This window comes from Malus domestica, chromosome 02 (assembly GCF_042453785.1).
Source record: "Malus domestica chromosome 02, GDT2T_hap1".
Classification (NCBI taxonomy): Eukaryota; Viridiplantae; Streptophyta; class Magnoliopsida; order Rosales; family Rosaceae; genus Malus; species Malus domestica.
The window spans coordinates 36,317,873-36,459,546 of NC_091662.1; the positions used below are offsets into that span (position 1 = coordinate 36,317,873).

The following is a 141,674-nucleotide window of genomic DNA, read 5'->3' on the forward strand; positions in this document are numbered from 1 at the left end:
TCATATGTGCCGAATGCCCCCGGGCACCGAAATGCGGTCTTGTGGACATCGGCTTCGGCAATGAAAATTTGATTGTACCCGACATGTCCATCTATAAAAGATAAGATCGCATGATTCACCACAGCATCAATTAACAAATCTGAAATCGGCATTGGATACTCATCTTTGGGAGTTGCCAGATTCAGGTTTCGGAAGTCGATACAAATGCGCAATGCACCACTTTTCTTTAAAACAGGAACGATATTTGCCAACCATTCAACATATCGAGCGGTCCGAATGAACCCTGCTTTCAAGAGCCGAACGAGTTCATCCTTGATGCCGAGTTGCACTTCGGTCGAGAATCGTCGAGGCGGTTGAGAGAAAGGTTTACACCCAGGTTTAATGCGTAACTCATGCTCGACGAGAGTTTGATCTAAGCCGGGCATCTCGTGGTAGCTCCAAGCAAAACAATCTTTGAACTCCTTAAGCAGAACACGAAGTTCGGCTTTCATAGGTTGGGGAGCAAAGCACTAATAAATAAAGGTCATGGGTCATCGGCGTCCCAACGTTAATTTCTTCCAATTGGTCCTTGACTTGGGGCCGAGTGTCTTCGAGCTCGGCCGGGGCAGCTGGAATTTTGTCAAGAGATAAAACGGGACCGTTTTCTCCTTCGGAGAGGAACTCTACGAGGTTAACGCCTGAATTTGGTTGTTTAGAGATGGTATACCAATGGGCCAGCAGTCGTTCCATAGTAGATGAAACCACTGCCTGATGTTTTTCCCGATCGGTGGCAGACATCGGGATCGGAGATGAAGTCAGTTAACCCGAGTCTCATCGAATCCTGGTGGACAGTTTTGGCGCCAACCTCGATAGCTTTCTGAACAGAAATCCGAGTCGGTCGTCCTTCATCATTGAAACCTTGGAAGGTGATGTAGCCGACGTGATCATCATAATACCGTGCTTAGATCATGTTAGTTTCGAATGGTTGAGCATCGACCGGGTAAACAGTGACCGTTTTACCGTCCCAAAAAATGAGCACTTGATACAAAAATGAAGGAATACAGCTGGTTTGATGAATCCAGTCTCGACCGAGCAATGCATTATACTCGGTCTTGCAGTCGACGATGAAAAATACGGTCATATGGTTACGGCCATCGATGTTTACTGCTAAAGGAAGCACTCCTTTGGTCTGAGACTTATCTACTCATGGTTATTCCTGAAGGAATGAGTTCGTCGGTGGATCATCGTAAGGCTTTCATGATAGATACAGGCATGATATTGACTGTTGCTCCGCAATCGACGAAAATCTTGGAGATTGGGTAACCTTCAATATGAGCCGTGACATACAACGGTTTTAAATGTTGAAGGTTAGCCGAGGAGGAACGGAGAAACAGGATGTCCAAGGCTGTTTTAAGCTTCTCATCACCGTTAGTGAGCTCATCGTCAGGAATGATGAAATCAACATGTGTTGTTTCTTCAGCGACCACGTCGCCGTCCAAGAAACCCGATTGGTGCGTGGTCTGCTGGAATTCGGCAGGCAGAACATGGACCATGCTGATTTCCATATTTTCAATGACTGAAGGGCCCATTAGCTCCTGGTCGTCTTCCTCCGGAGTGGGGAGGACCATATCATTGTGTGCTAGAGCATTTACGACCAGTTCGCTGTGTGTCTCAACATAGTCAGGCGCTTGAGTCACACAATCCGACGCTGTATCTTGGTGACTGTCGTCTTCGGACTTGCATACATCTGGCGTCGGGTTCTGCTCCTGCCGTGTCTGGCGAGCTCGTTCCTCATAGGCGATCCGGGTGTTCCTGGTGTCCAAGTAAGCGTTCAGACGTGCCGTCAAACCGAACAAGAAAACGGTCGAAAAGACTTCGAAATGGTATCGAAGGTGTTGAAGATCCTCGAGGGAAAAATGGAGCTCGGCTGTGTCAATGTCCGTGTAGGGATCGACCTCGAAGCCGAGAAATTTAGCCTCTCGAATGTGCTGGAATCTGGCTTTTATCGCCTGATCGGTGGTTTTTTGGATGATCTGCTCGACATCGGGGCAAGTTAATGCCAAGTCAAGAGCTTCTTGGCAAGCCTTGGGCAAACCATATAAATCATTGGCGGAATACTTTTTGTGAAACTCTTTCATATATTCTAATGATTCGCCGAGGAATAGGGGATGCAAGTTTCGCCTCACTTTGACGATGTGTTCTCTTGGTGGTAAAGGGGGCAGTTGGCTTTCGGCCTCTTTCTTAAAGTGCTCGAAACGAGCTTTCATTTCGCCAGGCCGAAGAAGAAGTTTGATCCGCTTCTCGGCCGCTTCAATGGTAGTTTCGAAGTCTCGATTGGTTTCCTTCTGCCCTTGTAATTCAGTCATGATTGTCAGGGTTGGCCGATCATCTCCACTCCCTGCCATTCCTTTCGGCTGCCATTTAGTGGCCGAAACAGGCTGGGCCACTTGACGTCGAGCCAAGCAATCTATTCGCTGGCGTCGACATTTTTGAGACTTTGACAATGCGGTGTACATGCCAGTGGGGGAATTATAACTATACCAACGTTGGTCTCGAGGTTCAGGCGGCTTGAAGCTTCTTGGATTCGCTGATGAACTCGAACTACTGGAGTTACGTGAATAATACTCCTCGTTATAAAATGGTGCGTCGAACTCAAGGCGTTGTCTGATCGAGGTAGAGCCATCTGTAAACACGGAAATTCCTGCGATGAATGAGACAAGAACACGTGTACAAAATAATATTTGTATTAATGATTTAGGGGTTACAATCTCTTCTACAAATTTAGCCTCTGATTCTATCTTTGTAATGGGTAGATGTAGTGTTGTTGACCTAGGGGTCGTCGAGGCTTGATCTTGGACGAACAGTTGATGGATGATGAGCACCTTCTTCAAGGGTCGTCGGGGCTTGATCTTGAATGGGTGGAAGTTCTTCAAGAGGCGTTGGGGCTTGATCTTGAATGAGGATTTCACGAAGAACGAAGAGGGCTTTCTTGATCCTTCGGGATTTACTTGAGAGCTTCAAAGTTTCGAGGCTTCAAGGCTTTGGTGTGGTGTGAATTCTCTTCCAATTTGGGAGTAGAGAAAGTGTGTGTAAAAATCCTCCCCTTGATCCTTTGATGGAGAGGCCTATTTATAGGCTTTGAGAATGAATCACCACCATCCATTTGTTTTGGTGGATGTTGTAGGTGAATTGGTGGATTGTTGTAGGTGAATTTGGGTGGAGGTTGTAGGTGAATTTGGATGGATTGTTGTAGGTGAATTTGGGTGTATGTTGTAGGTGAATTTGGGTGGATGTTGTAGGTGAAGTGAATGAAGGTTGTAGTTTTAATGCAATGGTCAACATTTATTTCACTAAAATTTCAATGTTTACAAATGTAATTTTAATGCGATGGCTAACATTTATTTCAACGAAATTTCAATGTCTACAAATGCCCCCACTTCAAGGCGCGTTGTATACATGTGATTGTTACATGTAGAAGATGCGTTTTGAAGTCCCTTAATGCAGTTGTTGATCCAAGGGCCGTTGGGGCTTGATCTTGAACTGGTCTGGGAGTTTCTTCAAGTGTCGTTAAGGCTTGTTCTTGAATTTTGTTTGAAATTTCTTCAAGGGCCGTTGAGGCTTGATCTTGGATGAAATTGGACCACAAGGAGCTTCGCGTAGTAGACGATCCTTGGCTTTGATAATGGATGAATCGGCACGTATTTTGTTGTGCTTGTTGACTTTCCACAGCTTTAATCTTGAACTAGGCTGGAGGAGTTTTCTGGTTTCCTCCAAAGGACTTTCCACAGACTTAATCTTGAACTGGATTTAACTCAAGGGTGGTGGACACTTGATCTTGAGTCAGGGTCGTTGAGGCTTGATCTCGAACTTAAACACGACCACGAGCAGTTTCAGGACATGCATGCTTTGAAAGATCAAGGAAGTTCGCAGCATTTTCATATGAACCCTAAGCAGTTTGGTCAACAGTATGATCTTCAAGATTGATGGGCTCTTCTTCCAGTTGGTGACTTGATCTTTAAGGATTATCGAGACTTTGCTCTTCGGTGACAGTGCCAGCGAAAGGTTGCTAAAGCTTCTCGAGCCTTTTGGTTAGAGCAACGGTGTCCAGCTTGGATCTTTACTTGAACTCGTCCGTCTGGATTATGCGGTTATGCAGGGAAGGGCTTCGTGCTTCATGATTTGTTCCAGCTCGTTGTGTTGCATTCTTCTCTGCTTGTTTCTTTTGCATAGCTGAAGCGGTATGCAACCTTTTACCTTTAAATGGTTCTTCGGAGCACCACCTCTCAGCGACTCACTCATGCTTGGCAGCTTCAGTGCAAAGCGCCGATGTCAACAGATCCACACTCCTAAAGCGTTTGCTGAGGGAATTCGAGACATATCAGCGGTTGAAGATGAGCACTCGAGAGCAACGCTAGGTAAGTAACCAGGCAAAGGTTCCGAGCAATCAGTTCCTGGTCGGACATTTAATTTCAGGTTCCGACTGATTGCTTCCTTTCTCCTTGTTCAGCAGGCAAGAGCAAGGGCAAAGGAGAAGATGGGGGAAGAGCATGATATGAGATACCTTTGCTTTCGACCCCAGTGATATGAGATACTTTTGCTTTTGAAGAAGTAGCTGACGATCGGCACATGCATTCGTCGCGCTTGTCTCCATATGCTTCGATGCATCATCTTCATCTGCATCATCTTCACCTGCATCATCTGTTTTCCAGGCAGACGTGGTAGACGAAGAGGAAGCATAAGATGTTGAAGATGGGTATTCGAGAGCACGGCTAGGTGAGCAATCAGGAAAGGTTCCAAGCAGTCGGTTCCTTACCAGGAGCTTGAGTGGAGGTTCCGACATATTGCTTTCTTTATCCTTGTCTTCGCAGTGAAGAGGGAGGACAAAGAAAAGGATAGGGAGAAAGCATGCTATGAGATACTCTTGCTCTCAACCCCAGTGATATGAGATACCTTTGCTCTAGTGTGGCTTGGTTGAAGAGGCGCTTCCAAGGAGGAAGAAAACCGAGTTTTAGTTGCAGATGCCTTCGGCGAGGAAGAAAGGTTAGGCTGGATGTGTTTTCAGGGAGGAAGAAAACTGAGTTTTGGTTGCAGATGCCTTCGGCAAGGAAGATGGGTCAAGCTGGATGTGTTTTCAGGGAGGAAGAAAAACTGAGTTTTGGTTGCAGATGCCTTCGGCAAGGAAGAAGGGTCAGGCTGGATGTGTTTTCAGGGAGAAGGAAAACTGAGTTTTGGTATAGGATGGGGGTCGAATTATATGGTGAGCTCTCAACATCAAGTGGTAGGGTGAGCGTGGCCTTGTCACCCACGCTTGTCGGCAGAAGTGCGGTAGTTGGCGTAATGGACTTCACACGTTTTCAACTTTGTCAGTGATCTCTGACAAAGTTGCACGTGATAGCCGAAAGCTGAGATTGTGTCTGAAAAGTGTCGACGGACTTTACGCAGGAAAATCCGGGTTTTGAAATTCGGATAGTGGTGTCTCTTCGATTTATGAACGAATGGTTGTGCTGCCTCTTCTTTTAAAGAGGTGTCAATCGTATTCAACATGCACAATTTGAAGATTGCCTACCCGTGAAAAATTATCTCTGCTGCTCTGAGATTTTACTTCCTCCAACCCTTTTCTTTTAGTATTTTTGAAAATGGCTTCCCCTTTTAACATTTGCTTAGATTTGAGTCTCAGCAGTGACACAGGCGCACCGCGTCAGGGTAATGTATGGCGCCCGTCTTTTTTTTCTTCTAATGGCCCTCTTACAGTTGAAGACTCTGTGATGAGGGAGGCAACCACGGCTACGGTTGTAGCTAGAAACCTCATCACTTCTAAAGATAATAGGATACTTTCACGACGGTCCGATGAGTTAGCTGTTCAAGAGTCCCAGGCTCTCAGTGTCCAGTGTGCGAACTCTGTTTCCAACATGGGCCAACGCTTACTTGCTCGAGGTTGAATCATTGACAGCCGAGGTGGCGGCTCTTAGTCAAGAGATTAGGCAGCTCAAGCGTGAGAATAGAGAGTTGCATGTGCTTGCAAATAGTTATTCGACGAGCATGAAGAGGAAGCTTGATCAGCTGATGGACTCCGAAGGTCGAATTCAAAGTGACCATCGGAAGTTTGTGGATGTATTCCAGAGGCACTTTTTGCCTTCGTCATCTGGAATTCGACCAAGTATTGAGGCTCCGAATAAGCTATCTTCAGTGCCTCCCTCCTTTAGGGTTCCACCGAGTACCAAGGCTCCAAGTACTGAGGCTTCACACAAGTGACATTCGTGAAGGCTCTTTTTTTCTTTTTTTCTTTTTTTCTTTTTTTTTTTTTTTTTTTTTTTTTTTTTTGTAATTTCTCGGAGATATTAATGGACATGCCTTATTTTACTCAGTATGTTGTGTTGAAACGCAAATAAAACGCAAATCTGACTAAGATGTATTACTTCCCTATGCACCCACTTCCTTTTAGATGGTGACTAGTGCACCCATTTCCTTTTAGATGGTGACTGGAAGCATCATTTTGTCATCACCACCCATTTCCTTTTCCATTATTGACTTGCTAATAGTAATACACACTCGTGAGTGGCTTGACGATAGCACGGTTGGGTTTTTTTGGTGGCCTTCCTCACTGCACTGAGTTCTTCTCGCATGCGGACCATCTTTTCACTTGCACAGTCACCTTATTACATTCTTCACTGCATGCGGATTGCTTTTTACACAGTCCCTGCATCGCATGTGGACCGGTTTTATTTGCAGCCTGTTGAGACCAATATATATATACACACGCATTCATACACACATGCATACATACATAGGGCACTGCGTAGTCTTTACATAGACACTGCACCAGCTTACTGCCCTGAATCTTAACTGCACTGTCCTGCTTCCTTGCTGCGACGTGTTCTTCTCGTCTGCCGTGTGGTGAGCTCGGTGGTGACGTTGGCGTAGTGCTCACCTTTGTAATATGGCTTTGTAACCAAATCATTTCTTTAAAGAAATAAAATATTCATATCTTGAATTTGCTTTTTATTCTTCAAAGTGTTTGTGTTTTTGTTGGTGATGTGACTGTACTTGAAGTTTTGAAGTTTCAAGTTGCCTACGTACCCTCGGTTGAGAAGGGATCAAGTCATGACGTAGTTCAAATGAGCGATGAAATTTTTTTTTTTTTATGGTGATTTTGATGATGATTTTGCCGTACACAGTTTATGCTCTTGCGGGCCAGGAGTTTTGTGCCGTGTGCAGTTTAGGCTCATGCAGGCTAGGAGTCTGGTCGTCGCCTTTTAAGGGTAGTAACGCTTCAAGAATCTGCCATTGATGGGACCGATCTTCAAGCCGTCTTCTGCCATGATTAAGTAAGCGCCATTCGTGTAGACCTCTTGTATTACGTACGGTTCATCCCACTTTGATGTGAACTTACTTTTTGTCTTGTGAGTTGTGATGATAGGCCTTCGTAATGCAAGGATGAGATCTCCAGTTTGGAAAGACCTTGGCCGGACCTTCTTGTTGAATGCCTTGGATAGCCGTGCTTGGTAGCATTCCAAGTGTTGTTGAGCTTCGAGCCTTCTTTCGTCGAGTGATTCCAACTCTTGAAGGCACAACTTTGCATTCTCTTCATCAGTCAAGCCTTCTTGTATAGCCATCCTAAGTGAGGGGATTTGACTTTCTAGCGGTAGAACAGCTTCCACGCCATATACGAGAGAATAAGGGGTAGCTTGGGTAGGAGTCCTATGCGTCGTCCTATATGCCCAAAGTGCTTCGCTTATTCTTTCATGCCAGTCTCTCTTTGTTCGGCCGATCACTTTCTTTAAGAGGTTGCACAATGTTTTGTTGAATGCTTCTGCAAGACCGTTAGCCGGAGCATGATGCATGGAAGACCTGTGTTGCTTGAACTTGTATTTCTCACAGAACTCGTCTACAGGTCGGTTGGAGAACTGTTTTCCATTGTCAGTGATAATGTAGCGAGGCACACCATATCTGTGGATGATATGCTCTTTGATGAAACGGACAACAGTTTCCTTTTTTACTTCCCTTAGGGGTATGGCTTCAGCCCACTTGGAGAAGTAATCTGTTGCAGCTAGGATGTAAGCTTCTCCTGCAGACGACTTTGAAGTAATTGGTCCCACGACGTCCAATCCCCATGCATCGAATGGCCATGAAGCAGCTGTAGGGTGTAATGGTTCAGGTGGTTGATGTATGAAGTTGGCGTGGAATTGGCAGGCTTGGCACCTTTTGGCATGTTCTAGGCAATCCTTCACCATACTTGGCCAGTAGTAACCCATTCTCTTGAGCTGGAAATGTAGCTTTGGTCCAGATTGATGTGCCCCGCACACGCCTGAGTGTGCTTCTTCCATGGCTTGATTGGCTTCTTCCTCACCTAGGCATCTCAGAAGTACTCCTTCGAAAGAGCGCCGGTAGAGTGTTTCTTTGTAGTAGAGGAAGCGAGGTGCTCGTCGACGTATTTCAGAGCGGTGTCTAGGATCATTTGGAAGTTTTCCATACTCCAAGTAGTCAATCAATGGTTGTCTCCATTCTTCAACATCGACTGGAAGTACCGAGATGACATTTGTATCATTTAGTAGCATTTCGGTGGCGAGGGGGATGACCCATCTTTGGAAAACTGGCACATCTGCAGCTTCGTCTTCTCCTAGTGTCATACTCGAGGCTAGGTTAGCGAGAGCGTCTGCCATTTGATTTTCTTTTCTCGGCACATGTTCTAGTGTTACGACCTCGAACTTTTGTAGCAGCTGAGTTGCCAGTCGGAAGTACGGAACGAGATCATCTTTCCTCACCTCATATTCAGTCAAGAGTTGACTAATTATGAGCTTGGAGTCGCCATATACCTCAAGGGTTGTGATTTCCATGTTGATCGCCATTTGGAGCCCGATGATTAGTGCTTGGTACTCAGCGACGTTGTTGGAGCACAATTCGCTTAGTTGGAATGAATAAGGTAGTATTTGCCTTTGTGGCGACATGAATACTACTCCTGCCCCCGCTCCGTCTGCTCGTGCGGATCCGTCGAAAAACATCGTCCATCTCGGGAATATGTCAATGTAGAATACCTCCTCGTCAGGCAAGTCGTCTGAGATTTTCCAATCGGCTGGGATTGGATGATCGGCAAGGAAGTCTGCTAATGCTTGTCCCTTGACGGCTTTAGCTGGGACGTAAATGATCTCGTATTGATTGAGAATCAACGCCCATTTAGCTAGTCGGCCTGTCAAGACTGGCTTGGACATGACGTATTTAACCGGGTCAGCTTTAGCAACCAAGTGGATGGTGTAAGCATGCATGTAATGTATGAGCTTCTGGATGGCAAACACCAAGGCAAGGCACATTTTTTCTATTGGGGAGTAGTTCAACTCAGCACCGGTGAGTGTTCGACTCAGGTAGTAAAGCGCTCCTTCTTTCTGGAATTCGTTTTCCTGTGCCAAGAGTGCTCCCACTGAACTTTCCTGAGCGGCGATGTACAATATGAGTGGTTTTCCGGGCACAGGCGCCCCCAGGACAGGTGGACTTGATAAATATTTTTTTATGCTTTCAAAAGCATTGTGGCACGCTTCGTCCCATACGAACGGAACATCCTTTTTCATGAGTCGGCTAAACGGTTGACAACGCCCTGCAAGGTTGGAGATGAAACGTCTGATGAAGGCTAGTCGTCATTGTAGACTTTTCAGCTCGTGCAGGTTTCTTGGCTCGGGCATGTTTTGAATGGCCTTGATCTTTGATTGGTCCACTTCAATGCCACGGTGCTTGACAATGAAGCCGAGGAACTTTCCAGAGGTGACGCCAAACGCACACTTTAACGGGTTCATCTTGAGGTTGTATTTTCGCAGCCTTTCGAACACTACTCGCAAATCCTTCAAGTGATCTGATCTTTTCTTTGTTTTGACCACCACGTCGTCTACATAACATTCTACGTTTTTGTGTAGCATGTCATTGAAGATTTTCTGCATTGCTCGCTGATATGTGGCTCCAGCGTTCTTTAGACCAAAGGGCATCACCTTGTAGCAGTAGATACCTTTTGGAGTGCGGAATGCTGTTAGTTCCTCATCTTCGAGAGCCATACGAATTTGATTGTATCCAGAAGAGCCGTCCATAAATGACAGTGCCTCGTGGCCAGTGGTTGCGTCCACCATGATTTCGATGATCGGCAAGGGAAAGTCATCTTTCGGGCAAGCGTCATTGAGGTCCCGGAAGTCTACACAAACACGTATTTGTCCAGATTTCTTAAGGACGATGACGATGTTGGAGATCCACTTGGGGTATTGCACCTCTCGAATGAAGCCTGCTTCGATTAACTTGTCAATCTCTACCTCGATTTGTGGAATGAGCTCGGATCGATAGCGCCTTTGAGTTTGCTTTATCGGTCGTGTTCCAGGCTTAACTGCAAGATGATGTACAGCGATGACAGGGTCAAGGCCGGGCATTTCCTTGTAAGTCCAAGCAAAGACGTCTTTGTACTCTGATAACAGTTGGTAATACTCATCTACCTCGTCTGCACTTAGCAGCGCACTCACGAAGATAGGTTTCTGCTCTTCTTTTGTGCCTAAGTTGAGCTCCTTGAGATCATCGACCGTGGATTGCCCCCCATCCTCAAGTTGCGGTGGCGCAGCAGTGACATCTTCTTCGGGGATCTCATCTTCTTTGCTTTCTTGGATCGTGATATGGAAGACATCTTGGAATTCCTCTTCGGTGTCGTCCTCTCGGGTGTTGTGGTTACGAAAATCTATGCAAGCGCGGAGTTCCCCTGATTTTTTAAAGGCAACATTTAAGTTCCGTCCTGCATCCATGACCTCTTAAATTAAATCAGCTTCGTTTATGTTATCAATCTCAGCTTCATCTATGCTTAAAAGTGTGTTACCAATAGTTTCTTGCCCCCTTTTCGACTGGTGCGTTTGTGAATGCGACGTAGGCCTCATGTGTAATTTCTTTGAAGTGACATGAGTCCTTCCTTCAACTTCGCTTGACTTGGAGCATGCCCCCAGCGATCGAGGTGGCGATTTTGAGTCGAAAGAACCAGAAGCGACGTCTTCCTTAGGGATTTCATCTTCTTTGTCTTTATGGATCGTGCCGAGGAAGATGTCTTGGATCTCCCCTTCAATGTCATCCTCTTGGGCTTGTTGGCATGAAGATTGTCCAGTGTGGATGATGGTGCGCCTTCTTACTTTTAGTGGTTCGTTTGTGTCAACCTCCAAGATTGCTTGGCGCTTCATCCTTGAAGGAACTAAGCTTCGAATATCGCCTTTTTCTGCTAGCCTGTCGAGCTTTTCTTCCTTTGACGTTGTCTCCCTATTTCTAGAAAACTTCCTGTTGTCTTCAAGTCTTTCCAAAGTCGACCGACGAGAGCTGGCCGTGTGGCTTTGGTTCTTGGGTTTTGATAACCTTTCAAAAACAGAGCTTTGGGATGTTGGCCTGTTAAGTCTCTTGAAGACGGAGGTTCGGCTTTGACCACCAATGCGATTAAGTGCTGAAATTCTGGGCCTTGAAGGATTCATCCTATCGAAGACTGACGTCCAAGGGGTGGATTTAGGCTCATCATGATCTTGTTCAATACTCACGTTGATGTGTTGAGTGCTAGCATTTTTCGCTTTGCTTGAAATCTTCACGGGTGCATTTGGTGTGAAGCCAAGTCCAGCTTTGTTGTTATCAACTCCGTAACCGTGCTTCTTTAACTTCTTTTGAGTCTCGATGAGGTCACGTTCTTTATTGTTAACGGTGTTTGAAACCTTTTTTCCATGATTCGAAGAAGAAGCGAAGTCGTAACCAGCTTTCGACATGAGTTTATAGGCGTTTGGATCAAAACCTTCTTCGGTCCTCTGGGTTGGGAGAAAGCTTGGTTCCACCCCCTTTGGTAGAGCTTGTATGAAGCCTTGTGGTAGTCTTGCAACCTTAGTGCCGCCTAGCTGTGTCAGAGGCAAAACTGCATTCGTCTTGAGCAACTTTACATTATCCATATGCCGCTGTGCATCGGCTTTGTTTGCTCCAAATTCGAACGGAGATTGACCATTCTTTCTTCTCGACATCGGGATGTATCGGAAGACGGGTGTGTTTGGTCCATTTGAGGGCATCATACTCCTCTTTGTTGTTGCACGTTTAGCCAGCTCATTATCGTTCTTGCTCGAAGACGGCATAACTTCTTCTTCTTGCTTCTTGGGCATGGCTTGTCGCTCCTGCTTTTTAGGTGTTGCTTTGCCCGTGGATTTGATCTCTTTTGGAAGAGCTTCGGGTACCATGTCTTCATCCATGTAGAACTTGGCGTCTGCAAAATGTGATTCGGCTTCAGTGAATGGTTTGGTGTCGCCATAGATCACCTTCACTCCTTCTCGGTAGAATTTTAAGCATTGGTGAAGGGTGGACGGTACTACTCCATTCGCATGGATCCAAGGCCTTCCTAAGAGTAAGCCGTAGGAAGTTCTTGCATCAATCACGTGGAATATCGTGCTCGACTTTAGTTCACCAATAGTCATCTCCACTCGGATCATGCCCATCGCTCTTTGTCCTCCTTGATTAAAACCTTGGATTAGTAGACGACTTAGGGACAGCTCATTTGCCTTGATGCCGATTGTAGTCATTGTTGACTTTGGCATGATGTTTATGGCTGATCCACCATCCACAAGCATGCGGTTGATTTTGTGCCCCTTTACATACCCAGAGACGAAGAGATGACGGTTGTGAGGCTTGGATCCTAGCAACAAGTCTTCGTCGGTGAAATGGATTGCGTCCTCGATGGCACAACATGTGGCACATTCATGTGGCCGAAGCTTCAAGCCTTCGTTCTTGCTTTCTTACACTTCATGTTCATTGGGACTTTCCAAGGCCGCTGCTAATGCTATTCGCATCTTCTTTGGTAATCGTAGCGCTTCCTCAATGATAAAGTGTGTTGGCAGACCTTCTTCGAGCGTAAGAGTTTTTTCTCCCTCAGTGGTGATATCTTTTTCTTTTGAAGGTTCTTCTGTTTCTACTTCGACCATATGGCATGCAGCGATAGTGCACTGTTGGAAGAAGTCATTCGGGAAGTACTCGTGCAAGGCGACAGGAATGCGTGGCTCTTGCTCCATAGGTTCCCCAGCATACGTTGGCTTATCGACTTTTGCGTTTCTTTTAGGCTTCCTACTGTTGCGGCGACGGTGTTTTCTCACTTGTTCCACCTTTGGTCTTGTGGCTTGTGGTTTTGGTTTCCTTGTTTTTTTGTAGGTCACCAATGTCCATCCTTCATCATCATCGGTATACGCATCTTGTTCGTTTGCCCCCGGCGATGGTTGTGTAGAAGGCGCCGTGTAGCTTGCACATTGATAGGAATGGTCGGGTGTCGTTTGGAGAGGCACGGGATCGAAGGATCCGAACGCCACTGTAGTAGTATGTGTTGCGGCTGTGTCCTCAAGGTCTAGCTCGATTCTCCCTTGTTGTGCTAGCTTCATAATGAGTTCTTTGAGGATGAAGCATTTGCCCACATGATGGCTTACGATACGATGGTACTTACAGTACCTAGGATCGTTCGTTCGATTCATTTCTTCAGGGCGCTTGCACTCTGGTAACTCAATTACCTTCTTTTCCAGCAAGTCATCTAACATTGCATCCACGTCTGAGTCAGGAAAAGGGTACGTCTTTTGCTCTAACTCTCTCAAGGTGTTTTTATACTTGTCTTGGGTGCGAGGAGGCTCACTTCTTTTTGTCTCATTTGCCTTGGTCTTGGAGGAAATCTTGATAGGTGCAGAGGTGGTCTTGATAGGCGCGGATGGGGTTTTGATGGGGGTAGTGTTGACAGTAAAAGTTTCCTTGGCAGGTTTTTTTCCGGCCTCGTCCACACTCGGGGCGAACACCTTATCCTTCTTGAAGTGGGTGATCGGCTCATTCTTTCCGTGATTGGCGATACTCAGCTCCATGTCGTGGGAACGCGTTGCCAGCTCCTCAAACGTTCTTGGTTTTATGCCTTGGAGAATGTAATGTAACCCCTAGTGCGTGCCTTGAACACACATCTCAATGGCAGAGGTTTCAGAAAGCCGATCTTTGCAATCCAGACTTAATGAACGCCATCTATTGATGTAGTCGACGACGGGTTCCTCCTTCCATTGTTTTGTACTGGTCAGCTCCAGCATGCTTACGGTGCGGCGCGTGCTGTAGAAGCGGTTGAGGAATTCCTTTTCTAGCTGATCCCAACTGTTGATAGACTCGGGCTCGAGGTCAGTGTACCAGTCAAAGGCGTTGCTTTTCAGCGAGCGCACGAACTGCTTGACGAGGTAGTCTCCCTCTGTTCCAGCATTGCTGCAGGTTTCAACGAAGTGGGCGACATGTTGCTTCGGGTTCCCCTTTCCATCGAACTGCATAAACTTTGGTGGTTGATAACCCCTCGGCATCTTCAAAGCGTCAATCTTCTTGGAGTAGGGCTTTGAGTATAGTACGGAATCATGTGAGCTTCCTTCATACTGCGCCTTGATGGTGTTGGCGATCATCTCCTGCAGCTGCTGGATAGAGAGAGACCCTATGAGCGTCGCCGCTTGGTCTGGCTTCAGCGTCTCTTCGACGTTCTCCACTGGAGGTTCCTCATCCTCGTCGTTTTCCCTTTTTACTGGATTATCCCCTTGCCTGACTTTCTCATCGGGCTTTGCATCTAGTTGGTTAACGAGTGCTGCGATTTGCAGGTCTTTGTCCTCCACAATCCTTGTGAGTTTTGCGATTGTTTCACTCATCTGAGCCAGCTGCTCCTCAATTGAAGTCGCTCCAGCAACCATGACTTGCATAGCTATGCCGCTGCTTGAGTCGGCATCAGAAAGTAAGGATTCAGAGTACTTCCTCTGGCTTTCCTCTCTTGGCGCCCTGAGCGAGGCCAGGGTGATCACCGATTTGTGCCTCGGGTGCTCTTGTGCCTTCGGCGGAGTTGATGCAGGGGCGGAAGAGGCGGCAGAAAGAGCTTTTGCCTTGCTTCGAGTTATGATGCCTGAAGTGACGCCCCCTGTCGTGATGACACTCTTGTTTCTTGCATTGGCAGCGAGAACAACTTGGGCCTTCCTTGACGCCATTTGTGCTTGTTGCGGATTCAAAGATAGAGATGAGAGGTAGAGACTTTCCCACTGGGCGTGCCAAATTTGTAAACACGGAAATTCCTGCGATGAATGAGACAAGAACACGTGTACAAAATAATATTTGTATTAATGATTTAGGGGTTACAATCTCTTCTACAAATTTAGCCTCTGATTCTATCTTTGTAATGGGTAGATGTAGTGTTGTTGACCCAGGGGTCGTCGAGGCTTGATCTTGGACGAACAGTTGATGGATGATAAACACCTTCTTCAAGGGCCGTCGGGGCTTGATCTTGAATGGGTGGAAGTTCTTCAAGGGGCGTTGGGGCTTGATCTTGAAGGAGGATTTCACGAAGAACGAAGAGGGCTTTCTTGATCCTTCGGGATTTACTTGAGAGCTTCAAAGTTTCGAGGCTTCAAGGCTTTGGTGTGGTGTGAATTCTCTTCCAATTTGGGAGTAGAGAAAGTGTGTGTAAAAATCCTCCCCTTGATCCTTTGATGGAGAAGCCTATTTATAGGCTTTGAGAATGAATCACCACCATCCATTTGTTTTGGTGGATGTTGTAGGTGAATTGGTGGATTGTTGTAGGTGAATTTGGGTGGAGGTTGTAGGTGAATTTGGATGGATTGTTGTAGGTGAATTTGGGTGTATGTTGTAGGTGAATTTGGGTGGATGTTGTAGGTGAAGTGAATGAAGGTTGTAGTTTTAATGCAATGGTCAACATTTATTTCACTAAAATTTCAATGTTTACAAATGTAATTTTAATGCGATGGCTAACATTTATTTCAACGAAATTTCAATGTCTACACCATCCATCTGTTGCTTAGGACCGAGCCTCTCGAACACTTTGACACGCTGGCCTTCACTTGGTTTCTTTGAAGGTGTTGCTGATATCGCCGACTGTTACGGAGGCGTTGACGTCTGAGGTAATTTTCCCTTGGGCTCGGTCAAGACAACGCGTGCTTTACAATTACTGCACAAGAGCACCGGCCCGCCATTTTCTTCATTGCTGGAGTCTGACATGCATTGAACTATTGCCGGTCCTGAGAATTCGGTAGGTAGTGCATTGAAAATAGATCAATCTTGAGTAGGGGCTGGGAGTTTTTCTTGAGGATGTGTTGCACTGGTGCAAGCTCGATCTTCTCTTTCCCTTTACTTTTGGGCAAACGAGCGTCTACCATGCCAACTGTTGCCGCAGGGAATGGGTCCGTATCGACCGTCATGCGTTTCTCAAGAAATTTTAACTTGCCTTTATCAATCCAGCTCTGGATATCATCGCGAAATACGACATAATTGTTTGTGGCGTGCTTGGTCGAGTTATGATATTTACAATATGTCTTTCCTTTAAGCTCATCGGCCATGGGAATGTTATGCCCTGGCTGAAGCTTGATGATCTTTGCTGATAACAACTGATCAAAAATTGCCTCGGCCTTTGTAATATCAAAGGTGTAAACTTTTGAAGTTTTCGATGTCCCTTCTGTCGCCGAGCGAATTTTGGCATCATTGGAATTGATTTGAGTCAGCGTCTTGCAAATGTATGGTTTATCAATGACTATCTCAGCCGCGTCCACGCTGACGTACTGAGACTCGTCTCCTTTGGTCGAAGCATAACTGACCGTGGGATTTTTGTAAATCGTCCCTCGGGATGGGGATTTCGAGACCTTCTCCTCTCGGAGCAAATAGTCATATTGCTCGACATGCTAGGCTAATTCGTACATATCTCGAAAGTTTGCCCCCAAGAATTTCTTTTTGTATTCCACATCGAGGCCGTTCAAAGCCAGCCTGACAAATTCGACTTCGGGTAAAGGCACTCGGCACCAATTCCTAGTTGATTTAAATCTGGTCAGATAATCCATTGGTGACTCATCGGATGCCTGAGCTATCCTTGCTAATGAAGAAACTGACATCTCCATCCCTGGCCGATAAAACTGCTCGTGAATTTTCTCGACCAACTCCTCCCAGCTTTGGACAGAATTAGGAGGGAGGTTGTTATACCAGGCAAATGCCGAGCCAGTCAATGAAAAGTTGAACAGCCGTAGCTTATGAAAATCACTATTAACATCTCCGCATTGCGCGGTGAAATGAGCCACATGTTCCAACGAAGACAGGGATGATTCACCGGCAAAAAGGCTAAAATCTGGGATTTTGAAACCTTTAGGGTATTCGAATGTTTTCACATAAGCTGGATATGGATGGATAAATTTTGGGAACTTCGGCCCTTTTTTCATGGCCAAATCGATCATCCGTTGGACCTCAGTCATATCAACGAGCGTTGCTTCTATTCTCTGGTCGGATCCGTCTGTCCTACTATTCGATCCTCTCCTTTTTTTCATGTCAATTGGTTTGAGCCGAGCAGGGATTGACTCGGCCTGTACAATTGGTAACAAATTATTCCTTGGTGGCAAGTGCTGGGAAAGATCGAAAGACCTGCCATCGCTGATCTTACTAACCAGTATTTCGAGCAATCTAGTTTGTGTCTCACTAGTACTGCGTATCACGTCGTGCAGTTTATCAATTCCTCGACTGAGCGTCTGTTCAACCGTCCGAGACTGCTCGTCCAATCGTTTTCGAAGGAACGACCTTGTTGGTGGATCAGAACCTTTACCACCATCCTCGTCGCATTCCCCCATTATCCCTTCATGGAGAACGTAGGTGTTTTTGTTAGGGATTTCTAGACCGCGAAGCTGTCCACCGAGATTAACTTCCTTTTCTCGACGAGTCACGCTTGTGGAATCATGTGTCACGGCGTTAAGGGGATTCTGCGCCTGTGACACACTTTGTCCTATGTTCTGAATCGGCAAATCGGTTGTTGATTTTCCCATAGCTGTTTTCTTTTTTACCAATCGCATTTCAATTGGCATGAACTTCGTAGTTTAGCACTGGGTCCCACTGGGCGTGCCAAAATGTTGACCCTAAAAACGACCAAGCCTACGTGGCGCTCAGGCCGAGTAATTAATAAGCTAACTACGTCATTCGGTTGTGTGCGAGGCTTGCCAACTCGTCGGCCGAGCTCGGCCAAGGAGTAAAATTTATTGATGTTGCGTTGGGTGCGCGGCTGACTTCTGCGTCTTGCGATTGTGACCGAGGAAGGAACACGTCTCGGCCTCTTGGGTTCTCGAACCTGAAAACAAAGCTATTATTCTTACGAAGTTCACGAATCGCCATCGTCGGATTCGGTCACAGTGATGTTATTCGTCAGAGTAAACTCACGCCGAATTGATACCAAAATGTAAGGGCACAAATACTCAAAGCAAATATAAGTCTTAATAGTGAACGTGGTTCGGTCGTCTGAATGCCGAAGTTTAAATCCTACTTGAGAGTATCCAATCATAAAATAACTCGGTGTGCAAAACGCCGAGCTCAGTAAACTGTAACACCTCACTTCGCCGAGAAGGCTAATGAGATGACCTCAACCAATAAGGATTCGGAAATCCTTCTCGACCGAGACTTGGATAGGCAACCAACCGTCCTCGCCGCAGTGCTGTTGATGCCAACGGAAGATACTGCGAGATCGGCTGATTCTACGGCGACAGAGCTATCCATGCCGACTTAAGATGTCACCAGTTGCTTTCACAGTGTTGTTGATGCCAACGGAAGATGTGTCAGCGAAAAGAGAAAATAAAAATCTCAAAGGTTGTTGAGAGAGTTTGCGCATGGCAGTTGTGTGTTGAATTGGAGATAGCTCATTTGTTGCACAACCTCCTCTATTTATAGCACTGGATACCTTTAAAGTCGAGTCAAAACCCTACTCGGAGTAGGCCTTCTTCTCCTGATCAAACACCGACTCGACCAGTCCTATTCTCACTATAATTGTGAACCTGGTCCTTTATTGAGCCGGATTCACTTCCGGGTTATTGATCCTGCCGAGACTCCTTATTGCACCAGGACTCAACTTGCCTTGCGTCAGACCTAGCCGACCTAGGTTTGGAGGCCCACGTACTAAACGATCCATGGCACCCTTGTCGCAAGGCCTTCCGGGCCGAGAATGATTCTATACTCGGCCCAAACTAATACTTTGGGCCCAAACAGTGTCATCATACAATACTCCTCACTATGGTTATATGACATTTATGCTTAATGTGTTTTTAAATTTTGGACTTGTTGGATACTCTTTTTGCATTTTTTTCATTCTTTTATTATCTTATTCATGGATTTCGTACGAGTATAATTTTTTGTAAGTGTCAATATGCACTTATTTTCAAGATATATAAGAAATTTACCTAAATTTGCCTAGACGCTAGGCGCTAGCCCACCGCCTAACTAACGCCTAGCGTTTTTTAGAACCTTGAGCTGTAGTATGTGACAATATAGTGGATTCTATGAATTATTGAAGAAAAATATTTATTGGGTTGAAGTAAAATCTTCATTTGATTTATCAAGTTTTGTGCTTTCCCTACTAATATCAATTTTCGAAAAGTAATATGTCATGCTTTGTTGGGCTATTTCCCAGAAAACCCTCTCGGTGTTCCCAGAATCTGCACCTGGGGTATCCTTCCTTATTTGCAGTTTCTCCTTTTTCCCAAATTCATTATTTGGGACATTCTTCCTCTCTGTATCTTTCGAAGAAAACTGACATGTTCTATGCTACACAGAAAAGGATGTTGCCCAATGCTTACCGGTTGTTCACGGGTACATTTCTTTTATGCTTTTTGTTGACTAATTTTTGCTTAATTTCAGTCCTGTATTTCACTTATGAGAGAGGAAAGTGTAATGTAGAAAGTTAGTTTGAGCTACAATTGCATACAGTGTGTGTTGTTTAGGAACTGAATAAATATCAATAGTCTATATGCTAGCCTCGCAAAATGTTAACTGAGTTTATTACACCTCTGCCTTGCCTCTCGCCTCTTCTCTCGCTGTTGATCACCCCTTCTCACAACTTCATCTAAAATGTTCTGCATCTGCATTTATAAGATTTTTGTTCATGGAGGTCATTTCAAAGGGATCTCAAGTTAGGTTGCAGAGATTTGATTCAAATTTATGGATTTGGGTAAGAAACTAAGAACCCCTAATCTTTTCTTTCGGTTTTAAGAGAGTGAGAAATTTTTTGTTTACTGTTCTGGGGTGGGAGGGTACTGTCAGATACAACAGATTGAGGAATTTTAATCAATTTGATAAATTAAAAATTGAGAGTTGGCAATCTACACCAAAAATTGGTAACTAAATTGGCTAATAGGTTTTCAATTCCATGTTATTATTTTCTCTGATGAAGTTTTTTTTGCCTTTTCTGAACTTTTTTTTGTTTGTGTATGGTCTAAAGAAAATTGTGGTTTCTTAGTCGTTTGACATAATTTTGTTTTTATTTTTTATTTTTAGTTTTTCCTGTAACGAAAGGATTGTTTTGTTTATTGCAAAGAGCAACGCTGTGCTCCAATCTGTTTAGGGCTTGGAGCTAGATCTTTCAAGTTTGGGTGCTGTGAGTTTTAATTCCAGAAGCAAAAGTACCCTTAATTGGCTACCTTTGGACTCTCAAGCTGTATATTGCTGTTAACGAATATTTGGGTAAGCGTTCTAATTTCATAGGGACAGCTGTTGGCAGCATCTTCAATATTTATGGTGGAAAATGGAATCTGCAACCGATAAGGCCAAGTATAGACACTGGTTCCATGTTTGGTTGGTTTATTCTGCTTTTTTGTTCTTCAGAATTTTCTTCTCTTATGAAAGAGTTCTTGATAGAGGTCGCACTTGGTGCAATGTCTTCGCCCATAAGCGGTAGGTCTCGGGTTCGAGACTTGGAAGCAGCCTCTCCATAAATAGGGGTAAGGCTAGCCGACATTCACCTCTCCCAGACCCTGCGTAAAGCGGGAGCCTTGTGCATTGGGTACGACCTTTATGAAAGAGTTCCTGATGATGTAACAATGTTTTACACATCACTAAACTCAGAGTGCCAATAAAGACCACCGTATCAGCTACTGTCTTGGAGGAGGCACTAAATGGCGTGGTCACTACCCATCCACTTCCATTGGGGCATTCTATAATGAAAAAGGTAAGTTATCATTTTTTGGCCTGGTTTATTCTTTTAATTATAGTATTCTATATTCATTTATTTCCTGTCTTTTAACAGGTTGAAAATCAATGTGATCACTTCTATTCTGTTACAATAACCTAAGCGGAAGCAAGAGCTGAATTTGTCTGCTAAGTGCAATCTCCTGCAAAGGCAAGTTCAAGGATAAATCTTATCTCTCTTCGTACACGGTTTACCTGGAAAGTAACTATTTATATATGTTCTGCTCTTTTAACTTATCAAGTTATGTCGACGAAATTGTCTTTTTGCAGCTATTATACTTTGATCAGGAAGATATTGGTGGATTGAGCCTTTGCCTACAGGTACCAAGACTTTTCATCTTTAATTTTGTTTGGTTATGAATTATTAGCGTAGTCAGGCACTACAATAAGTTCATTCCTATGACTGAACCAAAGAATATAGATACAGAGCTGGGTGGCAGATAGGATGAGCGTGGCAGTTTACTGCGTGTTGCATGAGTCAAAAAGTTCAATTCGCTTCCTCTTCTTCTTCTCCATCAAAACCCTAATTTTCCCAATCCGATCTGTCCTATTTCTCAACACACCCACCTCCCCTCTCAAGTCTCTATCTTTAGCCGGCCGCAACTCGACCAAACTAACCCAAACCGTCAAATAGGCTGCCCACCCGCACCCATCACCGTCCATCCCCATCATCACCGCCTACTTCACTGACCCACCGTCCCTCCACCGCCTCTGCACCCAAATCAAGGTCCAAATGCACTATCTTGCTTTGTTTTTGGAATTCGTTTTTAAATTTGATATCTTTTTTGCAGCTACTGGAAAGAGGTCACATGAAAATTTCTCTTCTGGGAGTTATGGAAGAGTTGGGGAGAAAGAACATGGTCTTCAGCAACTGAGATTCAAAGCTGCTTCGCTTTCTTTCTCAAGTGTTTCATCAAGGAAGAAGATGGTCAGTTAATTCTCCATTTTTCAAAAAAAAAAAAAAATCATGATTTGAAGAATTTTTGGGAAAGTTTTGAGATTTTGAGCTTATGAATTCATATTTTGCAGAAACCAAATGAACCCAAGATCCGGATTCCGAAATCTTCTGACCTGTAGAAGAGGAATAGGCCATTGAGATTACTCTTAGTGCATGCTGAAACAGAATCTCAACAAGACATTACGCTGTTGATTTAATCATCAACTATAGTAGTGTAATGTGGTCTGAATTCTTTCTTATTAAATTCAGCTGGTATTTCATCCCTATTAAGATCTGTATGTGCAGCATTCGTTTTTGAGGTCTCTAATCCCAAAATCTTTTTTGTCAAATCCTTTCAGTAAATTAGCATGTCGAATCACGTTTGTTGATCTTTTTTCAAAAGCATATTCACTGAGTACACTACCTGCATATTACAGGCTTATATAATAATAGCTTAGAAAGATATCAGAATTTATGTTTGGGAATGAACTTCCTGCCAAAAGAGAGGTAATTGTCTTATATCTTCTTCTCTCGTTGTGTTTATATTTATTTTGTTGAAAAAACGCCCACTAAACCTTGTTCTTTAATGTAACCAACGACAATAGACTAAACTAGCAAATATAGAAAACTTAGAAACATACAAGACTTATACTGGTTCGGCAGAACTTATGCCTACGTCCAGTTGTGATTTCTCTAGGTAGAGAATTCACCGCTCCTTTGATTAATAATAGAGATTACAAAACTTTTGCAAACGCTAGAACTCATCTCTCTCATCTTGGCTGTCACAGTTTTTCTTACACAGATTTATGCCTTGCCGCAACCTATTTATAAGCATAGGTTCAGCTTACATGTCCCAAGGCTAATTGAATTCCTATTCTAAGTGGATTAGGAATTTACACTTATCCAAATCCAAATAGACTTCAAGAAATCCAAACCTAAATTGAATAAGAAAACTGAAATTCTTTCCTAAACCCTTTAGGACAAGAAACAGTATACCTCTAATTTTCCCTAAAACAATCCTAAACCAACTAGGACACTTTGACGAGCCAAAAAACCTAACATATTTTTCCTGAGTTGTGTTCAAATATGACAAACAAGAACTACAAAGGCAGCTAAGAATATCCAGCAATCCATTAGCGGTTGAAGAATTAATTGGTTGTGTATCTTGGATTTGTCGCGTTTTCCTATCGGAAACATGTGAGACTTTATGCACCATGTATATCTGTGCAATGTATATCCCTTGTATATTTATTGTACAAAATATTAGTTCACTTACAATTTAATTCTATTCATCATTGGGTAAACGTTTATTATTGAAGTCTATTGATACTGCAATTTTTAGTTCTATTCAATAACACTTTTATTTATTTCTGCTCAAAGTTTGGTACCTAGAAACGCTTTTAGCCTTACCGAAGCATTCCCAGACACACTCTTTAAGTTGATCAATCATTTGTTTTGTTCAACATGGCACGTTGCTCTTTAATATTTATGTGTATTTGTTAAAAATTGACTCAATTGATTAGGATGAAAACCTTAGTTTTGGGTTTTGTTCCACAAGGACCCTGTTTGGTCATTTATATCTGTGTGTGAATTTTGCAGTGAAAATAAGGAGAGGATTAAGAAGACCAAGTAAAGAAGAGGTGTGGTTTTGCAATCTATGACTGCGGCTGTGACAAAGCTTTTCATAGTGGTCAGGATGGTAAAGGTAAAAAAATGTCTAATTTTATTCACATGTGTATTCTTTTTCATGTGCATAAGCAAATGTACATGCATAGGCATGGTGTGTGTGTTTTTCTTCTTTGATTTGCTTTTATTTTTATTGAGATTTGGTCAGTATTAAATTGAAATTGATATTTTAGACTTTACTCCTTATGTGGTTTTCAAAACCCAACATGTGAAGGGTTAATTCTATTTTTAGGTTGAAGGAAAATACGGTGTATAATTTTGGGAAGTGCTTTCAATTCTACTCTCATCTCTAATATGAATTTAGATTAGAACCCTGGCCTTGAGTAATCCAAAAGCTAAAATCACACCCTCTCAATCGGAACTTCATTGTAGACATACTCTCTTTCCCTCTTAATTGCTTCTTAGGGCTTCTTTGTTTTGATTTTCATCATCCAATTTGTTAAATTTGTTGTTAATTTCAGGGTACTACCAGTTTTCTGCCGACTCTGATTCCACACTTCAGAAAGGTATGCCTTTAATTTATGATAAATTTTGCCAATTTTATTCTCTTGATTTGGAAAGGTATGACTCCAATTACTTTGTTTTCCAAAGCCATCTTAGCATATGCATCCCCAATTGTAGAACAAAAGCTAATCCAATTGCTAATCTTAGCATCTGCATCACCACCATTATCTTTCGATTTTGAGTGCCTTTATCGAATAGAGGGCAACTACACAGTTTTATATCTTCGATACACAAATATCAGCACTGATTTCTTTTGTTTACTAAATGCATGCATAATCTGTGGTTCGTTTGAACTTTGATATATGTCAAACTTATAGTACAGGTACTGGGACATTGTTTGGAACAGAGCTGGAGGTGACGATGTGGTGGAAAAGTAAGTCCTCTTACTTTCCTCTCTACCTAGCATACTACATAATCTTTCCAACTTTGACTAAAATTATATCCACAGCTCATTTGCAGGCTACAAGGACTGGATATAGAGTAATGGTTTAATAATGGTTTTAGAATGGTAAATGATTGCAGAAGCAACATGGAATTCAATAGTTGATATTTTGACTATAAGATGAGTTTCATCCCTGCCTTAATTCACTTAAATCCTGTGATTTCATGCCTCTTTTTGTTCTGATTCTGAGAATTTGGGATGGATTATGGTTTAACTTTTGCTTTGATATGCCTCTAGAGAGCCGCCACCACTGCTTTGTCCAAATCTGATGGCTTGCGCTGTAGCATCTGCGTGAATCTCCCTGCACAACTGGACTCCAGGACGTTTTCCAAATAAACTCCAGACTCCAAAGGGTGCGGCTGAAAGGGTAGAATCTGAGGCAATCAAATCCAATCCGGGGAAGAGATTGGATAGTTTCTGACATGTGGCTTTCTATTTTTAATCAAGTTTTTCTTTTTACGAAATTGTAAAACCACTTCAATTTTTCAGCAATGGTGTTTCTAAACTGGGCAGGCTAATCCGGAGAATACAGTTGGGGTATTGACAATGGCAGGCAAAGGGGTTCGGGTTTTGGCTACTCCAACCTCTGATCTTGGCAGGATTTTGGCATGCATGCAAGGCTTAGTTGTCAATTCATAACTAATTTGTTTGTGTGATTCGATTTGAATTTGAAAATTTTATATGTTTATCTTATTTGTAGAGTTAAATAGCTGATGAATCTTTATCGATGAAGCAGTTGGAATGGTTTTGTTGAATGTGAATGATCATTGTCTAGGGGGAACATTATAATCCAAAGCTGTAACTTGAGTTTTGGAGTGAAACTCGAAAAAGCTTTGGTACTAAATATTATCGTGTATGAATGTGATTATAATCTAAAGCTGTAACTTGAGGTTTTGGAGTGAAACTCAAAAGAGCTTTAATACGAGATATTATTGTGTATGAATGTGATACTTGATCTTACTATACACTGCGAATAAGTAATAAGAGATGGTCCGTTTTAAGTGTCATTTGTCTTCAGAAACTCAAATTTTGACTCTTTTGTATATTTTGGCGGAAATGCAGGAGTGGGTGCTCTTTGCTGCTGTCTTTGCGGTGAGGAATTCGAAGAATATGCGCTTCCAAGCAATTCATTATAGGCATTGCTTATTCCTGAGATACTTCTTCCTGCAGCTGTTCACTGGGGTAGGTATAAAGGCCATAATCATCTCAATTCATTATATGGCTCAACAAATGAGACAAATACATGATGGTGTACCTGTATATTTGTCTAATCTGTCTTTTTTTGTTGTAAGCAATGTGTTGCTATTGTATTAAGATAGTACATCTGCTATTTGGATAATATGTAACAGAACAAAATTATGTTACAAATCTGGGCTGGCAACACTATACAAAAATCTTACCTTAAATGTCTCAAAGTCACTTCAATTACTTACCCTACTCAACTTAAATTTAGTTCCCTTTTTTTTTTTCTCAAATTTGTTTTGTGGCATGATTGTTTGATCCTTTACTGAATAGTTGTTAAGAAATGGTGATTAAAATGTGACTCATATTTTTTGCAATTTTTTTGTTCTGCAGAAATATGCGGCGCATGATAGGCGAGAACTTTTCTTCATTGTGAACATTCAAGTAAATCCCGTCTTTCAATATTTTTCTATTATTCTTTGCATTGTTCTTTCTTGGGTTTTCTGTGAGATTTATTGGAATGGTGGTTGTTTAGTGGTTTTCTAGGTTGCTGATAAAAGAATTTTGGGTAACGTGGTGGTTTGGGATAGCTATAGTCCTTGATGGATTTCAAATCAAGACAATATTTTAGTTTAAACTTTCAGTAACCCAAGGCATAGGCAAATTTAGATTTTTGCCTTCCTTTTTCTCGCCCGGTCTCGGAAAAGCATGTAATAGAGACACCACTTTTTTATAATCTTTGGAAGTATTTGGTTGTCGACTGGACGATCCTAATAGCGTATCCATTGGAGGTTGTTTGGATTCATATTTCTAATTTTTTTTTTTTTTAAATATGTCTAGAAATCATAAAGATGCTTCTGAAGAATGATAAGTAACGATTTCCAAAATTTTATTGTAATGTTTTTTCAATGGTGTCAAAGAGCTAAAACTGAAAGATGGGTTCTTTTTTAGTTATGTTTTTTTTGTTTTTGTTTTTGGATAGCTCTTCTGGTTGAAAAAGGATGAACATTCTTTGTTATTTTCTCGCTCATTTCATTATCTATTTCTATAAAATCTCATACTCATGAATATTGTCATCAAGGTGGATAGCATGAAAATGTTAATGCACTTTCCTCTGCCAGTTTATCAATTTGAATTCCACTTTATTTGTGGTTTGTTAATTGAAATATGTACAGCGAAATTCATTATTTTGAGTATGTTCTTACTTGGCATTTGTAAGCTTTTGATTAGTTATGAAAGGTTATATACTTTTTGCGCGTTTATAAACTTATGACAAGGAATTAGTTAATTTTTAGTTGGGTTAAAATGATATTGATTGTGGTGTTATAAAGCTCCTTTTTATAGTTAGGTTAAAATAACATTAAAAGATTCTTTATTTGGTTGATCCAATTTAATCCTCCTTTTGTTTTAGTTTCGTGTTAGCACATGGGGTATATTGCTTTGCTTGCTGGTTATTCGATGTGCCGTCAAATTTGAGTATCTTTATGTGGAAATGATTCATAGCTGTTGTAGATTATAGTAGCACTTCGTTTTGATTTGTAAACAAACTATATCTTTGTCTTGGGTTATAGTATAATGTTTAACAATTGAATTTGCAAGACGGTTTGGCAATTTTTTCTGAAACTTACTATTCCTACCAGATGCTCAAGTATTATGTCTTCTACTTTTCTACTTTCCCTTTTCTGTGTTTTTTCCTCTATGTAGTAGGCTGATTACTTGAAACTATGATATTGATGACACAATACGATCTACAATGAATGTTTCTTATAGCTATCCATATATAGCAAGCAAAATTTGACTTCATTGGTTCTTAGGTGCTACGTTTTTTTAGTTGCTTTGTGTGAAAACTATTCATGCATGTTGCGATTAATACATTCAACGCCCGCAGCAAAGCGCGGGCACATTTTCTAGTTTTAATCTAAAGGTTAAATTGCCAAAATGGTCCCTGAGATTTGCATAACTCATCATTTTGGTCCCTGATATTCCAAATCGATAAAAGTGGTCCCTGAGATTGTCCACCATCCATCATTTTGGTCATTCCGTTAAAAACTCCGTTAAGTGTCCCAGAGCTCTTGATCGGAATTTTTGGCCAATTTTCAAAGCTTCGTAACTCAATTGTTTTTTAACCAAATTCAACCCATAATATATCAAAATGATGATAGGAAAGTGTAGAATAAGATTATACCTATTTCGAAGCCCAATGGTTGCAAGAGATGGCTGGAAAATAGCCTTAAAATTGACTGGTCCGAGCAAAAACTTGAAAACTCGTTGGAAACTGGGTAAACTTTAAACGTTCATAACTTCTTCAATACTCAACAAAATCAAGTGATTCAAAAACGAAAATCATAATTCTCGACGAGACGAAGAGAATGGTATCTTTTTAGACGGCTAAATTGCCGTGGTTTGGTCGGAAACGGCTCGAAAGTGGCGGTCTTGGTCTCGAGTTAGTCACTTTCGAGCCGTTTTTTGGTCAAACCACGAATATTTAGCCGTTGAAAAATACCATTCTCTTCGTCTCGTCGAGAAGTACGATTTTCGTTTATGAATCACTTGATTTTGTTGAGTATTGAAGAAGTTATGAACGTTTAAAGTTTTCCAGTTTTCCCTTGGACCAGTCAACTTTGAGACTATTTTCTAACCATCTCCGGCAACCATTAGGTTTCCAAATGGGTATAATCTTATTCTACACTTTCCTATCTTCATTTTGATATATTATGGGTTGAATTTGGTTAAGAGACGATTAAGTTACAAAGTTTTGAAAATTGTCCAAACCAAACTTCAAGCCAAGAGCTCCGAGATACTTAACGGAACACCAAAATGATGGATGGTGGACAATCTCAGGAACCACTGTTATCGATTTGGAATCTCAGGGACCAAAGTGATGAGTTATGCAAATCTCAAAGACCATTGTGGCTATTTACCCTAATCTAAACTAGAAGGAAGAGAATTTGAACATAGGTGTAGAAAGGAGAAAACTTATATAGCCAACTTGGATACGCCTGGTATACAACTGAGAAAATTGAAGATGTTAGATGTAACAGAACAAACAACCCAAAATTCTCCAACTGAAGCTGTCAGCTTTCCATTCCGTACCTAAAATCTCAATATTTTCAAACTTACAATCTCATTATTTTCCCCCCGCCATTCGAAAAAAACAAACCATCCGAAATTCTCAGAAACAAAAAACCCAATTCCACAAAAAAAAAAAAAAAAAAAACCCACAAACCTTGGGAGCAGTTTTCCAGAGATTGGTTGCAATAGCCTTATCCAGAGCCTCCAAAACAGCCTTTGGCCAAAGGTTATTGTACTTCTTGGAGTCGGCTTTCCTCTCAATGTTTCTCACGGCGGCTTCCGTTTGGAGGGGCCTGAGAGAGATTCTACTCATTCATCGGAGAAGGGTCGGAGCTTCGTAATATAAATGGAGGCAATGAATAGTTGGGTTTGGTTTATTGGCGCGTTCAACGTAGAATGCCGTCGAATATGTGGCGCCGATTAAGGAGGTTGAGGTGGAGAGGCGCAGGTTAGTGGGGTGAATGAGGTGACACTCCATTGCGTCGGTTCCAGGCGGTCGTCTCTTGCCTGTTACGCGGGTAATGGGAGTGAGAATTCTTTCTTAGGTGTAGAAAGGTGAAAACTTATCTAGCCAACTTGGCTACGCTAGGTATACAGCAAGTACTCATTCTTATATGGCAAGTCTTCAGGTCCACCAACATGAAATTTACTACTTCTACTTATTTCAGCTATAGGCCATCATATCGAAGGGGTGTGTTAAGTTTTACAATAAGCTAACAATAATGTGGTTCAAATTCACCTTTAATAAGAATTGAACTTAAAACATCACAAAGTAAAGAGGATAATTAAGCCCACGACGATGCCCCAAAGCAAACTCTATCTCATGATCCTTTTTGTTTTGTTACATTCGTATTACTCGTACAATGGTCATAAGACAACTATTCCATATTCCTCCTCCTCTTTTCCCACGTCACATTATAGTTTCCAAAAACAGTTTGTACCAAAGCTTTAGGGTGGCAGGGGAATGGAGAAACCGAATTCTATGCTTTCACCACCCATTATGCACACGATGCACCAATATAGAGATAGCCTTTCATTAACCTTCCTCCTCCGGCAATGTCACAAGTATTAACTCTACCATGAGCCAAAATCTATCCCAATATTCGCTTCTTAAGGAACTTTTGCTTTCCAAATCATCTGAAGAGGATAGAAAATGGGAGAAGATGATTTATTAATTAATTTGCTAAAGAATGACTTGCACGAAAATACATGCGATGACTCAAATTTTCCAATAACTTCTATCCCATATCCTCAATTGGAAGGACATCGGCTCAAGCCTCTAACCACAATATCACTCATAACACTAATTTAACATTTTCTTGTAATGCTATTATTCAGCAGTGATATAAACGCGTCAAACATAAACGTGTCGGATATTTGAAAGCCTCTAACCCGTCTGATGCCTTTTACTTATTGAAAAAATTTCTACGCTGCAAATAAAAACATGTCGTAACCATGAAATACGATATACTAATGTAAATGTAAATTGTGAAATCCGGAAACGGGATTTCACAGTATTATTGAAAACATGATCTTTTCTAAGGATTAAAATGAAGTTTTCTTAAATCAATTAATAATACATCCAACAACATGTCTTTTTTGGTTATTTCACGGTCCCAACACTTTTATATAGAAGTTTATCAAACGCCTTGACATAGTTTTATTTATGTTTTTTTTTTTTTGGCTAAAAGCACTTTTAGCACTATAATTTACCAAATACTTACCTGATACTTTTAGCAATATAGTTTACCAAATTATTACCTGGTTTTTTTACCGCACGAAGGAAGCAGTTTCGAAAAAATAGAAAACAATCCTCTTTTGGGAGTTCGGTTCTCATCAGATGCGTCATGGCTTGTTCGTGCCGCATCATCACCACCACCAACACTATCAGACCTCAATAGTTTCGAAGGTGGGTTCTCATCAGATGCGTCATGGCTTGTTCGTGCCTCATCCTTGTCTCCCGACAACCAATCCTGATGCGGGCTTAAATCATATAAACCGGGATGCGAATCATCCGTATTTTCCTTCATAAATTTGTCCCAGACAAGATCAACCGCTATTTTCTTCACTCTTGCAGAATTATCTCCTGATCCAACTGGCCCTACAAAAATCTTGACTTCATCCCCGTCTTGCCAACTGAGCACATCGTTGGATAATTGCCCCTGCCAAAGATAATGGTCTTCAGAATCACAGGAAGTTGGTACTGAGGCATATGTTATCCGGGCGAGCAAAGCAGTACACTTGGTTTTATTTTGAACGGAAATGACAAGCGGCCAATCCTCAGGTTGTTTGTTTGCAGAGTATACACAGCACAGAGTCAACCATTTAAAATTACTACCAACCCTTTGAGGCACTTCAAAACAGACTTCATCATCCCTGTCATCCCCGACATACTTGAACCACTCAGGAATACAACTTCCATTGAGGAAAATGCCACCATATCCGCAAGAAGTCCATCCCTATACCATGTAGATTAAGATTTGTATGAGCAACACATTGTAATGAATGCTTGTCTATACATGTACACGTTCATCTGGGTGTGTGTGAGTGAGTGTGTGTGTGTGTGTGTGAGAGAGAGAGAGAGAGAGAGGACCTTTAGGATTGCTTCTTTAAAAGAAGCAGTGAGATTGGTGCAACCTTCCATATGAATACTTGTCATGGAGTTTAATGCCTTATCCAAGCCTAGAATTTCAGAGAGTTTGGGGGAGTGATTCAGATGCAATTCTCTCATCCTTGACATTTCTGAAAAGTCGGGCATTTTCTCCAATGCAATGCACTCATCCGCTTCCAGGATTTCCAAATTTGTTGGTAAAGCTGGAATTTCCTCAAGCTTTTTGCAACCTTTGAGTATCAATCTCTCAAGATTTGGGATATTCGAGAAGTCGGGTAATTTAGTCAGGTCATTGCAGTAACTGAGATTAAGAAACTTCAACTTCTCAAGTGACTGTCAGACAAGAGAGAATGAATATCAAAATTCAAATAGAAGAGAGAAAGCATGATGTTGGTATTTACAAAATGTGGAGGAAAGATTTGATAAATAGTTTGGTTGAGTTCAGTACAGTACCACGTCGGAGTCCTCCCAAACTTTTATGTTGCTATGACTCAGGTCGATGTCAACTAGGTTTGTTTGATTAAAATCACTGGGTATGCCAGTCATAGGAAACTCAGGCCAACACAACCATCTTAACCCTTTGGAAAGGTGTATGGAAAGGTCTTTGCAGTCTCCAGGGAACTGTACGCCTTTGAGTTTGAGTAATCTCAATCCGTCCATCTCGCTAAATGCTTTTATACTGAAGCTGGGCTTCTGACGTTCTGACAAATCTAAAGCGAGTCCCTCAATTTCTCCCCTTCCCTGTTACAAACAAAAAGCAACTAAAATAAGACGGGTTATGTGCTTAGACTTCAACTTCTGCAGCACCACTAGATCAATGACAGAGTGTGCTTAGGGTAATTTTCAGATAATTCAGTAAATAAAATCATTTACTTTTTTCTCTCTGTTCATTGAATCCACACGTAATCAATGCATTGTATATTGTATGATGTGGGATATGCAATTTGATTGCGATTTGTACTTACAGATTTGGTCCTCTCGGTCCTCAGTACGCATTTCACATCTTCATGATCCCACAATCTGCAACGTTTTTGAAGGTTGTTAGGGGATTTCGCACGTACGATTTCTCTGCCAGTGTCTCGAATCAAGCCATGCATCATCAGATTGCCCTCTTTATCAACAGTTATAAGGCATTGATCATGGAGTTCTTCAATTTCTAATTTTGTATCGGATTGATGCAGTATTTTCATGACATAATCCTTGTTCATTCCAGTAAAAAAACACGATATATCAAGGAATATAGCCCTCAAATCGTCATTAGTTAGCCCATCATAGCTTATCTTCAAATTTTTATGAATTTCCGAATCAAGTCGTGATCTTTTCCATCTACCCAATGCACTATTCCATTGACTTATGGTTTTTCCCAATAGATAAGAACCTAAATATTCAAGTGCTAGTGGCAAACCTCCACAGTAATCAACAACTTCTCTTGCGAGTTCAAAATACCCTTCCATAGGATAATTCATATTAAAGGCACGCCTACTAAGGAGCTCAAGAGCTTCTTTTTCATTCATTGCTGGTAGATGACATATCCTATCCGCTTTTAGTATCTCTAGCAAATGTTTATCTCTTGTGGTTATAATAATTCTACTACCTGGGCCAAATGAGTCGCGTTTTATAGCTAATGCTTCTAACTGTTTCACGCTGTCTACACCATCAACTATGACAAGTACCCTCAGTTTGCCAAGTCTTCTTTTTATATCCTCGGTACCTTCATCAACTCTACTAACCTTTATGTTTCTCGATCTCAACACATCATAAAGAAGTATGTTTTGCACATCAACCAGTTTCTCTTCTCTCACATTAGCAAGAAAACTTTTCCCTGCAAACTTATCCGGATATTTGTTGAAAATGGCCGGATATTTGTTGAAAATGTCTTTGGCAACCGTCGTTTTACCCAGTCCGCCCATACCCCAAATTCCAATTATGCGGACATCATCTGATCCTCCATCATTCAAATACTTAACAATTTCTTGCACCCGAGAATCTATTCCAACTGGGTTTGGGGCTACGGTCAAGCATGTGTTCTTCAGTTTTCTAGCGATCTCGTCAACAATTTGCTGGATAAACCTTCCTTCATACCTGGTAGTAAAATTTCATAAAAAAGGAAAAGACCATATTAGCTTTTCTTTAGTTGTGGCTTTTAGAACAAAATTGTAGAAGACAACACTCCAAAAATATCTAAACGAGACAAAGCACTGAGAGATAAAAGTCTCTAATGCGTGCTGCTTGAAAGCAGAAAGAGTGGATGAGTGTGAGAAGAGAACACCAATAGATTGTACAACGGTAAGGGAATCAAGTTAGGACTCTAGTGAAAGAGCATAAATCTGAATTTCATGAGGACCAAGTGAGTGTTAGAAGAGAACACCACGAGGAGAGTGCAGAAGATCAAACCATCACAAAGAAGTGGAGAAAAGCCCTCTCTTGCGAAGAGTGATCAGAACTTGTAATCAAAACGGTTCCGAGTCACAAAGATGAAAACACAGGGAGGGACTACTTGAATCAAAGATGATCAAGTAAGATCACCATGAGAGTAAGTCCTGTCACAAGGATTTCGAAGTAAGATCTGACGCAGGACTACTTGAGAAAAAGATGATCAAGAAGAAATACAAGCAGAGATCAAACTTGTACATAGAGAGGGACTCTCAAATATGCCACAAAAGTTATTTGTTCAAGTAAAGAATGTAAATGAAATGCTCGTTTGCTAAACCCCTTTGAATATTGTTCTGTTTCTTGTATTCCTATCTTGTCCTTCTCTTTGTCATTCGAAAATATCGAAAAGTGTGTGAGAGACAAAGGCCTAATCTCCGAAAGCATAACCATGCATTCTTCACACTACACAACGATTGTGAGATAAAACTTAAAACCTCAACCTATCTAAAACTCAACACATCATGACCAAATTCTTTTTTTGTTTTTTGGGAGTGAAAAGATTTGAACATACACTAGCGCAGGTGCACTACGTTAATCGATGTGATTTAGCTCAATCCGAGCACACTGGTAGTAAGATCAAGCATTGGTATATTCTAATATCGGAGTTTTTAAGCTTTGCGTTTAAATGCATAAAATCAAAGATTATAAGCCTTTACTTGAAATCAGTTTACAGTTTATTGACATTTGGTAAACAGAGGCTGGCAATTGAATTTTATAATTAAGGAATTAAAAAGGAAAAGGAAGTAAGTAATTACCCAGTAGTTTCACTAAAACCCTCGCCGGCCAACTCTGCAGCTGCTTTAAGAGCATCTTTCCAGATCTGCACCTTGTCAGGGAAGCGCTGTTGAAGTCTCAGAAATGCTTCCTCAAAATCACTTGTCTGATGCCTGACATGGGTAGGATCGATATCATAGAAAATTGGCAAAACCATTAGCCCCATTGTTTCTTTGCAGGCCAAGATCTCCACCAGCTCCTCAAGACACCATCTCGACTCAGCATACCCCCTTGAGAAGATGATAGCAGCAAGCCTAGAGTCTTTGATTGCTTGCTGCAGTGCTGGTGTTATAGGGTCGCCTCTGGTCAAGGTGTTCTCGTCGAGAAAGACGTGGAATCCCTCTTTTTCCAATGTGAGGGCGAGGTAGTCCGTCAAGTTCCTGCGCGTGTCGCCTCGGAAGCTCAAGAACACGTCGTACTTGCCACTTTTTGAGGAGGAGGAGGCCATCTTCTTCAGTTGGCATGCTACTGCAGCAGCAATTCTGACGATAAGAACTGTAAATCGGGCATCCCAAAGTAAAGTCAACTCCCCATCGTTTCAAGTCGTCCTTTGGCTGGCGAGCACAGCTTCTTGACACTTTCTTTTTTCTATTTCTCGATTGATAATTTAACTTTCTTTATTGACCAAAAAAACAAAACCCAACTTTTACTTTCATGCAAGCGTGATATTATGGGAGGAATGAATCAAACTCTGGACCTTGAGTCCAAATGTGTATGTTCTTAACAAAATAAGTTACGAAAATAATCTACAAATTAATCAAACTATTATGTTTTTTTTAACTTTGAATTTCTGTACAAGCTCTCGGCAACCGTTGAGATTGAACTCTGAATTTCTGTGTAAAGGGATCCAATTGTTCTTGTGAAGAATTGGCTGTTCTCGTCTAAGTATTCAATTTTTATTTTTAATTCGAGCCACATTTTAATTTAAGGGGTATTCAATTGAGAATTTGAGATACTTTAATAGATTTATAAATCTATGGATTTTTATAGAGTTTAATTGATTTGTAGATATTCCATATAAAATTTTGATTCAATTCCCTCGAAATCTCATGGGGAGATGTGAGATTTGTGGATGCTTAAAATACACTGAAATCTCTCTAATTCCCTCTAATTCCTCAACTTTCTCAAATTCTTTAAAATCAATTTCTAATTGAACTCACTTGGAATGTTATAAATTTCTTTAAAATCCTAATTGAATACACCCAAATTTCTAATGATTTTAATAAATTATTTTAAACTTCTAATTGAATAAACCTTGAATTTTAGAGAATAATTTAACATCTTGATTGAATACTTATATAGCCGACTTGACTAGGCATACGAACATCTAACAGAACAAACAACCCAAAATCCAATATTCTCCAACTGAACTGAATCTGTCAGCTTCCCACTTCGTACTTAAAATCTCAATATTTTCAAACTTACAATCTCATTATTTCCCCCACCATTTCGAACAAAACAAACAACCCAATATCCGAAATTCTCAGAAACAAAAAGCCCAATTCCGAAACAGAAGAAAAAAAGTTGAAAAAAAAAAACCCACAAACTTTGAGAGCAGTTTCCCAGAGATTGGTTGCAATAGCCTCATCCAGAGCCTTTGTACTTCTTGGAGTTGGCTTTCCTCTCAATGTTTCTCACGGCGGCGTCCTTTCGGAGGAGCCGAGGGAGATTCTTCTGCTCATTCATCGGAGACGGGTCCGAGCTCCGTAATATAAATGGAGGCACTGAGTTGTTGGGTTTGGTTTGTTGGTGCGTTCAGCGTAGAATGTCGTCGAATATGTGGCACCGATTAAGGAGGTTGAGGTGGAGAGGCGCAGGTTACTGGGGTGAATGAGGTGACACTCCATTGCGCCGGTTCCAGGCGGTCGTCTCTTGCCTGTTAAGCGGTTATGGGAGTGAGGCTGGGTGGTCGGCGTTTAGAACAAGATGAGAAGCGCAAATGTGAATAACGTCACAACAAGTGTGAACACGCTTTTTACCGAGTCCTGTATTATTTGGAGGAAATGCAGGTGGGCCTCTGTTAGTAGTACGAATCATTTCCTCCTACTCCACTAAATTTAGAGATCTGAATCGTTAAAATTTGATCCAAAGTCAAAGACTACTAATAGAAACTCACTTTAAAAGTTATAATAACTTTAACTGTTGTAACCCTTATAATAATTTTTAAAGTGGGACCATGTTTGTAGCCGTTAGATCAAATTTTAACGAGCCGGATTTCCAGACTTAATGGATTAGGAGGAAGGGATCCGGATCCCTTTCCTTATTTGGAGACACTTAATTTTATCTCCGCATACTTTTCTTAGTTTTTAGCCATTAATATTCTACAATTCATTTAACATCTAAAATTAAGAGTGTCAAAAATTAAAAAAAAAATGTGAGAAGCAAAAAGTAATATGTAAATAGATCTACCCATTCTTTATCGATACCAATATTTTTCCAACTGTTTGGATTAAAAAAATTAAGAAAAAAAATGTTGTGCACTGCCTTTTCAATGGAGAGAAATTTAAATATATATTTAAGTTTGAAATTTGTTGAAGAAGAGAAATAACATTGAACTAGAATTTAGTTGATGACTACCGGCTCATTTGGATGTATTGCGGACAATATCGTGTTACGGTGGAGTCAGGCTCAGGATGTGATGGGGGCCTATAAGATCTCACATCGTCTAAGGGAGTGATCCTTAAATGTATATTTTCATCCCTACCTAGCACGAGACCTTTTGGGAACTCACTGGTTTAGGGTTCCGTAGGAACTCCAAAGTTAAGCGAGAAGGGAGCTAGAGCACTCTCATGATGGGTGACCCACTGGGAAGTTCTCGTGTGAGTTCCCAGAAACAAAACCGTGATGGCGTAGTCGGGGCTCAAAGCGGACAATATCGTGCTACGACGGAGTCGAGCCTGGGATGTGGTGGGGGCCCGGGCCGGGATGTGACAATTTGGTATCAAAGTCTAACCCTAGCTGTGGTGTGCCAACGAGGACGTCGAGCCCTTAAGGGGGGTGGATTGTAAGATCCCACATCGCCCAGGGGAATGATCCTTAAATGTATATTCTCATCCCTACCTAGCACGAGGCTTTTTGGGAGCTCACTGGCTTCGAGTTCCGTAGGAACTTCGAAGTTAAGCGAGAAGGCGAGAAGGGGGCTATAGCACTCACATGATGGGTGACCTACTAGGAAGTTCTCGTGTGAGTTCCTAAAAACAAAATCTTGAGGGCGTAGTCGAGGCTCAAAGCAGACAATATCGTGCTAAGGCGAAGTCGAGCCTGAGATGTGGTTGGGGCCCGGACCGGGATGTGACAATTTAGTATCAGAGCCAATCCCTGGCCGGAAGTGTGCCGACGAGGACGTTGAGCCCCTAAGAGGGGTGGATTGTAACATCCCACATCGCACAGGGGAGTGGATCCTGTAAGCCTTATATGTATATTCTCATCTCTACCTAGCACGAGGCATTTTGGGAACTCACTGGCTTCGGGTGCCATCGGAACTTCGAAGTTAAACAAGTTCGGGTGAGAGCATTCCCATGATGGGTGACCCACTGGGAAGTTCTAGTGTGAGTTCCCAGAAACAAAACCGTGAGGGCGTGGTCGGGACCCAACACGGACAATATGATGCTACGGTGGAGTCGGGTCCGAGATATGATGAGGGCCCAGGCGGCGATGTGACAACCACAGTAGAGCATTTCTATATAACAATTCTTTCTCTTGTCTTTAAAATTCGGATTATATTTTGCGTAGCAAATCGCAAGTGTAATAACAAGTGAGTTTGAGTCCATTGTATTATGGAGACAATTTGTTTCTAAACTCTTTTTGCACAAAGGAAGAACGACAAGTTAGTCTTAGTGACAACGAATTTGATTCGTGTCTTTACTTAACATTCATATCTTTTATGTTGTTGCCTTCATATTTCGTTATATATTCCCAACAGTCTGCATTAACGGAAGGGAGGAATTTTTGAAATTGAAATGCAATAAGTTGAAGAGAAAAACTTTAACCACTAGGATATTCCGCCATTTGCATACAAATCTAGAACATGAAGAAAGTTGAGGTTTCATCATAAAATTAATTGGCAATATGAAGAGTAACTCAACTTACTTATAAGCCCATGCAATATTGTTCCTCCTCCAATCAATGTGGGATCCATTCTCAACGGTAGCCACTCACGTGTAGCGATTTTTCAAGTCTAACATGTGGATAACACAAAACAGGATGACATGGATCATGCGTGGCCTTTGGGTTTCACACGTGGAATAACATGTTCTAATACTACGAAAAAAAATTGAGGTTCCACTATACACCAATTGACAATATGAAGAATAACTCAATTTACTTATAAGTTCATGTTCCAATCAAGATGGGAACATTGATATAAAAACATGAGAGATGTCGCAAGAATTTATGGTTGACTTAAAGTCAAATAGACTAAATAAAGGGACTCGGATGCAAATACGTTGTCTAAAAGGATCAACATGGAGAAATGTGAAGGACCAACGAAGCACCTAAAAAAACCATGCTAGCTAAGAGGAAAATGTGGTGGAAGGACCAACGAAGCACCAGAGTGAAAAATATGAAAAATGATTAGGCAAAATGTGAAGGAACCCAAACATATAAACAAACCCACATCAGCCTCTTTCCGTCAGAGAAGTACACAAATTAGTCTCTCTCCCATTGCACTGCATGCTCTCCAACGTCAGGGACGTGGGTGGCTCTGCATCCTAACCCTAATTACTTCAAGTTCTTCTTCTTTTCCCATCTCTTTTTCCTGCATTTTCTTTCAATTTCTCACCCTTTCCTTCTTAACAAATTAAGAGATATATATAGACACACACTATAGAGAAGAGAGAGCTGAGCCACATGGGGATCAAGCTTGTTGAGATTTTGGATCAAGGAGTGAGAATCGTTTGCAGGTCTTATTCTCATTGCCCACAGACTAGCCGCTTGTACTACCATCCTCCCCGGCCTAACCAAGAAGACAAGCAGCACCACAATCACCATTTTGGAGGCGGCGCCACCACCTCCTCTGGCGGTGATGCCACGAAAACTGAGGTACATTATTTTTGTCCCAGGGCGGCGGCTGATACTAATGAGTCAATTATTATTTTCTCCGTTTAATTAATATTGAGGTAAAAATGTATGCACAGATTTTGGTTATACTTGTTTATTTGAGAGAGACACATCCTCTTTATATGCTAACCCAAAAACTAAAAGAAAAAGGAAAAGGAAAAGGTTATGTATTTTTTTCATGTTGTTCTCCAAATATGGGGTTCTCTCTTCCTTGTCATTTTTATAAACAAGTCTTTCTGCAAGTGTTCTCATAATATTTATTTTTTTATCACCAGCTCTCGCGATGACCTAATTTTTTTTGTTTTTGCAATCATTCTCTAGGGGATGAGTTCATTCCTCTACTTAGAAATTTTATAATTCTAACATTTAATTTCTTAATTTTCATTTGAAGATCATTTACGCAAAAAAAGTTATTCAAATCGGAAATCATTTAATCATCTAAATGTATCAAATTAATGATGATTCGACCATTTATTTAGATGACTAAACAACCTCTGATTCGAATAATATTTTGTAAGAATGATTTTCAAATGAACATTAAAAAATTGAACGATTCCGATTATGATTCTTTTACGATATTTGGTATTCTTTTTCCTTTATAGCGAATGTGTAGATATTCACTTGTCTCACTTAGCCCTAAACTCACGAAGCACGCCCTAATCTTTGGAATAAAACTTGTAACTTTCGGAATGCTTATGTAATTTACCAAAATAAAAGTAAGAAATAGTAATCATGATTCATAAGACACAAAATTAAGGATGACGAAGGCAAAACAGTAATTACACTCAAAATTAAAAGGCTTAAATGGAGGATAATGCCAGTAAAGCTAGACAAGTGAGGAGTGGGCTTAAAGAAAGCGTTGGTGTGAAAAATTGTAACCGTTTGTTACAGCCGCGGCGAACTCGTCACGCCTATTTAGACGCTCAATCAATCTTGACGCGTTTCTCGGTATATTCGGAAACTGTGGTGGAAAACTGAACACGCTTTTATAAATTATTCTTATTACTCAAAAGACCCCGATACTTTCTTATATTTATATATCTGTCTTGTCTACTTATTTAATTGTAGAGTTGTCCCCTTTCAATATTAATTGAGAACATGGGACTTGATTAAATTAATAATTTAGATTGGAGAGTGTACTATAATAATGTATATGTTCTTCGTACAATCTTTAGTATTTTATTAGTTGAGATTTAGTTATTGTCCAACCTAATCGTAATCATCTATTTATTGGATTTTTGTTCCGGCTGTTCACATGACATGAAATGTTATTTCATATTTCAATATGGGATTTAAAAAAAAAATTATAATCATCTTGTTTCACATATAAAAAAAATATAGTGTGAAAAGAGATAAATTTATAATTAGAGATCGACGTACAACCATGTGAATATAGTTTTAGACTCAACCTACTTTCTTTTGAAGAATATATATTCCCCTAAACCCAACTTGTGAGTTAAGTTAACCTTAAACTATTAGGAATATTCCTCTAGACTCAACCTATCTGCAGTTTGTCTTGTTTTGAAGTGTTCATGTTCAGTATACATTAATTTATTAGATCCAACTATATTATTGTTGATGTAAGCAATCAAATAGAATGCATTTTTTACTCATCCTCTTAAAGCGGGGTGCTGCTCACCACTCTAAAGTGGGGGTCTTACTCAATACCTTATAGGTTATCGTTAGATTAATTTGATTTAATTGATTCAAACAGAATCTCATAATTTATATCGATCTAACAGTTATTAATTGGGCGATGAGCACCACCTACATTTTAAGAGTGTACAAAGCAAACTTTATGATATTCATACAATTCTCATTACATTCTTTCCTTTAATTTTTTTTTTATATACTTATTCATTTGTGAAAAATTAACGTGAATAAAATTCACATGAGTCATGACCAACTAATTCCACCCAGTACTACATTCGTTTTGTATTCGTAACACAACTAGTACTAAGAATTACAAAAGTATGACAAAATTCCATACGAAATAATGGTTACAGTAAAATATCCAATAAACGAAGGGACTGAGATGCAAATACGTAGCGAACAAAGGACCAATACGCAAAGTACGAGTCAAGGCTACGAAGCGTCCGAATAAACCCGACAGGCATAATTATCGAAAGGAAAGGCCAACGAAGCACCTAATATACAAAACAAAAAAAATTAAAAAAATAAATGAATAATAAAAAATTAGGGCAGGGAAAACGTGAAGGGAGAGGCAGCAACTATATAAACAAGGGCAGACGAACATGTCTGCCGTCAGAGAAGTTCACAAATCTCTTTCTTCGAAATTTTATGGGCTGCAACGTTTGGGACGTTTTCTGAATCCCAAACCCTAACCCTAATTTCAGTTTTCCTTCCTTCCTACTCTCTCTTCTCCATTTTCTTCATTTTAGAGAGAGAAACAGATATACTGTAGAGATTTGATTGATTTTAGAGAGAGAGAGGGAGGAAGATATGGGGATAAAGCTGGTGGAGATTTTGGACCAAGGAGTCAGAATCGTCGCCAGATCTTATTCTCATTGCCCCCAGACCAGCCGCATGTACTACCATCCTCCCCCGCCCAGCCATGAAGACCACCCCACCACGGGCACCACAATCTTCACAGCGGCGGCGACATCAGTTCCGGAGGCGGCGATGTTGTGACGGCTCAGATGCGTTGTTTCGGTGCCAAGGCAGCGGGTGCTGGTTCTGATACCAATGAATCTCCGTTTGATTATTATTAATGCTATAGCAAAATGTACGCAAACAGAGATTTTGGATATTATTATTGGAAAGGAGCGAAAATACTGCGGTTCTTTTTTTATTCCTTTTTAAAAAAAAAATTAAATCTCATTGAATTGAAATTACGGTGGATGAGGAATTTGTTGATGTTTATTTCTAGTCATGATTTTATACATATTAGCTAGAGCAGACGGGGTTCTATATATATTAGCTAAGAGAAGATGAGCTTTTAAATCCCGTTGGTGCACTCGAATTTGAAATTAGTTTAGAATAGAATGTTGCTTATATCAAACTTGAACTGAAACAATTTAAAAAAAAAAAAAAAAAACTGCTATGAACACTTGTTCACATTTTTTTTTATCTTCCACCACTCTTGTTATTTTTGTTCAATTATCTTCAAATGTTATTTCACCAAAAAATAAATATAGGTTTAAAATTCTGATACATAAGGACCAAAATGAAAAAAACAATCTCAATTTAATAAACAATAGACTAAAGAGAGCTGATTTTCACACACCTTTTATAGCTTTTCCCACACCCCTCTTTGTTCCAGGTCATCGGATTGAATAAATCAAACGAAAACAACGGACATGATTAGCCAGGGATGTGTTGGAAGCTATAAAATGTGTGTGTTTATCATTTCCCTAGACTAAAATAATTTGACAAAAGTTGAAGGTATTTTTGTCATTTTATCCTAATTTAATGATGACTTTTCACGAAAAAACCAAAATGATTGATGGTAGACAATGCCAGGAACCAATTTTATCGATCTTAAACATCAAGAGCCAAAGTAAGGAGTTATGCCAATTCAGAAATCATTTAACTAAAAAACCACATAATTTTTTTTTAGTACAACGATATACATTATGGGGAGGGGAAGTTCAGAACCTTTGTCATGTCAACTCATGGATGGATGAAGTTGCTTATTCTTTTTTTTTTTTAATACTTGACAAATATTATGGTTTTTTTTTTCTTTCCAAGCTATATTATTATTTTAAACTAGACTAAAAAGAGAAAAAGATTTTGAACACGAAATGTAGTAAATTGAAGAGAAATGTTCTATGTCACATCCTAGTCTTGGCTCCACCGTAACACGATATTATCTACTTTGGGCCTTGACCACGCCCTCATGGTTTTGTTTCTGGGAACTCATGCAAGAACTTCCTAGTGGGTCACCCATCCTAGGATTGACCTCGTCCAAACTTACATAACTTCGAAGTTCCGATAGAACTCAAAGCCAATAAGTTCCTAAAAGGCCTCGTGCTATATGGAAGTAGACTTATACATATAAGGCACATCACCCCCTCTCCGTTAGTCGATGTGGGATATTACAATTCACCCCCTTAGAGGCCCGACATCCTCGTCGGCACACTCGGACCACATGGCAGAGTGGCTCTGATACCATTTTGTCACATTCCAGATAACTTCCCAGTGGGTCACCCATCTTAGGATTGCTCTCTCCCGAACTTGCTTAACTTCAGAGTTCCGATTGAACCCGAAGTCAGTGAATTCCCAAAAAGCCTCGTGCTATATGGAGGTGGACATGTACATATAATGCACATCACCTCATCTCCATTAATCGATGTGGGATGTTACATTCTATCCACCAGTGCAGCTGCAATCACCTTCGTGCAAGAATATTATGAAGGTTAAATCTCGTGGAAATTGGTAGGTTTAAGGTTCTTAAGTAAATGAATATAAGTCTCTGAATATTTTTCTTTTATAGTCAAAAAGTGACATTGTGAAATGCAATCCAATAAACTTGGTACTCATAAGTCCTTGCCTCTCCACCGAAAGTGAAGAATATTTTTAACCAATTTGGGTTAGTAGTAGTAACTGGTAAGTAGTGAGGATGGGTGGAAAAATTGGTAAGTTTGAGCTATGCCGAATCTTTATTTCCTCAATAATAATTATAATAATAAATAATCCCACGAGTGTTGATGTCTTCTCAGTGCTTTGCAATTAGTGATACTTTATTGTAATATTTTTAGATTTAGTTTGCAATGATCCTTTTGGGGCAAAGTGCTTCATAATATGTATTTGTAATGTCATTTTATCAATAAATAAAATATCGTGACCTTCAAAAAAAAAAAAAAAAAAAAAACAAAACAAAATAATTCAAGAATATTACATATCATAGGTTATGTAAATTTCATACTTGTAACATGAAACCGGCTTTGCTTTGATGAATTGCTATTTAAACATTCACAATCTAACGATCATACATAAACATTCAAAGACCTTAAAATAGCAAAAATGGGATTAAAAAATTGCATTTGCACCACTGTACTACATCTGTTACAAATATATGATTCTGGGTGGTGATCAATTTTGGCACCAAACAAAAAGAACTAAAGTTGAGTTCATTGGGCTGATGACATTTATCAAGCTTAGCAAGAATAGGGAGACCTCGTCAACCTTGAACTGGATTGCCAATTCCAATTGGCTCCCTTTTCTGGCCTTTTCGAGAATGAGAAAGGCATATGCTAGGTATGCAATTTGATTCCAATTTCTAGAAGACTAGAATTTGTTCGTTGAATACCAACCAATTTTTTTGTCACCTTAGCTGAGTTCTTTCCATCTGGAGCATTTTACATTTTGGTATCTACTTTTCAAAATCTAAAAACTACTCTCTTTTTTTTTTTCACGCTTTGTTTGGCTTTTAGTTTTCAATATAAGTCATTCATAACATTACACCTTAGAGAATAACACTTCAAACTCAATACTTTAAAACATTAAAAAACACCAGCTTATTTCGTAATGAGAGAATGGCACAAGAAAAACTTAACGCAACTAAAAATGAATTAGATCATGATTAACATATGAGAGGATTTGTTTTCCTCAAATTGAGCTCTTGAAGCGCTTGTGTTGCATTTTTCAGCCCATGATAAATTGTCCTAAGTCTATTTTTGGTGGGCCGGTTGAGAGAAGTTGTGATCAATGAAAATGAATTGACTCTAGTTTATTATTTGTTGTGTCAAAATATGAGATGAACATGACTATACATGGTGAGTTATGAATAATCCATCCTTATACATGAGTTCTAAGTCTCTTATTTACATGTTTCAGTCAATCTAATTATATCTCTAAGGTCCAATCTCATTCAGCATACCAAATATACCATAAAAACTTTGTAAGTTAAGTGGTTAAAAATAAATGTTTATGAAGAAAGAATTACGAGGTGTTTAATAATATATAAATTAGAGTGCGCAGCGGTTAGGCCAGTTTAATATGCATGAGATAATATATAGATTAGGTCAATTGGTCATCTATGCGTGCCACTTGCGCTTTAGTGCGTGCCACTTGCGCTTTAGTAGTGCATCCATTTTCTATAGACTAAGATTATCTAAAATATCCATCTTATTAAAAGAAAATTTGTGCGACAGTATTCCATTTAAACTTGCCGATTAAATGCATCATTTAACCAATATTTGTTTCGAAATTTATAAAACTATTATAATAACATTCACCTATCATGTCTTTTTTTGGTGTTACGTGGAGAAAGTGAATAATAATTGTCTTAATGCACTTATTTAAAAGTTGTCATCACCCCGGTAGATACTTGGTCAATATATGTCTGGGCTACTAGTAGGGCTGAATCTGGCTCAACAGTTGCATGGGTGGAGAAAGATTCTGGGATTCATGAGGTACTTGGGAGCCTTGTTGTCATGGGCAACTCATGGATGGGTGAAGTTGCTCTAAAAAAAAATTATTCTATTTTTCATACTTGAGATATATTATAGTTTTTATTTTATTTTATTACAAGCGATATTATTATTCTAAACTAGACTAAGGGGAGGAAAGAGATTTGAACACAAAATATAGTGAATTAAAGAGAAATGTTGTATCCACCAGTGCAATTAATTCCTCTTAAAAATGAATATAAGTGTATGTGGTCTAATATCCTAATGGATAGGGTGTTGAGTTTTCATACTTCCGTCCATGGATTCGAAACTCTCCCACTTTATAAATTTTTGTACTAGTTTCGAACATTTCTCATTCTTCTTAATAATAATAACTTAAAAAAGAAAAGAATATAAGCCGTGAACTTTTTTTTTTAAAAGTCAAAAATTCACATTGTGAAATGGAAGCCAATAAACTTTGTACTGTCTTCTTGTGAAAAATATAATTAAATAATAAAAAAAGTGCTCATCTCTTGGAGCGCCATCATGGTTTGGATCAAATTTGTTCAACCGTCGGATGGGCCTTTTAGTTGTTTTCTTGGTCTTAGTTCTAACCTGAAAAGATGAACTATACAAACCCACAAAATCATATATATATATGTATATATATATAAAGTCTGTTATTTATACCTAATTTGGCGAATAACAAACAAACATATATACAGGTATATGAACGAAATTTAAATTTGTCCATTTCTAGTTATATGTTGTTTCCTTGTATGCTTGAATGGTATAAGAATTACAACAACTTAAGAACAATGAGACTATAAAAAGGTATCCTTGGCCTCCTGGAATTTCAGAAGCTGTTTTTTGCAGAGTAACTAGGTTAAGTTTTCAAGAATGAAGTCGAATACTGGTGTCGCCCGTACAAGCTCTGTGGTGATGATGATGATGGTTTTTCTGCTAGTCACTGAGCATGTCGTCGCAAACGAAAAATGTCTCCAAGAATGCTACGGCGCCTGTAGTTTCCCTTGGGCTGCAGAATGTTACGAACGATGTAAAAGAAAGTGTGGAAATACTCAGCCTCAAAGTCTCGTGGATCAGGTTATTCAGTACTGCAAACTGGGTTGCTCACTTCGCCAATGTTCCAAATATAAAAATGGTACGTGCCCTCTCTTTTCATGCATACTCCTTTTTCTCCTTTACACGTTAAAGATTTCTACCTTTAGCAATGCTCCATTTTTTCCTTCACACGGTTTTTATCCTTGTGGATGCTCCTGTTTGTTTATGTCACTTGATTATCCTTTAATGTATTCAGTTCAAATTTCATAAATAATAAGATATATGTGCATGTGTGGAGGAAAATAATGTGCGAGATTTAGATTCCTTTTCAAAATCGGAAAATTCTATTCTAATTCTTGAAAATGATTACTTTTTTAATAAACCTTGTCTAAGATTAAAAACTAACTATAGTCCTTGGTATTTAATTGTAGTTTTCGAATGTTAACTAGGTTGTAATAATTATTGAGTTTTTTGTGTGTATGTCATATATTGATTCCCATAAACAATAAAAATGTTATTTGTAATTGAAAATTATTAAGTTCCCATAATAAAAAAAATTCATATATTATCATCGATTTTTCATACATTCATACTGAAACATATGTACCGATTTATTTCTTCCGAAACTTACGTAACGATGCTTCCGTACCTAAGAGTTTTGTAAATATAAATTGCTTTTGTTTTGTTGTTGACTTTAATTTGAATTTTGAATAAATTTTTTATCTATTAATATGATTGGAGCACAAAAAATACATTAATTATGGATAAGTAAAGAATTTCGGATGGTAAGTTTATAAATAGTAAATGTGCTATAATTACTTACTGGCTTTTTAGCCAAAATGGTCCATGAGATTTGAAATCAATAGAATTGGTCCTTGAGTTTGTCCACCATCAATCATTTTGGTACTTTCGTGAAAAATCTTCATTAAATAAGAATAAAAATATCAAAATACCCTTAATTTTTGTCAAATCTTTTTTACCCATTGTTTATTAAATTGGCGGTACATTTGTCATTTTGATCCTTATTTAACATAATTTTGCACGGAATGACCAAAATGATTGATGGTGGACAATCTCAGGAACCAAAATGATGTGTTATGCAAATCTCAATGACCATTTTGGTTAAAAAGCCTTACTTAAATATGATAATTCTTAAAAATAAGGACTTAAATTAGATTTCAAAAATCATTCAGATTAAAATCTAAATAAATCTTATTTAAGCCCTAAAATCTAAAATCCCATTTCAAAATTTCCATTTCTTCATTTTTTTTCTATTCTTATTTGTTGTATTTTTTTCATGGCAGACAAATCAAAAAGGGTAAGCTGCGTGGGTCACTGCTCCAACAAATACTGCAACATCAAACACCTTAATTAGACGCAGTCCATGACTTTACACGATTGCTAGAGCAAAAAATCCTTGTTATCCTTCATCATAACTTATGTATCGACGTGGGTCGAGTGAGCATCAATATCTTTGATGTAATAGCATATGTAATAGCATTCAAATAAATCTGGCTATTAGGGTTTCAAAAAATTATCAATCTTTTGTTCCAGAGACTTTGTTATTTTTTTGTTTTTTTTTGGTATCTCTATCCATGCTTGCATTCTACAATTTGTGATAAGAACTAACAACTTAAATGAATTAAAAATAGAGATTATATTTTGATAAACTTTTATAGAGACAAGCTTGTTTAGTAGAGTTTTAGAGAGATGGGTTAAATGGTCCAACACCGATATTGTCCCCAACTTAACCATATGTAGCCCAAGATGTGGGGTTTATACTAGAAGGTATCAGTAGATTAGAAATGAAACGGTACATGCTCTTATATTATTTGGTGGCTCCAACATGAGTTTAAGCGCCTTGACTTCATCGTGTTGTTGCTCTGTTACTTGTAGTCTTGGCGTCAAACTCGATTTTGAAGCTCGAAGCTCTTACAACAATCATATTTCAGTTTGAATCTTCCTAGCTCTTCCCATCTTAGATTAATTTTAAACAATCCTTTATATAGCAAATGGAAGACTTAATACATGAACTAAAGCTAACTACGCTACCACAAATTACCATTTACCTGACAAAACAAATTTTCGTCTGGCATAGCAAATTTACCCGACGAAATAAAACCTTTGATCGGGTAAAAGTTGTCAACCTTTTTTTATTTTTCTTTTCCCAGAGACCTTTGCCCGATGAAAATAGGTCGAGGAGTAAAATAATAGTCGTCGGGCAAAGTATTCGTGCCAAGAAAAAAAAAGTGGTGCATAAATACCACCTTTTGTGCGACGAACCCTTCAAGTTCTGTCAGACAAAGGTATATTTTCATAGAAAAACTAATGAAAATGTTTTGAAAACCTTGAGTTTTAACGATAAAGACAAAATAAACGGTAAAGTGAACAGTACTAGGATTAACTTTTTAGTATAAAAATGTGATTTTTCGTTAAAATGATCAGTACCGGAATCTTTTCGTTAAAGTTTCTATTTTCATTTGTTTGTGAATGTTTAGTTTCAACGAGGCAACATGTTATGGCTACGTTGCACATTGATTTGTAGTGTTTGAAACAGACTTGATACTTTATGCCTTCTTTCGAATTGAATATAATGTTTTACAGAAAATATCCTGTTCCTCATAGAATGTGAGAGGGAAATAATTTAATGATATTGACAAAAAAAACAAGTAATGTTAAGTAGTTTAATTTTTTTAAACTAAATTTGATAACTATGCAAAATATCATTAGTAATAAATAAATATAATAATCAATATTTGAATAATAATCTAATAATCAGCAGTAACTTATAAAATTTATTCTAAATTGTTAGTCAACTTCACATTACCCGAAAAAAATGTCTTGCATCAGATTAAATTCGATTAAAAAAAATATAATATGAAGGCAGCATGTTCTTTGTGGATCCCATGAGTGATTATAGATCTGATGTAAATTTGCACATGGTGCTGGAGAACAAGTCCAGACTCCCACGTGGTATAGCACGTGACCAAGGCCCAGAAAAAAAATACTATTAAAATAATTAATTCTTCATTGTCTGTATCCAAACAAAGATGCAAAATAAACTCAGAGGAAATGTAAACACAAAACAACAAACAAGCAACTTAGACAACACTCAAGCAAGGTAGAATATCCAACATATTTTTCCAAATCCCTTGCAGGTTGAACTAGTCTGCACTACCAACCTACTGACTCTCCTCCGTAAGCGGCTTTCGGGCCAGGAAGAAATACATCGGTGTGAAAATCTCTTTCCTGAAAGACATTCATTAGGATAATCGATGTCAGTAGCTAATATATGCATGCTTCTAGAACGAAATCATAGAGTTATAGCTTAAATAGGCATTCGTCGTTCTAGTCCAACTCTATTTTATGGAGTCATGGCGGCCTGTCAATTTGTGTTTGAATCACAGAACAAGATGACACATATTTGAGCAAACTTACTTTTGCCCAATGAGGTGGATGAAGGTTCAGAAGAGAGAAACACGCCGAAAAGAAAGAACACTTACTTTCCGCCTTCGACTAGCCCTACAGCTGCTTTCTCCAGAAAATCTTGAACTCTTTGGCTTCCTGCTGGTGCAAGTCCAATATATTCTAAAACCTTGACCTACAAAAAATAAAATTTAAAATATACAAGTCAGGCACTAATCCCTGTGCTTCGTGTATTTAGCACAGGAGTAGTCACTGTTCCACAACGCATCATAAGAAAGTGGCTCAACAATTCATTGAATGACTACCATATTCATGCTCTTACCAAGTTTCTGGTAACAAATCGCCCAGCAGCAGTTAGACGAAAGCTACTAAGTGAAATCCGACTTTTGTCCAAAGGCAGGTACCATGGAAGAGGTGAGTCCACCGCAAGATCTTTCTCCCATATGACCTATGCTCACAATGAAAAGAAAATATTAAGTCAATCTCTTTTCTCTTGCATAGATTTCAAAAAGAAGTAAAAACCTCCTACTGACCTCAAAACCTGCTTGTTTCAAAGCTTCAAGACACTTTCCTGTCAATCTGATGTCCGGAAGGCCATCACCAATCTCAATTTCTGCCTGTGGCAATGAAGTTCTTTTATATATATTCACAATCTAGAAATCATTCAAAAGTAAATCAAGTATCTATCAACAGCTTGATTTTATGCTTTTGGTTTCTCTTACCTTGATTTTTTGATGTTCTTGGTTATTGGGATCAAATGCATCAGTCATGCACCACTCATATGCAGCAAAACTGTGACCGGGTTTTAATACTCTGTAAATCTCCTTGTAGCACCCATACTATCCAGGACAGATGGTGGAAACGTTAAGCCAACAGAAACTAAGTGGAAGATAATGATGAACTAACTAAACGAGCCCAAAGGTTTCCAGCCACAAGAATGACTTACTGCATCTGGTGCATGGCAGGTCGCTTCAATTGCATATACCGCATCAAATGAATTTTCAGGGAAAGGTAGTTTCATGAAGTCAGCCTGCACCATTTATAAAGTGCAAAGAATTAGAGCTATAACATAAACCAGTTCTCTCCACATTCTCCTATGTATTACTGCAAGAAAGGAAAAAAAAGGTACTTTCTACGTTGAACAAGAACATCATACAATGCTACCAACCTTAACAAAGTTGCAGGTCTTGTCCACTCCTACAATACGGTTTAGTTCCTACAGAGCAAACAAAAGCATGATAGTATTAGGCCACTTTGAAACTGAAGTATTCCAGTGGTCATTCTAATATCTCTATTAATCTCTATTAATTAATGAAACCCTCTTCGTCAACCAAAAGAGGGTGAAAAGACTATTAGCCTTTTATCACACAAAAAAAATGATGGGCAATAATGTAATTTTACAAGTCCAAATTTTACTTTTTTTTATTGAAGCCTCACCTACAAGTGATGTTAAAATACCTCCAATATTTAAAATAAAATAAATAAAAAACCAAATATAAAAACCTCCTACCCCACCACGTTCTCTCTCTCTCCCTCTCTCCTTCTCATTTTCTAAAAAAATGTGTTCATACACACAAAGTGTGTAGGCAAATGCTAGTAAACAAATAAATAAATCATTTAGGCTTCATAATTTTCAATTGGACAAAAGGATTATCTTGAGAAACCATCAAGACTGGCCATTGATTATGTTCATTATTCAAAACAAATTGTCGCCGGTATACATAGGTTTATCTACCTTTCCTCTTGTGATCTGATACTCGTTGTTGTTCAACCCAGTAATTGATGTTGAGCTGCACAAACCACCACAGAAAATCTTTGTGAACGTAGAGATTCTTCTTGAACAATTAAATCACTAAACTCTAAACTTTAGACTTGACATCAGCATAAAGTACAGATCACAATGGTATCATCTTACATATTGAATAAACCATACGCATAATAGGAGGTCTTCCCATAAGGTGTTTTCAGTCCAACCCAGCGGTAAATTTAATATTCATAAGAACTAAAACAACCTATAAAATTCATCTTCAGTATAAAGGATAGTCTGGATATGCCACTTCGTATTCAAATATTACAGCCATGAAAACGCTGTCCATCAACTAAAACCTGAATAAAAGAAACGGCACTCACCTGAAGCGAGATATTTCTCTCAGTGGTCCACCAATTCCACAACCTACATCCAAAACCTAAAACAAAAAATACAGAAAACTAAGTCAATAATTTGAAATTTTGAACCAAATCATAAAAGAATCTTTCTCTTGCTAATCTATATTCCATAAAGTCTAATTTGGAAGACTAACTTTCTGCCCAGGTTTGAGTCCTAGTTGCAAAGCAAGGAAGTGTTCATGTCGCTTGATACTCTCTCGAAGAGACTCCCCATTCCACCTGCAGGAGAGCAATACATCCATCAGAAACTCTTATAAAAGATACAATGTTTTCATTGCTTGCAAGTGAAGATACGAAGAAAAAAGAGGAACCTGGGTGCAAAGTGGAAAGACTCTCCCCAACCATACTCATAAAAGCTTGTAACAAGATCATAGTATTTATTAACCTGAAATCCCAATGAACCAATTTAGTGAAGTAGGACATCCCAAGCTTGAACCGAAATGTCATCAGATTAAATTGGCAACAATGAGCCATTAAATCTTTATACTCAAAAGACATTGCAAAGGCCAACTTTCCCATATAGACATAACACAATGTATCTTAATTATCATAAAAGTTAATATCTCATGCAAAATGCAAAAGTAACCACATAACTTGCCATTATCTTGTGTCTTATCACATGAACTAGGTGATATTATAAGACAGCAAAGAAGCCTTTAAGGTTGTGGGGAGGAGCATTTGTGGAAGATTATATATATACATATATATATACATATATATATATATATATGTATATAATATATACATGATGAATAATATCATCGGGAAACAGAACATTTTTCCCTATGGTGATTCTGGTGAATAGTAGAACCAACAGAGAAAATCACAATCCCTAGAAGATCAATGATCCCAAACAAGAAAATATAGTTGAAAAAACAGAAGAAGAAAAAAAGACATTAAATCAGGTATAACCAGGAGGGAACAAAGTATGCAGCTTATTAGCAAGAGAGGCTTGTATACCGACAATCCTCAGAAGACAAATGGTTGATACAAGAGTCTATCTTACCATGTCAGTGTAGTTGGACTTCCTTGCTTCCTCTTCCCCTCCATAACAAACATGATACTTCTCATACCTGAACCATTACTCAATAAACTGAGATTACAACCACATATGCCATGACATCAGCAAAAACTCAAGTTACATTATTTCACACGACATCCCAAAACAATTTCTAGGAACTTTGCATTGCCATGTATGAGAAGAGTACATGTTTGGCTACAACTTACATATAATCATTTCACAAAATTGAACAAACTAGCTTTCAAATTCTTGTTGAGTCACCACACAAACAAAGGATTGGGAATTCAAGCCATGCAACTTGATAAATATGTAAAACGCTTTATAAATTTAAATTCTAATCAATATTCTGGCATATTATCATCAAATTCAGTCAACATTCAAGTTAGCAAAATTGAAGATGAGAGCTTCGTAGCCATACTACAACTGCTCCCGAAGGAGAACTTCATAGCCATACTACAGATTTCCTTGAAGTGGTTCTTTCCAAGAATTAACTCCGCCTATGTAATTTTACATTGCCGGTCCCAAGCCCGGATAAAGGAGGAGGGGGAGGGCGTCAGGTAGTCAACAGCCGGCACTCCATGATCACGTCGAATCCTTATGAAAATGAATCCAGAACAAAATCGCGCTAAAGCTAGGGCGTCACCCGTAAGTGGCGCGCTGTGTGGCCCGAGCACAGTGATAAGTGAGCAAGGGTCGCTGTATCTCCATCGGCACCCGGATGCAATGTTAAATGAGCAAGGGGGCCGTAGAAACTTCTTTTCGAACGACTCCACTCAAAGTTGTTTGGGAGCATATGCTCCTATCAACTTTACACGGGACACACAAAAGAAGTACTTTGATCCTATTAGACGGGGGAGGGTGAAGAAGCTAGGACAGAAGGGTAGAGTTCAAGAGAGCAAAATGCGTTTAGGAACGTGGAATATAGGAACCTTAACGGGAAAATCTATGGAAGTAGTGGAAGTTATGGTGAGGAGAAGGATAAATATTATGTGCCTACAAGAAACTAAGTGGGTTGGTAGTAAGGCAAAGGATCTAGAAAACTCAGGGTTTAAACTTTGGTATTCGGGCACAAATAGAACGAGAAACGGTGTTGGCATCATCGTGGACAAGACCTTGACACAAGATGTTGTAGATGTCAAGAGGGTAGGAGATAGAATCATGGCAATCAAGATTGTAATAGGACAAGAACTTATCAATGTGATTAGTGCGTACGCACCTCAAGTAGGGTTGGATACGAGTTCGAAGGAGAAATTTTGGGAAGACCTTGGAGACTTGGTGCAAGGAATTGCTCAGACGGAGAAGTTATTTATAGGAGGAGATCTAAATGGACACGTGGGCAGGGAGACAGGCAACTATGGAGGTTTTCATGGTGGCCATGGTTTTGGGGAGAGAAACGAGGATGGGGAAGCTATCTTGGATTTTGCAATGGCATATGATCTCTTCTTAGCCAACACCTTCTTTAAGAAGAGAGAAGAACATGTGATCACCTACAAGAGTGGGTCGTCAAAAACACAAATAGATTTTCTTCTAATGAGGAAAGGGAATCGTATAACTTGTAAGGATTGCAAAGTTATACCAGGAGAGAGCGTGGCTAATCAACATCGCTTGTTGGTGATGGATGTACATATCAAAAGAGGGAGACAAAAGAACAAGACTTGGAAGTGCCCAAGGACTAGATGGTGGAATCTAAAAGAAGAAAAACAAGCCATTTTCAAAGAGAATGTAATCACCCAATGTGTGTGGGATAGAGAGGGGGAAGCTAGCCAAATGTGGGATTCCATGGCTAGTTGTATCCGAAAAGTAGCAAAAGAGGTATTAGGAGAGTCCAAGGGCTTTGCCCCACACCAAAAGGAATCTTGGTGGTGGAATGAGGAGGTACAAACAAAGGTGAAGGCTAAGAAGGAATGTTGTAAAGCCTTATACAAGGAGAGGACCGATGAAAATGGTGAAAGGTATAGAAAAGCGAAGCAAGAGGCGAAGAAAGCGGTCAGAGAAGCTAAGTTAGCAGCTTACGACGATATGTATAAACGACTAGATACCAAAGAAGGAGAGTTGGATATCTATAAACTAGCTAGAGCAAGGGAAAAGAAGACAAGGGACCTAAACCAAGTGAGGTGCATCAAGGATGAGGATGGAAAGGTTCTTGCTACAGAGAACGCGGTTAAAGACAGATGGAGAGGTTATTTTCATAATCTTTTCAATGAAGGACATGAAAGGAGTGCTTCTTTAGGGGAGTTGAGTAACTCAGAAGAGTGTAGAAACTACTCTTTTTATCGTCGAATCCGGAAGGAAGAAGTGGTTGTAGCTTTGAAGAAGATGAAGCATAGAAAAGCAATAGGCCCAGACGATATACCAATCGAAGTGTGGAAAGTTTTGGGAGAGACAGGTATAACATGGCTCACTGACCTTTTCAATAGGATTTTGAAAACGAAGAAGATGCCAAATGAGTGGCGAACGAGCACTTTGGTGCCTATCTACAAGAATAAGGGCGACGTACAAAATTGCATGAACTATAGGGGTATTAAGTTAATGAGTCATACAATGAAGCTCTGGGAGAGAGTCATTGAGCATAGATTGAGGCAAGAGACACGGGTTTCGGACAACCAATTCGGGTTCATGCCAGGGCGCTCAACCATGGAGGCAATCTATCTCTTACGAAGATTGATGGAAATATATAGAGATGGAAAAAAGGATTTACACATGGTCTTTATAGATTTGGAAAAAGCGTATGATAGGGTCCCAAGAGACATTCTTTGGAGGATCTTAGAGAAGAAAGGAGTACGAGTAGCATATATCCAAGCTATAAAGGATATGTATGAAGGAGCAAAGACTGCCGTAAGAACTCATGAAGGACAAACCGAAAGCTTTCCCATAACTGTAGGATTACATCAAGGCTCATCCTTAAGTCCTTACCTTTTTGCGTTGGTAATGGATGAGTTAACAGGACATATTCAAGATGATATTCCTTGGTGTATGCTTTTCGCAGACGATATAGTGTTGATAGATGAAACTCAGGAAGGGGTAAATGCAAAGCTTAACCTTTGGAGAGAAGTGTTGGAATCTAAAGGTCTTCGCCTAAGCCGATCAAAGACAGAATATATGGAGTGCAAGTTCAGTGCAGATGGAAGCCAAAACGAGTTAGGGGTGAGGATCGGAGATCAAGAAATACCAAAGAGCGACCGTTTTCGTTACCTAGGATCTATCTTGCAAAAAAACGGAGAATTAGATGGAGATCTCAACCATAGAATACAAGCTGGATGGATGAAGTGGAAGAGTGCATTTGGCGTGTTGTGTGACCGCCGTATGCCACTGAAGCTCAAGGGAAAATTTTATAGGACGGCAATAAGGCCGGCGATGCTGTATGGCACAGAATGTTGGGCGGTGAAGCATCAACACGTACACAAAATGGGTGTAGCGGAGATGAGGATGCTTCGTTGGATGTGTGGGCACACGAGAAAGGATAAGATTAAGAATGAGGATATCCGGGGTAAAGTAGGAGTAGCCGAAATTGAAGGAAAAAAAAAAAGGTCGTACCCAGTGCACAAGGCTCCCGCTTTACGCAGGGTCTGGGAGAGGTGAATGTCGGCTAGCCTTACCCCCATTTATGGAGAGGCTGCTCCCAAGTCTCGAACCCGAGACCTACCGCTCATGGGCATGTGCAAAGAAGGCCTACTGACGCTCCGATTAGAAGATGCGACTATGGGACAGAGGTTCAGGGCCGGAGGGGTAGAGGAAGACCTAGGAAAACTTTGGAAGAGACTCTAAGAAAAGACTTAGAGTACTTGGATCTAACGAAGGACATGACACAGGACCGAGCACAATGGCGTTCTAAGATTCATATAGCCGATCCCACTCAGTGACTTGGATTTTCCAAGTCTCCAACCGAGAAGTTTTCCTCACTCGAAAAATTAAGGGAACACTACCCCAACCTACATGCTCCACTCAGAAAGCTTCAACATACAAGCTTCAACAAAAGAAAATTCAAAGAACTTAGCGAAGAAGGCTTTGGTGTATTTAACACAATACGTTGAAATGAAGGAAAACTTATTTATTGATATCCCCGATAAGCTACAAATATGTACATATACATGAGTCAAAATAAACAAACAAGATGGAGCATTCACAAAGGTTGCTTAGGAGAAGTCTCAGCAGTCGGTAGAGCCCCAGAAAGAGAAGGCATCGGAGGGGGATCATTCGGAGCCTCAGTACTGGACAGAACCCTAGAAGGATGAGGCATCAGAGGTTGATCATTTGGAGCTTCATTACACGGTACAGCCCCAGAAGACGAAGGCAATAAATGCCTTTGGAACAAACCCACAAATCTCTGATGATCAAGTAAAACCTGACCATCAGTTTCCTTCATCTGGTCAAGCTTCCTCTTCATGTTTGTAGCATAGTCATGTGCGAGCCGGTGCAACTGTTTATTCTCATGCTTGAACCCTCTAATCTCCTGTTTGAGACTCATCACTTCGGCCGCCAATGATTCAACTTGGCGGGTTCGAGCAAATAGGCGTTGGGCCATATTAGACACAGAACCTGCACACTGAACACTGAGAGCCAGTGAATCCTTAACAGCTAACTCATCAGACCGTTTGGAAAGTAGTCTGTTATCTTTGGGAGTGAGAAGGTTCCTGGCCACCACCGCAGCGGTCATATCATTCTTCATCACGGAATCCCCAACGGTAAGAGGACCAGTAGGGGAGACGAAGGATGGGCGCCATATGTTGTCTGGAGAAGGCGGGGCTGCCTCTTCAACAAGGTTCAAGTCAAAACGACGGTCGGAGGGGCCAGACATTTTCAAAGGTATTGAAGAGAGAAGAGGTCGGACAAATCAAGATCTTAGAAGTGCAAGAATGGAGCTTCTACTGGTGGAGATTCAAGTGTGCTTTGGAACTTAATGCCAGCCCCTATAAAAAGCTGCACTCGACGGAGCTTCAGACATCGAAGAGGCGCCTGCTCAGAAATCGAAGAGGCGTTTGCTTTCTCAAAAGCTGGGCTGCTTAGAGACCACGAGGGTTGATCTCATAAATCGAAGAGATGTTTGCTTTCTCAAAAGTTGGGCTGCTCAAAGACCACGAAAGCCGATCTCAGAAATCGAAGAGGCGCTCGCTTCCTCAAAAGCTGGGCTCCTCAGAGACCACGAGGGCCGATCTCAGAAATCGAAGAGGCACCTACTTTTCCAGCCTTGTCAGCACCTGTCACACGCACACTCAGCTTTGCGGAAATTATGGGTATTCTGTCGAAGACTTCTGGGGAAGTAGAAAACACATGAATCTTACTGTCCAATCACCCACTTCCCACACGCAGCAATAGCTCATGGGTACCACAGATAACTTTGCCAAAGTTCTCTGTCAAAGTTGAGCACGTGAAGCTTGCAGCTCCCACTACATCGCTCTGACCAAGAAGGGTAAAAGAATAGCAAAGAAACAGCACTAACAAAGTCTAGACCCATAAATTTTGAAGGTCTAGCTACCATATTATTACCCACAAGGGTAAAGGAACAGTACCACTGTTGGATAATTGGAAAGTCCCTGTGTGTCAACCTCAGTGCCTCGTGGCAAGGTAGACTAGCAAACATGCCCAACCTTTACTCACATGCGAGAAAACACTCCCAATAAGATTGCTTGCTCCAAAATCGAAGAGGCACCGTCCTCCGAATCTCGAGAGCTAGACTCCCAACATGACTACTTTCTCAAAAATCGAAGAGAGGGTAAAGGAACAGTACCATTGCTGGATAATTGGAAAGTCCCTGTGTGTCAACCTCTGTGCTTCGTGGCAAGGTAGACTAGCAAACATGCCCAACCTTTACTCACATTCGAGAAAACACTCCCAACAAGATTGCTTGCTCCAAAATCGAAGAGGCACCGCCCTCCGAATCTCGAGAGCCATACTCCCAACATGATTACTTTCTCAAAAATCGAAGAGACACTGCTCCCCGAATCTCGAGAGCCAGACCCTCAGCATGATTGCTTTCTCAAAAATCGAAGAGACGCTCGCTTTCTCAAAAGCTGGGCTGCTCAGAGACCACGAGGGCCGATCTCAGAAATCGAAGAGGCACCTTCTTTTCTAGCCTTGTCAGCACCTGTCACACGCACACTCAGCTTTGCGGAAATTATGGGCATTCTGTCGAAGACTTCTGGTGAAGTAGAAAGCACATGAATCTTACTGTTCAATCACCCACTTCCCACACGCAACAATAGCTCATGGGTACCACAGATAACTTTGTCAAAGTCTCTGCCAAAGTTGAGCACGTGAAGCTTGCAGCTCCCACTACATCGCTCTGACCAAGAAAGGTAAAAGAATAGCAAAGAAACAGCACTAACAAAGTTTAGACACATAAATTTTGAAGGTCTAGCTACCATATTATTACCCACAAGGGTAAAGGAACAGTACCACTACTGGATAATTGGAAAGTCCCTATGTGTCAACCTCCGTGCTTCGTGGCAAGGTAGACTAGCAAACATGCCCAACCTTTACTCACATCCGAGAAAACACTCCCAACAAGATTGCTTACTCCAAAATCGAAGAGGCACCGCCTTCCGAATCTCAAGAGCCAGACTCCCAACATGATTACTTTCTCAAAAATCGAAGAGACACCGCTCCCCGAATCTCGAGAGCCAGACCCCCACCATGATTGCTTTCTCAAAAATCGAAGAAGCATCGTTCTCCGAATCTCGAGAGCCAGATACCACATACCACTTTTTCAAAGTGCTCTGACAGAGTTAAAACATGTGAAGCTGGCAGCTCCCACTACCGTGCTATGACCAAGCAGGGTAAAGGAATAGCATTACTACTTGTTGTTAGGGAGACTCCTATATATGTTGACCTTCATCCCCAACGGACAGGCAGACCTGCAAAAATGCTCAACCCTTCCTCATATCTGAGAGGGCACTCCCAACGAAGCCTTTCGAAATATTCAGCTTTCTTTCCCCCCGATAATACCTCTGCAAACAAGCTATACTAGAGCAAGAATATCTCATATCATCAGGGTTAAAAGCAAGAGTATCCCATATCATGCTTTTTCCCTGTCTTTTCCTTTGGCCTTGTTTTTACCTGCAAGACAAGGAGAAAGAGAGCAATCAGTCAGCACTTGAAATCAAACTCCCAGCCAGGAACTGACAGCCTGGAACCCCTTACCTGATTACTTACCTGGCATTGCTCTCGAGTACTCATCTTCAACATCTTATGTTGCCAGGGAAGATACCGCATCTGCTTGAGGAACAGATAGGGCAAGTGCGAAGGATACAAGGAAGCATGTGGAGACAAGCGTAACAGCACACGTGCCGATCCATCCATTACTCTGTCAAAAGCAAAAGTATCCCATATCAACAGGGTCGAACGTACTCTAGATTTGATGGACTTGTTTTGACCCTCAAATTCTTCAGTCGGCCTTATACTCTGGAGGAAACCAGAAAACCCTCCAGCTCAGTTCAAGAATAAGCCTGTGGAAAGTTACTTCTTCAAAAGCAAAAGTATCCCATATCATCTCTTCTCATTTTTCTTCTCTTTATCCTTCATGCTGCTGCAAGATGGGGAGAAGGTGAACAATCAGCCGGAGCTCTGATTGCTTACCTTGTCTGTCACCTCTTTCAGCAAATCCCCTAGCTCGGCGACTTGGGGGACTCCACCAGTTAAAGATACCACCCCTGGATGGAGGAAGAGTACTTCCAGAGAAGCTGCCACATCTACCTATGAGACAGATAAGGCAAGTCAAGATGATATCACACTCCGATACTTAGAAGTTCGTGATTACGAGATCATTCTCCCACAATATTTCCTAATGTCATTTGTACTCTAATGTCATTTGTACTAAATCATTCACTTGTACTCACTAAGGGAGAGCTTGAACCTATGTACTTGTGTAAACCCTTCACAATTAATGAGAACTCTTCTATTCCGTGGACGTAGCCAATCTGGGTGAACCACGTACATCTTGTGTTTGCTTTCCTATCTCTATCCATTTATATACTTATCCACACTAATGACCGGAGCAATTTAGCGAAGATCACAAAAAGCGACCGTTTTCGCTACCTAGGATCTATCTTACAAGAGAACGGAGAATTAGATGGAGATCTCAACCATAGAATACGAGCTGGATGGATGAAGTGTAAGAGTGCATCCAGCATGTTGTGTGACCGTCGTAGGCCACTGAAGCTCAAGGGAAAATTTTTATAAGACGGCAATAAGGCCAGCGATGTTGTATGGCACAGAATGTTGGGCGGTGAAACATCAACACGTACACAAAATGGGTGTAGCAGAGATGAGGATGCTTCGTGGGATGTGTGGGCACACGAGAAAGGATAAGATTGAGAATGAGGATATCCGAGGTAAAGTAGGAGTAGCCGAAATTGAAGGAAAGATGAGAGAAAATCGGTTCCGGTGATTTGGACATGTGCAAAGAAGGCCGACTGACGCTCCGGTTCGAAGATGTGACTACGGGATAGAGGTTCAGGGCCGAAGGGGTAGAGGAAGACCTAGGAAAACTTTGGAAGAGACTCTAAGAAAAGGCTTAGAGTACTTGGATCTAACGGAGGACATGACACAAAACCGAGCGCAATGGCGTTCTAGGATTCATATAGCCGACCCCACTTAATGGGAAAAGGCTTTGTTGTTGTTGTTGTTGTGGTTCTTTCCAAGAATTCCGAACTTTTCATCTCCATTACATACATAATTCATAAGTGAAAATTCTAAACGCACTGTATATTTTTCATTTTATATTCATTTAAAGGATAACAACCATTAATATAATTATAACAGAATTAGTACTGCTTCCATAATTTCAATTTCTTAATTGTCATAGTTCATGAATTCCCAGGCAATATATATAGATAAAAGGAAAATGTAACTACAAAACAAAGCTTCCAAACCTTACATATAGTACCAAATATCCATCTCATATATTCAAATAGAAAGCTTTACTCTTTGGTTAGCTAGTTCTGACAGAAAAGGACGTCACAAACAACATTCAAACCTCACCAAACACATCACGAGTTCCTCCACTTACCAAGTGCCAGATCAAAGTTACTGCAAGTTTCCCAGAACCCTTTTTTTTTTTCCTAATTGCTTTAGGATAACCAATTAAAAAAATAAAGAAGAAAGCTTTGGAACCTATGTGAAATGGGACCATTAAATGCTTTTAAGGCACGGAGTCTACTTCCTACCACATCCATGTGACTTCTCTAGCAGTCTCCCACCACATGTTGTATGGACACATGTTGTATGGACATCTCAGATTTCCCCATAACTCACGTGACTCTACAGACATTCCCAGATATGTACCACTCAACACTGCCTTCTTCACAAAATCTACAGATCATTAATTTACTTTTTATTTTTCTATGACAACTGATAATTGAGATTAGCCTTGATTTGATTGTGATTAGTTAGCCCAAGTCGAAATTAGTATTAATCCACCCTCTGAACCCGAGTTCCAATCTCTATGACTTGACATCTGATAATTGAGATTAGCCTTGATTTGATTGTACTTACTAGTCCACATCAAGATTAGCATCAATCCACCCTTTGCACCCGAGTTCGAATCCCTCTCCCCGTAGTTTTAAGTAAATTTAGTGTAGTTTTTCTATTGTATGCCAAAGAAAAAGAAATTAGCATTAATCCCATAAAAAATTAAGATTTTTCTAAACATCATGGTAAGCAAAGATTAGAGCTCAACACACTTCCAGATTAGTAAGAATAGGAAAGATTAAGCTTAATCAAGAGAGAGAGAAACACAAAGATATAAACATCAAGCATTTATTTTTGAAATATAAAGATCAAAACTTTAGGCATTTACTTCTGAAACAAAATAAATGAACAAAACCATCAACGTCAAGGAATGATTAGAGTTGGTGGGTGCAATATGAAATCTAAGTTTCTAGAGAGAAAAACAATCAAACTTCACACTGGATCATATTTTAAGAGAGAGAGAGAAAGAGAGAGCTGGAAGTACTTTTCAACAGCAGAGAGAACGTCGGTTTTGTCGATTTTTCCACCGAGACCCGATGCGAGATCCAATGCTCCAGCTTTCGACATCTCCTCCTCTTGAACTTCCCTAACGCAAAGTTGCGAAGATCTGCATAGTAACACAAACCCATTACTTGAAATTTATAAGTAAGCATTACAATCCCTACATTTTCTTAATTTTTCAGAAGCAACAATAAAAAGTGAAAACATTGCTTGAATTGTAACGTGGGATGATGAGAATCAATGTCTTTACATCGAAAGGAGAATTCGAGAGAAGCAGAAAAAAAAAAGGAGAGACTTTTCGAGGGAGGCTGAAGAGGGAGATGTGAGATGAGAGAGAGAGATTCGCTGGAGGACACCAATTTGTTTAAATATATACAGACGGCATCAAACAAAAGCTGATTGGGAGTCGGATGACAGTGAGAGAGAGAGAGAGAGAAGGCCAAACTCTAGGAGAGCGACTCTAAATTTTCGCTGTAACATAACAAAAATAATCACTTTTGTAACGGAAAAAGAAAAAGACTCAAAATTCGTAAGGACACCACTAATTAAGAAGGATGTTTGAGTTTTTTTTGTTTTTAATAGACGATGTGTGCATGTTATAAATAATGAATTGATAATAATGTGACTTAAGTTCATTTTTTACGAAAATCAAACTTAATATTACAAGTAAAAAAAAATACTAATAGACCATTTATAATATTGATTGAAGACCTACGAATCTCCTTCTACCTTGAATGTGATTGAAACCCAATCTTGAATCTTGATGCTTATAGAAAACTTTTTTTTTTCTATAATTAGGAATTCTTTTTTCTTCAGTCAAGATTCGGAATTCTATGTCTTATGTCTATCTTCCGTTTTATTATTTTCATATTTAAATGAGGTATGGAGTATGGACAAGTTAAGCTGAGTTATATTCTATGTAAATAATATAATACAGACATATCTACCAACCACTCACACTCGGAGTCACAAATCGATTTCAGAATGCCAACAGGATCCTCTTCGGATCCCTTTGGTGAGGATTCTAATGATCTGTAAAATCGTGTCCGTTCATCATATATCGTACAGTCAAATTTTTTTTTTAGTACTGTTTGTATTCAATTTTAAATAATAAACTTTAAAATGATTTATGACCGCACGATGTACGATGAACGGACAAGATACGTAGATTTCCGGGATCCTTGGCAAGGATCCGGACTCTTCAAAATGGGAAATAAACTAGACAAATATAGCAATATAATCATTAGAGAAAAATTAAAGGTTTTTTAATTGGCATAGAAAATTTTAATCAAGTAAGAGTGATAGAACTTTAAAATTTGCATGAAAAATTTAGTATTGAGATGATTATATCATAAGAATATAATTTGTTTACGAGTTTTGATAAAAAAATAATAATTAACACATTAGATTCAACCCAAAAATTTAAGGTCATGACTCAAAACTTCTACTATAAGATTTTCTTTTCAACATAATTGGACCCTCTCCTAAATTATATAGACCATATTTAATATGAACTGTCTAAAACAAATTGGTTTTTATATGATAAAACAGAATCATAGTTATAAGGATGGGTTTTAAAAATAGAGAAGGGAGAACACTTCGCTTCTGCTTACACCCAATTCTGAATGGACACGTGTTCGAGTTTGGATTAAAAAAATCAAAACTTTGATACGTGTCCAGCCGGGATTGAATATAAGCAGTAGTTGCTACTAAATTTGCAGCAGCCAAGTCCAATTCATAGAGAAGGTTGTTGGCACAACAAGTTTCAAACCCTAGATTGATGAAATTTCAGGATGGGCTTGGCTTATTCAGATGTGGTTCTGCCACTGGTCATACTTACTTTCACTTATTCAAAGTTAAAAATGACTTGTATGGTATAGTATAATGTTACAGTAACGTTTTATGTTAAAAATATAAAAATTTGTGTTAATTTCACTCTACGTGTTATTATATTATATTATTAATACGAAACATCCCGTATGGGTTATACTCATGACCATGACATGCAAGATTGTCTTCCTGCATAACAAAACACGTGAGAGCTCATGGATTATCACTATGTGTGCATGTTACATGTACATACACATTTATTATATGTAGATTTGGAAAATCCAAGATTCCAAGGGTGTACCGTATATTATATTCCCTTTTTTAATCTTCACAGAATCAGAACATATATACTTTTCCACTTGGATCCGATCCTTTTCTTCTTCTTTTTTTAATAGGAATCGTCTGCTTATCTTTCTGATAGCTTTCTTTATTTTTAAGCGAAGCTTATCTTTTTCATATAAATTATGTTTAAAGGGAGGAAGAATTAAAAACATCTCACCTTAATTGATTAAGATAAATTTGCAATGTACTCTGTTTGATTTTCTTTTTCTATTTTGTATATATTCATGCAATCACTATATGTTTTTCTTTGTATTTTTATTGTTTTTGTTTTTAGAATGATAAGGTTTATGTCTCCTTTTTTAATGTATTTTTTTTATCTTTTTCTTTTTGTATTATAAGGGTTATGTTTATGTTCTTTTAATTAGGTGTAACTTATTTTTTTTGTTATCAATAAAATTATCCTGGTACCGTCAATTCTCCTTTTTCCATGTGTTTCCACTTTCCACTGCAAAAAATATGCATATTTCAAAACTAAACGCTTTCTTTATCACGTAAACATTACTTCAGCTATTGATTAGAATGTGTAACTTTCATATTCTAAAACCCTAGATCATCCTTTTACTATTTTCCTAAACAATGTCAATAAACACTTGGTTTTTCATTTGATTTTTTTTTCAAATACAAAAATATTAGGATATCTTACTCTACTTAAAATGTAATTAGATTAGACCACACAATGAGTCAACCACTAAATAGATATCGAACACAATTATAATATGTTATTGTCATCCATGTGAGAAGAACTTGAGACTTCTAACATACAATTAAAGAAAATTTCTGCTAGACTATTATTAGTTGTAATTATGAGTGCTTTCCCAACCAACACAACTACATTTAATTAATCAACAAATTGTAATTATACCTTTTCCTTCCGAAAATTAACAATGAACCTTTAAGTGCTTTCACTCCAACTACTCAACTACTTTTCCTTGAAAGTTAACAATGAATCTTTAAGGCTTGTTTATAACTGCTTTTCAAATTGCTGAGAGTGTTTTTTTTTTTATAAATTTTTTTAGAATCAATTTTTAGTAAAACTGCAAGAGGATTCTGAAAAACACTTGAAGTGCTTCTTACTAGAACATTTTTTCTAAAAACGCTTACCATCATTTTAAAAACAATTCCAAACATATGTCATTATTTATGAATGATACTATGTCCATCCCATTATCTTATCTCCCTATTCACATTATATTCCCATCACAATTAAAATAAATAAATAAATAATATCACTCTCTTCCCACCCAATATTATTCCAATTATAACCTTTTAAATTTCTTTAAATTTTATTTTGTGTATATGTATACATATATGATTATATGTCATGAAAAACCAAGTGACACTGCCAATTAAAGATTGAATATCGGACTTTGGACGTAGTGGGTTGCCTTTGGATTGCCCTCTTCATGTATTTGTCTTTTTTAATTAGTAATTTAGTTTGACCCAAAAAAAAAAAAAAAACGCAGACTCAATATTTTTTTTTTTTCGCTCGCTCGCTCCCTTACTCTTTTTGTTGGACTGGGGGTTCTGTTCAGAAGGAAATTGAGAGAGGAGGAACCGAAAAAGAGTTCAGATCAAAATTTACAAGCTTAGTATAGGGGAAATATGTCGGATTTGTTCAAGAGAGCGAAAAGAAGCAGATTGACCTTCAAAGATGGAACTCTCGCCACTCACATGATTTAGATTAAGGTTGCACATCATCACGAGAGAAAGGGTAAAGAGAAGATTTGAAGAGGGAGGAGCTGGCATTGACGCCGTTGTGAGGGAGGCGTGCAGGTGTGGACTGGTTGGGTTTATACAGTGGTGTGGTTTTTTAATTTTCTTTTTGTTTTATGCTATTTCAACTAATGTTGACGTGGCAAAATGTTAGTAGTTATTTTAAGTCCTTAAAGGTATTGTATAAGTGGAGATATTTGTCAATGACATTTATATTTTAAAGTGGGCAAAGATGTAAGATAATGGGGTGGAATTAACACCACTCTTATTTATTTGGTTTTTTTTTTCATGAAGCCAGATTTGGGTGAAACTTGATGAATCTATTATAGTACTACCAAGAGAAACCCCAACTTACATCAAAATGAGTTGATGCTATAGTCTAATAATATTTGTCTCCCCTCACGTAAGTAAGATATTTTAGTTTTAACCCTCATAAATCACGAGTTTGACACCAAAATTATCGGTTGCCAAGATAAATAAGCTTTGATTATCTAATGAAGCTATCTAAGGTTTTTATGCCCTAAAATGGGCTCACTTACAAGTTTACAGCTGATTTCAGGCTACAATAGTGAATTAAGGGGTTTCTATTAAGGAGGAGGATTCTCTACCCTCTTATTCCCATCTCCTTCTATCTCTTCTTCTCACACATTGTTTTTTGTCTTATTATCTCTATAAAAAAAATTAATATAAAATGTTAACGTGGTTTAACCGTGACCGTTCAAATAGAAGGGGATAGAAGAGTAGAGAGATTAGGAGGGTAGAGAATCCTCCTCCTCACCGAAAAACTTGTGCTAAACAGTTTTCGTAAATCGATCCAAGTATTTTCCTTTTTTGATCATTTTTTCCTGAGAAAATTGGAAGGGGAAGGAACACAAAGAAGCTTAAGAGATTCTTCAGTGCTGTGGAGGCAAGCCTTTAACCCTTCCTTCCATGTTGGTGTCCACAATTCTGTACTTTCATAGCTCATAAATTTCTCTTTTTGGTTTCTGTAGTAATAATTCCATTATTCTTCTACTGAAACAATAAGGGAAAAATTAGTATCCGGTCCCTAGTTTTTACTGTTCACTGACCTTAACCTTATTAGTTCTCAAATTTTGATTCAAGTCTCTAGCATTAATGTGATAATGAATTTACATGTTTATTATATAATTTTTTAATATAAAAATTAGTAATTAATTTAGGGTTTAATACTCACACCTCTATTAAACTTCTAATTAATTTTCAATTCAAACATTTCCAAAATAATAAAAAATTAAATTAAATTAAGTTTGCACCTATTAGTTTTTTTTTTATATATAAAAAGATTCTCAATTTTTTAATCTTAAATGTACCCATTCATATAATTTTTCAATTTTTTTAATCTTAAATGTACCCATTCTCAAATATATCAATTTGTTATATGTAAAATGTACCCTTTTTTTAATATAAAATCCATTCAAAATTTTTAATCCATGTTTAAACTTATATGGGTACATTCTTTTTCGTTGATTTGAGAATGTATCCATGTTTTGGTATAATAACTTTTTTTGTTAATTTTGGTTAATGTACCCATACATATATGTGTATACACACACACACACACACAATATAATAGAGAGTATAATTTATATTTATTATTTTTAATCCCATAAATTATGGGTTTTATTTAAAATCTCATTACTATAAACAATTACAAATTTCAATTTTTAATTTTTAATTTAAAAATATATAGTAACTTACATTATTACATTAATGTCAGGGACCTCAATCAAAAACTAAAAACTAATAAGGTTTCAATCAAAGAATATTGATAGCTAGAGACCGCATCCAAAGTGTCCCAACAATAAGTCTACCATTTCTGTTTTTTCTTATAAACTCTATGGGATGAAGTACTATTAAGTGATTCATATCCAATTAGCAAATGTTCTTGTGAGTGCTATACTATTTAGATTTTCAGTGACGTCTTTTACGTTCCTTCGAGTTCAACAGATACTAACTCTGCATTTTTCACCAATCTCATTGGGATAGATATAGTCATCGGACTACTTGGTACAGTACAAACTAGAGAATCACTGGTTAATTCCCTACGGTTTAGATACATAAGCAAATCTTTATAGCAGAAGCTGAGGGTAAATTTTGTTGGTGTCAAAACTCGGGCAGAGGTTGGACACGTTCAACACATATTTACTCTAAGTGTTGCTTTCGGTCTCGGCACCACGAGATGGCTTAAGAGAAAGAGATGATAGGTGTGCCACTGTTGGAGGCTGCCAACAGACTGTGTATGTGCTTGAGTGTGTGTAAAAGTTGCGTGTATATCTGACTTCTTATCCAAATGATTGTGCACCGAGTAGAACGTTAGTTCGGTTAAGTTCTTTTATGTACCTCGAGTGAATGAGAACTTAAAATTCAACGTAACTTTGTGTAGATTTTGCCTAAAATGTAAATGAAAGAGAAATAGAAACTAAAACGAGAAACTGAATGTAGTCGTTTCATGGAGTCAAGATTACAAGCGTTTTATAAAAATAAAATCTAGGCCGATGGGCCAAGCTACATAACTTAAAATGTAAATGGACTGAAAAAGTAAAGAAAGTAGTAAAACTCTAGCTAGATTCTAGCCATGAAGGGCGAGATAATGGTAGAGGAGTCCACCGAGATCACTGGTATCGGGCTGGACTTAGCACAAAGAGAGAAAATCAAGGTGGTTGGAATTGCACGTCAATCAAACCATACCACAAGGTGGCAAATCTGTGAAAGTTTTAAATTTCAGGAATCCTAGACAGTGTTTGCTTCAAAATAAGGCTTTGAGATTATAGCTGAAAAGCTAGAGATTTTGCTGAAGTGAAATTGGGTTTGTGCTGAAATGCAATTGGGTAGATTGAAGAATCACTCAAGGTTTTGTATAGACGTGGAGATTGAATTTAACAAAGGTTCTGAGCTTGAAGGTCTTTGGAACTATTTATAGGTAGTGGAGAAGGAGCAACATCAATCTTATCGCTGAGGTGGAGCAGGGGTAGTTCGATCATTTAGCGCTGACAGTGACTGTAATTTCTAGTTGGTGACCTTTAGTTGTGTCTTATGACGTTTCGCAGGATTATCGCAGTGACATCATCCTGTTGAATGACATGTTCATTTGGCATTTAAGGAGGCGAGATCTTCCCAAACTTGGTCGTTTGTATGGCAAACATGCTTCGGAAAGAACCCAGTCAGAGCCCTCGGATGGGTTGGAGTAATGTAAGGGTTGTCCGAGCCCTTGAATAAGATTCTAGATTGGGCTTCGAAGTGGATGGGCCGGAATCGTACGATTTTGGGTAAATAAAATTTGACTTAGGCCCCATACCAGTCCTTATTTTTATTAATGGTTCAGACAAATTTTACATCGAACCAATGAATAGCAGCAAAAGAGTTTAGCTTTTGTTATGGTTTATTCTTTACTTCAACAATTATGCGAAAAATCGTGTAATGTGTGCATGACAAAAGGAATCGTATTCTTTCTTTTTGTTGTACATTCTACAGTCCTTTCCCATATGCAGCCATTTCCTATTTGCAGACGCTGGCGTAGCCACATGGACTAGAGTAGATGTGTTCACCGCCCTATGCACGCGATATTGAAACTCACTTACTGCAGTTTAGATTAAGGAAAACTAACGAAAAATCTAAAAAAAACTTTAGTTTTAATGAAAAATGACAAATAAAGGTGTAATGAATAGTAACAGGTAAGGGTAAAAAGGAAACAGATCCCCCTCCGATCCCAAAAAACTGAGCCCACTAATCAATGAATCCGGGTCGTTGAAATTTGATCCAACGGCTACAATTATTATAACTTTTAGAAGGGCTCCCTGTTTGCAGCATTTGGATCAAATTTTAATGGCCCAGATTTTTTGCTTAGGAGGCTCAGTTTTTGGCATTCACCTCTCCCAGACCCTGCGTAAAGCGGGAGCCTTGTGCACTGGGTACGACCTTTAGGCTCAGTTTTTGGCGACCCGAAGTGGATCCGGTTCCGGGTAAAAATGTATTTTTTCGTTAAAAATGAACTGTACCGGGAGTGTTTAGCTAAAACTTACATATATTTAAAGTAGAATATGGCTAGTATAAAAAAGAAAATATCTTTCCCTATTCGAGTTACAAAGACATACCTTGCAGTTTAAATTAATCTAAATTTCATGTTTGTTCTGCACAACATTATTATATTGGCGTTCAGATTCTTCAGAAGGCTTTGTGCTTGATATAAGAACTATAGTCTTCATCTGTTGTTTCATTCCACTATGCTGTGTTAAATGTTGTTGTGGCGACTGAAAATGATCGAAAGGAAAAGGCGATGGAGCAATTTCCTTATTTCCCTCCAACATCTGCACTGCATTGCTCATAAGAGGTCTTGCATCAGGTGAATGCTAAATGCACAAAACATAGTGCCTCTCCTAATTCATTGGTGTCAAACATGTTCCAGATCCACCTCGGAAGTCATTGATCTTGTTGTTTCCGCACTGCTGTCGTTGCTTCATTTAGTAACGGGAAAACAATCACAAAACAAAGTAAAAATTGTCTTTTGAATTCCCTTCCTTCTCCTCATGTGTCCATGTATGTATGTTTTATGGGTATAATTGTTACTGGAATTTTACGACAATTCCATTTAAATAATTGTCTTGTCTTAATAATTAATCTTGATCCGCCTACTAGTTTATATTTAAGTACTCTTTTATTTTTCCTGCAGAGATGACTGCAGCTCAGCGGATATATAAATCCTATTGGGAGTAGGATTATCAGACATTTCTGCGAGGGGCTGCACACACATCTTGGTTATGCGTCCTTGGAAGAAGTTGAAGAAGATCCACCTGCTGCGGAACTGGAGCCTATTTGTTCCAATCATGTCAGGTAGCCACTCATCCTATCCAAACGAAATAGGCGGATCTAATGCTGCATTCAACTTGCTCTAATAGTAATATAGTTACATCGATATTCAATCTTAACTAGTTGTACAAAAATAGTGATTATGATTTGTCAAGGTTCATGATGCTGGTGCATATATATATATACAACGTTGTTTTTTTCACTAATCTTCTACGTGGTCTTCAGTTATAATATTTCTCGAGTGCTAATAAGGAAATATGAATTGAAATACCGCCGTGAAGTTTCTTTAACTTTTATCGCAACCTTTTGTTCTACAAAAACCAGAACAATGAGCATACATGTTATACAATAAATGCTTTACATTCTACAACAGTAAATGACATCATTTCATGGAAGTGTCAAAACCAACAATATATTTCTTCTTTTGACTTATACACGCAACCATCAATCTCTTTACCTGTTAAAATGTAGCTAGCTCAATTTCACATTTGTTCTGTACAGCAGTATTATAAGGGTGCTCGGATTGTGCAGAAGTTTTCGTGGCTGATGCAGAAGAACTCAAGTCTTCATCTGTTCCACTATGTTGTGTTAAATTTCCTTGCGGCGACTGCAAATGCTGGAAAGGAAAAGGCGGTGAATCAATTTCATTATGTCCCTCCAACATCTGCACTACATTGCTCATGAGAGGTCTTGCTTCCGGTGCATGCTGAATGCACAGCAGAGCTACCATTATCATCTTCTCTGCTTTTTCTCTGTCTTGTTCTTCAATCCCACAAAACGACAGCACCTCTTCTAATTCATTGTTATGAAACATGTTCCAGATCCACCTCGGAAGCCATTCGTGTGACTCATTTACATCCTCATCAAAATTTCTCCTCCTTCCAACAACCTCAAAGAGAAGCATGCCAAAACTGTAAACATCGCACTTGTGAGTAACCGGATAAGGCTTCCACATCTCTGGTGCTGCATATCCGGGTGTCCCTCTTCCCTTGGTTAACAACATTTGACTGCTTCCTCTGTTGCAAAGCTTGGCAAGTCCAAAATCTGCGACCTTTGGATTCAAATTCTTATTGAGAAGTACATTCCCGGGCTTAATATCATAATGAATGATTCTTTGTTCACATTCCTCATGCAAATAAGCCAACCCTTTTGCTGTTTGGACTGCGATATTGTGCAGCATCTCCAAACCTATTTCTCTATGCTCACTAAACAAGAACTCGTCAAGTGATCCATTCTCCATGCACTCATAGACAAGTGCTCGCATTTCGTGGTCAAATCAGAAGCCGTATGGTTTTACCAAATTCATGTGGTAAGTTCTTCCCAAGGTGCCAACTTCCGCCATGAATTGATCTTCGTCTATCTTATCCCCAGTGTTTGTAAGCACCTTGACAGCAACGTGCACTCCATGTGGGAGAATCCCTTTGAAGACTACTCCAAAACCACCTGAACCCAATATGGTGGAGTAGTTTGTAAGAGTATAAGTAAGGACAACAACAAGCATCAAGAGCAAAATTCAAGTGAAAGCAATTCAAGGGTCTAGATGAGGACAAGTGTCACAAGATCAAAAGGAAGTTACAAGGCTGTTAGGATATGGTGCTAAGGTTGTTAAGTTTGTTAAAACTGATATACTTCATATCTTAGCTTACAGAGCAAGGTATGTAAGGATATAAATACAGATATCCAAAGGTGTAAAGATATGATGAAAAATACACAAGTAATACAAAGAAATCTTCTCTGAAATCTCTCTGTCTCTATCTCTCTAAATCTCTGTTTCTTCGACTACCTTCATTGAAGCTACTGCTTCAATCTTCACATGGTATCATCGCCGATCCGACTGGCGCTTCCGCATCTCAATCAAAGCTTTCATTTCTTCTCTCTACCCTCTAGTTTGCAAACTATTCTGTGATAAAACAAAATATTGGTGTAGTTCGGGTATTACAGAGCCTCCAGAACTTCGTCTTCTCCTTCTGCATATCAACTGTTTGTTAAAAGGTCTCAGTGAATTCCTTGTATCACAACTCAAAAATGGTTACTGCTGATCAGCTACGGATTGTTCAGTCTCCGATCACCGGTCTTATCTCTACCATTTCTACGTCAGTTACAGTCAAGCTTGATGATTCCAACTACTTAACCTGGAGTTTTCAGATCAAACTTCTCTTTGAAAGTCATGGTATTCTGGGGTTTGTTGATGGATCACGAAAATGTCCTCCAAAATTTGATACGGATGCTACAACTGAAGGGATTGAAACAGATGATTATCTTGTATGGAAGATGCATGATCGTACTCTTATGCAATTAATCATTGCCACTTTGTCTACAACTGCAATGTCCTGTATCATTGGGAGTAACAGTTCTCATGAAATGTGGGTTAATCTTGCTGAGAGATTCTCGACAGTCACGAAAGCTACAATCTTTCAGATGAAAACTGAGCTCCAAAACATTCAAAAAGGGTCTGATTCTGTCTCTGTGTATTTGCAAAAGATCAAAGATGCAAGAGATCATCTTGCTGCTGCAGGAGTAATTTTTTACGATGATGATATCATCATTCTTGCCTTGAAAGGTCTTCCTGCAGAATTTAACACCTTCAGGTGTGTTATAAGAGGCAGAGAAACTGGCATTTCTCTAAAAGACTTCAGGTCTCAGCTGTTAGCTGAAGAAACTACAATTGGTCAATATTTTGAGTCTTCCCCATCCTTTAGTGCTGCAATGGTTGCTAGTGCTAACACTGACAAAGGGAAAGCTCTCGTTCTTGATCAAGATTCTTCTCATTCTGCTGAGTTTGGATCTAGTTCTGGCATCACTGATCCATCATACAAGAACAATGGTGGTGGTTCCCATTCCCCTAGTTATCATTCTGGTGGGCAGTATTACACCAATGGGAATCCATCCAGCAATTTTGGCAGTACGTCTTAGAGTTCTTATCACTATGGTGGGTACAAGGGTAACAACTTCAGAGGCAAAGGACGAGGCAGGTCATATCAGTCTGGTTCCCGGACTTATCATCATTCCCCAAATCCCAGTCCTGGAATTCTTGGTGCTCCAAGACCATTTCAGTCTCATTGTCCCGATCATCCCTCTGACATACCAACTTGTCAAATATGCAACAAAAAAGGGCATGTTGCAGCTGACTGTTTTCAGCGCCATAGTACACCAGTCTCCGCTTCTCATTCTCCGGTTCAATGCCAAATTTGCTGGAAGTTTGGTCATTCCGCTATTCAATGCTATCATCGAGGGAATTTTGCTTATCAAGGAAGGCCACCAACCCCACATCTCTCTGCCATGCATGTTCAGCACCATCCATCTGCTCCTGACGATCAATTCTGGGTTGCAGACACAGGAGCAACATCTCATATGACCTCTGACCTAGCTAACTTGGAGTTGGCACGACCATATCACGGCAATGACACGATTACCACTGCCAGTGGTGCAGGTTTACCCATTTCTCACATAGGCTCTTCCAAATTGCATACCTCCTCTCATACTCTTGTATTGCAGAATGTTTTACATGTTCCAAAGCTATCTCAGCCTTTACTCTCCATTTATCAACTCTGTAAGGATAATAGATGCCGATTCATATGTGATGATGTTTCTTTTTTGGTTCAGGACAAATTCACAGGGAAAATCCTTCTCAAGGGGCTGTGTAGGGCTGGTTATTATCCTATACCTTTTCACATTTCTCCGAAGCTGCCATCTGCATCATCTTCGTTTCACAAATGCTTTCTTGCACAACCTGTTAGTTTAAGTCTATGGCATCGACGGCTAGGACACCCCTCTAATGCAATCACTTCTGCCATACTACATCAGCATCAACTTTCTGCATCTTTAGATTCTTGTAAAATAGTTTGTACACCATGTCTAGAAGGGAAATTTACCAAGTTACCTTTTTCTTTTCCCACAAATAAATCTGTACATCCCCTAGAAATCATTCATAGTGATGTATGGGGCCCTGCTCCTATCTTGTCATATGAAGGGTTTAGATACTATGTAACCTTCATAGACGAATGTACACGATTTACATGGATTTTTCCTTTGAAATATAAATCAGAAGTGTTTGCTACCTTTGTCAAGTTTCATGCATTTGTGTGTACTCAATTTTCTGCCAAAGTTAAAATTTTACAAAGTGATGGTGGATGAGAGTATATTAGCTCTCAGTTTCAACATTTTCTCACCACCAATGGTATCCTTCATCAAAAATCATGCCCACACACTCCTGAACAGAATGGATTAGCTGAACGAAAACATAGGCACATTGTAGAAACTGCCCTTACTCTCCTTCAAACTGCTAAGTTACCTAATCTCTTCTGGTTTCATGCTTGTGCCACTGCAGTCTATCTAATCAATCGCTTGCCCTGTGTCATTCTTCACATGAAATCTCCTTATCAACTGTTATATGGTCATCTTCCACACATTGGTCATTTCAAAATTTTTGGCTGTGCATGTTTTCCTCTATTAAAACCATATAACACTTCCAAATTACAACCCAAAACAGCTACCTGTGTGTTTCTGGGCTATGCAAGCGATTATAAAGGTTTCCTATGTTTAAATCTTCTTCAAAACAAAATGTACATATCTAGACATGTCCTTTTTGATGAATCCACATTTCCATATGAAAAGTTTTCTGTTTCTGTCAAACCCTCACCATTGGTAGTATCATCTCCATCATTGCATCATTCTCCGTCATTACCATGCATAACCTTGACTAATCAAGTCACACCATCACTTCATACTCATGCATCCTCATCTCATACTACAGCTTCAATGCATTCAGCATCTAGTACTCCAGATTCCTTGCCTGCATCTAGTGCCTCAGATTCCTTGGCTGCATCTAGTGCCTCAGATTCATTGGAAACACTTACATCTGTCCCACATTTGAATTCTTCTCTTCCTCCAAGTGTTGACATACCAGGTACCATGCCTACACAGTCTCCCATCGCTGTGGATCCTGATTTCCAACCCGATCATCTTAATGTTGTTTTCTCATTACCACTGAATGTGCATCCTATGGTCACACGTTCCAAGAATGGTATTGTCAAACCAAAGGCTTTCTCTGCTAGCATTGGCTCTCAGTCCCCTGTCTCCGAGCCAAAGATATTCAAGGCTGCTTCTCAAGTTCTCGAATGGCAAACTGCAATGCAGGAAGAGATCGATGCCCTTCATTCTCAACAAACATGGTCCCTAGTTCCTCTTCCATGTGACAAGAACTTGGTTGGATGTAAATGGGTGTATAGAATCAAGAAGAATGCCAATGGCACTGTGGCAAGATATAAAGCCCGGCTTGTCGCCAAAGGGTACAACCAAGAGGAGGGTGTCGACTACGGTGAAACATTCAGTCCGGTGGTTAAACCTACAACCATTCGTCTTATTCTTGCCTTGGCATCACAATTCCACTGGCAACTCCGGCAACTTGATGTCAAAAATGCCTTCTTACATGGCGTTTTACAGGAGGATGTGTACATGGCACAACCTCCAGGATTTCTCAGCAACCAGTATCCATCTAATTATGTCTGTAAGCTTCACAAGTCACTCTACGGGTTAAAACAGGCTCCAAGAGCGTGGAATGATAGATTTACAAGTTTTCTCCCTGCCTTGGGATTTCAGTCTTCACATGCCGATCCATCGTTATTTGTTTAATCCTCTCCACAAGGCATTGTTGTCTTACTGCTTTATGTGGATGATGTTATTTTAACTGGCAGTTCTTCTCAGTTAATAGCTCAGGTCATCAAAGCTCTTACTGCTGAATTTGAAATGAAGGATTTAGGTGATCTCCATTATTTCTTGGGACTGCAAATTAGTCACACTGCAGAGGGTTTATTTGTTTCTCAATCCAAATACATCAGTGAGTTAGTTGCCAAGGTGGATTTACAGGCATGTAAACCTTGTGCTACTCCTTGTTTACCATATCATCGACTCTTAAAGGATGATGGCAAGCCGTATCACAGTCCTGATCAATACCGAAGTATAGTGGGAGCTCTTCAATATCTCACATTTACACGGCCTGACATAGCCTTCTCCGTGAATCAAGCCTGCCAGTTCATGCATAATCCTATGGAGTCCCATGTCATTGCAGTCAAACGGATCATCCGCTATCTCAAGGGTACACCGGATTATGGGATACATTTTAAACCTGGTCCCCTTTCTCTTCTATCCTATAGTGATGCCGACTGGGCTGGGGATCCAAATGACCAACGTTCCACCTCTGGCTTTATTGTTTTTCTTGGATCCAATCCTATTTCCTGGTCCTCAAAGAAGCAGCATACGGTCTCTCGATCATCCACAGAGGCTGAGTATAGGGCTCTTGCTATCACAGCTGCTGAACTCTCTTGGATTCGACAGTTGCTTTGTGATTTACATATTCCTCTTTCTCACGCCCCGTTGATTCACTGTGATAACCTTTCCGCCATTGCTCTTTCCACAAATCCCGTCTTTCATGCGAAGTCTAAACACATTGAGATTGATTATCATTTTGTTCGTGAAAAGGTGACAAGAGGAGATCTTCACGTTCACCATGTTTCTTCTGCTGATCAGTTTGCTGATATTTTCACAAAGGGTTTATCTGCACCCTTGTTTCAACATCACTGTGGCAATCTCATGCTCAGTTCCCTCAAGCATGAGATTGAGGGGGGATGTAAGAGTATAAGTAAGGACAACAACAAGCATCAAGAGCAAAATTCAAGTGAAAGCAATTCAAGGGTCTAGATGAGGACAAGTGTCACAAGATCAAAAGGAAGTTACAAGGCTGTTAGGATATGGTGCTAAGGTTGTTAAGTTTGTTAAAACTGATATACTTCATATCTTAGCTTACATAGCAAGGTATGTAAGGATATAAATACAGATATCCAAAGGTGTAAAGATATGATGAAAAATACACAAGTAATACAAAGAAATCTTCTCTGAAATCTCTCTGTCTCTATCTCTCTAAATCTCTGTTTCTTCGACTACCTTCATTGAAGCTACTGCTTCAATCTTCACATAGTTATCTGTGTGTTCCGCAAGTTGCTTGGATGAGAAGGCTACTGGCTTCTGCCTTGCCATGTTGCTAAGAAACCCCTTTACCGTCGGAAACTCAACTAGTGAGCGAACTTGCTGCAATTCGGGTGTTAAGTCGATTGCTACATTGTCGGATGAATGATTTGGATTCAAAGACTTGTCGATACTACTGTCACTGTTTGCTATCCGGGCATATGCCGAATAGCGCTTCCTGTCTTTTTCAAGCAATCAATGATGGCATATACGATGGCTACAATTGCAATGGTCACCACCACACTAGAAACTGAAAATAAATATAATTAAAAACAAACTTACAAAAAAAAAGTTATAGCAGTGATGATAGACTATAAAATAAGTCATACAAATAATCCAATTGTGTTCATGACCCGATCATTAAGTCATTGTTTATGAACCTGAACACGACGTGATTATCAAACGTGTTACAAGATAATAACACGATTTATCCGTTTAATGTTCATAAATACAATTACACATAAATATAATGTTTATGTTAAATAAAAGGTTTAAAATTGTTGTTTCACCTGCAATCATATAAATAGCTCATTTCGTGTTTTACAAGTTACAAGATTTACATAGACACGTTAAAACCAATTTCGTGTTAAGCAGGTTGACCCGAAACACGGATTTTTCATTAGCATTTGAGACCATGTATGCAGCAAGTAGAAACTAGCAAGCAGAAGCATCATATTTTCCTAAACATTTGTTGCCTGCAGCTTTTGGAGAGGCTACAGTTGCTACTTACCAACAGATAAGGCCACTGCCCATTGCATTGAGGAATTGAATTTGTTCTGAATTTCTTGGAAGGTGAGGAGTTTAAAACTATTACAACAATTTAGGAAATGGGGTTTCAAACCCAATATGAACGGGTAGAAACCTAACATTATATCCACTAAGATATTATAACTACATGCGACTAGAATTAATTAATTAATTGTAGATATTATTAATTAATCCAGAATCTTTTCTATGAGTGTAACAGTATTATAAATTTCAATTGTAATTGAGATTAATACAAATAGTCATTTTCTATATAATATTATTCGTCACAAATTTTCTCTTTGGTCTCTAGGGTTTTCTCTCTCTCTTGCCGTCCAATACAGTCAACACAAAGAGAAAAACAATCACAAACCAGTTACTAGTCTCCACCATTTTTCGGTTTCCTGTCGTCCACCCTTTGGTCTCTTTTGTTTACCCACCTGCCCTAGCCTTTTGTCTTCTCTGCATCACTCACACAAGCAAAACATAATAAATAAATAACAATCCTACCTTCCGTCCTGTGTCTTCCAATTAGGCTATTAGTTTAATGTTTTGTCCATTACTTCCTTCAGGTTTTTGTTTTCCTCCCTAATTGCATCTCTTCAGCGCACAAGACCCAGCCCAATTCCCATTTGCCAAGACTATGGCAACATGGCAGCCATAAGCCGCACCAATTCTTTGGTGCGGCCCCAGCCCACAACATGCCGCCGCAGCTTTCTCAATGCACGGGTCCAATCAACAACATTCAACTGTCTTTCCCAGGTGCAGGCCCAATCTATCACACCTCTCTGCTCCAGCAGCCTGCACATCGCCGCTCACGGCCCAACTCGTCTCCTTCTATTGTTGGACCAGCTTTGGTGTTCCAACTGCGAGACCTTATGCGGGTCCTTCTAACGTCTATTTGAGTAATGGTGATAGTATGCACATTACTATACCTGTAGCATCTCTCTTTCATTTGATTCTTCCAATTTTAATCTTCGCAATACCTTTTTTTATCTCACACCTTATGGGTTGAAGTTGTTCTTTTTGGTCATCCTCCAACTTATTCTCATCTTCATGTGCTTGGTTGTCTCTGTTTTGCTCATCTTGAACCTTCTTTTGCTCATAAGTTAGAAAGTCATTCTAAAACATGTGTCTTTTTAGGATATAGCCTGCATCATAAAGTTTACCATTGTCTTAATCCCTCCACTAGTCGTGTCTTTGTATCTCGTCATGTTATTTTTAGGGTAGTCATATCCACATACCCATATTTACTTCTCACACACCCTTCTCAATTTTCAGCCTTTGATCGAATGAATTGAAAAAAAATCAATGGCAACAAAATTAACGAGGATGTGTGAATAATACTTTCTTATTTTTAACGAAGCATCTTTTCCTTATAGTACTTTGCAGATATTGCCATCCTTGAATTATACGGAACTTCCCATCACCTAGGCTATCTCACTCAAATGTTGCACAAACTCATTCCACCATCCTTGTCACCTGGCCAACACACCACCAATTCAGCCTAATGCCCCTATACTAGTCCTATGAGTCTTCGGTGCAAGCCATCCTTGAATTATATGGAACTTCCCATCACCTACGCCATCTCACTCAAATGTTGCACAAACTAATTTTGCCATCATTGTCCCCTGGCCAACACACCACCAATTTAGCCTAATGCCCCTATAATAGTCCCTTGAGTGTATGAGTCTCTAGTGCGTGCCATCCCATTGCACATGCCTTCATCTGCCTTCTTTAGGTCTGCCTTAGACCTATCATCCCCTTATGGCCCATCCACCTCACGAGGCCTGCCTCTTGACCCTAAAATCCATCATTGCCTACCTCTCAAAGCCTACGTGATTCTGGGCTTTAGATCTCATCAGGGCCTACGCCCACTTTTGGAACTTTGCTTCGCATAGGGTCTAAGCCCATTATATATGACATTCGGCTGCAAATGTGTTTTTTGTATTAAGCGTAATTTAGATGGCTCTGTTGAAGGGTATCAAGCTCGTCATATAGAGAAGGACTTTCATCAGCGGCCAAACATTGACTATGCTGAGACTTTTAGATGGCTTTGTTGAAAGGTATCAAGCTCGTCATGTGGCAAATGACTTCCGTCACCGGACAAATATTGACTATGCCGAGGCTTTTAGCCTACTTGTTAAGCCTACCACCATTCGCATTATTCTCAGTCTTGCTGTTTTCGAGATTGACCTTTACGTCAATTAGATGTCAAAAATGCATTTCTTATGAGTTTCTTCATAAAGATGTTTACATGGTTCAGCCCCTGGCTTTGTTGATCCCGCACGCCCCTACCATGTTTATCGACTTCATAAATCTCTCTATCATCTCAAACAGGCTCCTTGTGCTTGGTTTAACCGATTACATTCTTTCCTCTTGACTCTTGGATTTACTCAAAGTACAATTGAATCCTCTCTTTTTATATGTTTGCACCTAACTCACAACATATTTTTGCTTCTTTATATGGCTGATATTGTTGTCATTGGTAGCTACCTCGATCTTATTAGACAGTTTGTTGATCTAATTGGTAAACAATTTGACATTAAAGATTTAGGTTCTCTCAGTTACTTTTTGGGCTTACAAGTTACTCATGACTCCACTAGCCTACATGTTCACCAACGTAAATATGTTCATGATTTACTTACGAAGTTTGATAAGGTTTCTTGTAAGCAGTCATATTGTTTCATGCTTCTATGCTGAGTTTGAATATCACCCCCTTGCTCATGCACATGTTGAGACCACTTAGGTTTGCTTTCTTCTTTGTGTGCTTGGGGTTCGATTGAGTACTCATATTTTATTTGCATTGTGATAATTTGAGTGCTGCTTATTTTGTTGCTAATTCGGTCCATCATGCAAGTAGACGTCACGTTGAACTCGATTACTTTGTCCGTGAAAAAGTGGCTATTGGTAGTCATCGTGTTGGTTATATTCCCTTTGCTGATAACCAGCCGATCTTCTCACTAAAGCCCTTCATCAGCCTCGTCATGAACTTCTTTTTTCCAAACTTGTCCCATCCTCTCCGTGATTGTAGCATGTATTATAGTAATGCAATTTTCAATTGTAATTAGTTTAGGATTCCTACATCAATACAAATTAATATAACCCTATATATATTGTAATATTTTTCACACATCAATACCAGGAGTCATATTTCTACAATACAAAACTAGTCAATTCTTCACTTGTAAGTGAGACGTCATGTTCGATTCTCGACAAAGGTGAATTTAAATCATATTATTGCTAGCTCATTGTGAGGCTTAGCCTATCCTCTCCCCCTTAGCGTAAAGAATATTTTTTGTTAAAAAAAAAAAGAAGTTAATTTTCAATATCTTTTTTTAGAAAAAAATAAATAAATAAAAGCCTTTTTGTTTCTCTCTCTCTCTTTATGACAAAAAAAATGTGAAAAAAATAAGATAGAAAATGTTATCCAAAAAGATAAACTGGACCAGCAAACACATAACCTAGTGGGCTGGACTAAGTATCAGCCCATTAATCTAGTTGGGGAGTTAATAGGCGTGGTTAGGTCCAAACAGTTTCTTGCCACTATTTCTGGCCCAATACACATTTGTAGTGGCAAGAAACAAGCAACACTAGCTAAATCATGTATGTTAACTTATTGTAGAGAGGCTCAAAGATAGCAACGCTACGTCAGTTGTTACGTCACTTGATGCTTGTGTGACAGGCACGTGACCGCTTTCTTAAACAAAACTCTTATACCCTTTGTTTGCTTTTTTTTTTTTTTTTCCCAAGCTTCATGTTCAAATTTCGAAAGGAGAAAAAAGGTGTTTTGGCTCTATAGTTGTGTTTCATATATAGGAGCGCTTGCATGTGATATAGTGTCAATCTAAAAACGTGGATAGTACCGTATTAAATTACTAACTCGTTAGCATTTAAGTGCTTTTTTATATATATGTATATACATATGGGCCCATATAATTGATGGCGGGGTTGCTATTATATTTGGATCATTGCATTGCATGTGATATAGGAGATGGGCTGAGGTCATATTATCCGGGCCCTAATGGGTGTGTATTATGGAGATGACCCATATATATTTGGTAAGTAACATGTTAATCTAACGACAAGCCGTAATGTCAAGCGGTTGTCCGAGCCCTTGGATAAGATATTAGACTGGGCCTCGAAGTTGGTAGTCTCGAGTTGTGCGATTTTAGGTAAATAAAAATAGACTTGGCCCTAGGCCTGGCATTTTGGACCCAACCCGTTAATCCGACCTAACCCGTTAATATTTGTATTTGGGTGGATGCTTAACGGGTCGGGTCGTTATCGGGTGAACCCGTTAACAACCCGTTAAATAACGGGTCACTTTGGGTCAACCCGTTAGACCCGTTAGGATCCGTTAACACCCGTTAGCACCCGTTAGTTGAGGATATTTTAGTAATTTTAGTAAAATCTTAATGACAAAAATTAAACTTTATGGAAAAAATAAAAATAAAAATAATTATTAACGGGTGAAACGGGTGACCCGTTAGCTTAACGGGTCGGGTTCGGGTAACCCGTTAGCTTAACGGGTTGGGTTCGGATGACCCGTTAACTTAACGGGTTGGGTTCAACCTGACCCAAACCAATAAATCCGACCCGTTTACAGGTCTACTTGGCCCTATAGCTGGCCTTTTTTCTTTATAGTCGAAACAAATTTTTTCATCGAACCAATGAACTGAAGCAAGAGTTTTTAGCCTTTGTTATGGGTTATTCCTTACTTCAACAATAACGGGAAACATCGTGTAATGTGTGCATGAACAAAAGGAATATCATTCTTCTTTAGTGGGATACACATTCTATGATCATTTCCCATATGCCTTAAGTTTGAAACATTCCCTAGATGCTGGCGTGGCCACATTGACTAGAATGGATGTGCTTCTCTCCCAATGCACTCGATGTTGAAACTCACTTGCTACAGTTTAGATTAGTTTAAAGTATAACATTGCTTGTATGAAAAAGAAAAGATTTGTACCTGTTCAAGTTATAGAGACATACCTTGCTTTGCTTGGGATCAATGAATTTTCAGTCTACAATTACTTAATTTTCACATTCGATGCCAAGTTGTCAACCAACGTTCTAAGGTTGGGGAGAATAGTTGTAGCATTGATATCAAGCTAACAAACCAAGCAAGTTAAGAATAAAGCATTCTAGCTTGTTTTGTTTATTTACCTTTTGATTTTCAATCTTGTTCATCTAAGAATCGCATCATTAACAAGTTAGAATCATATACTTCGCTTAAGTATTAGTTACCAGAGATAGGGTTGCAATGCCATATAAATATTAGCAGCGAGGATCCATCTTAGATCACCAAATTCATACCTCCTACAATCAACTCTATACTTTCAGCTTTGCTTTAATCTTATCCTCAATCAAGACGATGGCGGAAGGGGTCCTCTTCAACATTGCCGAAGGAATCATTGGAAGCTTGCAGAAACTTGCTCTTGAAGAGATGGGATTGCTTTACGGTGTCAAAGATGAGCTCAAAAAGCTTGAGAAGACAGTTACCAAAATTAAAAATGTTCTTCTTGATGCAGAAAAAAAGAAGGCCAATCATGGAGTCACAGAGTGGCTGAAAAGCCTAGAAGATGTAATTTATGATGTTGACGACTTGCTAGATGAATTCTACACTGAAGCTCGGTGGAGACAAATGGTAACTGGAAATAAATTTTCGAAGAAGGTACGCCTATTTTTCTCAAGCTCAAACCAACTTATTTTTCGGCTAAAGATCGGTCATAAGATAAAAGAAATTAGGGAGACGCTTAATGTGATTGAGGCTGACAAAAGGTTTCAATTCGATGAGCGTCTCGAAGAGGCACGATTTGTAAGTAAAGAGAGGGAAAGTCACTCATTTGTCCGTAAGGAAGAAATCATAGGGAGGGATAAGGATAAAAGGGAAATTGTAGGACTTCTGTTAGATCCTATTCCTATAGAGAATGTGTCAATAATTTCCTTAGTTGGGATTGGAGGTTTGGGAAAAACTGCACTAGCCCAACTTGTTTTCAACGACGAGACAGTCCAAAAACATTTTGAGTTAAAAATATGGGTATGCGTCTCTGATATATTTGAGTTGAATGTGCTTGTTGCAAAAATCACTAGTAGGACACCGGGAAACCTTGAGTTGGATCAATTGCAAAATGACCTCCGAAAACTAATAGATGGAAAGAGATACCTCCTTGTGTTAGATGATGTATGGAATGACAATAGGGAAAAATGGCTTAGTTTGAAAAGCTTGTTGATGGGTGGTGCAAGAGGTAGTAGAATATTGATAACCACTCGTAGTGAAGTAGTTGTAGACACAAATAAGCCATATTTCTTGAGGGGTTTGGAAGAAAAAGAATCATGGTCTTTATTTAAGCAAATGGCCTTCAAAACAGAACAAGAGTCAGAAAATCCAAGTATTAAGGCAATTGGGGTAGAGATTGTTGGAAAATGTAAGGGCATCCCACTTGCTATAAGGACCATAGGGCGAATGCTCTACTCTAAGAATAGGGCAAATGAATGGTTGGCTTTCAAGAATAACGATCTTTCAAAAGTAAATCAGGAAGCAAGTGATATTTTACCAACACTTAAGCTAAGCTATGATATCCTCCCATCACATTTGAAACATTGTTTTGCATATTGTAGCTTGTTCCCTAAAGATTATGAGATTGATAGAAAGACATTGGTTAACCTCTGGGTGGCACAAGGGTTTGTTAAGTCTTTAGATCAAAATGAGAGTTTGGAAGATGTTGGTTATGAATATTTTTTGGAATTGGTGTGGAGATCTTTTTTCCAAGAGGTAACATATGATGAGTTTGGTATGATAAGTAGTTGTAAAATGCACGACCTCATGCACGACCTTGCAAAATCAGTGTCTGGGATGGAAATCACCATAGTAGTTGAAAAGGAGGATAATTTTTCTGAAAATCTTCGTCATGCGAATTTTTCAATTGGTCCGTGGTTAAGTAAAACAATTCCTACGTCTTTGCTAAAGGCACATAAGTTGCGGACATTTTTCTATATTAGCAAATATTTGTACAGTTTTGGTGATGATGGGTCTAAGTCATTTTGCAATGCAATTGCTTCAAATTTCAAGTCATTGCGCATGTTGAGTCTGAATGAATTGTGTATCATAGCATTACCAAATTCCCTACGTAAACTGAGACATTTAAGATATCTCGATCTTAGTGGAAATCGCATTAAGAGGCTCCCGAAATGGATAGTTAGACTTCAGAATCTACAAACCCTAGATCTGTCACGTTGTGATAAGCTTGTGGAACTGCCAAGAGACATTAATAAATTGTTCAATTTAAGGCATCTCATGGTAGTTGGCTGCGACAGATTGAATCATATGCCGTATGGATTGGGAGAATTGACTTGTCTTCGGACATTGGATAGATTTGTTTTGAGTGAAGACGGTTGCATCTCAAGGGGCGGTGCTGGGCTTGGCGTATTGAACAGGCTTAACAACTTGACGGGAAATATGAGCATTGAAATGTGGAACGGGAAAGATATGGTGTCAGAAGCAAACTCTGCAAATATGAAGGAAAAACAGAGTCTTACTTCGTTGTCTTTGTGGTGGAAGGTAAATACTACAGGTGACGTCAATGAGGCTGAAAATGGTGAAATGTTATTGGAAGCACTGCAACCTCATTCAAATTTGAAAGAGTTATCGGTGTATTTTTTTGACGGTGTGAAGTTTGCAGGTTGGCTTTCTTCTCTCACAAATATTGTTAATCTCAGTTTGAAGCACTGCAAAACATGTCAGTATCTCCCGCCGTTTGATCATTTACCTTGTCTTAAGGTTCTTAGACTTGATGGGCTTAATGCTTTGGAGTACATTTCAGAAGCTTCATCGTCGCCATCACGAAGTCCATTCTTCCCCTCCTTAAAGGCAATTTACCTATGGAATTGTCCTAATCTCAAGGGATGGTGGAAGCAGAGTGCTCTAATTGGCTCCCCAATGACAGAGTATGAGCATCAGCATATACAGCAGTCATCGCTTTCATTTCCCTGTCTTTCTCTATTAGATGTCTTGGATTGTCCTAACCTAACTTCCATGCCACTCTATCCACATCTTGAAGACGGGCTGTGCTTGCATAATACCAGCTTGAAGCCATTAGAAGAGACGATGATGATCGGTGATGAAGACATTTTGGCACCAGCAGAAACAACATCATCTGCTTGTACATGTTGTTCCCTCTTCTCTATTTTCTCTCCTTTAGACTCTGGAGCATCTGACCCGCATGTCTCCGCTTCCTCCTCTTCTCCTCTTTCCAAATTAATAAGTTTGGCAATTGAAGGCATTGAGGATATAGAATGTGTTCCAGAGAGATGGCTGCGCAATCTCACTTCTCTCAGGAAATTGAGTTTGTCCCGTTGTCGTAGACTGAGGGGTATACCTTTGTCCCCATCTCCGAGCGTCCAACATCTCACCGCACTTGATTGTCTAGAGATAAAGCGCTGCAACGAGCTGGATTTGTGGAAGGAGGATGAGAGTTTCTTGCAGTGGAAATCCCTTAAGAGCCTTCGTACTCTATGTATTTATAGCTGTGATCGTTTGATAAAGTTGCCGGAAGGAATAGGTAACCTCACATCCCTTTCCGAACTAGTCATTGGATTTTGCCCTAATTTAGCATCACTGCCAGAAGGGATGTGTCGCCTCACCTCTTTAGAGACACTGCGTATTTTCTACTGCTCCAGCTTATTAAGGCCAAGATGCGAGAAAGAAAGAGGTGAGGACTGGTCTAAGATTGCTCACATCCCTAATATAAGCATTGACCATAGAGAAGTTTTTTGACCAGAGAGAAGTTGGCGTCATGGTCAGGTACCTTTTCTAACTTCTTCTGATTTCTTATTTGCACTTCAATTACTCCAAATTAATATCCAGACCATATTTGTCTCTCAATCCATGCCAATAATCTTACAATTATTTTCTTATTCGTTTTTGCTTACTAGTGAATGGTGATACGCTGATCGTCTGATACTAAATCAGAACCATTCATTCAGTTAACCGAAGCGCCCTTTCTATGTTGGTGGCTCAAGATTCGTTCCTGGTTGAAACTTTATGCTTGCATCTCTACAATTGTTTACGCTCGCACAACAGTGTGGTGGTGTATGTGTATCAAATGGTTGCAGCCTGCACTTCTTTTACTTTTCAACTTTGCTCTTTTCCTTGTATATATCTTCTTTGTTTCATTTCAAGAGGGGTAAGGTTTATGTCCCCCCTTCTTTTTCATGTAATTTTTCTCTTTTTTTTTTATTTTTTTTATTTTACGAGGGGTAAGGTTTATGTCCCCCCTGACTAGGTGTACATTCTTTTTCGTTATCAATAAAATTTCCCTCGTACCGTCGAGGTTTTATCAAAAGAAAATAAAGTTTTATAAATTATAGGGTGAATTATGACTTTATCTGTTATGCTTTGAAGATTACAATCTTAAAATGTACCAAATCCAAGCCAAACCGAATTGACCGAATTGAAAATAAACTGAACTGAACAAAAAATTGAAAAAATCTGAACCGAATCAAACAGTAATTTCAATTTGGTTTTTAGTTCCGGTAAAAAACCGAACGGAATAAAATTGAACCCACTTTGATACCAAGTGATACAAGAAACCTTTCCTTAGTAATACTCAAGTTTTAATTTTCAGTTATTTCATGGTGACTTTTATTTTAAAGAGAAAATACACACATGTATTTACATGTTTTTGTTGCCCTATGTTTCTGATACCTTCTTCTTTGTATAAGGCGATTTATGTTGTACACTATTCTAATTTAAAAAACTCAAGTGCAAGAAGATGGTCGTGCAAACCATGTTAGATGGCCTAAGCCACATTTGCTTAGCTACAAAAGGGAAGGGTTAAGAATTTATGGCCTACGTGTATCGTTTTCCACAAGCATGCGGTAGGTTAATTGTTTGAAGAGCATATGTTGCTTTTGAATAGAACATTAACTGTTAACACCTAACTGTACATAACGGATTCATGGAGAAGATAACTGAGCCTTCCAGGTTCCAGGAAGGAAATTCAAACATCTCCCCCAATATACACGTGTGAATTAAATGTAACTTAGCAACCACAACAAGTGGTCCAATGGTAAGGGCGAGAAATGCGGCTCTCTAATAAATAAATAAATGTGGGAAGTTCCAGATTCGATAACTCGATGCTCCGAGTTGGTGAGTCTGCTTGACTGTGACCACATGTAAGGTGAAATTTTCCATAACCTCTAATTGGTGGATAACCGTGACTTGCCACCAAGCCTCACTGAATTAAATGTAACGGCTATAGGTTGTTACCATTAAGGCCTCACTGAATTTTGGTGTGTATACATTCACTTAGTAATTTATGCAGCGCATGCGAACTAGGTTACAATTATTAACCTCCTTCATTTGGTTGTTACCCTTTTTCTCTCTCTTTTTTTTTTGTTCTTTTTATAGGAGGAGAAGGGGGTGTTCGAACATAGACGTCATTCCAACGGTAGGAATAAAAATGCCACTTGTTTGTTTGTTCATTGTTTTCTTTAGAAAAACTATGTTTCATTGTTTCTTACTTCCAAAAAGACACTCTTCCAACAAAACAAAAACAATATGATAGGCCTTTAAAAGAAGAATGACTTACATGAAATGAGTTTACCGTCATTGTAGTTTATCAACCTAATAATACAATATCATAAGTAAATTTTTTTTCCATAATATTATTATTGGATTAAAAGTGTGACGATCCGTCCTAATTTTCCATGTAATTTCCTTCCCGATTATGTAAAATGACGATTATGCCCTTGTTGGCAAAGTGGAATCCAACGTGGGCGTTGTTGTTTGGCTTTTAAATGTTTTTTTTCCTATTATCGTAATTAAATAGTACTCGTTTTTATGAACGCGTGAGCACAAGTTAGACCCGAACCGAATTTGTAACGAAAAAGTTACGTTTAGTTAACAACGGGTAAAATTGTACATGTGTGTGGATTATTTAAAGTTGGAAACACTGTTTTGATAGGGTGAGCTAGATTTTTGTGTACTTTTAAATTGTACAAGATTTGGACCCCTTCCCATTTTCAAACCGGTCCCTCACTTACCACACCAACCAACCACCTTTCTCCCTATTTTTTATCACCCAATCAGAAACTCTCTCTTGTACAATCAGAAACTCTCTCTCTCTCTTCTTCTTCTTTTCTCTCTCACTGTACCTCTTTTCTCTCTACAACAACAAAGAACCATCATCAAACCTCACATATCGAACTTCAAACCACCACCATCGTGCTCCTCTCCTCACCACGAGTCCGGCCAAATTTTACAAAAAATCTGGCCAAATAGAATTTTAATGTTTTTACAAAAACCCAGCCAAATTTTTCCAAATTCCGGCGAACCAGGCGACGGCAGATGCGAGGCAACGGTGACCGAAAAGCTGGGGAAGAAGGAGAATATTCTATTAAAGTTAACGGAATTCTCACGCCGTTACTGACGTCATTAAGTATGTCCATTAGAGTTAACAGAATATTCCCTTGGAATCTGTCAACGCATGCAGGCGCTTGCCGCTTTGTGGCGGCGCATGGTCGACGTGTACGGGTTCGTGACGTCGCGTGGAATGTTTTCGTATATTTAAACCCTCCGTTAGTTTAAATAAATTTTGGCTTTGATTTTAATTTATCCATACTTTATACGTCACTTTCCTTTTGGCTACGTTACCTTTAAGTGTCGGCCAGCATACCTCAACTCCAGTCTAAATGTGTCATAAAGTCGATATAAATTTCTCTCATCCAACAAAAAGTGGCATCACATAATTCCTAAGTCTTAACAAACAATAACTAATATTGAACCATTGATAGGTCCATTAGGTCATCAAGGCAAATTCAGTGATCCACCAGTCCTTCCACTATCATCCATAATGCTAACATGTAGCAGTAGGTCCCAAAATATTCATACATACTTTTTTTTTCCATCTTTTTGTTGTTAATGTTATAATTTAGGGAGTTTTAGCTGAAACACACCTGGTACTGTTCACTTTTTAACGAAAAACCACAATTTTACCTTTCTTTGGTAATATTCACTACACCTTTATTTGTCATTTTTCATTAAAACTAATTTTTTTTTTAACTTTTCGTTAGTTTTTCTTATAATTTATATGGAAAATGCAAGTAGTACTAAAAGTAAAATAAATAAATAAATAAAGTAAAAAATAAAAGAAAATTGTTACTCGTATTTTAAAATTTTAATTGTGCACTTCATTGTTTACAATTAAAATGAAAAAAATTATGTGCACAATTAGATTTTTAGAGTTACAAAATAGAGGAGTTCTTAACGTCGAGACATAGTAGCGTAATCTTCTCTTATTAGTGTATGGATTATTCTTAGTAATTTTGTAATTAACATCTTCTCATGTTTTACATTATATATATTTCTGTTGTAAATATTTAGATATTTAAAGGTTCTACTCTTGTTTTAATTTTTGTTTCTTTAATTAATTTGTATTTTTTACACATCTCTTTCACACTGAGGTTAGTGCGTCGGTTCCTAAATGAAAAATGCCAAAGTCCTAGATTATAAATTGACTGATGATCCCACACGTCTGAGTTTAATTTAGCAGACTTTTTTTTTTTTTAACATACAATATTAGCAATTGCTTTTGATAAAAATCGATTATTTTTTTTATCAAATGGTAAATTTGTTAGATTAGAGAATTGATGAGATTTGAACCTACACGGTAGTGTAAGGTAACACTTATCTCTATCACTGTAATAAATGACTATTTGTAAAATCTCTTACTTATAAATGAATATGAATATTATCATATCGTGTACTAAGCATTAAAAAACCAAATAAATAATGAATTTAGAAACAGAATCTGACATATCTTTGCTAGCCATTTTCGTCAGGGACTTGGATTGTGTGCCCTCCCATTTAGGTGCCCTCTTTGTGCCCTCCTGTTTTGTGTGGTCACGGTTAAGCCACGTTAATATTTTATATTATTTTTTTATAAAAATAATAAAATAAAATAAAATAATAATATAAAATGTTGACGTGGCTTAACCGTGACCACAAAAACAGAAGGGCATGTGAAGGGCACAGAAATTGGAGGCAGACAATCCAAGTTCTTTCGTCAGACCCTCCAAATGCAGAATCACACACAATCATCCACCGCAACGCCGCGATCCCCGAGGTATTATCCGCATATCAAAAAGACATCCATGACCGTACTAATCCAATCAATCAACTTTGAGTGGACCTAATTTGATTTATATTAGCTTAATGCTTATTTAATTTGATTTGTTTAATATTTATCAATATAACCCAACTCAAACCCCAAAATTTCAAAGGAACTTTAATGAAAATCACCCAGTACTGTTCATTTTAACGAAAAACCACATTTTTACATTAAAAAGTCAATCCTGGTACTATTCACTTTACCCTTTATTTTGTCCTTATCATTAAAACTCAAAGTTTTCAAGCAATTTTCATTAGTTTTCCTAAATTTCAATTATTTTGTCGCAAAATTACTTAATTTTGATACAAGACATCATATAAAATAACAAGCTAATACTTTAGGAAGGTTCGTATTATGCACACTGCATGTATTAACTTTTTCATGAGAAATGTTAAACTAGTTTTTGGTATCAAAGATCAGGTTGCTCTTATCTGACACTAATGGATCAATTTCACAATAACTTTGGCAAAAGCCTTTCATTGATAGTGCCTTAGCATTTCACTAAGCAAGTAAACTACCCTTCCCAAAACGATTCAAGACCTAAACCGAAAGAGACTCTACAAAAAAAAAAAAAAAAAAAAAAACTTCCAAACTTGGCAAGCTTGACCTTATTGTTCCTGTTAATATATAAAACTAAAAACACACATTGAGGATGTGAATATCGCCAAACAATTATCTGCTTTACATTAATAACTTAGGTATTAGAGTCAGACATGATGACATGAACGTTGAAACTTTACTGTGCAAACCAAGCTTAACGAATTTGAGGAAGGGGCGTTAATAACACATTTGCTAACCATTTTCTAGCACAATAACATGAAAGTTTAAAATCTTTGTAAGCCAGTTACATTGAGGCTAAGGCAACCTCCAGTCCATGGTCCGAAATGCCGATAATATCGGCGATATATCGTCGATATTATCGGTTTTCAGGAGTACCGATTTTTTTTGCACTATCCAAATGGTTTTCGAGATAATATCGCGATATTATCGATAATATCGCGATATTATCGAAATTAACGATAATATCGAAACAGGCTTCCCGGAGAAGAACGTCGGAGCTGTAGAAGCTCCGGCCGACTGTAAAACAGGACCCTAGACTCCGATCTAGGTATGAAAATGAAATAGAAGACGAGATGAACGTTTTTATAACTTCCGTTTGCCGTGAAACGGTCGGAGGTGTTCGGAAAGTGGCTCGACACTCACGGCCTCGCCGGATCTGGGTGTCCTTGGGGTCATCGGCGTTCCTCTGCGCGTCGCCGTGCTTCCCAGAGATGGAGGAGAGGGAGGGAAAGTTCATGAGGGTGGTGGAGATGCTGCGCTGGCATCGGGGTGGACAAATTTGGGTGTGCCTGGGTGTGGGTGCGATCGGGGAAATGGAGTGAGAGAACGAGATAGAGTTGAGAACTAAACTGAGAGAGAGTGAGGGGTCTAAGAGAGAGAGAGAGCCTTTCTCCTTTTTCTAAAAGGTTGTTTTGGTTTCTACAAAACAATAAAAAAAATGGAAAGGACATCAAGGGCTGTTTTGGGCTCGGGGTTGATGCAAAGAGCCGTTGGCTCGGCTCTGGTCTCGAGGCAGAGGGATGCAGAGCATCCCATGTGAATTCATATCTATTTTTTTTTCTTTTGTTTTTCTATTAGTTCAGTTCTTTTTAGTTTTTTTGTGTGTTCTTTTCCTGTTTTTATTTAGTTTAGTATATTTATTTGAGTTTAGGTTCTTTTTATTTACAGTTTATTTTTTTTTCTTTATTTATTTTTCACACCTTGAGGACAATGTGTGATTTAAGTTTGAGGGTGGGAAATAAGAAATTTTAGGTTTTTAATTTTTGTGTCAAGTTAAAAATTTTCGTTTTTAAGTTAATATCCATAGTTTATTTTAAGCGTTAGAACAAATGGACAAGGTGAAGGTTAATTCCATATTAGAGTCTTTTCTATTTATCGTCAATTAGACATTAATTCACGAATTATACTTTGAAAATTTACATTATATATAAATGATTATAGTGTGTTTAAACTTCTTTCATTAATTACTACATATTTTCTACACTCACAATGTTTGCCAGCTCGCTATATAATCAACTTAAATCAGTTAAATCCACCATGCAATGCATTTTCTTCCAATTTTTTGTGATAAACTAATAGATAATTGACTAAATAAACATCCTACAAAGTTTCAATAAAAATTTCCAAGTTTTTCTTACAATTTCCGTGGTTTCCATGTAATTTTTATCGATATCGATATTTTACCGATATTTCCATCGATATTTCCGTATTTTCAGAATACCGATATTTCCGATATTACCGATATTTAATACCTTGCTCCAGTCTACATGTAGCTGCGTTTCTTTGAAGATATGATTGTCAATGACCTAGAGTAGAATTCGAACTTGAATATAGTTGCAAAAACATAGTGTTCTAGTCAACTAAACTAAACCTCGATTTGTAGTTTTACGCGCTTGGTAGTCAACACAACTTTGTACGTTTTCCCTATTGTTTTGGAACTTCGATGAAAATTACAAGAATAGTACTAGCATGAATTACGGAAAGAGAGGCGGTTTGCGGAATCCAGGAATCCAGAAGTCGAGGACAACCAGACACAAACCCACCGGAGGGAGAAGAAGACTCAGAAGACGGTCTTTGAATTTAAAGGGAGGTTTGGAGGCAAGTTGCCAGGTGGCACCTCCTTCTTAACGCGATTTCTGCAATAACTTTCCTTCTTTCCCATTTCCCCATCTTATCCTCCGCACTTTTATAAATCTAAACCCTCCTCCCTCTCTCCCACAACAAACACAAACACCTTCTCTCTCTCTCTCTCACTCTCTCTCTCATCTGTTACCATTCTAATGGTGAAAATGGCCACTGGGTTGCTCTCACTTTTGCTTTCATTCGCATTGCTGCTCACTAATCCTGCTTCTGCAGCTTTGCCTTTGGATGGTAAACTCTCTCTCTCTCTCTCATCTGTTTTGCTGAACTGTCTTTAAGTTTTTACTACTTTTAGCATTTTCTCTATGAACTGATCTTGTTTGCTTAAAACTCTTTTTTTTTTTGTTCAAAAAAAAGAAACTCTATTTTCTAGAATTGGTTGCAATACTTACAAGTACTTAGTACTATCACCCTACGCTTCGGTCAGGTATAATGTAATGCGGGTCATATATGACCGTCAGATGGTGTTAGTACTGTAGTAACCCACAAATATTTTTTGAACTTTTTCCAAGAAACTTTTTCCTGATCAATTATTTGCCATCTCTGTGATCTGCATGTTTAAATCAGGACTCTTGGCCAATGGCAACTTTGAAGAACCGCCAAAACCAACAGACCTCAAGAAAACAGTTATCATAGGCAAAAATTCACTGCCCAAATGGGAAATCGATGGCCTGGTGGAGTACATCTCCGCGGGGCCGCAACCTGGCGGAATGTACTTTGACGTAGCTCATGGTGTCCATGCTGTGAGGCTTGGCAATGATGCCTCAATCTCCCAGACCATTAAGGTCAAGCTAGGGTCTCTGTATGCCCTAACATTTGGGGCATCGAGGACTTGTGCCCAAGAGGAGGTTTTGAGGGTGTCAGTTCCCCCCCAGGCAGGGGACCTTCCTCTGCAAACCTTGTACAGCAGCAATGGCGGCGACACTTACGCTTGGGGATTCAGAGCAACTTCTGAAACTGTTAAAGTGACCTTTCACAATCCTGGGATTCAAGAGGATCCTGCTTGTGGTCCACTCTTGGATGCAGTTGCTATCAAGGAGCTTTTCCCCGTGTACCCCTCTAGAGGTAAATTGTATATAGATAACTCTGTTTCTGCTAGTTTTTGGTCTTTCTCTGTGCACGACTGGTGTTTTCGGTTTGATCTCATTTGTCGACATGGTTGATTGTTTTAGGGTATAGAATCATCACTTAAAGGTTAGACTTAAGGTTTGTAGTGTCGGATTTGTTAATCGCTTTGCTTTTAGGTTTTAAGCATCGAACTGTGCTCCTAGGTCAATAGTTCGATTGGTAACCATTTCAGTGTTCAGCCTACAAAATCATTGAATGTTTGACGTTGCAGATAATTTGGTCAGAAACCCTGGCTTTGAAGAGGCTCCCCACAGGTTATTCAACTCTTCCCATGGTGTACTCCTCCCTCCAAAACAACTAGATGCGACATCCCCGCTCCCCGGCTGGATCATCGAGTCCCTCAAGGCCATAAAGTTCATCGACGCAAAACACTTCAATGTTCCATTCGGCAAGGGCGCGGTTGAGCTTGTTGCGGGGAGAGAAAGTGCCATAGCCCAGGTTCTTAGAACCGTTCCCAACAAGCTCTACAGCCTTTCATTCACAGTTGGTGATGCAAGAAACGGCTGCCATGGATCAATGATGGTTGAAGCATTTGCCGGCAAGGAAACGCTCAAAGTTCCCTTCACCTCCAAAGGAAAAGGCGGGTTCAAGACGGCCAGTTTCAGGTTCAAAGCGGTTTCAATCAGGACCAGAATCACGTTCTTCAGCTCTTTCTACCACACCAAGGACTATGGAGCTCTTTGCGGCCCTATCCTAGATGAAGTTAAGGTTTCCCCTGTTGCTTAAATGAGAGTTTTTTAGTTATGTCACCACAAAACTACAACATCATTATAGAGATTGTGCAACGGATAATATGATTCCGACATTCTGTAAATTTGGCCGTTGACGAGGGCCAGATGTGTTACCGTTATAAAAGAATTAGGACTAGTTTGGTATTGTCATACTATACTTATGAAAGTTTTCAGGAATAAACTTAAAAAATCTATCACCGATTAACTAGTTAAGGTTGGATTCTATAACAACCGGATCTAGACCTTCAAGTGTTTTGGACATTAATGTAAGTTTAAAAGGGGCTTTATTTGTGAAGGACCTTTATTTTTCTTTGGTAGCTTATGTTAAATTTGGATGTTTAATGGTGTGATAATCACATTGCACAGCTTGTTAAGAACCCCTTGCCCTTGCTAATTACAGCAGCTAGCGAAAACAAAAACATATCGAAACGAGATAACGGAATCAGTAATATGCACCACTAAGCATTCAAAATCAAGGGTTATGTATTAACATGAATTAAACTTTTGATTATTTCATTGAACATGCAATAAAGTTCCATAGAATGTAAGAACATCTCTAATGCTTATGAAACAATAATATACAACATCTCAATTTGACAACATGGCACAATGTGTGAGAAGTGTGTCTTCGAAAATGAAAATATAAAATTGTCCAGTGTGGTAATAGGAAAATAAATTGATGTACCAATCTGCCGGTATCATGAGGGGGCCGAAGATTCCGAATGACTGGAATGTTGCCTTTCACCATCGTCTAAAGTACCAACGAGACATTTCTCGAGTAAAAATTCAGCATTCACCCAAGCATGGTATTTATCTAAAGCAAATGTAGTAAGGAGCAATAGTTAACAGCACTTTATAAAGGTCGTACCCAGTGCACAAGGCTCCCGCTTTACGCAGGGTCTGGGAGAGGTGAATGTCGGCTAGCCTTACCCCCATTTATGGAGAGGCTGCTCCCAAGTCTCGAACCCGAGACCTACCGCTCATGGACGAAGGCACTTTATAAGAAGTTAAAATAAAATGAAGATGATCCCACACAAATTGCTGATTTGTAGGCATTGTTAGATTTGCTGAAGTTTGGGTCTGGCTTAGGAGAACCTTTTTGGTTGCGTTATTTCGCCACATCGGATTTCAGGGATCCTAAACTCATTCCTTGGAATGAGATGAATCAGGAACCAAGAGAATCCGACATTCCTATTCAAGTTTTGGAAATGCTAGGGACTTTGGTGAACAAGAAAAAAATAAAATAAAATAAAATCTTCCCACTAAAAATAACAATTTTATGGGCAGTTCTGTTCGCAGAGAATACATTTGCTCACCACCCGCTCTATGTTCCATTGGAAGAGTTTGATTTAATCAACCCGCTACATGGATCCCAAAAATAAAAACTCATCCAACAACACATAATATGGTGGTAGCAAATCTATTCTCTTGTTTTCATGGAGACGTCAGGCTTAAGAACAATAAGACTCAACAACACATAACCAATTAAGTATAGAAAAGGATACTGAACAAAGATGTGCAGTCTTTTCCCACAGCCTTCTTTAGAATATCAACACCTGAAGAAAAAGAAATCGTCAGAATCAGGAATAGTATGTCATGCAGTTCTGACCAAATAATACATACCGAAACTCTCGCAAGTCAACCATTTATGGATCGGAGTTAGATCTCATCACTAAGCAGTTTTTTGGTGACAGAATTATACCAATTGCAATATGAAGGATTTAATAATATTGGTGGTAATGCATTTGCAAAGGCTTATATAGAGATAATATTGTTAACATCAGATTGCCCTATAAGCAAACGCTTTGCCTTTCTACCTTGTTACTCTTCCTATGTCATTAATGAGCTCAGAGTTGCCACACATCCACGAAGTCAACTTAAATCAATAGTCCACATCCCTTATATAGCTAATCTTCATTAAAAATATAGAGGAAACAAAAGTTGCCCAGATTTCTGGTATAGCACTTCTCATAGACGATAGATGTCCCATCCTATTAAATTTATTTTGTCGGCTAAGTTGGCATAGTGGAGCAATAAAACTTCAATAAGAAGACTTACAAAAACCCGATAAAACATGCCTACTGATATAAATACTTTAAAATTTTGGGGTTTATGGAGAAAGGTGTTAGCAATACACACTTGGGATGACACTGCTCACTCCAGCTAACATTTGAACTTGAACAGACTAAAATATGTACATACCTCCAGGGTGAAATCTCATGTATGGAGACAAATTGTACACACGGCCTTTTAGAACAGTCCACATTGAATCTCCCTTTTGGTGCTGTTTAACTTCATTCAGTGAAATAAGCCTCTTATTTGATTGTCCCTTTAAACCTGAGACACAATTTGTATCTTGAGAAGCTAACCCTGATATAATCACTACTGCACTTAAAAATACCCTAGATATCACAAGCTGTTTCCTGAACTTATAATAACATGCATCACAAATTCACAACGAATAGGCTTGCTACGAGTACATAAAATTCCTAAACATGTTCTCCAACAAGGATGAATTAGGAACCTCAATAAACTTGTAGAGCTAAAATACAAGCCCTCCCAATCCAACCTTCTATTTATTTCATTGTGCAAAGTTTGAAAGTATTTTCTTTACATCTTTTGATAATTGCCTTTAGGATTATGTATGCATCATAGCTACCATAACACACATGACAAGAAAAAAAAGTCAAGAAAAGTATTGGCAGGAAGAATAAAAGTTATGACATATGAGAAGCAATTTCAGCCGAAGCACATTTAACTAAGTACCTGCAAGGTCAGGATGTGTTCGAGTAAGTTTGAGCCAATCCATTTGGCTATACCCCTTCTCAAAAGGAACTTTAGCACGAGTTGCAGGCTTCACTGACTTTCCAGCATCACCTGATTTTAGTTGCTTCGGAACTTCAGATTTCTTTTTCATGGATGATGCATCAATGACACTGACAGACAAAGAACCAACTGTTTCCTGTTTTTTGGAAGTGGCTCCTCCTGGTAATCCACCTTGCCACAGAACACCTCTATTCTCATTACTACTAGTTCCATTTGAAAATCCATCCTTTATGGTAATGTTTTCTATATCTGAAGTGAGCTTCTTTGTCTCATAACCATCCTGGTTGCCTGGTGGACCAACCTGAACATATACCACAGACCTTACATCAATATAGAATTATGACATACAAAAACCAGCGCCAATCAATCATATCCCCGAAACACAAACCACTGCAGATAATGCATTGAAACAATGCATATTTCAAGGATATAACTTTCTTGATAGCAAAATGTACATATAACGCTTACCTGACAAAAAGTGAAATCGTTATCATTCTCCATTTCTAAGCCGAATGAAGTTCCCAAAAACTATTTCAAGCAATCTTTCCTGTCAAAAGATAATAGAAACATCACATTTTAATACCAAAAAGATCATGAGATGGCTTTTCTAAAATACAATAGTACCATACCCTGATAGCCAAACTTAAATGATAACCATCCAATAAGACAAAATACATGAAACGGGGACAATTAGGACTCTTGATTACACCCTATCAATTACAAATCTTAAATACACAACAGATTAACACTGTTTACTACTGCTTTTGATAACTATGTTTAAAAATATTTTTGGAAACTCAGCCAAACAGGTCAAGCTCCCCTCCCACCTCCTTAAGACTCAAGAGGAAAAAGATATAACAAAATTCTCAGTAAATATTTTTTACTTTATAGATATATTAATTGGTGAGTACCAAAAAATGTTATGTCCAACTAAAGGAACAAGAAAAATATATGACATCTCCGTTAGTGTTTACGAAGTGAGATGGGTATCAGGCCCAAACTCGTATGTCATCACGCTAAGAAACTCACAAATCATCATCGTTCAGACAAAAGTCCACAATTCATATAAGCTAAGGAGTAAAAGTAATCCACTAAGCTTAAAATCGTCAAAACTTCAATTTTATTGAAAACGGAACAATTTTGTGTGCTTAACTTTGACTCCAAAATTTCCAAAAGCCAATGTGATTCCAACCATTAACTCTACTACAACTTCATTCCAGTATCCAAATTGATTTCAAGCAAATAGCTCATTACCCAATAATCATAACTTTGAATCCAAGTTCTTATACATTCAAATCCAATTGAAGAAAGCAATTGGCATACAAAGTACCCCCCTCTAATAGTTTTAGAAAGGCAGCAATTGAGTAACATCATTCATAACCCGGGACTTGGGAAAAAAGAAAACAAAATGAACAAAACCTCCATTGCTCCAGCTGACCAAAAAAACCACAACGCCCTAGTCTAACTAAAATTCTTCGATTCACCGAAACTGAATTCGGTTAAATTACACAATACCAAACTTTAATCTAACATCTTCTTTCCCATTATTCTTAGTTATCAAGCAAATGGTTAATCTATATACACACACCACAATCAAGCAATTATCAATCTTTCCCAGCTAAAAACACAGCAGTTAAACTAAAACTTGTATTCGGATAAAATGGTAATCATAATAACCAAATTCAGAAAATACCCAAACCCAATTCAACCATGAATTTGTTATGTCGAGATGAATCTCTAATGATCTAATCTGGTAACCAACTAATCAACGACAATAAAAAGTTATATCACAGAACCTCAAGTCGCTGACTTCGAATTGTTTTTGCCTGTTATTGTTGAAATTTCAATTTTCTATGTGGTTTCCTCGAACTTTCTCGGCAACCAAACAGAAAGCGAAGAATAATCCAAGTAGATGAGAAATGGGAAAGAAAAACGTACTCGCAAGTGTGTATTCAGGTTGATGTAGATGCCCTTTCACCCTCCCTCTCTCTGTCTTCAGTATGCGATCGTCGAGACAGCAGAATGGAGTCGAGCGATTCAAGTTCCGTAATTGTCAGCTTGAAGAATAAGCTAATCTAATGCCTTTTCATTGAAAAAAAAAAAGGGACAACCGGTGGACCCTCTCGATCCGGCGGAGGAAAGTTAGGAATTGCACTTTATACCCAAAATTTATTTAATTGTTTTAGTCATTGAATTTAATTTTATGTTATTAGATTAATTTTTTTAACCGTTAGATTTGATCATGTAAGATCTCAACCATTAGATTCAATAAATTTATAAATATAAAATAAAAAATTAAATAAATTTGAATCTAGACTGTTAGAACAATCAATGGTCCAATTAATCGTTGGGCTGATAATGGTGGCCGACACACCCACGTGCGTGGGATCTAGTTAGCGCTTCGCGCATGCATTGTTGGGCGAGTGAAGCTCGCGCTTTTGAACTCTGTTGGGTGCATCCACTCTCATATGTGGGCCAGCCCATTAATCTAGCGGAGAATCCTAGCTAAAATTTGCCCCAAAATTAAGTTTTGGGTTAAAACTCATTTTTAGCCCAATGGTTGGAGCAGGTTGGGGTAGGTTTAGAATATAAAATTTGAGTTTTACTCCAAAGGTTGAAGTTGATCTTAGCATGTCAACTAAGTATCCCTTTAATCACCGTGGAGTGGAGGGGGGTTTGAACTTGATATCTCAGAATGTTGGATAGAGAAATATCACTAAAATAAGAGTTTGTTGCACTTGTTGGTACGCGTGAATTGAAGTTATGTGGTTTTACAAATTCATCTGTCGTAAAATAGGTGAATGTGTGTCATTTGATTGTTATCAAGATGGGCTAAAATGCTTTTCTAGACCCAATTGAAGATTATTAGCCCTACGGTCCTACCCTACGGGATGTGAGATACCTCAAGCTTCGGCCAAACAAAATAAAATCAAACATGTGTATATATATTTAAGGAAACTAATGAAAATAGCTTGAAAATTTTAAGTTTAAAGACAAGGACAAAATAAAAGGTAAAATGAATAGTACCATGATTAACTTTTTAGTGTAAAAATGTAGTTTTTCGTTAAAGTAAACAGTACCGGAAACTTTTTGTTAAAGTGAACAATACCAGAAGTTTTTCCTTAAAATTTTCATATATTTATTTATATATATATATATATATATATATAGGGAGAGAGAGAGAGAGATGTGGACGCATGCTCCTAGAATATAGTACTAGTTAATACATACATGTCATGCGACTAAAGAAATAATATCACATAGTAGTGTTACAGTCACTTTTAAATAGTACTAGTTAATACATACATGTCATGCGACTAAAGAAATAATATCACATAGTAGTGTTACAGTCACTTTTAAAAATCTCTACTTACAAAGAACAACCACAAGACCAAACTTTGCAATGACTTTCACACTTTTGTCTTCTCTTTATGCTTTCCTCCGTTGGATTTTTTCCCTTGAGTTGATAAAGGTCGTACCCAGTGCACAAGGCTCCCGCTTTACGCAGGGTCTGGGAGAGGTGAATGTCGGCTAGCCTTACCCCCATTTATGGAAAGACTGCTCCCAAGTCTCAAACCCGAGACCTACCGCTCATGGGCGAAGGCACTTGCCATTGCACCAAGTGCGACCTCTTTTCCCTTGAGTTGATATGAAAAAAAAAATGTAGTGTGAAAATCACTCCTCAATCGGTATTTGGATTTAGGATGAGTTCCTTTTGTACATGGTACAAGAACTACAATTACAAGGTAGGTTTTGGTTTTGTATCATGATTGAAACATCGCATTTGACATGCCATCGATCGGCTCTTAACAGTGGTATTGATACAATGACAGGTGACACAGAGATCAATTTATCATTCAAAAGTAGGTCAAGATTCCAAGCATTCCTTTCCTCACATTACCAACTATCAAGTGACGAACATACGACGCAAGAAACCGCAAGTCCTTATGGTGAAGTTATCAAGCATCCGTCATCGCTTTAATATCCCTTGTCTCGTATTACAGAAGAGCGTTACATCTTCGATATGACACATTTAAGATTCCTGCAACAAAACATAAAAGTGCAAAACAAAATTTATCAGCAACCAGCACTTGCCAGCCAAGATCATAAAAACATTGCAAAATAAATAAATCAGGAACCCTTCAGTACCAAAGAATCCTTGTGCTATGGATTACAAATGATGATTGCTCATGAAAGATGAGGCATATAGTGATCGTCTAGACTGAAGGAAGCTGAAAACGTCTAAGGAGAACGCTGGCAAACCTTTATTTGTTAGAGATGCCTAGACTAAGACTTTGTTTCAGTGTTGGTCCTTCATGCTTCCAAGAACAATCGTTACCTTGATCCCTTGCCCACTCCTTGTAAGCATAAACCTGCAATATAATGACTTCCTTAAGCTGATAAGCTAACACGAAAAAAAAGCTGTCTCGTTTCAAAAACACTCCACAATGTCCACATGATTGGTCGTCATGATATGAATAATTAGTACCAACTCTCATGGGCAATCCTATTCCTATGTAGTGTACAGAAATCAACGATTGTTGACTTGAGGGGTCTCAAACAAACATTATTACCTTTATCACTATAATTGCTAAAAATTCCTTTTATACCTTTGCGTTCAACGCTATCTCCTTTTCACACATACAGCCTAGCAGAATATAAAAAAAAAAACCACAAGTATGCACATGATGTCTCTTTCACCAGAATCACGACGAGGAAACTATGAGGCATTTATTCTAGTTAATGCAAGCATATTGTATATCCTGTAAGGTTGGCCAGGATTACCTCTCACATTGTAAGGTGAATTTGTTCTGCCTCAACCAGCAGCAAACTCTGACGAGGGTAATCTGAGACAGCCAGCCAGCTTTTGGCACAAGCACCAACCTGAATACGGTGCAAAAGATCTCAGATCAATATCTGGAATATCATTTTTTCTGGCACAAAGCCATAATGAAGTACCTCCACATCCACCTCCAATCACCATGACCATAAATGCTTTCGGAAGGAATACATCCAAGCAATACCATAGGGATTCTAGTATTTGAAAAGAATTAGACTAGAAGAAACTAAAATAAGATTCCTCCCGATCAATACCAATAAAGCTCTGATTCACCTCTCCCCTTTCTTTAGACAAGTAGCTGACCAGTATATACCAAGTCCAATGATTTGGTATCAAACCATTATTCACGCCTCTATGTAGAAGTAAACTAGCATCATCAATCATTCCTTGTTTGCAGTGCCAACTGATCAGAGTGTTATAAGTAATAACATCAGGACACATCCCTTCAGCTTGTAATCTATCAAAGAGATTCAAAGCTTCACAAATGTTTCCCATCTTGCATAGACCATTTATGAGGCTATTATAAGTGACTATGTCTGGCATCAAACCCTGATGAATCATATCTCGTAGAAACTCAAGTGCGTCATATACTTTGCCACTTCTACACATACCATTAATCAAAATATTACAGGAGATACTATCAGGATGAAGTCCCTTCATCATCATTTCTTCAAACAATCCCCTTGCCTTTTCAACAGCTCCAGCTTTACAGAGTGCCTTAATTAGCCCATTATAGGTTATTTTGTCGAGAGGGCATCCTCTAAATACCATTTCATTTACAAGCTTAAGTGCTTCTTGTATTGCACCTCTTGTCAAGAAAGCATTAATTAACGTGTTGTAAGTAACAGTGTTGGCAACAACACCCTCCAGTAACATATCACGGTACAATCCCAATGCCTCTTCCATTTGATCAACCTTGCACAGTCCAAATATTAGAGAACTAAACGTAAATACGTCTGGCTTACATCCTTTGCTTGAGATTTCACAAAACAATTTTAAAGCTTCCTGGACTTTCCCATCCTTGCATAGAGCAGAAATTAGACGATTGTATCCCACGGTATTCAGACTTAGTCCCTTGTATGACATCTCATTTAAAACATCACCAGCTTCCTCCAGTTGGCCCTCCTTGCAGAACCCATCAATCATTATGGTGTAAGTTATTACATTAGGCTTGCAGCCCTTAATTTCCATCTCACTGACCAATTCACGAGCAGAACTCAAACAGCCCTTCTTGCAGAGCCCATGAATCAGTATGTTAAATGTATATACATCAGGGTTGCAGCCATTACCTAACATACCATCATATAGAACAGCTTTGGCTTCATCAAACCGTCCACTCATAACATAACCATTAATCAAGGTATTGAAAAGCACAATATTTGGGGAAGGCACTTTGTTCAACAATGCCCTTGCTTCATCAACTTGCCCTGTTCTGCATAATCCATGCATTAAAACTCCGTAAGTCACATCATCAGGAGTAAACCCCCGGACAAGCATCCGATCAACCAATCTTGCTGCCTCATGAATCCGATTGACCTTGCAAAGACCATGGATAATATCATTGAAAGTCTGAACATCAGGTGTACAACCCATCAAAAACATTTCCTCCAAAAGTCTCAATGCTTCATTCACTTGATTATTCTTGGAGAGTGCATGTATAAGAGTCTGGTAAACCACTGAATTTGGCACACAACCATGCTTCGTCATGTCTTTTAGAAGCGAGCAAGCGGAATCCACCTCATTAACCATACAAAGTGCTTTCAGAACCACTCCAAACGTGTAAACATTGGGAGAGATACCTCTACTCAACATGTCATAGAAGACATTGGGAGCAACCTTAGGGCAATTCCCAGCCACAAGTATATCCAATACAACATTATACGATCTAAAAGTCGGTTCACATGAATAAACGCCTCTCATGTCTAAAAGCAGCCTGGTCGCTTGTCCGGGCAAACCAGCCCTCCCATAATACTTCATAATCATAATGAAAAGGGACTCACTAAAATTAAACCCCTTCTCCTTAATCTGCATCAACAACCTATCTATAATTTTAAATTCCCCGGCTGCCCCGAGCTTATCAATTAACACATAGTACACATCAAAAGAATGGCAATACCCCTTCTGGGCGCCAACCAACTCAAATATCTCCATCGACGAGGGCACATCGAGTGGAAGTTGAAGCAACTTACAAAGTTGAATTGGAGTGATTTGAACAAGTGACTTCCTAAGTTCATTGAGGTCAAAGGGCTTAAGAATCTTCTCCCACTCATTTTCTGACTCTGACCCTTTATCATTCAACACTCTATCACTAACATCCTTAAAATACCCAGCTGACAAAATTGCAAAACAGTGGAGTTTTAACAAAGATTGCAAATTTCTTGTCAGAGGGGTCAAAATATTTGGTATTTTATACATTACTCCAAATGGGTAACTCAAAATTTTAAGACAACCACCAGAAAACCAGAGATTCGATAAACCTGAGAAGCAAGGTGGTCATGGGCATTTTCCAGAGGTTCGGTGAAGCTGAGAACCATTTGAGCTGAAATTTCCCGAAGCTTGAAGGATCAAACAATAAAAAAGGAAAACCATAAAAATGTGAAAGGAATTCAATAGACAAATGAGAAAAAGAAAGATTCAAAATTACGGCCAAATGTCTTGAACATGTCGATGCTCAACACAATCATGCATTAATGATCAAAACTAAGCTAGTTTACTTGCTTGAAGTAGATACTACCAAAATTGCTCCTTAACTCGCAATTAACTAAACAAATTGGCATATATGAAAAACAGATTGAACCCAATTCAATTGTAATGAAATTACAATCAGGGAATGCTCAGTTGCTTACTTTGATTGGTTCCAGGAGTCGAGGTGGGCTGTCGAGACAGCGAGAGGAAGTTCGTGAGGGTGACGGCGAGGTGGACGAGGTCGACGTGGAGGAGGGGGGAGATGGAGCCGCGGAGGAGGGAATCTGGGAGAGCGCGGAAAGAAGAGGGAGATAAGGAAGATGCGGGCTGGGGACTGGAGAGAAACTTGGGCTGAAGGATGAGCCTAAAATTATGGAACTTTAACGAAAAGCACCCGTACTGTTCATTTTAACGAAAAATTATATTTTTACATTAAAAAGTCAATCCTGATACTATTCATTTTACCATTTATTTTGTCTTTATCATTAAAACTTAAAGTTTTCAAACCCTTTTCATTAGTTTTCCTTAAAATTATGGCTGATTCGAAATTGAGCTTTGAAAATAAAATATTTAATATAAATAAATAAATTTAGTATAATATTTAATTCGATTTAGTTCGAATTAGGTGAAGAAAGAAATATAATTTTTAATGGCTCTTCATGAAGTTCATGTGTTATAATATATGTTATATAATTATATATGTGTTGATCACATATTTATCTTGAGTATCATCGCTTATGAGATGGTGTATGAGAATGCTTGTGCGTTATTGCTATATCATCAATTGATTTTGAATGAAATCTATGTTTCCCTTGACACAAGTGATATTGTGGGAAGGAAGATTCAAACCCAATATATATTTTTTTAACAAACGATATTATCTACCTTAAAATGAATGAATAGGCTAAACCTCACAATAAGTTAAGAATAATGTAGTTCAAATTTGCATTTGACAATAATCGAATCTAAGATCTCTCACTTACAAGTAAAATAAAATACTACTAGACCGTAGTACTAAGTGGTAACATTCTGTCTACTTAGATGTTGAAAAATATGCAAATTCTAAATAAATTTATTTATTTATTGGGTTTGTATTATTATAAATAGGGTTTTCTAGCTCCATGTGTTATATCACAAAGTTTTGGCTTTATGTATTATTTATTTCTAGTTTTTTAATTTTATAAATAAGAGTGTTTGGGATACTACCTATTCGTTTTTAAAATGCTTGAAATCGTTTATTGTGAAACAAAAATGTAAGTAAAAAAAATTTTTTTAGTACAATTGTAAATTTTTACACTAAGAGTAGATGAAGTTCGGTAAATTATTAAAAGCACTTTATTGCTTTAAAGATGTTTTTAATCATTTTAAAAATAGTTTTAAACAAACCCTACATCATCACATGAAACTGGAAGCGAATGACTTCAGAATATTTTAATAGTTGGTGAGTATTATTGCCATTTCCTGTTAGATAAAAGTATCAACAATCAATGATAAATTTATGGGTAAATTACATAGTAACCCCTCAAGTTTGAGGTCTATTACAATATCATACAACATCTTTAAAACATTTCACTTTCATACCTCACGTACTATTTTATTTCAAAATAATACATCTATTAGATTTTTCATCCATTGATCCGTTAAGTGCTAACGTGGTTGCCACATTTGTGCCACGTGGCTGCCAAATGTGTACCACGTGGAAATTTTTTTTTTATTACCCTATTGAAAAAAAAAATTGAAAACCCATAATTTCATCCCGTGCCTCCCTCCCTCCCTGCACCTTTCATCTCTCCCTTCCCACGCCACTTCCTCCCTCCCTGCACCCTTCATCCCTTCCTCGCCATGGACCAAACATTGCAAATCCCTACAATTCCACATGCCATGGCTTGATACAAAACTCAGCAAATCCAAATCCAAAAACCCATTTAAAAAAAAAAATTGAAAACCAGAAACCCATTCCCCCGACCTTCGTCCCACTCTCCTCACTCTCTTTCTAAAACCCCAAACCCCCCAGATCCAAAACTCACACAACTCCACCGGGTCACCACCGCCAGCGCCTTCCTCCTCAGTGGTTTGACCTTCCTCCCACTCTCCTCACTCTCTCTCTCGAACCCCAAACTTCCCAGATCCAACCAGATCCTTCTTCAACATTCTGCTATTAGGGTTGTTCGACTCGGTCAATGGCATCAACCCATTTCCGTAATCCCCCTCTATGCTCGACCTGCCTGGTGAAAGCGACGTCATCGTAGACGACGATGACAATCTCGATATCTCATTGCTTGCGTTATCAGCCATCGTCGGAGTACCAAAAACCCGAACCACCTTCATTGATTTCGCTGCTGCCCAATTGGGTCTCTCTTGTTTCCGATTCCCCACGACTCTGCTGTGACGAACCGTGATTCGCAATCCTCTCGATTCGATTGTCGACGCCAGCGGCAGCTACTTGATAAGCTTGGTCCTGAGATTCGCGGGCGGAAGACGGCAACTGGGCGGCCATGGATTCGTGGAGCTTGTACCTGTGCAGCTCGAGAATCTTGTATTCGAGCTGAGCCCGCAACCGAATGTTATATTCCACCTGCTGCTTGATTGTGGCCTCCGCAGCTTCCATGACGTACATAACTTGAAACAAGCTGATGTCTTGATTGTCTGCGGTGGCGGTGGCGGTAGAAGAAGCAATTGGGTCGGCGATGGGGGGTGTGTAGAGGAGAGTGGGGGGTGTAGAGAAGGAAAGATGGTGGGTGGGGAGAGATGAAGGGTCGTGGGTTAGGGGGTGCACAGGGAGGGTCGCGGGTGGGGAGGGGGTGTTCTGGGTTTTTGGTTTTGGGGTGGGGGACGCGAGTGGGGTGGGGTGGGGGGTAATCATTTCTAGGTTTTCAGGGAAGAAGATGAAGATGGCGGATATGGGTTTTGGGGTTGCGAGGAGAAGAGAGGATTTTGGGAGTTGCAGAAGGGTGGGGGAGAAGGAAGGGATCTGGGTTTCGGGATTTTCTAGTTCTTTATTTATTTTATTTATTTATTATTATTATTATTTATAGGTTATAATTTTAATATTTAGAAGATTTAGGTTTTTTTTTAAAAATTAAAAAATAAATTTTTTTGCCACGTGGCAGCCACATCAGCACAAATGTGGTAGCCGCGTCAACATTTAACAGACTAATGGATGAAAAATCTAACGGAGGTGTTATTTTGAAATAAAATGGTACTGGATGTATGAAAGTGAAATGTTTTAAAGTTGTTGTATGGAGTTGTAATATACCTCAAACTTGAGGGGCTACTATGTAATTTATCCTAAATTTATATATGCTAATAAATAATAAATGCGAATAAATAATTTAACAGAGTATGAATAAAATGAAATAATATTAAACAGATAAATTGAAGCCGAGGCTTGCGTACCGCAATGTCCTTAAAACATAAATTTCATCCCTACTTTATGCTAGTAGTTCTATAGACGTATGTTTCACCAGAATTTAATGATCTAAGTCAAGATTCTAGCACTGGAAAACTAGATATATGTGATCTAAATGTCATGCAGATGGATGTATATATAATTGATTTATGCATGTTCGCAATAGGTATGAGTATGAAATGCGTCTGTTGGGAGACATCTTCTCAAAGGGGTGCTTTACTCTTTGGCATTCTATCATCACCTCAGACTTCATCTGCAAAGATAAGTTATTATAGCCTGAGCCCCAAGGTCCATAGTTTGATAATTAATAGAACCCTAAATATATTAATTATCAATTAATTAGCACACCCCAAAGCCTAAACTTAAGGTTGAGCCTAATTTTATTCTCCATGGTCTATCAATCCAATCAATTTCTAAAAGAGACAATGCCTTATAAAGCGAGAGAACCTTTTTGTAGTGACCAATGTGAGACAATGAAATATGTACTCAAAATTTCCAACACTCCCTCCCTATCCTATAAATTGGAGTAGAAATTATTCTTTGGAAAACTAGAACTCAAGAGAGAAAGGGAAGAGGTGGTCGAAGAAAAGGGGTTTGAATCATGAAACAAACGTGATTACATATCCTGTTGATTGGAAAACATTGTGATATATGTGAAAGATGAAGTGACACTTTTGTTTATCACTCTTGTTGTGAGATGTGGTCGGAACTTCAGTGTTGAGATTGAAAACTCTTAATAGGTACTAGATTTCAGACGATCCCACCATACACAGTTTCTTTTACAGCATCTCCTAATGACAGATGTTACTGAAATTTTTAGGTCCCGTGATATTTTATTGTCGAGAAATTACAATTATCCCGGTTAAAAAAGTTTCCATAAACTAAACAATCCGCCATACGACCCCCACGCACCGTTTCAGTCGACCTAGATTCCCTTTCTCCTTCATCATCCACCGTGATTCCCCAAACTCAAAATCCAGCCGTCCGATTTCCCCCATTCCAAAATTTCAAACACCGCGCCCAAAGCCCTTCCATTTGAAATTCGAATTCAAATCCCTAATCGACCGTTGCATCCCCCCTATAAATCCCTAATTCATCTCTCCCTCTCACTTATTTCCTCACTCTAGAGAACCTTTCGCCTCCTCCAAACGCCACCAACCATGGCGATCGAGAAGAAACGCCCACTCCAAACCAGCAACAACGCCAACATCGACCACCCAGCCCCGGCCGATGGCGGCGGCGGCAAAGGCAAGACGATCGAAGAAATGTACCAGAAGAAGAGCCAGCTGGAGCACATCTTGCTCCGACCTGATACCTACATTGGGTCGATCGAGAAGCACACCTCGAACCTATGGGTCTACCAAAACGGCGAGATGGTCAACCGTTCCATCACCTACGTTCCCGGACTGTACAAGATCTTCGATGAGATCCTCGTCAATGCCGCCGATAACAAACAGCGAGATCCATCCATGGACTCCCTCAAAGTCACCATTGACGTCGAGCAGAACTGCATCAGCGTCTACAACAATGGCGCTGGAGTTCCCGTCGAGATTCATCAGGAGGAGAGGGTCTATGTCCCGGAGTTGATCTTCGGACACCTCCTGACCAGTAGTAATTACGACGATACGGTGAAGAAGACCACCGGTGGACGCAACGGCTACGGCGCCAAGCTTACGAACATCTTCTCCACCGAGTTCATCATCGAGACGGCAGACGGAATGCGACAGAAGAAGTATAAGCAGGTATAAACTGTGGATTCTCTCATTTCTGTGACATTTGATGTGTAATTTACGGTTTTAGTGTTTTGTGGAATGTAGGAATTAGGATTTGGTCTTCTATTTTAGGGTTTGGTGTGTATAGAATTATGGATTCTCAAATTTCTGTGATGCTTGATGGGTATTTTAGGGTTTCAGTGTTTGGTGGAATTGCGGAATTAGGATTTGGTCTTCTACTTGTGATTGTTCATTTGATGTAATTTCGTTTTATAATTAAGTTTCTATGGGTTTGAAATGGATTTCCGAATTCCAACTGAAGCATTTGGCAGTGATATTGTGTTCACTTATTATGTCAGTTGAATAATCTGATCCTTGCTGATGTCAGGTGTTCACCAACAACATGGGGAACAAAACTACGCCAGTCATCACAAAATGCAAGGAGAGTGAGAACTGGACCAGGGTTACGTATAAGCCCGACCTATCGAAGTTTGATATGACCCATCTGGAAGATGATGTGGTGGCGTTGATGCAAAAGAGAGTAATTGACTTGGCTGGATGCCTTGGAAAGACAGTGAAGGTTGAGCTGAACGGAACAAGGGTCCCTGTAAAGTCATTTCTTGATTATGTTGACCTCTACTTACAATCTGCCGGAAAATCTAGAGATACTCCCCTTCTAAGGTTTTTGTTATGAATTGCACTTTTTGTCCTGATTCGTTCTTCCTCTTTTCTCTTTGTAGTGGGGATTTACTAACCGTATCTGCTCATTTGACAGGATGACAGAGAAAGTCAATGATAGGTGGGAGATTTGCGTGAGTCTCAGCGACGGGCAGTTTCAACAGGTTTGAACGAAACTATTTGAATCAGTGGAATTACCATGTGCTGTACACTTTAGAATTGTTAGTCTCAAGTTTTCAATTTTATCTTTACCAGGTCAGCTTTGTGAATGGAATTGCAACAATCAAGGGCGGAACTCATGTGAATTACGTAACAGATCAGATCACGAACCATGTGATGAATGTTGTAAATAAGAAGAACAAGAATGCCAACCTCAAAGCCCATAATGTGAAGAATTATCTATGGGTCTTTGTCAATGCTCTTATTGACAACCCTGCATTTGATTCCCAAACAAAGGAAACTCTCACTATTCGCCCAAATAGTTTTGGATCTAAATGTGAACTTACACCAGCCTTCTTAAGTAAAGGTATGCAACGATATTTCAAATTGTTCAACCATACAAGACCCAGGCACTTAATCTTGATTCTTGTATGATGATTAATTTGCAGTTGCAAAATCTGGAATTGTGGATAGTCTTCTCTCTTGGGCAAATTTTAAACAGAACAAAGACCTGAAGAAAACTGATGGAACTAAAACAGAGAGGGTTCATAATATCAACAAGCTTGAGGATGCCAACCATGCTGGAGGAAAGAATTCTGAGAAGTGTACTTTGATATTGACAGAAGGAGACTCAGCTAAGGCTCTTGCAGTAAGTTTTTATGTTTTACAATCGTGGTACAATTACTTGATTTGTTTGGCTTCCTTTCTGCAATAGATTAACATAACTTATCCTAAACAGATGGCTGGTCTTGCTGTCGTGGGTAGAGATCATTACGGTGTTTTTCCGTTGAGAGGTAAACTGCTCAATGTAAGAGAAGCTAGTACCACTCAGGTCAGGGATAATGAGGAAATTAAGAATATCAAGAGGATTCTTGGACTGCAGCAAGATAAAGAGTATACCAGTCTTAAGTCCTTGAGATATGGCAGTCTGATGATTATGACTGATCAGGTTGAATGCCTTAAACTTCGTTTCTTTTGGTTTTATTCTTGTTTGGATTTCTCTGTGCAACCTTAAAAGTTTAAATCTTTTTTCTTTCTGATCATTAACAGAACCTTAATTTCTCTATTTGTATAGGACCATGATGGTTCCCACATCAAGGGACTCCTTATCAACTTCATTCATTCCTTCTGGCCATCGCTGCTTAAAATTCCATCTTTTTTGGTTGAGTTTATAACTCCGATTGTCAAGGTTGGTTTACTTGACTTAGCTAGCTTCTTAGCCACTTCAGTATAAGTGATACGTTGTTGTTGAAAGACTACTATAACTTGTATTACTTATGTACAGGCAACACACAAAAATGGGAATACCCTTGCATTTTACTCCATGCCAGAGTATGAGGCATGGAAGGAAAGTTTGAGGGGCAATGCAAGTGGCTGGTCCATAAAATATTATAAGGTTTGTTTTCACTTTATGTAAGTAAAGGCATACTAGATCACTGCAATTGTACCAGGTTTCTGAAGTATATTCTTATTCTTCTACTTACACTCATGTCCATTTAGGGGTTGGGAACAAGCACGTCTAAAGAAGGAAGGGACTATTTTCAAAATCTTGATCAGCACAAGAAAGACTTTATATGGATAGATGAGCGTGATGGGGAGGCAATTGAGCTTGCTTTCAGTAAGAAGAAAATAGAAGAGAGGAAGAGCTGGCTTCGGCAGTTTGAGGTGGGAAGTTTTGGCAATTTGCATTTGTATTTTTGAAATGATTCTAATTCAGGATCACTTTTATTGAGACGGTTGAACTTTCTGTATTTTCAGCCTGGAGTACATCTTGATCAGAAGGAGAAGCTTATTAAGTACAGTGACTTTGTTCACAAGGAACTTATACAGTTTTCCATGGCGGACCTGCAAAGGTCTATTCCGTCAATGGTTGATGGCTTGAAGCCAGGTCAAAGGAAGATTCTCTTTAGCTCCTTTAAGAGGAACTTTGTCAAGGAAGCAAAAGTTGCCCAGTTTTCTGGTTATGTGTCTGAGCATTCTGCCTACCACCATGGTGAGCAGAGTCTTGCAAGTACTATCATTGGGATGGCACAGGATTTTGTGGGGAGCAATAATATCAATCTTCTTCAACCGAATGGTCAATTTGGTACCCGTAACTTGGTGAGATTAACCATGCATGCCAAATATTTAAGAATATGTAAGCTCTTCATGTTGTGTAATTTTTTCCGACATCTTCTATTTACACTTGTATTTTGCTACTTTAGGGAGGCAAAGACCATGCAAGTGCTCGTTATATATATACTCGACTTTCTCCTATTACAAGGTTCCTTTTCTCAAAGGATGATGATAGACTTCTTGACTACTTGAATGAAGATGGGCAATCTATTGAGCCAACTTGGTATTTTTAACTTTTCCCTATAGAATGAGAACATTGCTTTTAGATAAACAAATGGTGAATGAATATTGCTGAACAATGGTTTGTGTGGTATAGGTATGTGCCAATTATTCCAACGGTGCTTGTTAATGGTAGTGAAGGAATTGGGACAGGGTGGAGCTCTTACATTCCTAATTATAACCCCAGAGACATTGTTGCAAATGTGAGGCGTTTGCTTGATGGTGATGCAATGGTGCCAATGGATCCCTGGTACAGGGGATTTACTGGAACTATTGAGAAAACTGTCAAGGAGTCTGGTGTGAGCTACACTGCCTGTGGGATCATAGACGAAGTCAATGAGACGTCACTCAGGATTTCAGAGCTGCCAATCCGTAGGTGGACTCAAGATTATAAGGAATTCCTCGAGTCTATCTCTGAAGGAAATGATAAAGCCAAGGATCCATTCATTGAGGTAAAGTCACCTAAATTTCTTGATAGTTGCAGTATTTGATTAAAATGTGTTCCAGATGGTTTAGTTCCTAATTGAAATTATGCATGCTGCAGGGTTTCACACAGCACAGTGATCACAGTACTGTAGATATCATAGTCCACTTGCGTGAGGAGAAACTGATGGCGGCCAAGCAAGAGGGTTTGCTGAAGAAATTTAAACTGACCACCAGCATAAGCACGAGTAATATGCACCTGTTTGATCGAAAAGGCGTGATAAAGAAATTTGACACTCCAGAACAAAGTATGAGTTTTTCATCTCGTTTTTTTCCTTTGTACTCCTGCTTGTACAATTTCTATAACCAGACTTTCTGTTTGTTGTTTTTTTCTTTGTGCAGTTCTTGAGGACTTTTTTCACTTAAGGCTTGAATTCTATGAAAAAAGAAAGGTGAGCTCCTTTGTGCCCATCAATATACAGGTGTTTATATTGTTGGCCTGACTTCTGTTCAGTGTTAACTGGTTTTCTATTATGCATGCAGAAAGTGCTATTGGAAAACCTTGAGTTGGAACTGTTAAAATTGGAGAACAAGGTTAGGTTTATCCTTGGTGTCGTAAATGGAGAGATCATTGTAAGCAATAGAAAGAGAGCTGATCTATTCCTTGAGCTCCAACAGAAAGGTTTCACTCCTTTTCCGAAGAAAACCAAAGCCCTAGAGCCAGAAGTTGCAGGGGCAACTGAAAATACAGAAGATACAGAAGAGAACTCTGAGGCTGCCGTTGAAAAGGGAGCACGGATTAGTGACTATGAGTATCTAATATCCATGGCAATTGGGACCTTGACCATTGAGAGGGTTCAGGCCCTATTGGCTGATAGGGATAAGGCCAATGCAGAGGTTGATGAGTTGAGGAAATCAACACCAAGGTCACTGTGGTTGAAGGATCTTGATGCTCTTGAAATGGAACTCGATGTATGTACTAAAATTTGATTCTATTTCACAAATTCTTTCTTCAATTTTCTGTCGACCTCTGTCTGATATATTATCTTTCATACCAGGAGCTGGAGAAAAGTGAGGCTTTAGCAGAGGAGGCAAAAAAGAAAGCAAGAACCCAAGTGAAAAATGTACCTGCTTCTAAGGGTACTAAACAAGCACCTAAACCACGGAAAAATACTAAGAAGGCCAACAATGCAGAGGCTTCCAGTTCTGTGATGGAAATAGGTAACACTCGATTAGTTAAATGCTTTCTTTTAAGATAGCCCACGGATATTATTTCATCATTTCGAATTACATTACTCATAATATATCTGCTTGCTCGTCAGAGAAAGCTCCTGAGATTGCGAAAAGGAGAGGAGGAGCAGGTCCAAAGAAAGCTCCTGCAGCCAAGAAGGTCTGCGCTGCTGTTTTTATATTTTAAGTTCTTTGTTTGAACTTTCTTAATGGAACAAATCCGCAGTACACACGAAGATGGAACTTATGTTTTTATGTTTGTTATGCAGCAAGTGAAATCCTCTGTTGTTCTGAGTGATGACGATGACGATGAAGTGCTTGAGCTGAAAGAAAGACTTGCTGCCTATAACCTTGACTCGTCTCCTGAAAATTCGGCAGGTAATGATAACCTTTCACTACTTATACTTATCTAGAGAAATCAGCCTATAACCTTTTCCACTTTTGCGTCCGAGGAAATCAGCATAACTAATGTGTTTCGTCAGTAGGTTGTGGATTAACTTAGTTTTACTGTGACAGGCAAGGATACTGAAGTGCCACAAAAACCAGTCCAGAAGAAAGAAGCTAACAAAAAGGTGGTCATGCAACTAGACAGCGACGATGATTTTGAAGAAGAAATAGCGGCTGCCCCAAAGAGGGGAGGGACAAAAGCTGCTGGAAAGCCAAAGGCGGCAGCATCAAAACCCCCAGCGGCAGCAAAGAAGAGAGGCGCAGCAGCTAACAAGCAGCACCAGCCTCAAACTTCATCAGGCCAGAAGCTTTTAACTGACATGTTGAAGCCTGCTGCTGAGAGTTCCAGGGCTTCACCTGAGCCGAAAGTGAGGAAGATGAGGGCATCGCCATTCAACAAGAAAAGCGGTTCTGTGATGGGCAGAGTTGGTTTGGCAGATGAGATGATTGAAAGCGATGACAAGGTGGACACTCCTTCCACTGAAGAAAGAAGTGAAGCTCCAGTTGTAGCAAGAGCTAGACCTCAGAGGGTGAATCGCAGGCAGACAAGGTATGTGTTGAGCGATTCCGAGAGTGAGCCGGCCAGTGAAGATTCCGACTTTGATGCAGTTGATGACATTGACGATGATTAGAGTAGCAGTTACTAGTAGTCTTTGCTATGGGAATTCTAGCTCATTCCCCCTTCTACACATTTTAAGTTGCTGCATTTGCTGCATCTTTCGGATTAAACTTTTAACCGAGATTTGAGGATTTTATTTTCGTGCCGATAAGCCGAAATTGAAGATTTTAGCTTTAAGTTTGATCTGTGAAATACAACTCATTTTCCGAAAACTTGTTAGAGATGTTCTTGAGAACTTGTCTTGTTCAGAAAGTAAAGCAAAATTTGACTAGAAAAAAGTTGTGGTTTACGCTTTTGCTTTTCTTTTTTGTTGCTTGAATCAGCAAGTAATCTAAAGAAGTCATTTTCTCAAAATTGTTGATGACCATATAAGCGGGTGGTACACTATTCAGGTCACGTCTCTATATCCTTGTTGCGTGACTTGATGAGTGATAAACAGACAACGGTGTATAGCGTCCTCCGCATTGGTTTTGCGGATTGACTAACATCTTACGGCAATATCTTGAATTAATAACGCATACAATCAATAACACGTAGCGTAGTCAGAATTTTCAAATAATGGGATTATAATATCAACCAAAAAGCTTCATTGGGTCAATTTCATCGAGCACTTAGTAGGCACCTACGAATTCCTGCCAACATATGCTGAAATTTTATGTCAACACATGTCGACGACTACTATTACTTGTACAGGCTTGTTGAGGGTGGATGTAGGATCCCGTGGAGTAATGTTGAAGACTTTCAAGACTTTTCAACTAAAACATTTCATATAAGATGAGAGAAAAGGAAGACAAATATGATAGAAGAAAATAGAAGAAGTATGATGAGGGGATTGTAATTTAGTTTGCCTTAATTGTTTGTTGCGGTCAAATATAATATACAAGCAAATATACATAGTTTTTAAAGTTATTGGGATCAAGGACAACCAATAATCTCATGGTGGCTCCGCCACTACGTACATAATTATGCATTTTTTGAGGTATTAGTACAGTGACGTACCATTTTGATCTTAACAAAAATAAGGAATCACAATCCTGGAATATGGACAAAAGGAAAAAAAGAAAAGGGGATCGAAATGGTTTGGTTTTGATGAGTTGAACGGGGCATTGACTCACTCCCTGTCAGTGTCCCACGCTCATTCGGCTTTTCGTTCTTTGTTTCTTGTAGGACATTGGAGCAAGCAATGGACAAAGAGCTTTATTCCAATCAACCAAACAATTTTGTTGCTTAAAAGAACGGCTTTCTGTGTTTTGTTTAGTGGCATTGCATGCAAGATTAATATATTAAAATTGGAGTTGATTCGTGTTACCATTTTTTTTTTACATAATTTTTAACATATATTTTTGAGCTCATTATGTAATATATTTTAACTATCCAAATCGTAATATTTTTAGAACATCATTCATATATTATTCTTGCAAAAAATGAGACAAATTTAAAACCATTAAAACATTCATTTGTAGTGAAAAAATTGGCGAATACAGTTCTACTAAGAAACCTAAACCCTTAATCCAACAGTCATATATTTTCAAATTTGAGTGCGTTTTGATAGACATGATATTTGAAGGGAAAACCTAAAAAATAGACGGTTTAGATAATTTAAAATACATTATAGAGTGAACCGCATAAAAACATGTACAGAAAAAGTAGTGTCACCAATCCGTGTCAATTAAAATTTGGCTAAAATCGTTTTCAACTGCTACACAATAACGTTAGAAACTATTTTGCATGTTGACTATCCTCCACCTGAACAATTGTTTTAAATGTAAAGAGATAAAGGACTATTCACTATGTCATTCAAAATTATTATATTGTTGTGGAATATATTGAAGGGAGTTTTAACGAAACACTCAGTACTATTCCCATAAATTATGTAATTTCCAACACTCCATCTGCAAGACTCAAATCAATGAAGCAATTCCAAAATTTTCATTGCTTGAAAGAATGGCTATTGTTTTTAGGAACAAAAGAAGAAGAAAGAAATGGCTATTGTTTCAATTTTACGTAGATCCATATATATATATATATATATATATGAAATTGTTATTGACACTCTAAATTCTCATTCGGCACTCTAAATCTTGAACAAGTCACTTGTGGCTCTCCTCACTCGAGTTCGAAGCTCTCCCACCTTCTCTATTTCCCCTCATGACCTCACCTAACCATCTAAATCTTACCGTCTTCTTTTTATTATTAGCCAAAATAAAAGTTTAATTTTGGAAAAAATGCACCTGTACTTCAATTAATAAAGAGGAGAAAAACTTTAATATGATAGTTGTGACAGTCCGTCCCGGACGTATATATTAATTATCCTCGAGAGCGTGGGAATTTCTATTATACCCTTGTTATTATTGAGTTGTGTGTGTGTGTATTAACTAAGGTTTTGGACCAATAGGTTCTATCCCTTATTATTTGGACCTAATTAAAACTAAAGACTTAAGGTTTTGGTTGGTTAACTGCAAACTGGACCACACACACATACCCTCCCCTTATTCTGTTGACTCTCTCTCCTCCCTCTCGCATTTTCTTCCATGTCTGTACAATTGTATGGACAAACCTTGAACCCTCCATTTCACGCACAAATCGAGCTCGTGGTTAGCATCATCATCTTCATCTCATCGTCACGCCCTCATCTATACCATATTTAGAACGTGAAGACCTCATTTTCTTGAGAACCCGAGAACCTAGTTTTGGGTCACTGTTTATGCACTTGTGTTATCGAAGATTTTAAGCTATAGTGAGCTTTAGGACATCTTTACGAAGCTCGGAGAAGAAAAACGAAGTGAATTGGACGTCAGGAAGTCGAGTTTGGCGAGTTTCAAGTTTGGCTGGATTATTGAGGTCCCTCCAGCGAAATCCCATGGATTTCAAGGCTTGAAAGTGGTAAGGTTTTGTTCCTTTCGTCCTAAGCTTCATTTTGGTACAAAATTCATGAAATTTGGTTGAGAAATGAGCGGGAAATGAAGATTTGAAGTTTTTCAGTTTTCCGACGATGGTGTCGGTCACCGGAGTTCGAAGGTTGAAGACGACATAATATTCTAACGGCGTCAGGTTAGTTTTAATGGAATATGCTGCTTTTTGACAGAATATTCCCTAACGCCGTTAATGATTCTGTTAGGCGTGCCAGGCACGTGGCCGCGCGTGGGGGCATATCTGGCAGTGTCCTTGCTGCCGTGTGGGGCATCGAAAAATTTTTCTAAAAATATGGGGGTGTTTCTGAGGTTGAGTAGGTCATGGTGGTATATTCAAATGCCCCATTTGAGCATTGTATGAGAAGTTATTTCATAGTTTTGTGTATGTGCTTTAAATAACATTTATTCAGTTATTTTGCATATAGGTGAGACCTATCCTGGGGATGACCACCATCAATCGAGGCTTGGGGGCTACGACCCTTCGACATACCAGTGAGTGAGCTTTTGGTTTTCCGTATGTACCTATATAATTGAGACTTTTCCCAAAAAATGAATTTGAATGATTATACGTTTTGAAATGCCATGCAAGTACTTTAGGTGTTAGTGCTTTTGGTCTTTTGGTTTGCACCCCGATTTTAGTGCTCTCGCCCAAAGTTAGGGCACGGTCTTTCACGTGATGTTCACCTCCCGCACCATATGCTCATCTTGGATCCAAGTTAGGTGTACAGGCTTGTCGTACATACCACTTTAGGTGGTTCCGACTGGTAGATGACCTGCGATTATTCGCACAGCCTTCACGTGATCGTAGCACTAAAGCATATTTATTTTACACCTAGTCTTGTCGTACAGACCACTTCAGGTGGTTCTGACTCGTGTGCAAGATTTGATTTGATATGATTGAGATTGGTTATGAGCTATATACTCAGCCATGCAGATTCAATTAGAGGGATTTGGCTGACACGATATTTGTCATTGATATATTGAGATACTTTGGCATGATATACTTCTATGGATTTTCATCTTGAGTATGATTTCCGATACAGCTTATTATTATTATTATTATTATTATTTTTCTGGGAACTTATACAGGTTTTTGGGTGAGGGGTTAGAACTTTTGAGACTGAAATGATTTTGAAAAACTTTGTTTTTGTCCACTTACACTTTCTGTTTTGCGCCCCTCCAAGTTTTAAGTAGAAGTGCTTTGGTGGATCACGAGGATTTTGACGGGGGTTATGACAAAACATCACCATGTATGATCACCGTCGGGTGTTGTATTATTAGTACTTGTCCTGCTTGACTGCACTTAGGCTATTTATGCTCTGGTTGTGCATTTCACACTTAATCTTGCGCTAGCACCTTATCTTATCTAGTACTCTAGTTGATTTGGTTTTTGTTTATTCGTAATTCCTTATATCTCTATTGCTTCCGCACTGTGCACATGGCTACGTTACCCTTACGTGACGGCCAACATGCCCTGATTCAGGTCGGGGTGTGTCAATAGTTCAACTACTCTCTCAAAAGAATGAGTTTCTCCATTATCTATATTTTGTATTGTTGGATTCTATGATTAATATGACTTATCGAAGGTTTTCTTGAAGAAGAGTCAATTTGTTTGATTCATACAAATGATTAAATACTCTCCAAATCGAATGATTTTTTTTTCTTCATAATGAATGTCTTGTTCATTTTGAGAAAATTAGCCTCTTACCACATACTACGTATATGACAATTGACTCTTTTTATTGTTGTTAAAATTTTATTAATTTTAGATATTATTGTTCTTTTATTAAAATGAATTTTGAGAAATAACAAATGTAATAACCTAGGTGTGGGTTCAAAAAACCGAAAAAAAAAAAAATCAGACTGAATACATGAACCGAAAACCGAAATAAAACCGAACCAAAAAAGAAAAAACCAAACCAAACCAAATCTTATTGGATTGGTTTTAGTTTTGGAGGTTTGGAAACTGAACCGAACCGAACCGAATTCATATACACTTTATGAAGGTATGTCCATGATGTTTCTTTTGTGAAACTTTGTTGCTAAGTTTGAAACTAAGCCTAGGGCTTTTTCAAGGAGCATATTTGGTTCAATTAGGGAGGACATTTCATTGGTTATGGAGGAAAGTTTTAGAAGGCTTTGAAACTTGGAAGAGCTTCTCTATTTGTTTGCTTTTTGAATGGATACAGTGATAATTTTTCTTTGTAATTGAGGTTGTTGATAGAATATAATTGGTTTATATGATCTTGTATATGAACAACTACTTTCCCACTTTCTCCATTTCACTACTACAATATAGGCTATCACCGGCGAAGCAAATACTGACAATAAACCTAATTTCTGTCGGAAATTTGGCAAAAATCCGACATAAAACAATGTAATGTTGCATTTCAATAGCGACACTAATGCTTGCGTCACAAAAGGCCTTCAGTGTCGGTTTCATTGCTTAATCCGCCACTATATAGCGTCGGTTTAAAGCGACACTGACATTAGCGTCGCTTTAAACCAACGTACAATTGAACATTAATTATAATATATCCATAACATTGCGTCGGTTCTAACCGACATTCCCATAAAATTATAGAAATAAAATATACCTAAACCGACGTTATATAACCATTAAATAAATAAAATATTCAAATTTAGCAATTTAATTATAATATATAGCAACCCTGCTGTCGGATCTAACCGACATTGTCTTACAATTAAATAAATAAAATATACTAAACCGACGTTAGATAACAATTAAATAAAAAAATATTCAAAGTCAGCAATTTTCTTCCCTCATTCTCAACATATTATTTTCAGTCATCAGCAATGCCATTGCACTATTAGATGACCTCCTGGAGGAATTTGATGTAGAAGATGAAGAAGATGCATAGGACACCATATCAGGAGTCACCCCATGACCATACCCTCTGACTCTGTTATGAGTCTCAGGACCCATTGTATCAACATAAACACGGGTCCTAAGTTCTTCATTATCCTCTTGGCCCGACTCAATCAAATTTTGCAAATTGCCCTCCATGGTTGCCTTGCATTACAATTAAAAAAAAAAAATCAAACTATAGTAAAACAGAAAAATAAGTTATACATATTAAAAATTAATAACAACAAAAGATAAACACGAAAAAATCAACGAAAACATCAATTACCGCTGTACGCTCCGACGTTTCATCAATCCAACTTTTATCCTTTCGTGTATGACATTCACGGAAAATGGTTACTGGATCTGCCTCTTTCCCATGCTTGTTCCGCTTTATGAAAAATAAAGTTTCATACAAGCAATTTTTAGCACCTCATACTAAAAATAAAATGTATAACTATGTATTATTTAAAATTAATAACATATCTTTAAAGTGAACAATCCTTACAAATTCTTGCCGTTTTCTTGCAAAAGATTTTGTCCCAGTAGTATGGTTCATTGTTTTCTTTTTCCGATTAATCTTATTTTTCTCAGCAACCTCCTGACAAAAAAGGGGAATTTTTTAGGCAGATTTAAAGTTAAAACGAAATAAATCATATAACAATTACCCTAGTTTTTTCCTGATTCCAGTGTGCCACCAATGCAGCCCAATCTGCAGAATTCACTTCAGGAGGAGGGTGGCTGCGCTCCTCTTCTGCTCTTTCAGAATAATGCTCTTTTTTTAACTTATTTCTATATTCCTTATGTGCATGCTCAGCAATCTTAAGCGTCATATGACGAATTATAGGCATTTTCACAATATCAGCATCATCAAAAAAAATATTTCCCTGCATTCATAAAAAAATAATCAAGCCAACCAATCACTATTAAATTTATCGGTTTTGTTCTTCTATTTTCAAGGAAAAAAAAATTATATATATACCTTTATTCTATTCCACAAAACTTCCTTGACTTCTTGCTTAATCTTACGCCAATCCCTCTCCAACGGGAAATTTCTGTTGTCTCGTACCTCCGCTGCTACAAGTCTTGAAAATGCATTAGAATTATCACTAATGCATTTTCCGGACGAATCAAACGAACAAAGCTGTTTCGTCCATTTAGGAATTGAGGGTCCCCGCCTCCGTTGAGATGTTCCTTATTATAACATAAAAGAAGCAATTAAAAACACACAAACAAATGTAGATTTTCAGTTTAAACATAATACTAGTTTAAACACAAAACAAAACTGAAATTATAATAATTCCAAAACGAACCACCCTCGAACTCCTCTTCCATATGAAGTTCCTCAAAACGTTGTTCTTGACAAGAATTATCCATAGCAAATTTTAGTGGAATGAATATGGCTGAAATGAGGGAAAGAGAAATGGGAGAAGGGGAGGAAGTAAACGAGAGAGGGAAATGAAAGAGAGAAATGGAAGCACGGAAAAATGGGAAAGAAGGGGCTCAAATATGGATACAAGTTCAGCGTCGAATTATGAAGATATTACGTCAGTCCAAACCGACACTACCACTGACAAACTGAGACTTTTATACATTGCGTCGAAATATTTACATATTGCGTCGGTTCAAACCGACGCAATTCCTGACATGGACCAGCTACACCTAGCCTGACATAGGTTTACTTAAAAGCCTGACAGGCTTTTGACTAAACGCAAGTGGCGTCGAAATAGGAGAGCTTTGCGTCGGAATAGGGTGAGATTGCGTCGGTTTAAACCGACGTTACACTGACACATTGACTGTCGTATCAGTGGCCTCGAAAATGCAAAGATTGCGTCGGAATAAGATCGCTTTGCGTCAGAATAAGATATCTTTGCGTCGGATTAGTAAGGGATTGCGTCGGTTCAAACCGACGCAAACTTTGACATGACTGAAATAAGTTTTCCACACCATTTCCCCGTGCAAAAAAACCGGGAAAATTCCCGCCCACAATATTTAAACTAAACCGACGCAGATTACATATGCCGTCGGCTAAAAGCGACAGTAAGCAAGAAAAAAAAAAACGTTTAACCCTTCGTTAAAAAATAAGTTGTTATGTTATCTCATATAATATTTTAACATAAAAAACAACTTATAAATAATATTTAATAAAAAACAGAAATATAATTTACAATAAAATATCATCAAACACTAAGTGAAAGAACAAGGGGAGGGTATATAAAGACCCTCAATCCGTAGCTACAACCGACACTAAGTTTTAAAATATTTTAAAAAACTAAAATCTATGTCGCTCAGAACTGACGCAGGCTTTAAATTATTTAAAAACAATAATTTATGTCGCTTAAAAGCGACACTAATACTTTATGTCGCTAAAAAGCGACGCTATTATTTAAAATTATTAAAATATATGTCGGTTCTAAGCGACGTTAAATGTTTACGTCGGTTTAAAAGCGACGTAGACATTTTATGAAGCTAAAAAACGACAGTAAATCCGACGTCATCTTCAGTTAGTGTCGCAACTGTCTTATCCGTCACTATATTAAATTAAACCGACGCCATCCACTGACACTATAAGGCCCTTTTGTAGTAGTGTTTCCTTATTATTAATCTGCCAATGAAAGCCTATTTTCTAAATTTCATATTAAAAAAGATAAAGTTTTATAAAAAAAAAAAAACTAAAACCGAACTGAACAAAACCGAACCGAATCGAACCGAAAAAACCAAAGAAAATTGAACCAAATGAAACCGAACCTACTTCTATAATAACCTACAGTTTCACAGCGTTGATTTTTTTTTGAAATTCTAACGGTAGAAGGATAATTTGTTGCCATAAAAGTTTTACGCATCGTATGTTAATCTTCTAATCCATCAAACCTCCTAACATGGCTGTGTACACACCTTTTTCTACTTCATACATTCAAATACACTTAAGCTGGCAACAAGAAATTTTTCATTATGTCTCAAACGGAAGGATACACAAATTGTCAAAATATTAGACAAATTTTTTTATTCGATTATATCATGGCTACACAAATTGTCAAAATATTAGACAAATTTTTTTATTCGATTATATCATGGCGTTTAATGTACCTTCCCCTATGGTCACGAAGCATTGAAACTCTGACGCTGCCAACGAAGGGAGTCAAGGGACACATTCTTCAGTCTTCAATGCGTTTCCACGCAGTTTGCGTATCCAACTCTCTCTCTCCTGTCTCTCTTTCTCTCTCCTCATCAGTAGTTAAAGCTGCGTTGACTCAACGAAGCCACATTTTGAAATCCACACCTTCACCCACCCCCATTTTCCCCTCTTCCAATTTTACCCCTCTCTCTCTTCCCAAACCTTCCTTCCTCCGCCGGCTATCCCCTCTCTCTGCAACCCCAGCTCACTTTCCAAACAGCTTTCGTCGAAATCCCCGTCAATTCGACCTCCCTTATGGGCAAAGGCGCTCACCCCTTCAGCTCACATACAACATCGTAGCCGGTAGCTCTTCAATTTTTGTTTTTTTTTCTGATTTAATTTTTAATTTGGGGGAGAAATGAAGAGGTTGAGATCCAGCGACGATCTCGATTCCTTCAGTAAGGATCCGAATCCTAACCCGAACCCGAGCTCAAACCCCGGCCGGACCTCCTCCTCCTCTTCGCACCGGAGCTTCTACTACAAGCCAGATACTGTGCGCAAGGGTTTGCTCTCTTCGTCCTCCTCCGCTTCTTCTAAAGGGCCGGCTCGCTCCTACGACGATCGGGAACCGGCCGGCTCCGGCGGCGGATCCAGAACTGTCCGGAAGAGGACGGAGCACGAGTTCGACGGTTTCGATAGGAGGAAGGGGACCGATCGGTACAACAGAGATGGCGGAGGGTACGATCGTAATTTGACGCACCGGTCCGAGAGCTTCTCCGCGTCGAGGAGGTCGCCGGCGGAGTTTCCGAAAGGGTTTCGATCGGAGCGGGACAGGTCCAGGCGCGAAGGCAGCGGGAGCGGAGCGTTCTCGTGGCGGAGGTTCGGGAAGGAGTTCGAGGAGAGAGGAGGAGGGAAAGGGTTGAGGGACGTGAGGTCGCCGACGTGGTCGAATTCGAGGGATTCGGGGAGCGAGCAGTCTAGGGTTAGGTCTCCGGCGAGGAGGTTTAGGGATGGGAAGGGTTCGAAATCGGAGTCGAAGTCCAAGTCTCCGACTTGGTCCAAGGACTCGGTGGGGAGTGAGCAGTCGAAGAGTGTTGAGGTGAGGAAGAAGGAGACGGAGGCGGAGGCTGAAGAGATTCAGGGTGAGCAGCCAAAGAGTGTTGAGGTGAGGATGAGAGAGACGGAGACGGAGACGGAGACGGATGAGGTTCCGGTGGAGCAGCCAGAGAGTGTTGAGGTGAGGAAGAGGGAGAGGGAGACGGAGACGGAGACGGAGGAGGTTCAGGCTGAGAAGGGGAGTAGGAGTAGTAGTGAAATGGAGGAGGGTGAGCTTGACCCGGAAGCTGGAGCTGGTGGTGGAGGTGAGCCCCAATTGGGCCTTGAAGGGGGAGCTGAAACGGAAGAAGCACAGATCCGAATCGCGTCTTTGGTTACAGATACAGATAAGGTTGAGGAGAAAGCTGAGACTCTGGATAAACAAGAGGCTAGGGAGGAGAAAGGCGAGTCCTCGGATAAACAAGAGGTGAAAGATGCAAATAAAGGGAGTGTGTGTGAAAGGGAAGATGAGGAGGAGGAGAAGAAAGATGATGACTTACCAAATAGCGAGATCGATATGATTGATCAAAGCGGGAATGTGGAAGCTCGTGAAGATGAGGGAAAAGGGAGTTTCAGGGAAGGTGATGAAGAAGTGGTCGTGGAGATTCCGAAGGAATTGGAAAAGGAACCAAAGCAAGATAAGGGAATAGACCTTGAAGTGAAGGCGGAGGATGATGACGACGAAATGACAGAGTCAGATAAGGTGGTAACCGAGGATGAGGAGGATAATGAAGTGGTTAAACTGAATACGGTGGATATGAGTATGAGTTTGAGTCAGAATTTTAAGGATAAAGGTAAAAGCGTGGCCGTGACACCGGCCGATCTGGTGGATTCAGCTGAAGATGGTCGGTGGGCTGACAGAGAATCCAGAGAGCTGCTCACTGGCATGGAAAATGATATGGAAGGACCCAGCAGTAGGGGTTTCGAGTTGTTTTCGAGCTCTCCGGTTAGGAGACAGGAGAAGGCTGATCAATCTGGTGCTAGTATGAAGGATGAGAAGCTAGCACTTGAGCCGCTTGATCTTTCTCTTAGCTTGCCTAATGTTTTGTTACCCATTGGTGGCGCAGCTCCTGGTTCTCCTGACCAATCAATGAGTGTTCAGTCTCTAAGCAATACCTTTCGTACTAACTCTGATGGATTTACTCAGTCAGTATCCTTTTCAGGCTCGCAGTCGTTTTATCACAACCCTAGCTGTTCGCTAACCACCCAGAATTCGATGGACTTTGAACAGTCGGTTAAAAGTCGTCCCCTTTTCCAGGGAATTGATTGGCAGGCACTCGCTCAGAGTGAGGCTAAGGGTAAAGAAGTTCCTTGGCAGGCACTCACTCAGAATGATGCTAAGAGTAAAGAAGTCCCTTTGTATCAAAGAATCTTGATGAATGGAAACGGGTCTCAACAACAACAGTCTCAAGCATCGCAAGGCATTCCAAATGGTCAGTTGGGCCAAGGGCAACAACATCTTAGACATCCTGAAGGAAGCCCTAAAGTGGCGAATGGAATGGAAAGGCAGCTGAGCTTCCACAAGCAGTTGTCAGGAGGACAGGCAAGGAACCATGAGGATGTTAGATCACCTTCAAATAGCGTTGGATCTCATGAAATGGGATCAAACTATAGTTTTGACAGGAAACGACTAATGAGAGAGAAAAGTAGTGGTAGTTTATATAGGACTAGCAGTCAGAAGGAACAAGAGCAGTTTCTCATTGGTGGAGCTGATTTTGTGGAGACAATCGTTGCCAGGATTGTCTCTGATCCCATACACGTAATGGCTAGAAAGTTTCATGAGATGACAGGACAATCCGCTTCATGTGTGAAGGAGACCATTCGCGATATGATGTTAAATATGGATAAGCGCATGCAACTATTTGCATTCCAGAAGGCACTGCAGAGCAGGTCTGATATAACCATGGAGATGCTACTAAAGGCTCATCGTGCGCAACTTGAAATCTTGGTTGCTCTGAAGACTGGTCTACCGAATTATCTCCAGCCAGAGAATGGTGCATCATCTTCTGATTTAGCTGAAATTTTTCTGAACTCAAGATGCAGAAATCCTTCTTGTCGGAGTTTGGTGCCTGTGGATGAATGTGATTGCAAAGTTTGTTCGCAAAAGAGTGGTTTTTGCAGTGCATGTATGTGTCTTGTGTGCTCAAAGTTTGACATGGCCTCAAATACATGTAGTTGGATTGGGTGTGATGTTTGTCTCCATTGGTGCCATGCGGATTGTGCATTGCGGGAATCTTATATTAGAAATGGACGCAGTGCTACTGGATCCCAAGGGACGACTGAGATGCAGTTTCATTGTGTGGCCTGCGATCATCCTTCTGAGATGTTTGGCTTTGTGAAGGAGGTTTTTCAGAATTTCGCAAAGGATTGGACAATGGAAAATCTTGCTAGGGAACTTGAATACGTTAAGAGAATATTTGGTGTCAGCAAGGACATGAGAGGGAGAAGACTTTATGAAATTGCTGATCAATCACTGGCAAGACTGGTAAACAAGTCTGACCTTCCGGAGGTTTACAGTTATGTCATGGCTTTTCTCGCGGGTAAGTTATTTGTTTTATCCGAAACATTTAATGTTTTGTTCTTACGATACTTTTTTGGGGTTATAATCTGCGTTGTCATAATATCATTGTTTAGAATCATACCTTTTTTTCTAATGAACATTCAATGCAATATATTTTCTATCTGCCATATATTTGTTTTTAGTAAAAAGGATGTTTCATGCTATTGAGGGTATAAAAGAACAGTCATTTTCATAGTTTTTGTAAGATGACTTACCTTGCTTCCGTTGGATTTTTCTTCGGGAAAATGGCTTTGTTATCTTTTGCCTCGTGAAATCTACAGATGCTTCATTTCTCCATGGTTTACAAGATATCGATGTTACATAGAGATTTGGATACTTGGGAATTGCTGTTAATAAAAGTTTTTAAGTTGTGTACTTTGTTTTGACATGTATGGAAACCTTTTGAAATGTTGACGCTACTTAATGTGTTTGGCCTGCTTGAAGCTTCGTTTTTTTATTCTGGGTTTGGGGATTCAGTTTGATGGCTGGCGTAAAAGCGTCTGTATCAGTGTCTCTGAACTGCTTTTTTTATGTGAGAATATTAAGGGGAAAGAATAGTATCGAGTATTACGGAGTATATAGCATGAGTACACAATGCCGAAGCAGAAACTCATGGCTTTGTTGAATCTCAAAGCTGTGCCTTTTTGCTCCGTGTAGTAATCCTGTGTTTAGTTAAATGGAAACTGTAAGAGTGCTAATAAGTCCTTCACTTTTTTGTTGCAGATGCCGACAGTTCCAAGCTAGGCAAAACACCCGTTTTATCGACAAAGGATCATAGTAAAGTTAGCAATGGGATTGCTGGGCCAAGCCAGGAACCCGCATGGCTGAAATCAGTATATACAGACAAGTCCTCTAAGTTGGAGACTGCAGCAAACATTCATCCTAGCTTTAACTACGATCAGCATGATAAACGCCTTATGGAGATGGAGTTTCACACAAGTGCCCAAAAAGAACCTCTTTTCGATGAGCTGGAGAGCATTGTGAGGATCAAGCAGGCTGAAGCGAAAATGTTCCAAACACGAGCAGATGACGCAAGAAGAGATGCCGAGAGACTTAAACTCATAGCGATGGCAAAGAACGAAAAAATTGAAGAGGAATATAGGAGCAGAATAGCAAAGCTGCGCTTAGTCGAGGCAGAGGAAATGCGCAACAAGAAAGTCGAAGAAGTACAAGCTCTAGATCGAGCCTATCGTGAATACTCCAATATGAAGATGAGGATGGAAGCAGATATAAAGGATCTCTTGCTAAAGATGGAAGCGACGAAGCGGAACCATTCCTTGTGATGGGCAGACGAAGAGGAGTTCCGATGTGGCGGGTAACCGTAACCTTGGCGTGCTGATAGTTTTATGTTGTACCTTGTAATGTAGTGTTTTTATAGCTTCAATTAGGTTTTGTTCTTCAGAGTTTCTGTTGTATTTGTTTCATGAACTACTAACCAGAATCTGTACAGAGAGATTGCCTCGTCTTTTTTATTTTGGTATGAAGCAGTGTTCCTATTTATGAATTACGGAACCAAGTTTCGTTTTAGGGTAGTGATTTTTACTCTCGTTTTCTCATTCCACTCTTCCCTGCTTTTGCTCGTTGATTGATTTTCTTTTGATTGATTCAATAAAATGATTAGGAGAAAAGGTGAGTGCGAAAATTACTTTTCTTATTTACCATATGGCTTAGGAACCACAAGCGGCATGTCGTATGGGTATGAGGTTGCGCTGCTGTTATAAACTAAAAAAACTAATGAAAATGATTTAAAAACTTTGAGTTTTAATGATAAGAGTAAAATAAAGGGTAAAATAAATAATATCAGATTTAATTTTTCAATATAAAAATATAATTTTTCATTAAATTGAACATTACAGTAGATTTTTAGTTAAAATTCTCATTAAAGTACGAAGTGGAAGGATTAAGTTTTTAAATTGAAAAATTAAATCTGGTATTAAAATAAAGGGAATGAGAGATTAGCGGAGACGTAGGGGATAAGAAGACCACAAACGTCAACGCAAAGGACGCTGAACTTTGAAATTTGGATTTTGTTTCTTTCCATTTTATTATTTTTTAACAACATCTTTGACAATGTGAGTTTAAATTTCGTCAATAATTAATCTAACATCTAATGTAATAAAATCTGTCGTTTGATAAAAAAAAAAGTATTATATTCACTTTTTGAGATTTTTATTTATTTTACATTCATCACCTTACGGACGAAATTACTCTTGTAGGTAATTATTTTAAAACTGAAAATGAAAACTTCATAAATAAATAAATCAAATTAAAAAAAAATTACAATGAAACATTAGATTGAACTTAAACAAATGAAAACTTCAGGAGTGTTTAATGTAATGTTTCAAACTTAAAAAGATTTTGTAAAAAATGATAAACTTCAGGAGTGTTAGTGTATTAATCCTTTCTGAATTTAGAATCGTTCCTTTTCTAAAACATGGAATAATGGATGGTAATGTAACTAAGAGATTCCGGATATGTTTTATATTTAAATCCTACATTTTAAATTATAATTTCCATTATTTCCTATTTTGTTGGTGAATTTGAAAGAACACCATGACCATTTTGAGTTGGAGTCAAAGCCTTGTGTTTGTTGTGCGTCTGGCCGAAGGACAATGGTTATTTCAGCAATACTTACACCCCAAGATCAAAAGTAAAAGGAAGTGGAGGGGGGGAGAAAAGACTAAGAAGGATTGCCAACGACTCCAAAAGCCAAAAGACAAGATGACTTTCTTAGTTTTTCTCTTCAAATGGCTAAAGTTTTTTTTTTTCATCATTTCATGTAGGTCCCATGAATTATATGACCTACGAATGATTTTTGCACTCTCTTTTCACCTCTCGTACATCCGTTTATTTAACATTTAAATTAAAAATATTGAAAAGAAAATCTAAAGATAAAATTACGATGAAAAAAGGAGAATGCGAAAATCCCCAACTTCACACTTGCTACAAAAGTACAAAATTCCCCATGAAAGATATTTCTCACATGTATCATTGGAGAGAAAAAACCAAAAACCGAAAAGATAATTTTTTCCAAAAATACATTGGCCATTGAGGGGATGATTGGGTTTTGTTTTCCATGGTCAAACACCAGACTTCCCCTCCCTTCCCCACTCAAACCATCCAAATGGAGAAACCAATCTTGCTCAATTCGACCTCCCAACCACCCTTCCTAATTACCCAAAATCTCTTCACTTTCCAGATCCCATCATCTGCCCTTTCAATTGGCAGTAATTCTTCCCAGATCAAAAGCAGAAGCAGAAGCAGAAGCAGCCCAGTTCTTGTATCTTGCCGAGGCCATGAGCCAACAGAGAAACAAGAGAAGCGAGAAAAAAAGCAGCAGCCAATGATGTTGCTGGGATTTGACAAGTTGGGGAAGAATTTGAAGGAGAATTTGAGCCCAAAGCAGAAGGGTGATTGGAAGGATGTGATGCTGATGAGCTTGTCATTTGCTGTTTATGTGTATATTTCTCAGAGGATTGTCTGTGCCTACTGTGCTTGGACTTCCATGGCCACCAACCATCCTTGGTAAAAAATGGAGAGAGTAAAAGTCGGTGTTTTTAGTGGGTTTGTTGCTGATTTGGGTGAAATTCGAAATTCGAAATTCTAAATTTTAAACCAAACCCTGATTGTATCTTTGTAATTGCATATTAGAAAATGAAGAAATGTTGTTTTTACTTTTTGGATTATTATTATTATTATTTTAGTTTATGTAGCAAATAATAATTACACAAAATGGTTTCCAGAATTTCAGTTTAATTATCAGATGTTATGGAATTAGCCTGAAGGCCAGCAGCCAAATGAAAGCAACTACTCTGAGAGGCTCTCTATGTTTTGAGAGATTTTTTAATGTGTTCGGGAACACAAACCCCATATATTATTATCTCTACTAATTAATAAAACACTAATTGTCAATCAAAATTTTATAAAATTACCAGTTTAATCTTCTAATTAAAACAGAACATGAATAAGAAATATGGGGTAGAAATGTAATTTTACATAATCAAATTTTGCTTTTTTATTTTCAATGTCTCATCTACATGTAATCCTAACATATCTCTAATTAAAAAAAAAAAAAAAAACTTCGAACTCCTACATTCTCTATCACTCTCTTCCTCTCTCCTTCTCTCTTTCTATTTCAAAAACAAGAATAAACAATTTTCTCACACATTTTTTTGTGTGCCCATATGCTAGTATAGATAGAGCAAAGTTTTTTTAAAATGTCATTTCACTTGTATAAGGACATGGAATATGATTCTCTTCCATCTTAATCTCTCTTCCCTTCCATCTCCTTCTACTTGACAAATGTGTCTGTGTTCAAACACTCTGAAAAGTCCTCCTTTCTTTAATTTTTATTTTTTATTTTTTATGTTTTTCAGAGTTCTTTAATGATCTCATCTTGTAGCTTTCTCTTGGAGTTGAAATCTCATATCCTAAGTCATTTAGCACTATGATATAATGATATTTTTTTTTTCACTTATAAGTGTAAGGTTTTAAGTTCGATTCTGGTCAAAAGTGAATTTAAATTACATTATTACTAGTTCATTATAGGGCTAAACTCATCATCTCTTCTCAATGTAGATAATATCATTAGTTCAAAAAAGAAAAGAAAAATCTCATGCCCCGTACTGGAATTGATGATTTTTCATGAGTCTGATTACTGACTTTGATTGGACTCTCTCTATATTTTCATTCCTAAAAAATTATTAAAATCGCGGAATAAGTGGAGAAATCAAATTCCCCTTTTTCCACCGCCATTCCACTTGGTAAACATATAATATTTTTGTTTGAAGAAGTTTCAAATTCAAATTTTCTTTCTCCAATTAATTAAAGAAAATTATACGAGACATTCCCTTATCATCCCGTTACCCACAATTTAAGGCTAAAACCCTTGCTATGGAGACAAGGGAAGTCATAAATTGGGGTCCATTTGGATTGAGGGAATATTCAAACCTCAATCTTTTTTTTTTTTAACGATATTTTCCATAGTTAAAAGGATCGAGGAGTGGGAAGTCTTAAACCAATATTTTTATGATTTCATAAATTTCAATTTCATGCACCAAATTCCAAATCATTGTGTTTAAAATCACTCTCATCCATATACACCACTAAACTTGTAACTAAAGAAACCAAGTTCTCCAGCCAAAGATACACTAAATAAACAAGAAGCATTACTTCAAAGTAACAAATAGACTCAATTTCTACACCATCTAAAGATTTTGGTAGCAACCGAAATTTCACAACCGAAACTCAGTAAACAAACCTTTGTTTAACATTAGAACAGTTCAATTTGATCAATGTATCTTCGTTCCTGGCCCGGTTCAAAGATTTTTGAGATTCAGGATGGCGCCAAAAAATGTGCCCTTACTTCATATAAAAAAAAATTATTTGTTTTTACATGTAAGATATCGATAAAATTATATTTAAAAAAACACTTCAAACTCACTTAGTAGTTTAGAAACACGGAAAAACTAATTTATTTTGTATCGAGAGAAGAAAAGCAAAAAACTTCAGGCTTACAAATAGATAGATTATGAGTTTTTTCTTTCATATGAACTTTTAAAGTGTTTTTGTATAAATCATGAGATGTTTTTTCGTATTTACTAACCTCATCAATATAAGACTAAAAAAATAATGATATTTTGGAGTCTTTAATGATATGTATAAGTAATGAATGGGCACCAACTTAAACCTTTTCATGACATGTAATATGATTTGCAAATTTGGTTAAAAAATTTAGTCTACGCATTACCCTTTGTTGAATATTTGAATTGGAACAAATGTTTAAAAATAACAACCCACATAGTTACTAGCTAGTAATTAAAAATAAATTAACAACCTCACAAAAATTCGTGAAAATTGAAAAAAAAAAAACATGCACATAGCATTTCGAATAGGACATCTTGTTAATTTTAAATACAAAAATCATTGCCTCTAATTAAACTTCTGATCATTTAGCCAAATTTTATAAATTTATACTATTATGAAAATAAATTTGTGAATATTGGAATTTAAATAAGCACACATGGTGTTTTGAACCCAAGACACCCTCATTAATTTTAAATAACAAAATCACCAGTTCTAGTTAAATTTTTTTGTCATTAAACCAAATTTTATAAATTTATACTCTTATAAAAACGTATATGTATATACCACACTAATAATTTTGATGCCCTTAATTTTTTTGGACCCGGACGTTCGCCCTACACCTGGGCCGGCCCTTCATGGCTAAAAATGTTCGCATCTAAGCTCCCCTGCCACAACGTAAACGAGTGAACCTCAGGGTCAGAATTCATAAGCTCTGTTTACTAGAATAGGTTCAGTACATGAATTTCCTCATTTGTCATACAATTCAAGGACTTAAGATCTTTGACTAATCAGCTTTACGCCTTTCCCGCCTGAAGAGATGATAGAACAATGACAACAGGCAGTGCCAAAAGATGATCAGATGATAGAACAATGACAACAGCCAGTGCCAAAAGATGATCAGATGATAGAACAATGACAACAGCCAGTGCCAAAAGATGATCCACCGATTATCCCGTTTGGGTTTAGGTTCTGGGGTTGGTCCGAAAATTCCCTTGTAGAGTTCTTTTTGTTTCTGGTAAACAGCCTTGTCGTGTTCAGCAAGCAAACGTAACTCTCTTGCAATAGCTTTTTCTTGAGGTGCAAATTTGCGCGCCTTTAGAAAGTCTTCCTGCGCAGCATCTGTCTGCCCAAGCTCTGCTCTGGCTTTTCCTTACCTAAACAGCGCTTTGACGTTGTTTTCATCCTCTGCCAGTACCTGTGAGCATTCATCCAATAACAGTTTAACACAATTGCATTTACAATTTAAGGGTATTCATGAAAAAGTAAGGGCTTATTTGGTATCCTATTTGAAAATTTTTATAATTTTTCAGAACATTTCTTGAAAACAATTTTCTTTAAGACTCAAAAACTTGTTTGGTATGCAATTTAAAATTTTTAAATTTTACAATTTAAACTAGACAAAAAGATCCACAAAAAGGGGGTCGAGAGAGAAAGAGGAGAGAGGAGGAAAGAAATTTTGGTATGGCAATCCAAAATGGCAGGTTAGAGTGAATGCAGATTCGAACTTTACAGATGCAGTTATGCTCCCAAATAAGTGTACAAATCCAACTTTCTAGTATCTAATGATGAATAGCACAATCGCCTAAACACATGAAATTAGATGACTTTTTTGTGATAGCATTATACTTACAATGCTGCACTGTCCAATGGCTTCTTCATAGCGCTTGAGCTTTATAAAACACGCTGCCATGTTAAGGTGGCACGGATTTTTAACTGCCAAAGCCATGTCCCGGTACTTCCCAAACAACTGGAACATGAAGTCGTCACCAATATATGCTATGGCCTGAGAAAACCCACCAGAATCTTGTCAGAAAGGAAATATAGAAAAGAGACTGTACAACTCAAAAGCTCATCGGCCATAAATAAAATATGTAAGAATTACAAGTGCGTAACCATTTCATACTGTTGCATTGCCTCCTCTAGTTTTTCCTCTTTAAATAAAGCATTTCCATGCATCTTTCTTCTATCTGCTGCTCCAATCCTTTCCTCCAAAGTCATGTCACTACGAGCTTTCCCCTATGAAAAGCAGAACCCACAGATATATATATGTTACTATATTACTGAAGCAACTCCCTGAAAAAGATAATCTGAAACTTCCATTGGTGACTACTTGGGAAGACATTTGAGAACAAGTGAATAACTTACTTCTCTGGTTTCATCAAATCCAATAAGCTCAACTTCATATGATATATCAGCCAATGGTGGAACATTCGGAAAACAAAGGCTCCCTTCTTTCCCATACCCTAACTCCCAGCCTACGTGTAATAGGGCACGCTCTCTAGACTTCATGCTGGACACCCCAATAGCCAAGCCAGTCATTTCTTTTTCCTCTGTTGCAGTGAACAAAAATATACTACTAATAAAAAGTCCATTGTATTTAATACCGCTACATAATTCTTAAATGCTTATAGACCCAAAGCATCTGAAATGACAAGTAATTACAGAGAATAAATGCAATAAAGAAATCAGAAAACTAATTGCAGACTGAAGAAGGAGCATGCCAGAACTCGTTTGCATATATTTTGTTTACATCAACAGTAACATACAACTCGGCAAGGCTAATACCTTTTCCTAAAATCATTTCAAGTGGTTGTTGTTCATCCCATGTGTCTTCAAACTTGTGTCCCGTGCTTTCAGTCCATGCCCTGTGGTGCACTATCACACATATGCCAATCACTCAATGACTGAAAAAAAATCAGAGTAAAAAAATTCACTACAAGACCTGTCTACATGTATCTTATACGTATGCACAATTAGTTCTATACACATACACAACTCTGTGAACGTGGATGATGTGCGCGTCTGTTTGCAGGTCACAAGCTCATTCATGTCTTACTTCCATACTATCATTTTACATGCACACATAAAAATTATTGGATTTTCAACTAATGTACACGGCACTACCAAAATGGAAACAATACCTACTACTATCCAAACATTACGATATTAGAAGTACAAGAACAAGCAACCACTTGAGACTTACAGAAGCATGTTGAATACTTGGATGGTTTTTGACCATGACCTTCCTTAATGATTTGCTTTGTGACTTTCTCGTGAAGAATTTCCACCTTAGAATCAACTTTTGGGGGGCCATTACCATCTTGAGAAGGTTCGCCATGAACAAAGGTAGCATCTTCTGTTACACCATCTTGACCTACAAAGAAGATGAAAAGATGAGTAGCAGTCTATATTGTGATGGCCCTTTCCACGGCTCACATGGATTGCAATACCCTACAGGAATTATAGTGCCCCATGACCATAATATATGATTATTTGGAAATCTAATTCACGCATGAGCAGAGGTGGAATGACAATCTTCTTCTTTCCCCTCTATATAGCTGCCACCCCCACTTATACTACATGAGTTTTGGAACACAAGAATTCTGAGTTACTCAACATAAAAGCATGGAGGAATGATGAATCAATGTACTGGAAGCGGTAGTCATAATGTCCAACTATTGCGTTCCTTCTCGATATACAAATTATTTCCAAAATCTTATCAATTAGTAAATAAAAACAATAAGTTTCCGCCTTGATAATGATCTATATAAGAATTGTTCTTGAAGAAGTAAATTGTTCTTGAAAAAAATAGGTAGAAAAGGATAAGAAAACGTCTTCATGTATTCATTCAGTCCAATTCAACCACTCGAAAACCAGCTTATCAGGTTAATTTGACATATATTTCAACCTAAAACCCTACAAAGAGCAGTTCCACCCCTTAGGGTTAGTGAATAGTAATTGCCTGAGTGCATCTCCACCTTGTAAATGAACTGCCCGGGCAAGTGGCATTAAAAAACAATGGGGCAATGCCACGCCACAGGCAATTGGTGCTAATAAAAAGATAATATTATGTTTAATTTCGGATTTGATTTTTAACCAATCTCGTCGTGCCGTATGTCATTATACGAAATTACAATTTTTGTGGATAGATTTTTTATTAGATTTTTAACCAATCCCGCTCCAAACTTAAATTACCTTTGCGAATAATTTCTTCCAGACATTTTATATATGCACTCTTGAAAGAACTCCCTTCTATAGCTCTTTTCTTCGCAACCTTCTTACCAAGAGGCCTAAGTGAATGATGGGTCGGTTCCGACACTTCATGTGGGTCACCTTCCTGAACATGTGAGTCGTCTTTTGGTGTAGAGTGAAGAGAGGTGTCGTTCATGACAACTGGTGGACCATTTCCTACAATTTTGTATGTGGGGCAACCTTTGACAACATTCCAACATTCATGACGGGTGAATGACTTGTTCTTGTTGGCCGCATTGTACCAAACTTGTGCTTGAAGTGCCTACAAAAAAT

The 141,674-nt window shown here is 38.8% G+C and overlaps 10 protein-coding genes, 2 long non-coding RNA genes and 1 pseudogene across 22 annotated transcripts in view; 6 read left to right on the top strand and 7 right to left on the bottom strand.

Annotated features, from left to right (window-relative positions):
* Positions 1–19,441: 19,441 nt before the first annotated feature.
* Positions 19,442–25,294, top strand: LOC103413022 (uncharacterized). Of its 6 annotated transcripts, XR_011578564.1 has the most exons (15): positions 19,442–19,596; positions 20,321–20,466; positions 20,608–20,723; positions 20,848–20,950; positions 21,029–21,121; positions 21,241–21,291; positions 21,762–21,898; positions 22,000–22,150; positions 22,345–22,414; positions 23,507–23,612; positions 24,055–24,099; positions 24,420–24,470; positions 24,546–24,605; positions 24,777–24,963; positions 25,053–25,294. It is a non-coding gene; the product is annotated as an uncharacterized lncRNA (long non-coding RNA). The 6 variants fall into 6 exon arrangements; XR_011578568.1 differs by lacking the exon at positions 25,053–25,294 and having other exon boundaries at positions 24,415–24,470; positions 24,777–25,003; XR_011578567.1 differs by lacking the exons at positions 24,777–24,963; positions 25,053–25,294 and having other exon boundaries at positions 24,415–24,470; positions 24,546–24,736.
* A 204-nt stretch (positions 25,295–25,498) lies between these two features.
* Positions 25,499–26,358, top strand: LOC139193973 (uncharacterized). Its single transcript, XR_011578569.1, has 2 exons — positions 25,499–25,721; positions 26,115–26,358. It is a non-coding gene; the product is annotated as an uncharacterized lncRNA (long non-coding RNA).
* Positions 26,359–29,518: 3,160 nt separating this feature from the next.
* LOC103413034 (disease resistance protein RUN1) lies at positions 29,519–35,252 on the bottom strand. The gene is made up of 6 exons (XM_029096670.2): positions 34,593–35,252; positions 32,370–33,486; positions 31,858–32,145; positions 31,387–31,737; positions 30,555–31,252; positions 29,519–29,930 (listed from the first exon to the last, which is right to left on the bottom strand). Exons 1-6 carry the CDS (start codon positions 35,057–35,059, stop codon positions 29,927–29,929), a joined length of 2,925 nt encoding a protein of 974 aa, XP_028952503.1. The 5' UTR covers positions 35,060–35,252; the 3' UTR covers positions 29,519–29,926.
* A 14,822-nt stretch (positions 35,253–50,074) lies between these two features.
* Positions 50,075–64,206, bottom strand: LOC103418631 (cycloartenol-C-24-methyltransferase). The gene is made up of 14 exons (XM_029096674.2): positions 63,914–64,206; positions 63,647–63,769; positions 53,683–53,749; positions 52,988–53,061; positions 52,811–52,895; positions 52,641–52,696; positions 52,246–52,300; positions 51,679–51,726; positions 51,457–51,540; positions 51,233–51,349; positions 51,044–51,127; positions 50,833–50,958; positions 50,588–50,685; positions 50,075–50,333 (listed from the first exon to the last, which is right to left on the bottom strand). The coding sequence occupies exons 2-14, from the start codon at positions 63,727–63,729 to the stop codon at positions 50,267–50,269; spliced, it is 1,044 nt and encodes a 347-aa protein (XP_028952507.1). The 5' UTR covers positions 63,730–63,769; positions 63,914–64,206; the 3' UTR covers positions 50,075–50,266.
* Positions 64,207–72,832: 8,626 nt separating this feature from the next.
* On the bottom strand, positions 72,833–80,529 carry LOC114823737 (LEAF RUST 10 DISEASE-RESISTANCE LOCUS RECEPTOR-LIKE PROTEIN KINASE-like 2.2; annotated as a pseudogene).
* Positions 80,530–85,397: 4,868 nt separating this feature from the next.
* On the top strand, positions 85,398–89,495 carry LOC103418634 (putative disease resistance protein RGA3). 3 transcript variants are annotated; one of them, XR_011578570.1, is made up of 3 exons: positions 85,398–88,089; positions 88,203–88,945; positions 89,077–89,495. XR_011578570.1 is itself a non-coding variant. In XM_070817928.1 (2 exons), the coding sequence occupies exons 1-2, from the start codon at positions 85,517–85,519 to the stop codon at positions 87,928–87,930; spliced, it is 2,316 nt and encodes a 771-aa protein (XP_070674029.1). In that variant the 5' UTR covers positions 85,398–85,516; the 3' UTR covers positions 87,931–87,979. The 3 variants fall into 3 exon arrangements, 2 of the variants coding, with proteins under 2 accessions (XP_070674029.1, XP_008354961.2); XM_070817928.1 differs by lacking the exons at positions 88,203–88,945; positions 89,077–89,495 and having other exon boundaries at positions 85,398–87,824; positions 87,923–87,979; XM_008356739.4 differs by having other exon boundaries at positions 85,403–88,945.
* A 6,306-nt stretch (positions 89,496–95,801) lies between these two features.
* On the top strand, positions 95,802–98,168 carry LOC103427013 (protein TEEBE-like). Its single transcript, XM_008365090.4, has 3 exons — positions 95,802–96,245; positions 96,582–97,079; positions 97,354–98,168. The coding sequence occupies exons 1-3, from the start codon at positions 96,155–96,157 to the stop codon at positions 97,866–97,868; spliced, it is 1,104 nt and encodes a 367-aa protein (XP_008363312.3). The 5' UTR covers positions 95,802–96,154; the 3' UTR covers positions 97,869–98,168.
* A 191-nt stretch (positions 98,169–98,359) lies between these two features.
* Positions 98,360–102,866, bottom strand: LOC103413054 (cytochrome b5 domain-containing protein RLF). The gene is made up of 6 exons (XM_029096679.2): positions 102,638–102,866; positions 101,168–101,246; positions 100,640–101,000; positions 100,076–100,210; positions 99,379–99,429; positions 98,360–98,687 (listed from the first exon to the last, which is right to left on the bottom strand). Exons 2-6 carry the CDS (start codon positions 101,198–101,200, stop codon positions 98,572–98,574), a joined length of 696 nt encoding a protein of 231 aa, XP_028952512.2. The 5' UTR covers positions 101,201–101,246; positions 102,638–102,866; the 3' UTR covers positions 98,360–98,571.
* A 1,508-nt stretch (positions 102,867–104,374) lies between these two features.
* Positions 104,375–108,600, bottom strand: LOC103414038 (pentatricopeptide repeat-containing protein At5g64320, mitochondrial). 2 transcript variants are annotated; one of them, XM_070817929.1, is made up of 4 exons: positions 108,386–108,600; positions 105,485–108,094; positions 104,963–105,072; positions 104,375–104,741 (listed from the first exon to the last, which is right to left on the bottom strand). In XM_070817929.1, exon 2 carries the CDS (start codon positions 107,952–107,954, stop codon positions 105,756–105,758), a length of 2,199 nt encoding a protein of 732 aa, XP_070674030.1. In that variant the 5' UTR covers positions 107,955–108,094; positions 108,386–108,600; the 3' UTR covers positions 104,375–104,741; positions 104,963–105,072; positions 105,485–105,755. The 2 variants fall into 2 exon arrangements, with proteins under 2 accessions (XP_070674030.1, XP_017181837.3); XM_017326348.3 differs by having other exon boundaries at positions 104,849–105,072.
* A 4,131-nt stretch (positions 108,601–112,731) lies between these two features.
* Positions 112,732–119,447, top strand: LOC103414049 (DNA topoisomerase 2). 2 transcript variants are annotated; one of them, XM_029096686.2, is made up of 19 exons: positions 112,732–113,375; positions 113,734–114,026; positions 114,121–114,187; positions 114,279–114,549; positions 114,632–114,831; positions 114,922–115,131; positions 115,258–115,371; positions 115,468–115,578; positions 115,683–115,847; positions 115,941–116,282; positions 116,387–116,520; positions 116,614–116,968; positions 117,061–117,247; positions 117,342–117,391; positions 117,483–117,911; positions 117,998–118,160; positions 118,262–118,329; positions 118,439–118,547; positions 118,686–119,447. In XM_029096686.2, exons 1-19 carry the CDS (start codon positions 112,794–112,796, stop codon positions 119,246–119,248), a joined length of 4,413 nt encoding a protein of 1,470 aa, XP_028952519.1. In that variant the 5' UTR covers positions 112,732–112,793; the 3' UTR covers positions 119,249–119,447. The 2 variants fall into 2 exon arrangements, with proteins under 2 accessions (XP_028952519.1, XP_028952524.1); XM_029096691.2 differs by having other exon boundaries at positions 118,262–118,324; positions 118,437–118,547.
* Positions 119,448–124,914: 5,467 nt separating this feature from the next.
* On the bottom strand, positions 124,915–126,390 carry LOC139192106 (uncharacterized). Its single transcript, XM_070813464.1, has 6 exons — positions 126,327–126,390; positions 125,996–126,207; positions 125,682–125,900; positions 125,522–125,614; positions 125,303–125,404; positions 124,915–125,181 (listed from the first exon to the last, which is right to left on the bottom strand). The coding sequence occupies exons 1-6, from the start codon at positions 126,388–126,390 to the stop codon at positions 124,915–124,917; spliced, it is 957 nt and encodes a 318-aa protein (XP_070669565.1).
* Positions 126,391–128,110: 1,720 nt separating this feature from the next.
* LOC103418592 (protein OBERON 4-like) lies at positions 128,111–133,287 on the top strand. The gene is made up of 2 exons (XM_008356700.4): positions 128,111–131,763; positions 132,507–133,287. The coding sequence occupies exons 1-2, from the start codon at positions 128,547–128,549 to the stop codon at positions 133,064–133,066; spliced, it is 3,777 nt and encodes a 1,258-aa protein (XP_008354922.3). The 5' UTR covers positions 128,111–128,546; the 3' UTR covers positions 133,067–133,287.
* Positions 133,288–138,065: 4,778 nt separating this feature from the next.
* The window catches only part of LOC103427015 (peptidyl-prolyl cis-trans isomerase FKBP42-like), a 4,198-nt gene continuing 589 nt past the window's right edge, over positions 138,066–141,674 (bottom strand). Inside the window, exons 2-8 of one of the 2 annotated variants that reach the window (XM_070817930.1) lie at positions 141,345–141,663; positions 140,353–140,523; positions 139,935–140,024; positions 139,515–139,699; positions 139,263–139,385; positions 139,000–139,152; positions 138,066–138,564 (exon numbers count right to left, since the gene is read on the bottom strand). In XM_070817930.1, the coding sequence (XP_070674031.1) occupies positions 138,520–138,564; positions 139,000–139,152; positions 139,263–139,385; positions 139,515–139,699; positions 139,935–140,024; positions 140,353–140,523; positions 141,345–141,663 (1,086 nt within the window). In that variant the 3' untranslated portion in view covers positions 138,066–138,519. Of the gene's footprint in view, positions 138,565–138,999; positions 139,153–139,262; positions 139,386–139,514; positions 139,700–139,934; positions 140,025–140,352; positions 140,524–141,344; positions 141,664–141,674 lie in introns of those variants that run through there. The other variant, XM_070817931.1, reaches the window with a different exon arrangement.

What these genes read in the sequence shown, in the direction of transcription:
- LOC103413034 (XM_029096670.2), bottom strand. Translation starts at nt 35,059, where the DNA reads ATGGCCTCCTCCTCCTCAAAAAGTGGCAAGTACGACGTGTTCTTGAGC. An exon ending in TTTGGGAGGACTCCGACGTG is followed by an intron (nt 31,738 to 31,857) that starts GTACTGTACTGA and finishes CTTGTCTGACAG; the next exon opens with TCACTTGAGAAGTTGAAGTT. An exon ending in TTAAAGAAGCAATCCTAAAG is followed by an intron (nt 31,253 to 31,386) that starts GTCCTCTCTCTC and finishes TACATGGTATAG; the next exon opens with GGATGGACTTCTTGCGGATA.
- LOC103418631 (XM_029096674.2), bottom strand. Translation starts at nt 63,729, where the DNA reads ATGTCGAAAGCTGGAGCATTGGATCTCGCATCGGGTCTCGGTGGAAAA. An exon ending in AGTCCAACTACACTGACATG is followed by an intron (nt 53,062 to 53,682) that starts GTAAGATAGACT and finishes TTGGGATTTCAG; the next exon opens with GTTAATAAATACTATGATCT. An exon ending in AGACCTGCAACTTTGTTAAG is followed by an intron (nt 51,541 to 51,678) that starts GTTGGTAGCATT and finishes TAAATGGTGCAG; the next exon opens with GCTGACTTCATGAAACTACC.
- LOC103418634 (XM_008356739.4), top strand. Translation starts at nt 85,517, where the DNA reads ATGGCGGAAGGGGTCCTCTTCAACATTGCCGAAGGAATCATTGGAAGC.
- LOC103427013 (XM_008365090.4), top strand. Translation starts at nt 96,155, where the DNA reads ATGGTGAAAATGGCCACTGGGTTGCTCTCACTTTTGCTTTCATTCGCA. An exon ending in TGCAGCTTTGCCTTTGGATG is followed by an intron (nt 96,246 to 96,581) that starts GTAAACTCTCTC and finishes TGTTTAAATCAG; the next exon opens with GACTCTTGGCCAATGGCAAC. An exon ending in CCCCGTGTACCCCTCTAGAG is followed by an intron (nt 97,080 to 97,353) that starts GTAAATTGTATA and finishes TTGACGTTGCAG; the next exon opens with ATAATTTGGTCAGAAACCCT.
- LOC103413054 (XM_029096679.2), bottom strand. Translation starts at nt 101,200, where the DNA reads ATGGAGAATGATAACGATTTCACTTTTTGTCAG. An exon ending in ACGATTTCACTTTTTGTCAG is followed by an intron (nt 101,001 to 101,167) that starts GTAAGCGTTATA and finishes GTATATGTTCAG; the next exon opens with GTTGGTCCACCAGGCAACCA. An exon ending in AACACATCCTGACCTTGCAG is followed by an intron (nt 100,211 to 100,639) that starts GTACTTAGTTAA and finishes ATTGTGTCTCAG; the next exon opens with GTTTAAAGGGACAATCAAAT.
- LOC103414038 (XM_070817929.1), bottom strand. Translation starts at nt 107,954, where the DNA reads ATGTATAAAATACCAAATATTTTGACCCCTCTGACAAGAAATTTGCAA.
- LOC103414049 (XM_029096686.2), top strand. Translation starts at nt 112,794, where the DNA reads ATGGCGATCGAGAAGAAACGCCCACTCCAAACCAGCAACAACGCCAAC. An exon ending in GCTGGCTTCGGCAGTTTGAG is followed by an intron (nt 115,848 to 115,940) that starts GTGGGAAGTTTT and finishes CTGTATTTTCAG; the next exon opens with CCTGGAGTACATCTTGATCA. An exon ending in CCAAGGATCCATTCATTGAG is followed by an intron (nt 116,969 to 117,060) that starts GTAAAGTCACCT and finishes TGCATGCTGCAG; the next exon opens with GGTTTCACACAGCACAGTGA.
- LOC139192106 (XM_070813464.1), bottom strand. Translation starts at nt 126,390, where the DNA reads ATGGATAATTCTTGTCAAGAACAACGTTTTGAGGAACTTCATATGGAA. An exon ending in TTTTGTGGAATAGAATAAAG is followed by an intron (nt 125,901 to 125,995) that starts GTATATATATAA and finishes TTATGAATGCAG; the next exon opens with GGAAATATTTTTTTTGATGA. An exon ending in AAACGTCGGAGCGTACAGCG is followed by an intron (nt 125,182 to 125,302) that starts GTAATTGATGTT and finishes TTGTAATGCAAG; the next exon opens with GCAACCATGGAGGGCAATTT.
- LOC103418592 (XM_008356700.4), top strand. Translation starts at nt 128,547, where the DNA reads ATGAAGAGGTTGAGATCCAGCGACGATCTCGATTCCTTCAGTAAGGAT. An exon ending in TGTCATGGCTTTTCTCGCGG is followed by an intron (nt 131,764 to 132,506) that starts GTAAGTTATTTG and finishes TTTTTGTTGCAG; the next exon opens with ATGCCGACAGTTCCAAGCTA.